At 51.5% G+C, this 111,202-nt stretch overlaps 5 protein-coding genes across 7 annotated transcripts; 2 read left to right on the top strand and 3 right to left on the bottom strand.

The window, feature by feature from the left end:
• The first annotated feature begins 4,107 nt into the window (after positions 1–4,107).
• On the top strand, positions 4,108–25,235 carry ALS2CL (ALS2 C-terminal like). 3 transcript variants are annotated; one of them, XM_036266896.1, is made up of 27 exons: positions 4,113–4,163; positions 6,963–7,036; positions 8,046–8,171; positions 8,883–9,066; positions 9,452–9,514; positions 9,947–10,112; positions 10,556–10,687; positions 11,326–11,445; positions 12,768–12,826; positions 12,954–13,020; positions 13,452–13,648; positions 14,651–14,716; positions 15,126–15,224; positions 15,327–15,488; positions 16,172–16,283; positions 17,256–17,333; positions 18,144–18,274; positions 19,396–19,569; positions 19,697–19,775; positions 19,952–20,109; positions 20,605–20,673; positions 21,548–21,721; positions 22,687–22,729; positions 23,527–23,588; positions 23,679–23,828; positions 24,141–24,237; positions 24,626–25,235. In XM_036266896.1, exons 3-27 carry the CDS (start codon positions 8,069–8,071, stop codon positions 24,695–24,697), a joined length of 2,817 nt encoding a protein of 938 aa, XP_036122789.1. In that variant the 5' UTR covers positions 4,113–4,163; positions 6,963–7,036; positions 8,046–8,068; the 3' UTR covers positions 24,698–25,235. The 3 variants fall into 3 exon arrangements, with proteins under 3 accessions (XP_036122788.1, XP_036122789.1, XP_036122787.1); XM_036266894.1 differs by having other exon boundaries at positions 19,679–19,775; XM_036266895.1 differs by lacking the exon at positions 6,963–7,036 and having other exon boundaries at positions 4,108–4,163; positions 19,679–19,775.
• Positions 25,236–35,619: 10,384 nt separating this feature from the next.
• FAM240A (family with sequence similarity 240 member A) lies at positions 35,620–37,488 on the bottom strand. The gene is made up of 2 exons (XM_036266310.1): positions 37,340–37,488; positions 35,620–35,752 (listed from the first exon to the last, which is right to left on the bottom strand). The coding sequence occupies exons 1-2, from the start codon at positions 37,480–37,482 to the stop codon at positions 35,620–35,622; spliced, it is 276 nt and encodes a 91-aa protein (XP_036122203.1). The 5' UTR covers positions 37,483–37,488.
• Positions 37,489–57,489: 20,001 nt separating this feature from the next.
• Positions 57,490–59,973, bottom strand: TDGF1 (teratocarcinoma-derived growth factor 1). The gene is made up of 6 exons (XM_036266309.1): positions 59,954–59,973; positions 59,805–59,857; positions 59,585–59,719; positions 59,032–59,146; positions 58,831–58,940; positions 57,490–57,599 (listed from the first exon to the last, which is right to left on the bottom strand). The coding sequence occupies exons 1-6, from the start codon at positions 59,971–59,973 to the stop codon at positions 57,490–57,492; spliced, it is 543 nt and encodes a 180-aa protein (XP_036122202.1).
• A 10,487-nt stretch (positions 59,974–70,460) lies between these two features.
• LRRC2 (leucine rich repeat containing 2) lies at positions 70,461–95,162 on the top strand. Its single transcript, XM_036267557.1, has 9 exons — positions 70,461–70,520; positions 78,294–78,437; positions 81,109–81,316; positions 84,445–84,601; positions 87,327–87,463; positions 89,089–89,234; positions 91,201–91,356; positions 92,086–92,222; positions 93,379–95,162. Exons 2-9 carry the CDS (start codon positions 78,313–78,315, stop codon positions 93,426–93,428), a joined length of 1,116 nt encoding a protein of 371 aa, XP_036123450.1. The 5' UTR covers positions 70,461–70,520; positions 78,294–78,312; the 3' UTR covers positions 93,429–95,162.
• A 2,615-nt stretch (positions 95,163–97,777) lies between these two features.
• On the bottom strand, positions 97,778–101,670 carry RTP3 (receptor transporter protein 3). Its single transcript, XM_036266307.1, has 2 exons — positions 101,504–101,670; positions 97,778–99,174 (listed from the first exon to the last, which is right to left on the bottom strand). The coding sequence occupies exons 1-2, from the start codon at positions 101,668–101,670 to the stop codon at positions 97,887–97,889; spliced, it is 1,455 nt and encodes a 484-aa protein (XP_036122200.1). The 3' UTR covers positions 97,778–97,886.
• Positions 101,671–111,202: the final 9,532 nt, after the last annotated feature.

The following is a 111,202-nucleotide window of genomic DNA, read 5'->3' as shown; positions in this document are numbered from 1 at the left end:
CACTATCATTACAGGCTGATGGAGGATTATATGAACTAACATGCTGGCTTTCCCCGATAGGCTGGCTCAGCCCAGGAGGGGAGGGGTGTCACTGTTTCCTGTAAAGTTCATCATTGTTCCATCCAAGAAGCAGGGAAAGCCCAATGAGGAAATCTGAAAGGGAATACATTCATGTGTTGCCATTGTCCTCTGGGGCAGCCACCGCGCCCAGTGGGCCCCACTTCTCCACAGGCTCTTAAACACAGCCAAGATCTGCTGCGTGCTATTCATCATATACCTTTCCCCGGGCATTTTACCCAACAGAGGCGTCCTAGATCCCCCGCCCCCACCCCAACACACTGTCAAGCACTGTCACACAGGTCTGAAGTCAAACTGACTTAAAATAACAGGGTATTCTGAAAGTCTCAGTGCAGTTTTTTTTTTTGTTCAGATAGAGTGGGAGGGAGGGAGAGAGAGAGAGAGAGAAACATCGACGTGAAAGGGACACATCGAGTGGCTGCCACCCACACGACCAACCAGGGCCGGGGACAAACTGCAACCGAGGTACATGCCCTTAGCGGGAACCGAACCCAGGTCTCTCCGGACCGCAGACCGACGCTCTAACCGCTGAGCCAAACTGGCCAGGGCCTCAGTGCAGTTTTTTTTAAATCAATATATTAAAACAAAAATTTTTTTTTCTTTTTATTGATTTTAGAGAGAGAGGAAGAGAGAGGGAGAGAGAGATGGAAACATCAATGAGAGAGAACATCGATTGGCTGCCTCCTGCATGCCCCCCGCTGGGGATTTGGCCCACAACCTGGGCATGTGTCCTGACCAGGAATTGAACTGGCGACCTCTTGGTGCATGGGTCAGTGCTCAACCACTGAGCCACACTGGCTGGACATCAGTGCAGTTTTAAGCTTTAATAACCTCAGAAGTATAAAGTTACAAATTTACAAGAAACATTATTTGGAAGTTTAATGTTTAATGTCTTCAACATTACTCTTGAAGACGGCAAAAGCTGAAAGAACATTAAAGTTATCCAAAATTCATTAAACTAGATTAGCATAAAGAAAATTTAAGTAATTAAACTTTAAAATATGTTTTTTGTAAATTTGTAGCTTTATGCTTTATAACTTCTAAAGTTTTTGGTGCTTTAATGCTTAGAACTAAGACTTCTGGGGCACAATCATATTGACAGGTGTGAGCCTTCAGTGGGCTACTTAACCTCTCTGAATTCAATCCATCAGCTGTAAAATAGGTATGACCTCAGTATCACGGCACCTGCACATTACAAGCCTTCAGTAAATGCTACTCGTTATAATTATTGTCATTGTTGCTAGAGACAGTGTGATATTACACTGTATAGAAACCCAACAATACCTTGTTCAATCAACGCCCTATTGTTGAACATTTGCATTATTTCCAATTCTCCAATAGTAAACTCCTTGGTGAGAGGAACATCCTGAAAGCTAAAGCCCTATCTTTTTATTCCTCTCCCCTGTTTACTCATGAAAATGCGAGGCTCAGAGAGGGGTTATGCCCTGCCTAAGGCACTCAGGAACTGGAGCCTCAAACTCAGTCTTCAGGCCCTAATCCAGAGCTCTGCCCACTGTCCAGTCTATTTCTACTTCTTATGAGGTCTCCATGTCCCCCTGCACCCTGCCCCCAGTCGGCCCATGAGGTCTGGGGTGGTGGAGCTCTGGCTTCCCTGGAAGACAGTGTTCTCTCCATGCACGGTGGTGTGAATGCTGGCCTGCAGAACGCTGTTTGTCCCTTGTGTACTATTTTTAGCTCCTGTGGGTTTCCTGTAGGAACCCAGTCCAGCTTCCAGGGCCTCTGGGTTGGAAGCCATGAGCAGAGTCAGTTAGCAGTGGCCAGGGAACACTGTGGAGAGTTCTCTGCTGGAACCTGAAACCCCAGCGCTCAAGATTTAGCTCTGAGGAAAGAGAGGGTAGGAAGCAAGGATCCCCCCCAGTCAGAGTCAGTCTGGGATCTGGGGCATCTTGAACTTAGCCTGGGCTGAGGGTGGAGGCTGGGCAGCCTAGGCCTGTGACAAGAGACTGGGGCCTGCTGGGAGCTGGCAGTCTCTGATCTTGTTGGCCCCAGGCCCAGCCCAGAATAGCTCTGGGGCTGGGTCAGGCCTGGGTGATACCTGTGTGTGCATAAGCATGTGCTTGTGTCCCAAGAAATTTGTGTACACAAGAGTGCACATGCACTTTGTACTTGCCTCTGTATGTGTCTGGGTATGAGTCTCGGTGTACATTCCAAGGAGCAGTGTGTATGCCTGTGTCTGTGTGGACATGCACATGGTCTGCACACAGGGCTGCCACCCGGCTTGTGCAACATGGAGGACCTGCCAGTGAGTTCAGTGTAGATGAATCTGTGTGGCACAAGTGAGTGTACACACCACCACATTACTGTGGTATCGTATATGTGTGCAAGGGGTGTGGGAGTAAAGTGGGATTGGACAAAGGCCTTTGGCTGTGTTGTAGGTAGCCCAGGGTAGGTGGACCCAGTAGAGACTGTCCTTTAGGTACTCCCTGGGACACTACAGATTACCTGGCCCCAAGCCAAGGATGAGCTGGGAGAGAGGCTGGGCAGGTCTTGCCCCACATCTGGTAGATAATAAAACTGGATTAGGCAATACCCATAAGGTCACCCAGTGAGTGGGGAGTGAGCGCATGAAAACTGGCCCCCAGTCTTCCTATTTCCTCAGATGTGGCTGAACAGGAAGTCTGGACTCTGGGGAGGAAGCTGATAGAGCTCTTCCCTTCCTGCGTGAGCCCAGGCAGCACTGCCTTTCCTCAGCTACAGGTGCAGATGAGGAAACTGAGGCCCAGAGGGGAGGGGCTGCCACAGAGACACCCAGCACAAGATCAGATCTCTCCTGCTTAGGGACCTGCCTGCCCCATTTGTTGCAGGTGGTTAGATCACATGCTCCTAGATGACCTTGCTCTCTCCACATGTGGCCAAGGGTATTCTCCAGCCCTTAGCCTCTCCTCCCAAGCCCCAAAGAGGCGCTTGCCTGGGGTCCCACAGACCCTCCAAGACCCTGCTCATCTGCTAAGGAACCCCTGGAACTGGCCATGAACCCTGTCCACCAGGATCTCTTCATCCCGGAAGGATGAGACATGCCGGCCACAGCCTCAGACTTGAGTAGGGGGTTGATGGGCCACCCTTTGTGCCCTCCCACTGCCTGCCTCTGGACTAGCCCTTTTTGCCCGTGTTCTCAGTGGCGAAAGAGGCAGAGGTGGCCCAGTGTTGTCGGTCAACCCCTGGAAACTGCCGGCTACAGGAAGTAATGGGGACCTGGCCTCGGCCAGAGGGGGACCCGGTCGGACAGCGGGTTCCTTTGTTACAGGCATGAACCACGGTCCCTCCCCCTCGGGGAGGTCCTCAGGACTAGGCTGACGCCACCCTTCCCAAGGTCGCAGGCCCTGGCACAGACAACCACTAGCTTTACGCTCTACCGGGCCATGTTGAGACCCAGGAGTGGGGGGAGGAGGACTTCCCCAAGGTCACAGGCAGGCGTGGCGGCTGGCCGTGGCCGCCGGCCCTGGGGCTGGTGGGGCGGCCTCGGTTTACCCCACTCTCGGCTACAGGTTTCATCCAGCGCTCCGCTTGTGCCGGCCTCTGTGACTCGGTGCGGGCTGCACCCGAGGCCAGCAGAACCTGTGACTGGGAGTGCCGAGGGGGACTGGGAAGGCCCTGCCAGCACGAGGAAACCGGGGTCCCTTCTGGGTCTCCTCGGGGTGCTTGCTCGGGAAGCCAGGCGAGCCTGGGCTTGAATGGGTGTCGGTGGGGAGCGGAAGGGTCAAGCTCCCCCTCTTTGGGTCCCAGGAGCCTTCGGACCCTGAAGGACACCAGAGGGAGAACTCGGGAGAGACCGCGGGCGCCGGGCGGTCAGACGCGGTGTACCACTTCGCAGGCGGGCCCTCGCTCCCGCCACGGTGAGTGACACCCGGAGGCGTGGCTAGGGGCGTGGCTAGGCACGCGGAGGGCGTGGCGAGGCGCGGGGGGCGTGGCGAGGCGCGGGGGGCGTGGCGAGCAGCGGAGGGCGTGGCGAGGCGCAGGGGGGCGGGTCGTGCGGCGGCGGCGTGCGGGCGGCGTGCGGACGGCTTGCGGGCGGCGGCGGCGAGCGACCAGCGTTCCGGGTCTCCCCGCAGGCGCCGCACCAGCAGGTAAGGGCCGGTGGAGGTGCGCTCCGCGGGCGGGCTCTCTGCTCCGCGCGCTCCTCGCGGCAGGTGGGACTCGCGCCTCCGCGCCCCCTCGGACCGCCGCATGGCTGTCCCTCTACGGCTCCTCAGTACCGGCGGCACGAGTTTGTCCGCAGGTCCCCTCAGACCCAGAGGGGCTCAAGCTTCGGCCTCCCCGCCCCGTGGTCACCGGGTTGGCTCAGGTTTAGGGGCAGCTCAGGATCAGCCCCCTGCCCCCCTTCCTCCCGGGGCCGGGTCCTGCTCCAGAGCTGGGTGCCCAGGGGCTCGGCCTGGCCGTGGAGCGAAGGCCTGGGGGCCTCACCTAGCCCGAGAGGCTGCCAGGAGGAGGTGGCGCGGGCTGGTGTTGCCGGCAGTGAGAACCCCATAGGCCGATGCCTATGTTTGGGAAAATCCAATGACTGCGTGCGCCTGGGCGGGAGAGGAAGGGAAGTTGTGCAGTACGTGGCCAGACTGAGCGTGCCGGAGCCTCCGGGACCTGAAGCCTGGAACCACGAGGGGCCGAGCGGGGTGCAGCGAGGGGCGGGGGCGGAGGGGCGCGCTGCAGACGGAAGGGTCCGCTGGGCTGGACCGCGCCCCTGCCTTGGTCTGCTCCTCTCTAGCTGTCCACCACTGGGCTTGCTGGGTGATCAAGGGGGCTCCAAGGCAGCCCAGGAAAAATTGTCCACAGCGAGTCGAACTTCCTTGCCTGTCCAGACCAGGAAATACCAGAATGGGTGCCGTGGCTGGGTGTGGCTGAGGGGCCAGAGGGGCCAGGCTTTGGAGAGGGCAGGGGAGGCCGCAGTGACCCTGCCGGAGAGGGACCCAGCATGGACAGAGGCCAGGAATGCAGGGAAGAGAGCAGGTCTAGCTGTTGGTTAGATTGACACAGGGACAGGCAGCTGACTCACCTGGGCATGCCGAGACCAGCCAGTTTTGTGCTTACTCCACCTCTTGGTGAACATTAAGGCTGCCTGGGGAGGTAGGAGGCTGGGCCCTGCCAGGAACTTGCTGTGTGCCCTCAGGTGAGTCGCTCAGGTAGGTGAGCCTGGTGGGCCTGGGTCTGATTGCTGTATGTGCTCTACATATAGTGTTTCTGGGCTCCCCTGTTCCTTTCTGGGCCCCGGTTTCCCCACATATATATCATGTGCAGCCTACCACAAAGGAACCTAAAACCTGGATGGAGAGAGTGGGTGAGAAGGCCCTGCCCCTGACCAGAGAGAGGTGGGTTGGGTGGGACTGGGTTAGAGAGCTGGGTTCCTCTCATGTTAGAGTTCAGCACCTCCTCCTCCTCCCCTGCAAACACACACACTCATACATCCTCATGCCTGGCTTCACCTCTACCCTCACCACCTCTGGGAAGAAGCCCAAAGCTTCCTAACCTGGGGGCCACCAGACCAGACCCACAGCCTTAACTGAAGCCTCCCCCGACCCTCCACCTCACCAGCCATGCTTAACTTCTGGCCTTTCCTCCAGACAGTATGACTCAGTTTCCTAGGGTTAGAGATCCCTGTGGGGGGATCTCTAACTTGGGAGGCCCCAGAGTAGTATCTGCAAACCAGGTCTGTAAGACTCATCCCAAGGGAGGCTGAGGACCAGGTCCCCAAACCCAGAGCCACTCCCCTCCAGCAATTTATCCTTGATTTTTAGACAGAGGAAGGGAGAGTGAGAGTGAGAGAGAGACTTCGATATGAGAGCGAAACATCTATTGTCTGGCTCCTACACACCCCCATTAGGGACTGAGCCTGCAACCTGGGCATATGCCATGACCGGGAAACGAACTGGCAACCCTTTGGTGTGTAGGACGATACCTAACCAACTGAGTCACACCAGCCAGGGCCAGCAGTTTATCCTTTTTCGGGAGGACTAACTATTTGAAAAGCTCTGATCTAGTCAGAGTCTCATTTCATAGAGGAAGTACCTGTGGCCCAGAGGAAATACTTCAGCCCTATTCGGAGTCTCATTTCATAGAGGAAGGCTGTGGATAAGCTGGGCCATGGCCAGGGCTGAACATCTGGGTAGGGGGCCCCAGGCGGTCCTGTGAAAGCAGCTGGGGTATGGGCCATAGGTCCAGGATAGGGGAGCAGCTACCAGCTGCAGAGACAGAGGGGCAGAGAGCTCTGTCTCCTGAGTGTAGCATTGGTGTGGGTGGGGCTGCCTGGCCCCAGATGAGTATGGGAGATAGTGGTGCTCAAGATTTCCCGGCAGCGAGTTATTACTGCAAATCCCCGCTCACCCTTATCTAGTTCCCAGTTCGCACCTCCCATCCTGGTTGCACCCTCCTTCCTCCACCTTTAGCCATTGTCCTCCCCTTTCAGCTCAGACCCCAGCTGCCTGCCAGCTGAGGGTGGAAAAGTCACCCCCTAAAGGGCCTTTCCATTCTATCAGTTTCTGGAGATATGGGTGAGGGTCAGGTGGGTCCAGGCCACACTTGCTACACTCCTGACCCCTTGCCTGAGCTGACCTGTAACAACTTGCCCCTCCCCTGGGGGAGCTGGGGGTGCTACAGGGGCAGGCAGAGAGAGCAGGCTGCAGCTGAGCGGTTAGCCACTTCCCCTTCCTGCCTCTCTCCTGAAGCAGCAGCAGGAAAGGTGGGGTGAGAATGCCTGGGCCATGGCCCTGGGCCACAGTTCTGAGACACCCGTTTCACTGCCCCAGAACCAATGTCCTGGGAGTTGTAGGCTCCTTGTGGCTGGATGGGGAGGGATGAGACCCCTTTTCACTTGGGTCTGCCTGTGTCGCCTGCCCGTTACTGGCTGACTCAATCATGTCTCTTGCCCCACCCAGGTCAGCTAACTCCTGAGCCTCAGCGTGTCAGTGCCAAGGAGAGACAGAGTTGGGCATATGACCTCCTTTGCCAGGTGAGGGCACCAATTCTGGTGAGAGAGGGCTGTGTCCCCTTGGAGGCTGTGGCCTTGCTATGGGGCTGGGTTTGAGCCCAGGCCCCTTGCTACCCCTCCCTCCAGTCAGGAGGCCACATTCCCAGGTGATCCCTGCGTGCTTGGAGGGTCCCTTACTCCAGGGCAGGAAGTCCAAAGGCTCAGGTCCACCCGCCCATACCCAGGTCTTAAGTAGGACCCATCTAGTAGGGTCAGCCAGGTTGGGGTGCATGGAAAGTCTGGCTCTCACCCACCCTGACCTCACCCTCTCACTTCTTGGTACCATCTCCTCTGCAGCTGTCCCCAAGTCCATCTCCCCAGGTCTGGCTGGCTGCTCCCTTGCTCTGAGGTCCTCCATGGGTCCTCTGTTGGCCACTTACGGTGCTCTTGGTGGGCCACCTGCAGAGCCTGTGCCTTCATGCCCAGGAGCCTTTGCTCTCATGGTTCCCACACCTGAATGTCTTGTCCTTCTCTCTGCCTTTTTATTTCTTGCCCTTCCTTCATGGCTCCAGCAGAACCCTCCTACCCCCCAACCCAGGTTCCTAGACATCTTGTTTACCCAGCCTGTTGGGTGACAGGGAGTCCTGAGCCATGGCCTTGAGAAAGGCTGGGCTACTCTGTCAGCATGTCCGTGTTTACAGAGACTCACTGGAGAGAGGGCTAGGTCAGAGCACCACTAGATGTCACTCTGAGCCCTGGGAGCCATGGTGGGTATTGGAGCCCAGGAGTGAGCAGGCCAGGGATGCTTCCCTTGGCAGTTCTGAGTCCTGTCTCCCACTCCTTCGGCTTCCCTTCAGCTAGGCTGAGGTGGAGAGGGGCAGGGGTCAGTGGCCAGTCTGGGAACTTCTCTTTGAGGTGACCTGGGTTCATTGCTCAGTTCTGATGGGGGGGGGAGGGTCATGGGCCTTGCTTCTGGCACACGCCTGAGAGGACGGGCACTGACCCTGCTTCCCCATGTGCTGTCTTTCTCTAATCCGTGCCCCGTTCACAGGCCCTGAGGCTGGCACACTGGCCATGTGCAGCCCTAAGGAGGTGGAACTGCTGCATCTAGAGGAGGTCTTCTTGGCCACCCTTGCCCGAATCAACAACCTTGTTCTCCAGCCCCTGCTCACGGATGGTGAGTCTCGGTTCTCCATTGGGGAGAAGACACAGGAACTGTCCCAGGGAAAGGACTTTTACCTTGTTGGGTCCTCTGAGCTGCAGCTTCCGATGGGACTGGGGTCCTGGCCCCCAGTTACTGGGTGCTCCTTACTCAAAGGGACCGTGAGGGGCCAGGCCACGAACCCCATCCTGGATTAGACCCAATTTTTCGTAGAGATGGAATCCCACGTCTTCCATGGCATAGGCCTGGATTCTCTGGCTGCATTCTCATCTTGCTGTCCCCCAGGGCAGGACAGGAAGGCAGGTGTTACCTCCAGCTTGGGTCTCACTTGTGATGTGACCTGGGGCAGGTGCCTTCCTCCTGGGGGCGTATCCATGCACCTATGAATGGCAGGGACTGCAGGACCCTGTGGAAGACTCAGGGAATCAGTGTACCTGGTGCCCCTAGGTCACTGGTGCTGTCCCTGTTTGGTGATGAGGTGGATATTTGCCTGTATTTACGCCTCAGGGTGCTGCTCACCACTTCAGCCTGCCCATCCCCTGCTGAGCTCGAGGGCACATCAACTCCCGATCCTTTCCTAAGGACCCCAGGGATGCAGGACCCTGGTTGCAGCTCCAGGGCTGTGGGGTGCCACTGGCCTTCAGTGACCAGCGGGGCCTCTGTGAGCTCCCTGGAAGGTGCAGCAGCCCTGACCCCACTCACAGCGAGGTTGTATCCCTGTCCCAGCGCCCTTGGACCCCCAGGGCAGAGAGTGCCTGCAGCAGCTGCACAGGAGCTCCCAGCAGCTTCGGGAGGTGACGGAGGAGAGCCTGCACTCTCTGCAGGACAGGCTGCGCCGCCCGGATGCCTTCGGTCTGGAATCGCTGCTGCTGCTGCGTGGTGCCGATCATGTCCTGCAGGTCCACATGGAGTAAGACAGCGAGGGGGGCTTTCCTGGGTCAGCGCTTGGGCAGAGGTTTGAGTTAAGCCTGGGGTGGGGCTCACCTGGGTCAGGCTTACCTGGGGTGGGGCTCTCAGGGGCTTGGCCTCAGCGGGCTTGGGCATTAGTCTGGTGCAGGCTCAGATACCCCAGACCTGAGCCTTGGGACCTCCTAGGGAAGAAAGATTTTGTGAGTTATAATTGTCTTTTTGGGTCAGTCAGGTCTCGAGGTCACCTGTGCTTAGAGCCAGGCCACTGTCTAGGCCCTCAGGGCTAAAGCCACTCAGTGAGTGGGAGCTGGGGACCCCAGAAGGGCAAGGGCTTTAGTCTGGAGTGAGGGCCTGGGCCTGCAGGGTGCCCCCTATGCTGCCTGCAGGTACATCGAGTCCTACACCAGGTGTGTGGTGGTGCAGGCCTTTGAGAAGGCAACAAAGCAGAGGTGAGCACGGGGTGTTGTGGGGGCCTCTGGGTGGAGGGCGTCTGGAGGGGAAGGGTTGGGGAAGCTCTGTCCCAGAGCAGTGAGTGTCATGGCTTGCGACTCATCCTGAGCGCTCCTGGCTCCAACGGCCCTGCACTGATCTGCACCGGAAGAGGGAGGCAAACCTAGGGAGCAGACTCCAGGAACCCACTAGCCAGCGGTGATCCTGGGGCAGGAAGAGGGACATTCCTGCTTGAGGTGGATGGTTGTAGTCACTAATCCATCAAAACACTGAGATATCGCTACTAAATCTCCAAGAGGGCCACTTGGGCTCTGTTTCCCTGCTGGGGCTGATGCTGGGACCGGGGGATTAGCCCGGGCAGGGAGGCGGTGGTGGGTACAGGGATGGAGGAGGCGAGAGTGACAGTGCTGTGTGGCCCTCCCTCCTCTCAGCGAGTTCTGGCAGGGCCAGCGGAAGGCGCTGCGGCCGCTCCTGTGGGGTGTGAGTTCCGAGGGCTCGGTGGGCACTGCCCTGGTCCAGGCCCTCCGCCAGCCACTCATCCGTCACGTGCAGCAGTACGTGTTCCTCCTGCTGAGCCTTGTGGACACCATTGAGGAGGTAAGTGGCAGGGGCGCTGCTCACCAGGCCTGTTGCCAGGGGGAGCCTGAGGGTGGGGAGACACAGGGCCCTGGCTCAGGACACCTGCTGTACTCAGGAACCCTAGTTTGAGGACACCTGGCCAGGCTTTGGGGACATGGCCCTGTTCTGGAGGGTTTGAAGGGACATGTTTTTGTCCCGGGCTGTCTGAGGTTCTCGGCCCTGCCCTGGCGGAGCTGGCAGAGACCCAGGGAGCAGACGGGGAGTCATACAGTAGGTGTGAGTAACAGGGTCCAGGCCCAGCCAGGGAGCCATGAAAGGGTCCTGCTGGCCGCTCCCCGGAGGAGGAGCTGGGAGGGAGAAAGGGGGAACTGGGGCTTAGATGCAGGCAGAGCCAGGGCAGCCCTCACTGGATGGGGGACACTTCTGATAAGCCCTGCCCTGGCTGCTCCCCTCCCCCCCAGTGTCACCCCACCCGGGAGCTGGTGGTACATGCAACCACCGTCTTTGAGGACCTGCAGTCCTTCATGAAGCAGGCGCTGGACCAGGCCATGGCCACGCAGGCCCTCTGGCACACCCTGAGCAGCCGGCACAGGGTGAGTTCATGGCCTGAGGGGCTGTCAGGGACGGGGCTCATCGGGCAGCGGCCTGCTGGGTGGTTCGAACTGTTTGCTGTACTCTGTGCCTTAGCTTTCCCGTCTGGAAGCGGGGTGTGGCTGAACCAGGTGCGGTGCAGCCCCTTTATTTAGCCATCTTCACCCATTTGCTGAGCACCTCCTGGGCTGGGCTAGGAGCTGGCTCTGGGCAAGAGCGTCAGCCAAACTGACCCTCTCCTGGGATGTCACCAGATGGTTGCATCCCCATGTCCCTGCCCACTGTGGCATGTGCTGTCCCTGTAGGGGGGCTCGGGATAGAAAGTCAGGAGAACAGTCGGCGGGGACAAGAATTGCCAGAGGGGGGTGGGCATTGCAGAACCCCAGGTGAGAGTGGATAGGGGCTTGGGTGGGGCCTCGGCTCAAGGGGGGTGGGGAGGGCAAAGTGACGCTTCCAGAGAAATTGTGCTGCCCTGTTGGGAGTGGCTGGGAATGACCCTCCAGACCTTGGGGCCCCATCACCATCCCATCAGTGTTCATCACTGACCTGGACGCCTCCAGGAGGTGGTTGGGGACAGTGGAGTGGCCGCCGCATCCGGGATGGGTACCTGAGCCCTGCGCCTCCCCCCTCACCTCACCAGGATGCACTCTGCAGCCCTGCTCGACGACTCTTGCAAGACAGCCAGGACGTACCTGTGACAGTCACCCCACTACGGGCAGAGCGCGTGCTGCTCTTTGATGATGTCCTAGTTCTTCTGCAGGTGGGGGGGCGGACCCGAGGTGTGGGGGCGCAGTGGGGGCCTGGGGTCTGGTGAAAAGGGAGTGGGAGTGAGAAGTTGGGCTCATGAGGGAGGGGCAGGGCGGAAAGGTAGAGGCCCGGGGGGGGGGGGGGGGCGCAGCAGGTGGGAGTGGTCCTGAGGGAGCACGGGCTGTGCAGAGAGGCTGCAGGGCTCCAGGGCCCCTGCCGATGTCTTCACCTCTGGCTCCTCATCTGGAAAATGGGATAATTGTGAATTTGTCCTTCAGCAGATGTTGGAAAACAGTTCTGTTCCTCAGTTAGGAGAGGAACCCAGATGGGCGGTTATGGGTGCCCTTGGTGGCTGAGGAGGGCTGGATGAACCACTCAGGGCCGGGACAGGCTTCTAGAGAAGACTGCCCTGCAGCAGTCCGAGGGAGCCAAGCTTGGGTTAGGCACTGTGACATGGCCAGTAGCCTGACTGTGCTTTGTCCCCCTGGGCTCATGCTACCCCTGTGACAGCCACAGTGCTGTCTTCTCTGTCCCCCTGGAATGTCCGTCTGGAACTCGCCTGCAGACGGGGCGATGCTTCTTACCCTGCCCAAACCTGTGTCTCCTGAGGCCTGGTTCTGGGTTCGTTCAGATGCGGAGTTCCCCTGCACTCCTGCCTCACACTCTGCTCCAGAGGCGCTGCAGAGGCGGTGCTGAAACGCACCGAGCCCTTCCCCGCCTCTGGGCCGGTGCACGTCCTCTTGTCTCTGCTGGGCCCACGCGCGTCCCTGGCCCGTGTCTGGGGCCTTCTCCTCCTGTGGCAGTGGGGCAGTGGTCAGCTGGCCTGGGCAGGGGGAGGTCACTGCACACAGTCTTCCAGAGGAAGGGACGTTCAGTCTGGCTGTCAGAGCAGGGGTGGTATTTCGGGTAGAAGGAGCATCAGATCGGGGAGCATGTGGCTGTGAGGCTGTGGTGTGCAGAGGGCGGGGGGGCACGTGGGCTAGGAGGGGTGTGTGTGGTCTCAAGTGGTAGGCTCAGCAGTGGGCTCTCCAGCCCCTAGGCGGCAGGGTTCGTAGAGAGGTTTCCACAGGGGCTGATGGGTCCGAGCTGTGTCTCCTGAAGAGCATTCGGTGTGATAGAGCAGGGTCAGGGTGTGGGAGGCTGACCCCAGATTCCCGGCCAGGCCCTTGGTTGGAAAGGGAGCTGGAGGAGCTACCCTGGAGGTGGAGAACAAGTCGGGGTGGTGAGGGACTCAGTTCTGCGCATGCTGGACTGAGTAGCCTGGTGACAGCAAGGGTGTGCCAGCAGGCTGGTGGTCTGGGCTCTGGACGACACCTGTGCCCTGTCTTCTTCCAGGGTCACAATGTCCACACCTTTGATCTGAAGCTGGTGTGGGTGGATTGTGAGCAAGACAGGTGAGCAACCTCGTCCGATGACATCCCAGGCCTTCCCTCCCTCTAGCACATGAAACCTGCCCGCTCCCCAAGGCCCCGACTTGGGCCCTCCCCTCACCCTCTCGGACTCTTCACTTCATCTGTCTAGGTGCTCAGTTCACCTCCTCACACCTGAGGAAGAGTTCTGTTTTTGTTTCAAGAACCCCCAGGAGCAGGTGCGTGTGGGTGATGGGAGTGAGGGAAGGAAAGGGGGGCGGGGAGGGCACACATATACAACCCTGGAGACTCCATGGGTGTCAGGCCTCTGGGTCATGGTTAGAATAGGAGGGGTCAGCCTGGGGTCAAGCATCAGAATGCCATAGAGGCAGGTATTTTTCCCCGAGAACCAACACTGGGGCCTGTGCTGATCCCTGCCCAGTGGTTTTGGCTGGCTCCCTGGCAGGCCCTAAAGCTGCAGACAGGAGCTCAAGTGTGGGCAGAGGGCCCTAGGGAGCAGCATGGAGCAGTTGGATATTCCTCTAAGTAGCAGAACAGGGTTGGAGGTGGAGGGGTGGGGTGGAGAGGGTCGTACTGGGTCACCCTGGGCTTCGTAGTGGGACTGCCTCGAGCAGCAGTGACCTGCCCTGTGTTTCCCTGTCCCTATCAGGTGACCTGGCGATGGAAGGTTACCCAGGCTGTGTGCCAGGCCCTTCGTGGGAAAAAAGACTTCCCAGTGCTCGGGGCGGGTCTGGAGCCCTCTGAGACGCCCCCCTGCCGCTCCATGACATACACCTTCCTTGCAGAGGGTCGGTTCTGCCAGGCCACCTATGAGGGCGAGTGGTGCCAGGGCAGGCCCCATGGCAAGTGAGTGACGGGCCTCCGGGAATCGGGCAGACAGGACCCACGGCCCTCATCGCCCTGGGGCGTGGACCAGAGGCTTTTATTCCTGTGGTCAGTTGGTCAGTTGTTTGTCCCCCAGAGTTTCTCTTAACTGTTCTTGGACAGGACCTGGTCCCTAGTAGGTCTGTGCCAGATAAAGTCTTATGTTGGTGACACAAGAGTGTGGGGCGGAAGTCAGGTGCTGCCCTGAGGTTGCCCTGTTCTGGGGAGAATAGTCCCCATATCTGTGTGGCATCGTGTGGTGGTGGAGGTGGTCTGAGGACATCCCGTCTCCATCGGTCCTCACAAGAATGCTCTGGGGGAGTGAAGCTGCCCATTCTGTAGGGACAGAAACTGAGGCCTGAGACTGGCATGTCTTGCCCGAGGCCTTAGGGCAGGTTGTAGGGTGAGGGTGAGCCTGGCTGCAGTTTCAGGTGCACCTGATCCCACACGCAGGTGGGCTTTTGAAGACATGTGGCTCTGCCCTGTGCTACAGCTGGGGAAACTGAGGCACAGAAAGCAGAAGGGACTCGCCAAGGTCATGCTCACAAGCACGTGCGTCTGTTAGTTCTAACCCTGATGCTCCCAGAAAGGGCTTGAGGAAGCTTATGAACAAAACGACAGACAACAGTGCCTGTCGGAGAGAAGGATGGTAGTAACCCACTGATCAGTGTTTGGCTTGAGCTTGAAGTTTAGCTCTGAGCTTCCTGTCGGTCAAGTGAAGAGGGAACCTAGCTGTTTCTAGAGCTCTCCCTATGGATGTGGTGAGTGTGCCCGTCGAGGCTGCTGGGGCACATGTGCAAGGAGTAGGGAAGGGCTGAGAGCCCCTGTGGGGTCAGAGAGCTCAGAGAAGAGGGCTGATAGGGCTGAGTCCGGTCTGAGGGGACCTCAGCCTCTAGATAGTAGCAGAGGCTGGCGGGACGTCCTGTGCGTGTTGAAGGACGGGTCTGCTGGGCCTGATGCCTGTGGCCCTCCACTGTGTTCTAGGGGAACTCTGAAGTGGCCAGATGGGCAGAGTCACGTGGGCAGTTTCTGCCAGGGCCTGGAGGATGGGTAAGGCTGGGGCTGCTATGGGAGGGTGTGGGGCAGAGAGTAGTTTTCGCCCCTGCCAATGTCACCAGCCCGGCCCCATTCTAAATTCCCAAACTCAAGCAGGAACTTAGAGGCCATCTGATCCACTCCCGTCTTTGTACAAAAGGGAAACCAAGGCCCCGCAGAGTGCAGGCCATTGGGAAGTGGTCTGGGGCCAGAAGGTGCTCTCGGGGCAGGATGGAGGGGGTGTCCTAGAGGGGCCCTTGGAAAGGAGAGATGGCTGAGCACTCGTGAGAGTTTCCCCATTGTCTGAGAAAGGCCGTGGAAGCAGGGACACGCCTGGGTGGCAGGAAAGGGGGATGATGGGGCATCTTGAGTCAGGGTGGTGGCCCCCATGTTGACTTCCTTCCCCGCCCCCCCACATTGACAGCTTTGGCATCCGCCTGGTGCCCCAGGCCTCTGAGGACACGTTTGACTGTTACAAGTGTCACTGGCGAGAAGGCAGCATGTGTGGCTATGGTATCTGTGAGTAAGTGACCCTTGGCCTGATGGCGGGGTGGGCTCACGGTCCAGGCGTGTCCCCTGGGCCGAGGGCTGGGAGGCAGGGCCAGCCGTTGGTGACCCTCTCCAGGTATGGCACTGGCGAGGTGTACAAGGGCTACCTCCAGAAGGGCCTGTGGCACGGATTTGGGGTCTTTGAGAGTGCCCCACAGGCCCCTCATCCCTGCAAGTACACGGGCCACTGGGAGAGGGGCCAGAGGAGCGGCTATGGCATCCAGGAAGACAGTGACAGGTAAGCACTCCACAGCCACCCCCAGGATTATGGGGGCAGAGAAGACCCTCACAGACCAAATAGCCTCAAGCACAGGCTTCCTGTGGTCAGTCTGTTCTGTTTGTCCCCGAGTCTCTCTGAAGTCCTTCACTTCCCACCAGTCCCTTGGTGGTCCCTGGGCTCAGGAAGCTACTCTGCCCCCTCCTTGCACTGTCTGAAAGGAGTTTCTGACCCCCCCAGTCTGACCCCATCTAAAGATCACAGCCTTCCAGGCTCTCGGGGCTGTGAGGCAAAGCTCAGGGTCCCTGGCCTGGCATTTGAGGCTTCGCCTTTGACCTCATTCCTGCTGACACCTGTGCACCTCTGCAGCCTAACAGACCACTGAACACCCCCACGTATCTGTTGCACACTCCTACCTTCACAGCCTTGCACGTGCATGCACGGCACCCCGACTGCATCTGTCCTTGCACCTCCCTGGGGAGCCTGATGAGAAGCCCTCCCCCAGCAGTCTGTCTCCCTCCTCCACCCTCTTGGGGGTCCTGACTTCACCTGCCTGGTATCTGAGTTGAATGGATTCAGGCGATGTCATTTCTCCTTGTCTGCCTCCCCCCCACACACACCCTGCCCACACACAACAGTAGCACATACAGAACGTGCATGGGAACTATTCTGACTCAACTCTGCCACCCTTCCTCCTTCCCCAGGGGCGAGCGCTACATTGGCATGTGGCAGGCGGACCAGCGCCATGGCCCGGGGATCATGGTCACCCAGGCAGGAGACTGCTACCAGGGGACCTTCCAGGCAGACAGGATGGTGGTGAGTGGAGAGTCTTGAGCTACCCTCTCTCTGCACATGGGCTGAATTCCCTTGCTCTGGGGACCCTGGGCTGAGCTGAGGCTGGTCATGGGTGGATGAGGTGGGAAGCTAGGTTCCTAGGTGCTGGATGGAGCCATAACCTGGGCAGTAAGGCTTCCAGTTCTAACAACCACCTGCCTGGCTTTGCCCAAGTCCCTGCCCCTCCCAGCCCTAGTCTCCCCACCAGCAACTCAGGTTAACTACTTCTCGTAAGAAGCCAGTGGAAGAGTAAGCCCGAAGCGCATGGTGATGGTGATGCCAGCAGCCTGCACGACCAGCCTTTATGGACCCCACCTGGGTGCCTGGCTCTGGACTCAGCTCCCAACTGGTCCATGGCCTCCTCTCAGTCGCCCTGTGGGTCACGTCATTGAACCTGCCCACACTGTCACATTCTACTGAGTGGTAGAGCTGAGACTCAAACCCGGGTCTCCTGAGCCTGGGCACCCAGCACCCACCTGCCTGACCAGCACTGTACCAGGGCCTTGGAACCTAGCAGAGCTCTGGCCTGATGCTGTAGTTGCTATTGTATCCTGTTTGGCTCTGAGCTTCCTGGCAGCCAGTGCAGCAAAGGCATCTGATCAGTGCCACAGTTCCCCTCCCGGAGTCAGTGACAGGGAAGTGGGGATGGTTCAGGAGAAGCACAGCACTTCCTGGGCCACAGGAGTGAAGGGAGAGTTCTCTGGGAGGCTTCCCGGCGAGGCCCCCAGGGAGGAGGAACCAAGTCCCAGGGTAAAGGGCAATGAGGTCCGTGGGCTCATGCTCAGTGCACAGCAGGCTGAGCGCTGGCATCCCACCCAGCACGGTCCTAGGAGGTGTGACAGGGCCCAGGACTCTGCTCCCCATGAATCAGTGCCCACTACCCCCTTTTCTTCCACCCCCATGTCTCCTGGCTCTTCAGAACCCACCACTTCCCTTCCTGGCTTCCTTCCCTAGGGCCCGGGAATCCTCCTCTCTGAAGATGACTCTTTATACGAGGGCTCCTTCACCAGGGACCTGACCCTCCTGGGGAAGGTGAGAGCCAACTCCACTCCCTGCCAAGGCCTGGACTGGAGTCTGTAATGCCCCCCTGGGACCCAGGGTTGAGGGTGCAGGCAGTAGGGAGAAGGTAGGGGAGGGCCTGTCCCATCTTCACACATTCCCAGGGACCCTCCTGCTGTGGAGGTGTGATGTGATCCTGGTGGGAGTCGAGAAGGGAGTGTTGGGCTTGTTTTGGGCTCTTTGGGTACTGGTGGTCCCCTGGCTGTATCACCTTCAGGTTCCCTAGTTGGGAATCTACCCCCTCTACCACCATCAGTGCCTCGGGCAGGTACCCCTGGAGTGACAGTCTTTACTGCTTGAGCAGAAGGCAGTTGTGTCCCTGATGGGGCCTTTGGATATTAGGGGGCTGTTTTGGTTTTGTTATGACTGGCATTTGATGGGTAGAGACCAGGAGTGCTAGGAATGGGACAGCCCCATGCGGCAAAGAATTGCCCTTCCTCCAGGCTGGCAGTGCCCCACGCCCTCCCCAGACCCCTGCCTATCTCTGGACCTGCCCACCCTGGCCCCACATTGGTGGTTCTCCCCACTTTTCCCCGTCTCCTACTTTAGAGACCGTCTCCTGGGAGATGGGCACAGCTCTTGGTGGGGGAGCTCCTGCAGGGGTGGAGGACTGTGAGCCCCTCAGGGGGGGCAGATTAAAGGGATGGAGGGATGGCTACCCACCAGTCCCTAGCCTCTGTGATGTGGGGTGGACAGGCATGAGGCCTGTGCTGATTGTATGGAAGGGTACCTGGACAGACAGACAGCAGACAGACATCCCTGCTTTCCTCTTCTGGCGTCCAGGGCAAGGTCACCTTCCCCAATGGCTTCACTCTGGAGGGCTCCTTTGGCAGTGGGGCCAGGAGAGGACTGTATACCCAGGGTATGCTGGACACGGCTGCCCTCCCGCCCGACCCAAGCAGCACCTGCAAGAGGTGAGTCTTGCCATCTGGCCCAGGCTTTCTGGAGCCTGTCTTGGGGTGTCTTTGTATCTGTTTCTACCCCCAAGGACTCAGGTCTCAACAGAGGGGCTTTTTCGAACCTCCTCTTAGCTCTCTGGAGAGTTCAGAGAGCCCAGGGCACACAACCCTTAAGTCAGAGACCCTTGGAATCAAGGGCCATGTTGTGATAACTCCACATGCTACAAAACTGGAGAAAAACATTTTATGTAGGCTTTGCTTAGACTCTGCTATTTTTCTAGGAAGGGTACCAGACAGTTTACGAAACAAACAAAGCAAACAAGAATAAAATAGAAAATAAAAGTGTGAGTTGAGCTTAAAAGACAGGGAGATGCAGAGAGGCCTTATAATGGTTATGATAGAGTATCTCTGAGTTCCCTGGCAGCCAGAGTAAAGAAGGAAACTTGCAAAGTGGAAGAGAAAGGCTTGGTTTTGCACTGATGAGGATATCTGTGGATGGTAGTTCTAATGGGGTGCAGTACCAGCCAGCATTTCAGATGTGGGAAGGGGGTACAGTTGACTTCTTGACCCACCAACTCTGCATATTTCTTCTCCCTGACAGTAGGAGCTGAGCATGGATGGCAAACCTTAGGGACATGACCCAGCCCAGTGGGGTGCAGGTGTAGGAAACTCTGTCATGGGAGGGTAATGCTTCATTAGACACACACACAGCCAGACTCCCAGGCCTGTTGGCCAAGACAGGATCAAGCTCAGGAAGGCACCAGGTGTGGTGGGAGGGAGAGCAGGCCAGGGAATTCTGGACTTCCGGGCTCTGGTCTCTCTTAGGCCAAAACCACACTCTCTGGACTGGGCCTCCAGCTCTCCAGGTCTTTCTGTCACCTTTCCAGGGCTCTCTCTGGCCCTTTCTCTATTCTCCACCAAGCAGTAGATTCTCTCTGTCCCTTCTCGGCCTCTCCTTTCTCCTCCTGGAGCACTGGAGGTAGGTAGCCCCATTTGTTTCCCCAGTCCATCCCCCTTCCTTGGCCCTGACTCTGGGCCAGGCTGGCTAGCCTCACCTCTCCAGGGACCTAGACAGGTCCCGCCCACCACAGCTCCATTTCTCCCCATCCCCCCGCCCTCTACCGCCTCCGATGCAGGCAGTTGGGCCTGGGTGCCTTCCCTGCGGAGAGCCGTTGGCAGGGTGTCTATGGCCCCTTCCGGGACTTCGTGCGTGCTGGCTGCCCCGGGAACCTGCAGGAGGCCTTGCTGGGCTTCCACGTGCAGAGCTTGAGGGAGCTTCGCAAGTCCCAGGAGCACCTGTGCTGTGAGAGGTGAGGCCCGGTGTGCGTGTGCCCGTGCACGCACTGGGACCCCAGAAGGCTTCCTGGAGTGGGGACCTGGGCTCGGGTGTGGCTGAGAGACGTGTGCGTGGTGCCTCAGGACCCCGCTGGATGACAGTGTAGGCAGAATGGAAAACATCCTGGAGGAGGTGCTGCAGAACCGGGAGCCCGAGGCCCTGCAGCAGTGCCTCAGGAAGGTGAGGGCCCCAGGGCCAAGGGGGGCACGGTGAGGGGACAGGTCATGGGCCCCTTCTCCTCAGGGGGCCTCCGTGTCCCCAGGTGTGCAATGGGAGCAGTCCTGGGAGTCTTGTCTGGGCCTGGGGGCTCCAGATCCCGGCCCTGAGCACCACTTCGTTGCCTACTCACTGGCCAGGCTCTGAGCAGCTCGCTGCACCCCCTGGGGAAGCTGCTCCGGACGATGATGCTGACCTTCCAGGCCACATACGCGGGCATTGGGGCCAACAAGCACCTGCAGGGGCTGGCCCAGGAGGAGGTGAAGCAGCACGCCCAGGAACTCTGGGCTGCCTACAGGTGAGCTCGGGGGCACACGTGGACAGCCACTGCCCTGTGACCTCAGGGTTGTGGGCTCCCCTTTCCGAGCATCGGCTCTGCCTGGAGCCCTGGGCAGGAATGCTGCCTCTCCGTCAGGTTTGTGTAGAGAGCAGAGGGTGGGGAGATGACGGCAAGGCACAACCAGAACCTGGGCTGACCCTTGGCCACAGGGGAACTTTTCCCATTAAAGACTGAGCCTGACTCCGGACTCAGGCCCCATCTCCAGTTCTGGCTGAGCTGCACCCCTGTGAATCATAACAGATAGGCCCTGGACACGGTTGTGCCCTCTGTTGCGGGGGTTCCAGGACTTTACTGGCAGCCGGTGCCCCCCCAGGCTCAGGTTCGAGAGGCTGGCTACGCAGCTCCCGCTCTACGGTTCTGGGGGTGGGGCCGCCCTCCCTCGGTGACAGGCAAGGGGAGCTCTGGTTCTGTGGGAGGTGGCAGCCACACTGTCCCCTTCTTGTCGTCTTGCAGGGGGCTGCTGCAAGTTGCCTTACAGCGCAAGGGCCAGGCCCTGGAGGAAGAGGAAGACACAGAGATAAGGTGGCTGCCCTGTGCCTTCATGGGGTCTGTGGGGTCCTCTCTCCCCAGGGCAGTGAGACTCAGGTCCAGGGGAAGTGTCAGGAGTTAAGGCTGTTGATGAAGCATTGTTCATCGAGCATGCAAGGATAAGAATGACCCATGACCTCTGTCCCATGAGCAGAAGTGATGACCCATGACCTCTGTTCCAGGGAAGCAGTTAGTGCATCAAATCTCTTTGTTCTGAGTGTGTTAGTCCAGCCCCATTTCCCAGGTCCGCAGAGGTGAGCAGCTAGCCCAGGCACCCTCCTCCCTGTGCACAGATGGGAAAACAGGCCCGGCGGGGGCTGAGTCCAAGGTCACACAGCAGGAGTTACGTGGGTCGTTAGGTCTGTATCCCCCAGTTCCCCAAGATCAAATCTTATCATTTTCCTTCAGATTCCAGGCCTAGAGATGCTGATCAGAGAGGCCTTTCTGTCACTGCATTGCAGGAGGCATGGGGAGTGAGGTTAGACATCAGGGAGAACTTCCCCCAGAGTCTTAGGAAGCACAGAAAACTAGGAGGCAGGAATAGACTGTTCTGGAAGAGCTGCTGAGGGCTTTGCTGCCAGTCACTTGTCCATTTGGGGCCTTGGCTTGCGTTCAGTCAAATGGGGATCAAAATCCTGCTCCACCTGCCACATGGGTTCTCAATGTCAAATGAGAGAATGAGGTGGCCACAGATATCCATCAACTGTGCTAGGACTGAGAACAGGCTTGGGAGTGGAGGAGGCTGGAGGAAGGGACACTGTTGTGGGACAAGGAGCAACATGGGTTCGTTGGAGGGCAGCTCAGTAGTGATCACCACCCCCAAGCCCCAACCTGCTGACCCCGACCTGTCCTGGTCACTGTCATCCAGGGACCTGCAGGTACATAGATTGGTGCTGCCTCTCATACTGCCCAGCTTCTACTCAGAGCTCTTCACTCTCTACCTGCTTCTTCATGAGAAAGAGGACAGTCTCTACAGCCAGGGAATCGCCAACCTGAGCCTCTTCCCCGACACCAAGCTTCTTGAGTTCTTGGATGTGCAGAAGTAAGCCTTCCCCTCTGTGCCATGTTTGCTCCTGTGTAGCAGAGAATACAAACTCAACTCAAGTTGTTTTTAGCAACAACAAAAAAAGGCGGGGGTGGGTGCACTAATTGGCCATGTATCCATGAAGTTCTAGGGTTATGCTGGTGTCTGGATTCAGGTGTGGCTGGATCTAGGTGCTCAACTGCATGATAAAGGGAAGCAACTTCTCTCTCCCTGTTAGTCTGTCTCTGGCTCTCCCTTAATGGTGACATGCATTGCATCAGCCACCCAAGGTTTATACTCTCCCAGCGCAGTCCCCTCATTGTCTCTACAGGGAGCTGGTGTTTCCTTCCCAACAGCTCCCGCACAGGCCCTGAAGTCCCTGGCTGGCTTGGCTTGGGTCTTGAGTGCTCTCTGAATGGTGGCTGTGGCCAAGACTGGCCAGGCCTGCCTCAGTCTCTACTGCTGCAGCTGGAGCAATTCACCTGCTTCTGGCTCTCGGACTGAGAATGGGGGAGGGAGATCCTCCAAGGGAAACCGAGAACTGTTCCAGGGGCGGGTCAGGGTCTCCATTCTACCCTCAGTTGCCACAGTATCTCTTCTCAACATCCCTTCTGATCTGCTGATACCAGGAGTGAGAGGGCATGGGGCACTGCCCCCACCCTACACCCTGCTTCCTCTCCGCTGTGGTGACTATTTCCTGCATCTACCAGGCACCAGCCCGCAGACCAGGTGCTGACGGCTTCCCAGGTTTCTCTCTTCCACACTCACCAGCCAAGCCGCCTTCATGCTGGGGGCCAGGCGGGCTGCCTTCTCCAGGAATCCCTCTCAGCCTCCCCGCCTCGGGCTTCACACACGTGCTCTGGGATGCCGTGTGGACCCATTTCCTGCATGTGGGGACACGGTGGCACAGGGAGTTTGCCCTCTACCTCAGACCCTGCCCCCTCCTCTTGGCAAAGCCTCCTGTCTCATATTTTAAATTTCAGGCACCTGTGGCCCTGCAAGGACCTCACACTGACGAGCGATCAGGTGAGAGGGTAGGCCCTTCACCTACCCCAGGGAGGGGGAGGGGGAGGGGGAGGGGAGGGGAGGGGAAGGGGAGGGGGTGGCCGGAGCCCTGAGCTGGGCCCCTAGATTCGCTCAGGCTTCCAACCAGCCCTGCCTCATGTTGCTGGTCAGAGGCTGCAGAGGACCGGGGAGGGGCAGAGAGGTGAGGAAGGGGACACCAGGCTTCCCGAGTTGTTCTGATTTCCATGTGGGTGAGGCTGTAGCTGGTGGCCCACAGTGACCAGGCTCTAACGCAGGCACCACCTTTTTACCGGTTCTGCCCCCATGGGCACTGTATGTGAGCTCTGTGCCTCAGTTTCCTCTCCTGTGAAAGCACCTCTGCTGCAGTGCTGTTGGTGGGGGAAAGTGGGAGGCATGCCCCAGGCGTCGCCGGCCCCGCAGCCTCCGCTGCCTCTGGGAGTCTGCTAGAAAGGCAGATTTTCAGACCCACCCCAGACCTACTGAGTCAGGCTCGGGGAGCACAGGGATCGGCGTTTCACCAAGTGCTTGGGTTTGAGAGCCATTGCCACGGGTAGTCGGAACCGGGTGGCAGCCAGCGGCTGTTGGCTGTCGTGATTATTATCTTTATCCAGTTCATCCTCCCAGCCTCCTGCCGATCATTTGCCCCACTTCACAGGAGCTGTCACCTGCCCTGGGTCGTTCATGCCTCTGGGCAGGGCTGTGCTGAAGCCACTCCTGGGGATGGGGTGGGTGGCCGGGGAGGAGGACGTGACAGAGCTGGGGGCCTGTGGCCTCACCAGGCTGCTCCCCTGACACAGAGACACTCCCTGGTCAGAGGCAAGTGCTTCCTGTCAGCTACCGAGTGTCTGCAGAAGATGATGTGAGTCTGTGCCCTGGGCAGGGTGCGGTGGGAGGCAGGAGTTGGGACTGAACCCAGAGCCTAGATCTGGAGCCAGCCACCCTGCTGCAGCACCACAGTGGACCCCCGGGAGAAGCTGGAGGAGCTGGAGAGGACGTACCGGGAGATTGAGGCCACCGTGTCTCGGGTGCTGGGCCAGGAGCACAAGCTGCCCATGGATGACCTGCTGCCGCTGCTCATCTACGTGGCGTCGCGCGCCCGGTGAGCTGCAGCCGGGCCGGGAGCTGATCTCTTGTCCCCCGGGCTCCTTCCCCAACCAGACACATTCGAAACAGCAAAGTCTATGAACTTCAGGCTACGTGGACACTGCTTTTCTTCGTACAGATGGGCACACTGAGGCCCAGAGAGAAGAGGGTCCCAGGGTCCCACCCTGGGTCCTGTGGGTGTCAGAAGCAGAGCAGGGACCTCACCCCAGGTGTCCGGCCTCCCAGTCCAGGGCTTCTTCCCCAGCTGCTTGGTGCCTGTCCCTGATGGGACCCCTTCTCCTTCTCACTGGCGGTGTTTGTTCTCCAGAATCCAGCACCTAGGAGCCGAGATCCACCTGATCCGTGACATGATGGACCCCATATACATGGGTGGCCTGTATGACTTCCTGCTCACAGCCCTCGAGGTGAGGGACAGAAGTGCCCTGGCCCAGGGGGTTGGCCACTGCCACAGCCACCATCGTGGGGATGAGCTCACTCACAGTCACAACTTGTGTCCATGGGAGGGGTCCTCATAGAGCCCCCGGTCCTGTCCTTGCTAAAAGGAGCTAGAGGCAGCCCACAGGGCATCCCAGCCCTAGGAAGCCCGGGGCCCTGACTGTGTCCCAGACTGCACCCCCGAGCACAGTGGGAGTGGCAAGACCCTATTTCCTTGCAGACTGTGGTGAGGGCTCACTTGGAGATATGGTGGTCCAGGCTGGGGAGGCGGGCGCACCCTGGTCTCGGCCCCGAAGCCTGTGTCGGTGGTTGGAGTGGGCAGGGCAGCCGGCCTCAGCCTCCCCTCTCTCCCTCCAGTCCTGTTACAAGCACATCCAGAGGGGTGACATGCATCAATTGCCCAGCTCCCGGGACTTCAGGGAGCCCTAGTAGCCCGGCCTGCCCTGGACACACTGTGGAGCTGAGAGGGGCCGCCGTGGACTTCCCGTGCAGCGAGCACGCCCAGCCGGCTCTCGTGGCCCAGAGGGCAGGATGGGCCCTGCGGGCAGCTCTTGCAGAAGATGAGTTTCTCGCAAGGAGATGCTGCTGCAGCCCTGGCTGGGATGAGGGTGAGGGGTGACAGGTGTGCTCCAGAGCTGGTGGTTTCCTTTGCCCGGCCACTAGCCCAGTCACAGATGACCTTGACCTGCAGTGGCTCGCAGGCGGGGGGGTGAGGAGCCACTGGCATCTTACCTGAGCCTTGTTCCCATCATTGAGCCTCAATGTTGCCATCTGTAAAATGGACTTGGTTGTCTGTAAAGGATCTTTTATCTGTCTTGCTGGAGTCCTTCTAAAAGTCCTGGGCTGTGGCTGAAATTCTCATGTCACCGTTGGTGTCATTCCCTGTCCCCCTCCTGATCAGAGGCTCCAAGCTCAAGTTGCTAATGACCTCTCTGTCTACTGGCCTTTTTCCCACAAGTGGTCTCTTGGGGACCTGCCTCCTTTCCAGCTCTGCTCTGGGGTGAGGCACGGGGAGAGGGTGGGTTTATGCAGCTGCTGGGCCCATCCCACCACCCTGCCCTGAAGCAAGTCGGGTGTCTGTCTTGGCCCCAGGTGTGCCTTCTATGATCGGAGCACAGACCTCGGCCTGTGAGGGAGGGCTGAGGGGGCTGAGGGGGCTCAGGAAGCCCAGCACCCCTGGGCTGAAGGCTGAGTCCCTGCTGGGAGCCTCGGGCTCGGGGTGTGGCTGGTGGCACCTGCGGACCCTCGGAGATGACATGGGGCAGAGGGTGAGAGACCCAGGGGCCTGCCTGCCTGCACTGCTGCCTTCAGGGGGCGAAGTTTTCTCTAACCGGTTTCACCAAATGTGGCAACTTCAACGAAGGGTCTGGGGCTCTGCTTTTGCCAGAAACCCTGGTGGCATCCCCATGGAGGTCTCTGGAAGGGTGTGGAACTGATGAAGAGAGGCTACCAGGGTGCTGTAGGCATTCACACTACCCAGGACGAGGGCAACTCACCAGTTTCTTAGCCCTCTCCAAGCTCGTTCTTGTCCCTTGACAAGTGAGAGCGGCGAGCTTCAAGGCAGCTGCAGCTCAGCCCCGCACATGCCCCTCCTCCGGGGTCAGGGCACCCTTGCCGGAGTTGATTCACCAGCACCTACCGAACTGGGCCTCTGCTCAGGGCCTCTGGGGAGTCCAGGGCAGCCAGGGCGGTATCAGACCCTTGTAACAAAACCACGGGGCAAGCGGGGCCTCTCCATTAGACAGGAAACTGACCACTGAGGTCAGTGCCCCATTTACAGGAAAAACCTTGGGCCAGGTAACTACCTGCCTGCCAAGTGGGTGCCTCGGGGAGCCCAGCTGCTGCAGTGAGAGCTCACTGGTGTCCACTCGAATCGGGTTGGCGACCTGGGACTCCAACAGCCCAGGGATCGGGCCCACTCTGCCCTCCATCCCTGTCCCCACCTGCTCTCCAGGCTGAGGACTCTTTCACAGTGATCATGAGGAAGTGGCAAAACTCTTCATAATTGACCCCAAGCCCGACTTCATGATCACCTGGGCCAGGGAGGGGAGAGGCCCAGAAGAAATTGCTTGGTGACCCTACCCATGGGTGGCTTTCTGGCAGGACCACACAGCCCTGCCCTCGAGGGCCTGGAATTGGGCTGAGAGAGACGCTGGGAGAGGAGTAGCCTCAGTGCGGCCCTGGCCCCGCATGCACTCAGGCAGCCTCAACCCCACTCCCCTGTGCCCCCTAGTTCTCCCACAGTCACCTCCCTGCTCTGCAGCTCCTGCCCCTCGAGCCGGTCCCAGACACGCCTCTCCAGCCTCACTGCGTCCCAGGCTGCTCTGTCCGCAGGCCCAGCTCCCGGGAAGCCCCTGGGTCCCATCCCTGCTCCTTACCCTTCTCCAGGCTCCCTTCCCTGGCGCCATCACGTTACCGGTGATGGGGGTGCCTGCCCCCTGCCTCCATGCACACTGCTCGCCACCTCCCTGGCCTGTGCCCACCGCAGGGGGAGGTGAGGATGGAAACAGGTCAACTCGGGAAAGTCGGACTGTGAAGGGCCCTGGGCCCCCGGGCGGGCAGCATCTCTGCAAACAAGCCCCTCAGGCATGGGCAGGACAGGCAGGGACCCACGGGGAGGGGGCAGGGCCAAACTTGGGCCACAAGCAGAAAGGAAGTTGATGTTGAAGCCTCAGAAGAGACTTCCGGTCAAGATGGCGGGTAGGTAAACGCGGTCTCGCCTCCTCCCACAACATCAAATTACAACTGAACTACACACAACCATCATTCAGAACCGCCTGACATCGAGCTGAATGGCAGTCCTACAACTACGGAATTAAAGCAGCAGCCACATCGAGACTGGTAGGGGGGCGGAGGGGACGGGCTGGTCCCACACCCAAGTGTGGCGGATAAAATCAGGAGGACACCTCGGCTGGGAAGGGCCTCCCCAAGCAGCAAGGAGTCCCCGTCCCACACCAGGCCCCCAGCTCAGGGTTGCAGTGCCAGGAAGAGTATCCTCATAACTTCTGGCTGTAAAACCAGCGGGAACTGAGGGTGAAGGAGGCTGAGGTTGCTAAGTCCCAGGCCGCTCCTCTTAAAGGGCCCGCGCACGGACTTACTCAGACTCTCACCCTCCAGGCTCCAGCGTGGGGGAGACAGCTTGAAAGGCACCAGAGACATATGGGGAAGAATTGAGTTGTTTGGCATTGGGGTGAGAGCTGAAGGGGCAGCTTTCTCCCAGAGAGGTGTGCTGGTGGAGGCCATTGTTCCTTTGGTGAGCCCTTCCCTGGGGGGCAGATGGCCACCATATGTGGGACTCTAGCAACCTGGCTCACACAGTTACCCCTGTCCTGCTGATTCCCTGAGGCCCTGTCCCTCCCGACTTTTGGGCCCACCCAAGCTGTTTCCAGTGGCTTTACCATAGGATTGGCCTGTCTCGGATCCTGCTTCAGATTTTCCTAAAGTCTAATAAGCAGCATCTGGTCTCAGCGACCCCCTATCTCTCATTAAGTGGCTCCAGGCCTGGCACTAGAAGCAGCCAGCCTTGGTTCACAACTTAGCTTTTCCTGGGCATCTCCAAGCCCAGCACGAGTAGCGACCATCTGCAGACTGCTTTGTAGCTTATGCCTGGTGGCCCCGGATAGAACACAGGCAGTGGCTGACCTTGCCCCCGAGCCAGAACACCCAATGGACAGCTTCAGACCACATCAAAACACCACCACCCAACCACCTCCACAAGTGACACACTCAATGAGTGGTCTCAGTGGGTACCAGATTCCTGCTGAAGTCTTGCTCTGTGTGGTAGGCCACAGCTGATCCTCCAAGGTAGTCAGAAGCCAGTGGGCACAGCCAGTTCTTGTAGCTGAGCAGCCTGAGTAAATCCCTCCCATTGATAGCAATCATGACTCGATTACAACAGAAAGGTGTACAGTCCACACTAGGGGTGCACCTTGAGGGCCCAGCTGGGGTGATTGGGAGGCTGTGCACTGGATCCAACAGGACACCTACAACAATAGGCCACCCTATGAGCCTAGGAGACATTGCAACTCTACCTAACACATAGAAACAAACACAGGGAAGCAGCCAAAATAAGACAAAGAAACATGTTCCAAATGAAAGAAAAGAACAAAACTCCAGGAAAAGAACTAAACAAAATGGAGATAAGCAATCTAACAGATGCACAGTTCAAAACACTGGTTATAAGGATGCTCAAGGAACTTATTGAGAACTTCAAGGAACTTAGTGAGAATTTAGGGGAAGTTAAGGAGAACTCCAAGGAACTTAAGGAGAACATCAGCAACATAAAAAAGGATCAGTCAGAAATGAAGGATGCACTAACTGAAATAAAGAATAATCTACAGAGAATCAGTAGTAGAGTAGGTAAAGTCAAGAAGCAAACCATCAACTTGGTTTGGCCTCTGACTACCTTGAAGGATATAAGGAAGCAAAAAACACCCAATCAGAACAGCAAAAACAAAAAAGAATCCAAGAAAATGACACATCATCAAAATGCCAAAGGTAAAAGACAAAGAGAGTATCTGAAAAGCAGCAAGAGAAAAGCAATTCGTTACCTACAAAGGAGCTCCCATAAGACTGTCAGTTGATTTCTCAAAAAAAAACTTTGCAGGCCACAAAGGAGTGGCAAGAGATATTCAAAGTGATGAAAAGCACCCTGGCCGGTTTGGCTCAGCGGTTAGAGCGTCGGCCTGCGGTCCAGAGAGACCCGGGTTCGGTTCCCGCTAAGGGCACGTACCTCGGTTGCAGTTTGTCCCTGGCCCTGGTTGGTCGTGCGGGTGGCAGCCACTCGATGTGTCCCTTTCACGTCGATGTTTCTCTCTTTCTCTCTCTTCCTCTCTCCCTCCCACTCTACCTGAACAGAAAATGGAAAAAATGTCCTCGGGTGAGGATGAAAAAAAAAACAAAAAAAAAAAAAACCCAAAAAAACAAAGTGATGAAAAGCAATGACCTACAACCAAGATTACTCTATCCTGCAAAGCTATCATTTAGAATCAATGGACATATCAAGAATTTCCCAGACAGGAAAAAGCTAAAGGAGTTCATCACCACCAAACCAGTATTATATGAAATGTTAAAGGGTCTTCTTGAAGGAGAAGAACAAAAATATGAACAATAAAATGGCAATCAATACATATCTATCAACAATTGAATCTACAAACAAAATGAGCAAGCAGAACAGAAGCAGACTCATAGATAGAGAACTTTTTGTTGCTTGCCAGATGGGAGGGGGCTGGGGGGCTGGGTGAAATAGATGAAGGAATTAAGAAGTATAAATTGGTGGTTAGACTGATGAATCTCCAAGGGAAGGGGGAAGGAGGGCAGGATGAGATAAACCAAAGAACTTCTATGCATATATGTACAACCAATGGACACAGACAATAGTGTGGGGAAGGCAGGAGGGGGGCAGGATTGGGGAGGAGGTGGTCAGTGGGGGAAAAAAGAGGGGACATCTGTAATACATTCAACAATAAAGACAAGTTAAAAAAAGAAAAAGAAAAAGAAAAGCCTCAGAAGAAAGAGAAGACAGCTGCCCTTGTCTACTGCAGGGCTCAGGTTGATGTTGCATCGGCCCAGGGGCTCAGCTGGCCTTCCTGGCGCAGGGCCCTGCCCACAGCTGACAACAATGATGCCAGTCTGGCATGACATCATGCACTGATCTGCTATAGGGCACTGAGCTCCCGCTGTAGGAAATGCCCTGTGGCGGCCAGGTTACAGCCTCTGACCCAGTTGTGGTTGGTGGAGGTGGTGTCTTGAAAGGGGCAAGGATACAAGGTGGCCCCATGAAACCCCTGCAGGATTGCCTTCATCTCTCAGTCACCAAGCCTCACCAGGACCTCCTGGGTGCCACCCCTGTGCCATGCATGGGTAACGGTCTGGAACACAGCAAACAAGGTCCCAGCTCTCTTCAGGCGACAAGGGTGGCTTCCTCTCCCACAAAGCACCAGAAGACTACCTGTGCTTGCTAGGCAGAGAGAGGAAGCTGGAGAAATTGAGTCCCTAACTAACAAAAGTGGGAGCTGGCAGGTATCTAGAGGGACCCTAGTTCTAACCAAGCCTCTGTTTATTCAGGTCACCCCCGAGGATGCTGGGAACCCTTGCTCAGCCACCCAACCCTTTGCCCTCTACAGCCCCAGGGAAGGCTGGACGCAATGTCTTATAAATGAAGCTATGTGTTCTGAGCATTTTCATTTAACAACATGCTTGCTGGACAGGGCCCATTTTATCCCATCACGGCGATGCCAGAGAGGAACAGACCTGGGACACTGGCCTCTCATTGTCCACCAGTACCCAGCTGCAAGCCAGCGAGTGCCACGCAGACAGCGTGTGCTGAGCTGTGTCTCTCAGACAATTGCCATAAGTATAACACCAGCGGTCGCCTTTGCTGAGTGTCAGCATCCTGCCACAAGGTTCAGTCTGGATGATTGTCTGTCACCTACACTTGTCATTTTAAAGGCTCTCTAGGCCTGATGGCTGATAGGACTTGTTCAGCTGATTGGATGCAGGACCCCGAGGTGTGTGACTAAGGTCAGTACTGCAGGTCGGCTCCATCCGCGGCTTAAAGTCCTGTTCACGGTTGGCTTCATTAAATGCTCTGAGTCAACTAAATGACTTTGGCTAGCCTGTCAGTCAGATGAGTCAGGTCTAGAGTGAATGCTACACCCTGTGCAAGACTTTTCCAGTTTGCGATTCTCTCTCTCTCCTCTGTGTGTTTTACTTTCCTGTTTTGTTTCCTCTTCCTGTCTCAAGTCCTCCGTAGACTTGGGAGTGGCCCTCTGAGACAGCCACTGCAGCTGCGAGGGTCATGACCCTGGCACGGACCACGCATCACTACAGCCACTCAGGGTATAAATGTACAATTGTGTTTATCAGGAGAAAACTACAAGCAGAGAAGCCGCAGAGCACATCCGGAGGTGGGCTCAGGCCTGGCACAGTTGCACTGGGCACAGGGGGAAGGCTCCAGAAGCATCACACCTCTGTTGGGCCCTTCATTTTATAGGTGAAATGGAGACAGTTGGACAATTATAAAATACTAAAAGCCTCCTGGTCAGGAAGTGGCCTTGGCAAAAGGAGAAGCCTCTGAAGCTTAGCAGCGGACGTCTGTCTGTTCAATGTTGACTAACTCAGACAGCCGGGCAGGCTCTCTGTGACACGGGAGGAAGTAAGCCTCGAGAGACACGTATTGTCTCAGCCCTGCTTCGAATGGGGTATTCTTTGGGAATTTCTCACAAAGAATTGTGCTGTATGCAAACCTTCTATTCATTCATCCAACAGATACGCTTTGTGTCTCACAACACGTTATAAATGTTCCAGACCCCAGGGCTGTACCGGATGCCGTGGCAGCCAAGGTTTCTGCCTTTGCATTCAGCCTCTGAGCCCTGGATGTGGGTGCTGGGTCTTCCTGGCCCTGCCCACACCCACCCATGTGACTGGCACCTTCCTCTCACGCCCTCTCCCATTACATGTCTCAAGCTCTCCCGAAGCTGACCTCCAACCCAGTCGGTGCTTTATGTTGGCAGTCCTTCCACAGATTAGAGACACTGTTTCTTCTTTACAAACAAGAGCGTCATCCCGATACGCCAAGGTCGTGGGTTCGATCCCCAGTCAGGGCGCATGCAAGAATCAACCAATGAATGCATAAATAAGTGGAACAACAAATCAATGTTTTTCTCTCTTTCTCCCTTCTCCTAAAAATCAATAATAATAATAAAAAAAATAGTTTCTCTGTTGTTCAGATTAGATAATGTATTAACTCTCTGCAAGTTTACGGATGCCCTTCCCTGGGTTCGTCATTCCGCGGTTGAGCTCATCCAGTATTCTTTGTGTTGTTTGTCTATTTTGGTTATTGTATCTTTCATTTCTAAAACTTCCATTGGGTTCTTCTATATAACTTTAGTGTCTTTGCTGAAATTTTTTTTTTTTTTTTTTACTTTTGAAGTTTGCTGAAGGAGTGCTCATGATGGCTTGTTGGAGTGTGAGCGGAACGGCTTGAAAATCCTTGTCAGCGAACTCCAGCCCCTGTGCTGCTGGTTCTCCTCTCTCATCTGAGCTGAGATTTTCTTGGCTCTTGGTAGGAGTAATTTTGGACTGTACTCTGGACATTTTGAGCACAAGGTGATGAGACTCTCTCCTTTTTACAAATCTATTTTAGTAGGCAGTCGATCTATTCATGTGAAGGACACATGTCCTGGCCCGTGTCTGTGGACCATGTTTTAAGTGTCACTTACTTTTCAGGGCCTTTGCAGTGCTCGTGTGGCCTGCTGCCAGCGCCCAGGTGAAACCCAGGCCGCCTCCCGCAGATGGCACTGTTTGCTGTGCCGGTCCTGGTCAGTTTCATAAGTGGGTGTGTCCAGAACTTGATACACAGATTTAAGGTATCTCATTCTGCTATGGACCAAATTGAGTACTCCTCTCCCACACCCAAATTCATATGTTGAGGCCCTACCCCCTAATCTTTTTTTTTTTTTTTTTTTATCCTCACCCGAGGACATTTTTTTCCATTTTTTGCACAGATAGAGTGGGAGGGAGAGAGAGGAAGAGAGAGAGAGAGAGAAACATCGACGTGAAAGGGACACATTGAGTGGCTGCCACCCGCATGACCAACCAGGGCCGGGGACAAACTGCAACCGAGGTACGTGCCCTCAGCGGGAACCGAACCCGGGTCTCTCCGGACCGCAGGCCGACGCTCTAACCGCTGAGCCAAACCGGCCAGGGCCCTACCCCCTAATCTGATAGTGCTCAGAGGTGGAGCCTTTGGGAGGTAATTGGGTTTAGATGAGATCAGGAAGGTAGGGCACTCCTGATGGGATTAATGTCTTTGTAAGAAGAGACATCAGAGTCCTGGCCCATGTGGTGTGGCTCACTTGGTTGAGCATATCCCATGCACCAAAAGGTTGCTGGTTCGATTCCCGGTCAGGGTACCACATGTCTGGCTTGCGGGCTCAATCTCCAGTAGGGGGCGTGTGGGAGGCAGCCGATAGATGTATCTCTCTTACATTGATGTTTCCCTCTCTCCCTCTCCCTTCCTCTTTCTCTAAAATCAATAAAAACCTATTTTAAAAAAAGAAGAGACTTCTGCCCTGGCTGCTTTGGCTCAGCGGTTAGAGCGTTGGTCTGCAGTCCGGAGAGACCCGGGTTCGGTTCCCGCTAAGGGCACGTACCTTGGTTGCAGTTTGTCCCCAGCCCTGGTTGGGTCATGTGGGTGGCAGCCACTCGATGTGTCGCTTTCACGTCGATGTTTCTCTCTCTCTCACTCTCACTCTATCTGAACAAAATATCGAAAAATGTCCTCGGGTGAGGATTAAAAAAAATAAATAAAAAAATAAAAAAATAAAAAAAGAAGAGACTTCAGAGAGCACCCACCCCATGCCCTGGAGGACACGGTGAGCAGGTGGCCACCTACAAGACAAGAACAAGCACGGGCGTTCTGAGTGGACTCCCAGCCTCCAGTACTGTGGGAGGGGGCACTCACACTTCTCTCCCTTTCCTTCCCCGTCCGGCTGACACAGGGGCCTGAGTGTCGGTCTTCTTGCCTCTCCGGAGCTCCTGGCTGGCCTTTCTGCCTCTGTCCTATGTTTGATTTGGAACAACCCTCCATGGCCATTGTGGCGCTCACCCTCCCGGCCACCACCCTTCAGTGCCTCCTTGTGCCCTTGAGAAAAGCTCCCGCTCAGCCATCGAGCTGAGGATGCTGATTTCTGCAGATTCAGTTCTTGCAGCCGCTTCTCCTCACGCCCATTCAAGCTTTGCTGAATGTCTCCCTCAAAGCACCCAGGACCCAGGAGCCCTGACTCACCTTCACCCGGATCATGATTACCTGGGCCTAATCAGCCTGTTCTTTAAGAAGCCCCCCTGGGCCAGGGGACCCAGTACCTGCCATGGCTGCCAGTGCTGAAGTCCCTTACACTGATCGCCTTGACTTTCCTGCCGTCTGCCCTAGACTGCGCTCCTGGTTTTGTCTGCTGTGTTCTGGTTGCTTAGCCCAGCGCCTGGCATGTGGGGGGGCCAGTGAGCAAGGAGTCTTCGCTGCTCCTCCTGCCTCACTCTTCTGCTGGCTTCCAGCAGTTCACGCGGGCGCCTGCGCTTCTGAGGGCCTCCCCGCGGGCCAGCCTGTTCTCGCCTCTCCCTCTCTTTAATTCCTGATTTCCTCCTAGCCCAGCAAAAGTTCCTCTTTCATCAAAACGGTTTCCAACGAACCCAGCTGGAATCTGTGGCTGGTTAGTTGAACAGGATCCCAGATTGCATGAGAGACCCCAGCAGGTGGGAGGGCTCCAAGCCCTGTGCCCTGGATCACAGAAGTGTGGGACCTAGGCAAGTGCTCCCCGCATGCTTCTGGCCTCCTGGTGGCTCCCACTGCGCTGAGGAAGCCTTCTTGGCTCCCTGGGGATGTGGAGGGAAGCACTGCATGGCACATGGGGACATTTAGAGGACCAGAGCACCACACTTGCTACTGTCCAGAATCGCCCCTGCCCTGACTCCCAGTCACATCGCCCTTGTGTGTGGAAGGGGTCACCTACACCCGCCGCGTACTTTACCACACGCGTCTGCTCCCTTGTCCCGTTGGAAATTGTTGCCCCAGGCCCAGTTCCAGTGTGTACTTTTAGAATCAGCAACCTTGTACTGGGGACCTGAGGGATGTCTGGGGAACGCAGTGACATTTCAAATGTCAGAATCTATATGGCAAACACTCTGTTGGGGCGGCCAGATAAACTTCAGCTGAGTTGGCAGGGAGCTAACCAGTGCGAGCATGTGGAGATTTTAAATAAAGCAGTAACAGAGCATGCCCACAAGTGATGGCCAGGCAACCGAATTTTATTAAAATCACTCTGATCTTATTGAATGGGTCTAGATAATCATGTTTTTGAATAAACCAAAATTAATTCCACATGAAGAAAAAATAGCATTAGGTCGATTTATTTGCAAGCCTTATTTTAATGACTATTTACAATAGTTTTATTTCTGCAAATAGATGCATTTTTCTTCTCATAAAAAGAAAACAAGAGAAAGGATTAGAGAAACTGCTTCCTAAGAGAAAAATGTGGAGCAAAACTACTGTGCAATGTTTCAAGTATGGCCACGAAGATCATCCCCCCAGCGTGCTTAGAATGGAAACTATTTGGATTTCGAAACTAGATGATAATTATATGGAAATACAGATGCCACATGGAGCTTTGGTATCAAATAATCTCATCTCATCCTTAGAGACATGCAGAGGACTGACTCGGCTGATAATTCCACTGAACACAGGGAAAGGGTCTGCAGGCAAAGCCCTCACAGGTGGGGGAGACAGGAGTACGACATCTGCTTGGCACAGAGGGACTCAGCCACGTGCATTGACGGCTCCCAGCACAGCGACCTCAGTGTTTTGTATCCTCTTGCGTCAACGAAGCGAGAAGCTCTTGGCCGACATTTGCCTGCTTTTCAGTCTCATCGGGATTGTTTCGCAGTCTCAGCTTGGTTTCCAGTCTCTGCTTCCATTCTTCCCTGAGCCTGGAAATAGAAACAAAACACACACAAAGGGGGCCATTGGCTCGGGGAAAGCTTCTCTCTTTCCTCTTTTCTGAAGGGCTGTGTGTGTGTGTGTGTGTGTGTGTATGTTCAGGTTGTAAAAGGTATGCTGAGGACTTGCAAATTTAACAATATACCTATTTTAATTCACACCTCTTTCCAAAGTATTCTAATTTTAATCTGAACTTTTCTTTAAAAGTACAGTATCTTTGCCCGGCTGGTGTGGCTCAGTGGTTGAGCGTCGACCCGTGCACCAAGAGGTTGTTGGTTTGATTCCTGGTCAGGGCACATGCCCAGGTTGTGGGCCTGATCCCCAGTGGAGGGCATGCAGGAGGCAGCCAATCAATGTTCTCGCTCATCAACGTTTCTGTCTGTCTCTCCCCCTCCCTTCCTCTCTCTCTCTCTAATATCAGTAAAGAAAAAAAACACAACAATTTAAAGTACAATGTCTTTAAAATATGGGGGGGTACGGACCCTGTCGATCTAGAATTGTTTACCCAGCAAGGCTATCTTTCAAAAACAGAGGTCTTCAGATGTGTGAAAAGAGAGCATTCATCCCAGGTAGGCTGTCACGACACGTGTTAAAGGCAGTCCCTTCAGGCAGGAAATGATACCAGGTGGAAATCGGGATCACAGCGGAACAAACACAGAAGAGGCAGCTACGTGGGTACATAGTAATACCTTTTTCTTACTATTTAAACCTCTCTAGAAGATAATCAGTGGTTTAAAGCAACACTGTTAATAATGTAACATGGGGTTTACAACACACGTGGAAGTCAAAATGTACTTTGTACAATAGCATGAAGGCCAGGAGGGGAGAACTGGGACTGTACCACTGTAAGGTTCTCACACCCTACACGAAATGTACCCTTGAAGGTAGACTGTGATCAGTTCAAAATGTATATATAAATCCTAATGCAACCACTACAATAACACAAAGAAATATAGTTAAAAAGCCAACAGAGGAGATAAAATAGAATCATAAAAAATATTTAATTAATCCAAAAGGCAGAAAAAGAAAGAGAATCAAGAACAGATGAGAGAAATAGAAAACAAACAGCAAGATGGTGGATTTAAGTCCAAACAAACCAATTAATGTTGATGTAAAAATCTAATTGAAGTGCAAAGATTGTCAAATGGGATAAGAAAGTCATATACAAATATATGTTCCCCAAATTGAGCGTGACCCTCATGCACTAGAACCAGCGACAGAGAAGAGATTCTTTTCCATTTATGAAGACAAAAGTTAGAGTATATATTTGCTCACCTAGACCTTTTAAAATATAGGTGGTGGCAGCAACATATGGATGAAAAATTAAAATAATTTCGCCCTCTGAGATGCCCATCGGGCATTCTTCTGGGGAAATCGATTTTGCGTGAAGAAACTGACACACAAGGGTGCGGACGCTGTCAGTGTGCGCAGGCGGTGCTGGCTGCTGACGGTGCGGGGTGTGCCTGGAGGGAGGGGTATGTGGGAACCCTTTACTGTCGGCTGTTTTGGTGTGAACTTGTTCTAAATAATAAAGTCTGTTTTGAAAAATTAATGAATAAAAAGCAGCAGCCACATACTTCCTCAGCGCGCTCCTTCCCAGGCGACGTTCCTCGGATTCTCGGTAGTAAGTCTGTTTGCCGATTTCCCTTTCCCAGAAGTGCTTGAGCTCGTGACAGGTGCTCCGGCAGAAGACCTCCCGGCGCACGTACTGATTGTTCATCCCCTGAAAGAGAGAATATCAGCCGGACCCTCACAGGACACGCTCCCTCGGACTCGTGAGGGTACCGACATCATTTACCTGAGGGAGACCCTGGCCAGGTACAGACCCTCAGCAGCAGGAATAACAGTCACGGGATCCAGTGATGCGAACGGCAGAAGCTCTCCACAGACGTGGCAGGTCACAGGCACCTGGCAGGTACCTCTGTCCTTCCTCCTCACAGAAGAATGGCTTCTCAACTTCTCATCAACAGTGGTGTGCGGGCATTGTATGCATTTCCCTCATCACAACATCCCCGTGAGCGGACGGTATGTTCCCCATCTACAGTGGGACATCTGAGGGTTTCAGAACTTGCCTGTGGTCCCACAGCCATAGCAGGAGGCAGGCTGCAGACTTTGGAATGTTTCAAGCCCTTTACTAAAGGGGTTTGTCACAGAAAAGGCTCCCAGTGTCTGATGCACCAGGGCAAGCACTTTGAAGTGCATGTGTGCATGTATGTGTATGGAATGATACATATCAGACACTCAAGAATGCTCAGTGTTACATGAAGAAACTCTGTCCGACTCCCAGTCCTCAGTGGGTTGGGCAGACAGGTCAGAAGCAGGGACTGGAGGGTGAGAGAAAGGAGGTAGAGGCCACAGGACGTGTCAGGGAGAAGCAACGCCCAGGGCGAGGATGACGAAAAGTGGTCAGGTTCACAGTGTATTCTGGGGTGTCAAGTCGGGTGGTAAATGAAGGTGGGGGGTACCACTGGAGGGGGCACGGTTGCTATGCCTGTGCAAAGATGGGAAATGCCAGAGCGGGGCTCGTGGGGAGCGGCCTCCAGCAGCGCTGGGCAGTTTGACTCGCCTGGGTGCTGATCCAAGGGAAGGCTTTGGAGCGGGTATGCGGACACTGGGTCTGGGGCTCAGCGTGAAGGTCTGGACCACAGCGCCCTCTCAGAGGCTGAGGGGGCCATGGGCCGGTGGAAGGGGAGAGGGGTTGAAACCGGATGTTTGCTCCAGATTTGTTTGTGCATTAACCCGATGCACCTTCTGCTGGTCAATACATCCTCCAGGCCCCAATTTCCTTGTTTTTAAAATTTCTTTGAAGATCAAATTTGATCATGAAGGGGATTTCAGGTATGACAGGGAGTAAGCTGGATACACACTTGTCACAGGCACTAGGATTTCCTGTGATAGGAGCTGGGAGGGGCTGGGGCACAAGAAGAGTCACCTGACATGGTCTGAAGGGTACTTCTCAGGGGAAAGGACATGCTGGATGAGTGGGTGGGAGCGCCCAGGGCGCGGAAAGCAGACTGTGCCGAGGCCTGTGGTGGCAGTCCTGTGAAAGCAGAGACATAGCAGCAGGTGGGGCTCCCTGAAGTGGGGGGAGGGGAGGGAACTGACTACAAAGCAGTCTAGGGGACTTTAGGTTATGAAAATAATCCATATGTTGGAGTAAAGACAGCCTCTTCAATAAATTGTGTTGGGAAAATTGGACAGCTACATGCAAAAAAATGAAGCCAGACCACCAACTTACACCATACAGAAGAATAAACTCAAAATGGATAAAAGACTTAAATGTGACTCATGAATCCATAAAAAATCCTTGAAGAAAATGTAGGCAACAAAATTTCAGACATCATACACAGCAGAATGTTCACTGATACATCACCTAAGGCAAGAGAAACAAAGGAAAAAATGAACGCACTGGACTACATCAAACTAAAAAGCTTCTGCACAGCAAAAGAAACAACCATCAAAATGGAAAGGGAACCTACTATATGGGACAGCATAGCTGCCAATGATACATCAGATAAGGGGCTAATTTCCAAAATATAAAGTACTCACACAATTCAACAAAAGGAAAACAATGAACCCAATTAAAAAATGGGCAGAGGACCTAAATAGACACCTTTCCAAACAGGGCATACAAATGGCCAAGAGACATATGGAAATATGTTCAGTGTCACTAATCATCAGAGAGATGTAAATGAAAACAACTATGAGGTATCACCTCACACCTGTCAGAATGGCTGCCATCAACAAATCATCAAACAGCAAGTGTTGGCAAGGGTGTGGAGAAAAGGGGACTCTAGTGCACTGCTGGTGGGAATGCAGACTGGTGCAGGCACTATAAAAAACAATATGGTGTTACCTCAAAAAAATTAAAAATTGAACTGCCATTTGACCCAGTGATCCCACTTCTAGGAATATACCCTAAGAAGCCTGAAATACCAATCAAAAAGAATATGTGTACCCCTATGTTCATAGCAGCACTATTTGCAATCACTAAGATCTGGAAACAGCCCAAGTGTTCATCAATAGATGAGTGGATAAAAAAGCTATGGTATATATACATAACGGAGTACTATGCAGCTGTAAAAAAGAAAGATCTCTTATCCTTTGAGATGACATAGAGGGACCTGGAGAGTATTTTTTTTTTTTAATCTTCACCCGAGGACATTTTTGCATTTATCTCCAGATAGAACAGGAAGAGAGAGAGAGAAACATTGACATGAGAGAGACTCATCAAGTGGCTGCCACCCACACAACCCCAACTGGGGCCGGGGACAAACTGCAACTGAGGTATGTGCCCTTAGCGGGAACCAAACCTGGGCCTCTCTGGTCCGCGGGCCGACGCTCTAACCGCTGAGCCGAACTGGCCAGGGTGGGACCTGGAGAGTATTATCCTAAGTGAAACAAGCCAATCAGAGAAAGACAAATATCACATGATCTCACTTATTTGTGGAATATAATGAACAAAACAAACTGAGGAACAAAATAGACCCAGAGACATAGAAGTGGGGTACAGACTGACAAACCTCAAAAGAGGGGGTGGGAGGGAAGAGATAAACCACAGAACTTATATGCATGTATGAGTCAACAAGGACATAGACAATAATGCTGGGGGTGGAGTGGGATTGGGAGGAGGGTGTCAATGGGGGAAAAAGGAGAAACATCTGTAACAAAAATAAATAAATACATATTAAAAAAAGAAAAGAACCTATATCTTGCTTCTAGTGATGGTTATACTGCTGTATACAATTGCCAAACTTACCAAATGGGTAGATTTTATTACACATAAGTTATGCCTCAGTAAAAGTATAGAAGAAATGCCTTTTGTGTTTGGACTAGAGATTCATCCAAGTTCCCGGCTCTAAGCCGCTGGGAGAGCCTGTGGGCATCTCATTGTTAGGGCTGCTCCCAGCCCTTCCCTTCACAGGTGACCGTGTTTCTGTGAGCCTTTGTGCTTTGGTTTCCTGGTTTCTAAAACGAGGACACCCCTCCTTGCAGAAATGTAAGGAGAAAAATATCAATCGTTGGAAAGCCCTTTGGAAACATCGGGGATTGTCCTTGATACATAAATGGCTCTATTTCTCTGTACCTCCTCGGCCAAGAACCCAGGCCCGGGCTCCGTGTCCAGGGAGAGAACCGGTGCTCCTCCGGCCGATCGGCACCTACTGGGGAAGCCGGGCTTCAATGATACTGTGAACTTGACAAAGCTCAGTTTTGCTAAAGAGAATGACAGCATGCAGCACCATCCCATCAACTCAGTGAAACGAGTGTTGAACTTGGACCACATGTGAGGCATCCACGCAGCACGACGGGCCCACAATGTTCAGTGAACCAATAACACAAAGGCCCGTTTGTCTGCGGCGAGGCCTAACGCGGTGCCAACCACCTAATTCCCAAGTCTCGGGTTACTCGGAGTATTAAATGCAAAACAAGGAATGTGAAAGGTGCTTTATTCTTTATTTTTAGAAAGAGTGTTGGTTTATACTGCTCATTCTTAGGACTCTTGGCTGGAGTGGCTCATTCTGCGCAGGCTGACCCTGCCTGCCACCCTATTTCTTGGCTAGCCGACACCTTTTCATAGCAACTCTTTTGTGATGATTTTTCACGGCATTTCAAAAGGCTTTATGAAGACTACAGTTCGAAGTAGAACAGAGGCTTCCATCCCAGATAAACGGAGGAAGGACACGCCGCCCCGTCCGCAGCCACTGCGGCTCCAAAGCCTGGACAGATTGCGTGGCGCAGCCGGCTGCAGGCTCGGAAGGCAGGCAGAGCGGGTGGATTGAAGACCTGAATTCCAGTTACCAGTAAGTGGAGCTATATTTTCTTTTGAGAGAAACATTGATCAGTTGTCTCCTGTACACTCCCCAACTGGGAATCAAACCCACAACCTAGGTAAGTGCCCTGACCAGGAATCGAACCCGTAACCTTTTGGTGTAGGGGATGATGCTCCAACCAACTGAGCCACCTGGCCAAGGCTAAAGTTTCTACTTTTACGCTAGTATCCCCAGTTTAGACTCAAGGCAACCCGTAAGTGGGAACATGGCCAGAGAGATCCGGAAGTGCTCTGGTTCTGGGGAGAAAGGAGACTCCTGGGGCTCAGAGAAGGAGGGGAGTCACTTATTTTTCTTTTCTCCAGTCTCTCAGGTCTCCAGGAAATTCCAAGGTGAGAGGCCTGGCAGCATCAATGGAAGTGGCCAGATCAGCAGGGCCGGCTGACACAGAATCCTGAGCAGGGCCTAATGTGCTCCAGTAGGAGGTGCTGTGGTCCTACCCTGGCGGGAGGACCCTCGCTGCCTTTTCCCTCTCAATCCTCTGGGCATTTAACCCCAGATATGCAGGCTGCCAACAGAAGGGCCCTGCAGAACAGGTAACCAAAGCCCCGAGTTTCTGGCCAAAGGGATGAAAGAGGGGAATTCAGGCAATTGGAACTCATTGGGGACACCACAGAGGTGGATGGACCTCTAGAGACTCCTTAAAACTGCTTCTGAGCACCTGGGCTGGCCGCCGGCCTGCACAGGTGTGGTTCTGATCTCACACAGTGAAACTAGTGGAGAGAAAATAATCACAGACATAGAAAACCCGAACAGCGTCCTCGGCCCACTAGACTGCCGTGTAATCGATGGATCTGCTCACCCGGCAATGGTAGAATAGGTTTTGTTCAAGTGTGTGTGAAGCAAACCACAAAGACATTCTTAGAGCTAATAAGTGAGTTTAGCAAAGATGCAGAATATGAGATCAATACACAAAATTAATATATGCCAGCAACGAACAATTAGAAGCTGAAATTAAAAACACACTACCATGTACAATAATTTCCTAATTGAAATACTTAGCTATAAATCTAACAAAACATGTAGAAAATATGCTAAAAACTGCAAAATGCTGATGAATAAACTGAAAGACAATATCAACAAATGGAGAGACGTAGCATGTTAATGGATTGGAAGACTCAACAAAGCAGAGATATCAGTTCTCCCAAAATTAATCTATAGATTTATTGCAGCTCTAATTAAAATCCAAAATAAATTTTTTTTAATAGATAAAGGCAAATGATTCTCAACAAATAGTCTCAACAAATGCTGTTGGAACAGGATACCAATATGCCACAAATACAAGTCAAAAAAAAAAGAACCTGACTTGAACCCTAACCTTATACAAAAATTAGCTCAAAATGGATCATAGCTCTAATATAAAATGTAAACTGAAAAACTTTCGGGAGAAATTTTTTGTGGCTTGGGGGTTAGGCAGAGTTCTTAGAAATGACAGCAAAAGCATAATTCATGAAAAAAATTAATAAATTGGGCTTCACCCAAATTTGTTCTGCAAAAGACATGGTTATGGGAATGAAAGACAGGATACAAATAAAAAAAAACATTGCCAATCACACAAATGACAAAGGATTTGTATCCAGACTATATCAAGAACTCTCAAAACTCAATACCTTGAGAGCAAACAACCCAATTAAATGATGGCCAAAGAGTTTACCAGACACTCATCAAAGAGGACGCACAGACACCAAACAGCACATTAAAAGATGTTGCACATCATTAACCACTAGGGGAATCCAAATTAAAAGCATGTAGAGATACCACTTCACCCCTACAAGAAGGGCCAAGATAAAAAATATGTACAGTATCAAGTGCTAGAGAGGATGGTGTGGAGCTACTGGAACTCTCACAGTAGCTGCTGGGAATGCAACGTGGTACAGGTATCATTCCAGAAAACAGTTTGGCAGTTTCTCATACATTAAATGTATACCCACCATATGGCCCAGCCATCCCACTCCTAGGCATGTAGCCTATAGAAATGCAAACACCTGTCCACTTGTATGCAGTTCTATTTGTAATTTCCAATAAGTGGAAACAACCTAATAGTTCTTCAATGTGAATGGGTAAAAAACTGTCAAACATCCATACAATGGAATACTATGCAGCAATAAAAAAGAACAAACTACAGACACAGTCCAGAACTTGGATGAATCCCAAAGGCATCGGGCTGAGAGGAAGAAGCATTCTCAGATTATTATCCTCTATGATTCCATTTATCTGTCAGCCTCGGAAAGACAAATTATAACAATTGCCTGAGGTGAGAGGTACAGGGGAGTTTAACTACAAAGGCACAGCATGAGGAAGTTTTGGGGGGCCGTGGAATTGTTCTGCCTCCTGATTGTGGTGGTTACACACAGCTGTAGGTGTGATAAATTTGTAGAACTGAGCACACACAAGAGTCATTTTTTACCCTATGTTAATACAAAAATAAAAATGTAAAACTATAACAGACATGTGTTAGGTAAAATGTATTTTGCCTTTTTGCTGATTTGATAAGATTCAACCATTCATCACCAGATCCTGCTACTGAGTTGCCCCAGGAACCCGTAACACTGGCATGGCATCCGGTAGGAGTTGTTACAAATGCAGGTTTATCAGGACCAAAACCCGAGTCAAAACCTGCATTTTAACCAGATCCCCAGATGATTCTTGTGCATATTCGTGTGCATATTCAAGCTGAGGACGTCTGCTTGGGAATTACAAAGACCCAAACTTAATGCATCCTCTCAAGCCTCAGGCTTCTGAGGAACCTGCTGGGGTGAGCTTCCCTATTTGAAGTTCCCTGAGGTCACTGGTTTGGGGGAGTTGGCATCTTTCCCTCAAAATGCACTGATTTTCTTCACAGAATCTCACCTCCTCAGAGCCTTGTTAGGTAAACACTGGCACTGATTTCTGCCTTCCACACTGAGCTTGCTTTGAATGCATCATCTAAATCTATAAACCAGGTATGAAAAGCCCGTTGCGATGTCTAAGTCATTTCCAAGTGGATGCAAAGTTAAGGGTTCAGATGGGAAGGTGAGTTTTAGAGACTGAAAAAGAGAGGTTCAGAGTATATCCACTCCACTTCCCCAAGAAGTGCGCGATGAACTTCGTTCCTGGCACACTCAAGTTCACACCCTTTACCTTTGAGATGAATCTGCTGCTGTCTTGATGGTGAAAAGGGGGGTGGGCAGTGCCGCTCTGGGACTTCCGAAGGCCACCGCCTGGTCCTGAAACCTCAGGGTCTCCGCCCTTTATATGCAGAATGGACGAGGTGCAGAAATGCCTCAGCGTTCAAGGTCCCATGCGCCGAATTAGGACTGGAATCACAGAGGTCTCATTCCAGGGACATGGTGGCCTCCTTCCTGGTGAAAAATAGCTCCATGCCTGCGCCCCTGCCCCCGAGGCAGGAGAGCTCTGCTCTGGCAGCACCTGCAGGGACCATGACTTGGCTGGAACCCGTTATTGTTCCAAACAGCGGATTATCTGTGAGCACGAACCTACGGGGTGCGAGGCAAAGCTGCCCTCCACCCCTGGGGTAAAGGAGCCCTGGATGGTGTGACAAGTCACACTTTGGAGTCACTTTACCGGATGATTTAGAGAGGCCTGCTAATCCACGCATGGAGGGTGGTGAAGGCATTTCAGTCTGCTCTGTCCTCCCCGGCAGGAGCAGGAACCGGCCTTGGCGACGGTCTTCCCAGGAACAGTTATCAAACCAAGAAGGGCTTCTAAATGGAAAACAACATTCAAGCCATTTCAAAGAACATGCTGTGTTCTTGGGTTAACATCTGGAATGGCCCTGTGTCTGAGACAGGTTGCCATCCCTGCTGGGCCACATAACCGTTGATGCTCAAACCTCCACCGGGGAAGCATAAGGCAGTGAAGCAGCTGGAACGGCTCATTTGGAATCTGGGGGGCATTTCACTACCTTCCCCCTCCTACTGTGAACGTCTAATGCAGCAGCAGGACCAAGTGGTGCAGCTGAGAGTTTTTATAGGTGAGAACAGGAAAGTAGCCCCAGGCCATTCCTCAAAGCACCACCTATTCAAAGTGATACCCAGAGCAACACTGATACCCCTGAAGTGTGTGTGTGTATTTTAATCCTTACCAAGGATATTTATCTATTTATCTTCAGCTAGAGTGGGAGGGAGGGAGAGAAAGGGAGAGAGAAAGAAACATCCACATTGGAGGGACACATCGACTGGTTGCCTCCTGCACAAGCCAGACCAGGACCGGGGACAACCCACAACCCAGGCACGTGCCCTTGACCAGAATCCAACCTGCGATTCATTGGTCTGCAGGCCGATGCTCTACTGCTGAGCCAAACCGTCCAGGGCCCTGAAGTATATTTTAAGTTAAAAACACCCGTTTTACTTTTAGTGTCTTTCTGCTGATGTTATATGCAAACAGAGCGGATAGAATAAAACATTAGTAAAATTTTTTAAAGTACCCATTTCCTCTTTAAAAGAAATCCATAGTGGAACTGAATATGTAGTAGGTGAAAGGTTATCTTGAAGGATTTTTTTTTCACTGACATGCTAAATGTTGGGAAAGCTTTTTTGGTTACATGAGATTCCTCCAACTTTATGGAAGCTATTAGTGAGTCCTTTAAGCAAAGACCTATGGCCCTGGCCAGTGGAGCTCAGTGGATTGAGCATCGGTCCATGGACTGAGAGGTGCCTGGGCTGCAGGCTCCATCCCCAAAACGGGCTGTGCAGGAGGCAGCCCATTGATGTATCTCTCTCACATCGGTGTTTCTATCTCTCTCTCCCTTCCTCTCTTTCTAAGAAATCAATAAAAACATATTTTAAAAAAAAGGAAAAGACTTATCAAATTAAGCTTCTTAGGTATTGCTACTCCCCCCGGGCTCCAAGTGATCTGAAAAACCTACTTGATCCCCTAGCATGGAAATTCACAGCTTCCACACTTCAGGTGATCTGAAAAACCTACTTGATCTCCTAGCATGGAAATTCACAGCTTCCACACTTCAGGTGATCTGAAAAACCTACTTGATCCCCTAGCATGGAAATTCACAGCTTCCACACTTCAGGTGATCTGAAAAACCTACTTGATCCCCTAGCATGGAAATTCACAGCTTCCACACTTTGTTACATCAAAGGACAAACATTTACGATTTTCCCAATTCAACTGAATTTTGACTTGACAATGGTCTGAATTTCTAAAACTTAATTCTGTGTTTATAATTTATTTAATGGGCAGGGATTCTTCCGGGGGGCTTCTCAATCCGATTCTCCATTGAAAAGAGAAGTATTGTCCCCCAACAATATCAAGCCTTTTATAAGCAATTTCAAGTTCAAACAGGCCGAAATGAGAGAGCCAACAAGTTTCTTTAGTTGATTGCATCCTCTTATTGGTGTTGCTTTTGCAACACCTGAAGTATTTGCCTGCGTTGCGCGGTGCTTCTAGCCCTCGTTTGGGTCTTTTTCGGGGATAGGCTGACAGGTCCAGCAGAGGTCTTCCCAGACGGGGGGCACTGGCCTTCCTATTAACATAAAACAACCCTTATTCCCACTCACGGGCTCCGTTCCCTTGAAGCGCTCACAATGCTTGACATACACACGATGTATCAGGTAACCCATCATTCAGTAGGAAGGAGTGTGAACTTAGTAAAAAGGTAAAATGTTTAAATTTAAGCCCAGGAGACTGATTTTCTACCAGAGCAGGGAAGGGGAAGATAAGATTTATATTTGCGTATGTTATACTGTGATGCATTTTACGTTACATTGTGGTTCTCCATGTGATAGGAAAACTGAGGCTGAAAACGACTGAAGAACGTGCCCGTGACCCCAGAGCCATGCCTGGCGCAGCTGCCTCGGGCCTCTGCTGGGCTGACCGCAAAGCATGCGCGTGCTCTTGAGGTTTTATGTTTGTTGAAATCAGCCCATGTATTAGGCACAGAAGACACAAATTGTAGCCCGACCGGTGTGGCTCAGTGGTTGAGCGTCGACCCATGCACCAAGAGGTCGCCGGTTCGATTCCTGGTCAGGGCACATGCCCAATCCATGTTCTCTCTCATCGATGTTTCTATCTCTCTCTCCCTCTCCCTCTCAAGTCAATAAAGGAAAAAAAATTAAAAACAAAAACAAAGAACAGATGACCAAATAGAATGGGACTGTTGGGGTTTGGTCAATAGAAAGTGAGGCTTGGAGTGGAAGAGTGTGGGTTCTAGAAGCTAGTCTATTTTATGTGGTTCCTGACCATTGAACTTCATCGGCTGTGTCACGCAAGGCCGGCTTAACTTCTGTTATGATGTGGTCGAGGAGCGGAAAGCAAGAAACCCTCATGAGTGCAGCCCCCAGGGAACATGCCACCAGGCACAGACAGTTAAAAGGTGACCAAGGTTGCAAAGGTATGATGACCTTCGCAAGCGACATTTCAGGACATTCCTGACTGCAAATATCCCAACCTGTTCACCTTTGAGGAGGCTACTGCTTTTTTTCATTTGTGAAATGTGGTCACCATAACAAAGAGGTCTCTGGATGGCTGGGCCAGATCGGAGGGAAGTCTGGAGGCTGTACCAGCGGCTTACAGCGGAGCAGTGTTCCTTACTCCGCCCTCTCTGGGTGGCTTTAACTCTGGGCAAACCTGTGCTCCTCCACCAGGACCATGAGTACTAAACAGAAAGCAGTTAAGCATCTTGCTTCTCCCTTCCCAGGTCTGCTCCTCAGTGCCCTTCCCAGCCCTGCTCCTCAGTGCCCTTCCCAGGTCTGCTCCTCAGTGCCCTTCCCAGCCCTGCTCCTCAGTGCCCTTCCCAGGCCTGCTCCTCAGTGCCCTTCCCAGGCCTGCTCCTCAGTGCCCTTCCCAGCCCTGCCCCTTAGTGCCCTTCCCAGCCCTGCTCCTCAGTGCCCTTCCCAGGTCTGCTCCTCAGTGCCCTTCCCAGGTCTGCTCCTTAGTGCCCTTCCCAGCCCTGCTCCTCAGTGCCCTTCCCGGCCCTGCTCCTCAGTGCCCTTCCCAGGTCTGCTCCTCAGTGCCCTTCCCAGGTCTGCTCCTCAGTGCCCTTCCCAGGTCTGCTCCTTAGTGCCCTTCCCAGGTCTGCTCCTCAGTGCCCTTCCCAGCCCTGCTCCTCAGTGCCCTTCCCAGCCCTGCCCCTTAGTGCCCTTCCCAGCCCTGCTCCTCAGTGCCCTTCCCAGCCCTGCTCCTCAGTGCCCTTCCCAGGCCTGCTCCTCAGTGCCCTTCCCAGGTCTGCTCCTTAGTGCCCTTCCCAGGTCTGCTCCTCAGTGCCCTTCCCAGCCCTGCTCCTCAGTGCCCTTCCCAGCCCTGCCCCTTAGTGCCCTTCCCAGCCCTGCTCCTCAGTGCCCTTCCCAGCCCTGCTCCTCAGTGCCCTTCCCAGGCCTGCTCCTCAGTGCCCTTCCCAGCCCTGCTCCTTAGTGCCCTTCCCAGGTCTGCTCCTCAGTGCCCTTCCCAGGCCTGCTCCTCAGTGCCCTTCCCAGCCCTGCTCCTTAGTGCCCTTCCCAGGTCTGCTCCTCAGTGCCCTTCCCAGGTCTGCTCCTTAGTGCCCTTCCCGGCCCTGCTCCTCAGTGCCCTTCCCAGCCCTGCTCCTCAGTGCCCTTCCCAGCCCTGCTCCTCAGTGCCCTTCCCAGCCCTGCTCCTTAGTGCCCTTCCCAGGCCTGCTCCTTAGTGCCCTTCCCAGGTCTGCTCCTTAGTGCCCTTCCCGGCCCTGCTCCTCAGTGCCCTTCCCAGCCCTGCTCCTCAGTGCCCTTCCCAGGTCTGCTCCTCAGTGCCCTTCCCAGCCCTGCTCCTTAGTGCCCTTCCCAGGTCTGCTCCTCAGTGCCCTTCCCAGCCCTGCTCCTCAGTGCCCTTCCCAGGCCTGCTCCTCAGTGCCCTTCCCAGGCCTGCTCCTCAGTGCCCTTCCCAGCCCTGCTCCTCAGTGCCCTTCCCAGGTCTGCTCCTCAGTGCCCTTCCTGGCCCTGCTCCTCAGTGCCCTTCCCAGGCCTGCTCCTCAGTGCCCTTCCCAGCCCTGCTCCTCAGTGCCCTTCCCAGGCCTGCTCCTCAGTGCCCTTCCCAGGTCTGCTCCTCAGTGCCCTTCCCAGGTCTGCTCCTCAGTGCCCTTCCTGGCCCTGCTCCTCAGTGCCCTTCCCAGGTCTGCTCCTCAGTGCCCTTCCCAGGTCTGCTCCTCAGTGCCCTTCCCAGGCCTGCTCCTCAGTGCCCTTCCCGGCCCTGCTCCTCAGTGCCCTTCCCGGGCCTGCTCCTCAGTGCCCTTCCCAGCCCTGCTCCTTAGTGCCCTTCCCAGCCCTGCTCCTCAGTGCCCTTCCCAGCCCTGCTCCTCAGTGCCCTTCCCAGGTCTGCTCCTCAGTGCCCTTCCCAGGTCTGCTCCTCAGTGCCCTTCCCAGCCCTGCTCCTCAGTGCCCTTCCCAGGTCTGCTCTTCAGTGCCCTTCCCAGCCCTGCTCCTTAGTGCCCTTCCCAGGTCTGCTCCTTAGTGCCCTTCCCGGCCCTGCTCCTTAGTGCCCTCCCCAGCCCTGCTCCTTATTTCTAGACTCTCTTGATCTCTTGGAGAGGTCAAGTCCTGAGTCATGACTGTGAGCCTGCAGAGCTAGAAAAGTCATAGATTTTGACCTAACAAGGCCACCGTTGATCTCATGGAAAACTGGGAAGCGGCTCTGGCCCTCAGAGCTGTCCTCAGTTGGCTGAGGGCCCAGGCTTCATACCCACACAGACCAGTATTGGAAGTGGGGTGCCTGAAGAAGGTGGGATGACCTTGGGCTTGACAAGATCCAGCAGAAGTGTCTCTGGGAGGGGGCTGTAAGCTGCGTGGACAACTTTCCCAGCAACTGGGGAGATGTGTCCTTCTGTTCTTGGTGGCGTTGAACGGCACCTATGATAGATAACCAAAATCCCAATAGATTTCTAAAGTAATAAATAAATAAATGTGTAAGGAACCAAAACATTAACATGAGAAATGAATAGATTTTGTTGGATACTTTTAAGTTTGCCAAGCGCTTTTAATTACATTATCTAATTTCATGAGTTATCAACAGGGATAAGAGTATGACAAATACCACAAAGACACAGACAAGCTTGGGAAGTCCCCCCCCCCCCCGACGATAATGCTGCTGCTGAGGGGTGATCAGTGAAGGAGGTCTGTGGGAGGACAGGCACTGAGAGCCAGGCAGCCTGGGCAGAGGTGGGACAGGACTTGGCAGACAGAATTACTGACCCATAGGCCTGGTTCCCTAGCAGCCCAGTTCTCTGACCACCGCAGACCCCAACTGACAGAGCTGGGGACTGGGCCTTCTCTAGGAGAATCCCCTGCAAACCCCCTGGGCTGCGTCCAGTGCCTCTGTGTGGCCAGGAGTACTGGATCACTGTGTGATGCACTAATCTGTAGGGAATTGGACGTCTGTTCCCCTGGCGATTTATCTTGAAGGACCTTACTTAAAATCGTGCTTGGTAAAAGACGAGAGTTGTGAAATCGACAGGGCCCCGGCTTGCGTCTGTCTCCTGACCTTTCCCGCTCCTCTGTGGATCTGATCCACGGCCCATTGCCTTGGGTGAGCCGTCCCTGCTTGGTGGGCTGCCCTGGGTCACACCAGCCTTTGCAGCGGAGTCTTCCCTGTCATCTCTAAAGAAAAATGAGCACGGGGCAGAGTCTCAGCAGAGCCGTGGAAGAGATTATTTTGGGCAATGCTGTTTTGGGGTCTTTCCAGACACTAAGCTCGAAGCAGCTGAGTCTCATCACGCCTGGCCAAGCACGTCCTGACGTTTCAAGGGTACAGCTCAGGAAAGGGGGAGGCGGCCCACAGAGCAGCTCTCCCGCCAGTCCTGAGGCTGGCTTCATGGAAAACGGGTCAGGCTGAAGTGACAGCATGATGGGGCTCCTCCTCCATTCTCCACCAGGACCAGCGAGCACGGACACGTGTGCATGAGAACACGCGCAGGCGGAGGTGCACCGACACCCTGCACCTGGGCTGGAGCCGTGATCTGTGAGGGACACATCACCCAGCCAGCAGGGGAAGCAGGGGTGCCAGCAGCTGGCCTTCTGCCAAGACTTCCTTCTCTCCAGGTTCCTCCTGACCATCTAGGTGTCACCAGGGGGCAGCCTGGGATGGGGGTGTGGGCTGGGAGAATCCAGAGGCTGAGTCAAGACCTGGCTCTGCCTCTGTCCAGCCTTGGAGAGTCATCGTTCTCAGTCCTGCCTTTCTTCTTTTGCCAATTAAAAAGGAACCGGAGAGATTTGGAATTAACTAATTTGTCTCTTGTCTTTTGATCCCTAGTATTGGCATCTGCCAGGGAGGATGCCCTATGGAACTGGGGCTAATCTGTGAAGGGTTAATTTACATCATACGTTGTATATAAGGAATAATTGTGTAGCTTAGAAGTGCTGTATAGCTTAGAAGAAAACAGAAGGATCTTCTACTTTCACACACACACACACACACACATTTCCCCCCTCAGATCAGCAGATGGAGCTGACCAGGTAGAGAAGCTGAGACTCCTGGAGGCGCCAGACTATGCTGGGGACCCTTGGGTCAAGTGGCACTCTGTCCTTTTCATCATCTTCCCTGTGTGGGGGACACAGGCATGGTGTCAGGAAGTGCAACTGTCTTATAATACAGCTGCTAATGTGGAAGATAAGGAGACCTCCCTGCCTGCCTTCCCCCTCCCCCTCCCTCCTGCCTGCCTTCCCCACCCCACCCCTTCCTGCTGCCTCCCCTCCGCACCCCTTCCTGCTACCTTCCCCCTTCTTGCTACCTTCCCCCTCCCCTCCCCACCCCTTCCTGCTGCCTGCCCTTCCCACCACTTCCTGCTGCCTTCCCTCCCCACCCCTTCCTGCTACCTGCCCTTCCCACCACTTCCTGCTGCCTCCTCTCCCCACCCTTTCCTGCTACCTGCCCTTCCCACCACTTCCTGCTGCCTCCCCTCCCCACCCCTTCCTGCTGCCTGCCCTTCCCACCACTTCCTGCTGCCTCCCCTCCCCACCCCTTCCTGCTACCTTCCCCCTTCTTGCTACCTTCCCCTCCCCTCCCCACCCCTTCCTGCTGCCTGCCCTTCCCACCACTTCCTGCTGCCTCCCCTCCCCACCCCTTCCTGCTACCTTCCCCCTTCTTGCTACCTTCCCCCTCCCCTCCCCACCCCTTCCTGCTGCCTGCCCTTCCCACCACTTCCTGCTGCCTGCCCTTCCCACCACTTCCTGCTGCCTCCCCTCCCACCCCTTCCTGCTACCTTCCCCCTTCTTGCTACCTTCCCCCTCCCCTCCCCACCCCTTCCTGCTGCCTGCCCTTCCCACCACTTCCTGCTGCCTGCCCTTCCCACCACTTCCTGCTGCCTCCCCTCCCCACCCCTTCCTGCTACCTTCCCCCTTCTTGCTACCTTCCCCCTCCCCTCCCCACCCCTTCCTGCTGCCTGCCCTTCCCACCACTTCCTGCTGCCTTCCCTCCCACCCTCCTGTACCTCACCCTTCCTGCTGCCTGCCCTTCCACCACTTCCTGCTGCCTCCCCTCCCCACCCCTTCCTGCTGCCTGCCCTTCCCACCACTTCCTGCTGCCTCCCCTCCCCACCCCTTCCTGCTGCCTGCCCTTCCCACCCCTTCCTGCTGCCTGCCCTTCCCACCACTTCCTGCTGCCTCCCCTCCCCACCCCTTCCTGCTGCCTGCCCTTCCCACCACTTCCTGCTGCCTCCCCTCCCCACCCCTTCCTGCTGCCTGCCCTTCCCACCACTTCCTGCTGCCTCCCCTCCCCACCCCTTCCTGCTACCTTCCCCCTTCTTGCTACCTTCCCCCTCCCCTCCCCACCCCTTCCTGCTGCCTGCCCTTCCCACCCCTTCCTGCTGCCTCCCCTCCCCACCCCTTCCTGCTACCTTCCCCCTCCCCTCCCCACCCCTTCTTGCTACCTTCCCCCTCCCCTCCCCACCCCTTCCTGCTACCTTCCCCCTTCTTGCTACCTTCCCCCTCCCCTCCCCACCCCTTCCTGCTGCCTGCCCTTCCCACCCCTTCCTGCTGCCTCCCCTCCCCACCCCTTCCTGCTGCCTCCCCTCCCCACCCCTTCCTGCTACCTTCCCCCTCCCCTCCCCACCACTTCCTGCTGCCTTCCCCCTCCCCTCCCCACCCCTTCCTGCTGCCTGCCCTTCCCACCACTTCCTGCTGCCTCCCCTCCCCACCCCTTCCTGCTGCCTTCCCCCTCCCCTCCCCACCCCTTCCTGCTGCCTTCCCTCCCCACCCCTTCCTGCTGCCTTCCCCCTCCCCTCCCCACCCCTTCCTGCTGCCTTCCCCCTCCCCTCCCCACCCCTTCCTGCTACCTTCCCCCTCCCCTCCCCACCCCTTCCTGCTGCCTTCCCCCTCCCCTCCCCACCCCTTCCTGCTACCTTCCCCCTCCCCTCCCCACCCCTTCCTGCTGCCTTCCCCCTCCCCTCCCCACCCCTTTCTGCTGCCTTCCCCCTCCCCTCCCCACCCCTTCCTGCTGCCTTCCCCCTCCCCTCCCCACCCCTTTCTGCTGCCTTCCCCCTCCCCTCCCCACCCCTTTCTGCTGCCTTCCCCCTTCCCTCCCCACCCCTTCCTGCTGCCTGCCCTCCTCACCCCTTCCTGCTGCCTGCCCTCCCCACCCCTTCTCCCTTCCTGCATTTACCCAGCATCTAAGCAGCAGCTCCAGGGTCCCCAGCGGTGGGCACACGGGAGCTGAGGATCCTTACTTTCCAGTGGGGGAGACAGACAAGGAAACAATCCGTGATGGCGTGTTATGGGATCTGAGGCCTGTCAGGGATTCAGCTCATGGAGTGGCCCCACCCTGATGGTGGTCAGGGCGAGGCGGGGGATATGGGAAAAGAGGAGGGGCTGCCAGGCACAAAAGGACACGTATGGAATGACTCCCATGTTAGGCCCCTGGGAAGTCAAATTCACAGACACACAAGGTAGAATGGTGTTTGCCAGGGGCTGGGGCTGGGAGACAGGGTGTTACTGTTAATGGGTAGAGTTGCAGTTTGGGAAGATGGAAAGTTCTGGAGATGGGTGGATGGTGGAGGTGGTGGTTACCCAATAATGTAAGTGTAAATAATGCCCCTGAACTTTATACTGAAAAAGGGTTTTATGTTATGTGTATTTTACAATTAAAAAAATGAGTTGATGTAAAGAAAAGAATTAAATACAGATGATGTGGCCTAAAGCAAGGTGGTACGTGAAGCCCACGTTGGAAATCACTGTCCCCGCCTCGGCCAGTGTGGTTAGTTGGGTACAGTGTACTTGCATGCAGATCAGAAGCCTCCTTTGAACACTAAAGGTTTTCTGTTTTTGTTTTTTAAATTTTTTCCCTTTATTGATTTTAGAGAGAGGAAGGGAGAGGAAGAGATAGAAACATCAGTGAGAGAACACTGATTGGCCGCCTCCTTCATGCCCCTCACTGGGGACTGGGCTCACTCTGGCATGTGCTCTGACCAGAAATCGAACCAGCGACCTCTTGGTACATGGGTTGACCCTCAACCACTGAGCCACACTGGTCGGATTGTTTTTGTTTTTTAATTTAAATTTTCCATTTATGGCCCTGGACGGTTTGCTCAGTGGTTAAGAGTATTGGCCTGTGGACCAGTGAGTCTCAGGTTCGATTCCATTCAAGGGCACGTACCTCGGTTGTGGTTCATCCCCGGCCCTGGTCGGGTTCCTGTGGGAGGCAACCAGTCGATGTATCCCTCTCACATCGACGTTTCTCTCTTTCCCTCCCATTCTACCAATAAATGAAAAAAAAAAAAAATCCTCAAGTGAGGATTTAAAAAAAATTGTCATTTCTGGGCAAAAATGGATACACTCTGTGGTGGATAAGCAGGTAAAGAGAAGTGTGACGTTTGTGAAAACCCTTTCCGGTGCTGGTCTGTTTTCTCGCGTCACCCTAACACTGCGGTGCGGGCTGAGAGCAGGTTCATGGGAAACCAGCCCTGCCAGTGCGGGCCCACCAGCCCTCTGCCCGCCACCGCCGCTGAGCTCCCTGGGGCGCCCCTCACTGCCTCCCACTCAGCCCATCTCACCTCTGCCCAGCGGGCACTGCAAAGAACCCCACTCACTGGGAATTTTGCATCTGCCGGGCATTCGTTGGGAAAACGTGAGTCGTAGCTCAGTTGGTACCTGGATAAGGGACGTCTGGTGCCTCAGAGCAGAGCACACTCCAAAGCCAGGACGGCAGTGGGCACTGGGCACTGGATGGCACGCCCGCTCTCCCGGCTCGTTTGTCACGTGAAAACAGACGTAACACCCTCGCCACGGAAAACTCGAAAGTGCAGAGGAAAGAAAACCCATCACCACAAAGCACCAGTCACGGCGCCGCCCAGAACCAACCACAGCTCACATTCGGGTCAGTACCTTCCACAACTCATTTTAAAATGGGTTTCACAATAGTTTTATCACCTGGTTTGCAACTCAGTATACTGGGAACATTTTCTCTCTCACAACAGTTAAAATAGCTGGTATGGAATAAGCATAACTGATTAAACACTCTTGTTGGGGCAAATGAAATACAATTTTTTCCAGAGACTTTATTCCCTTTACAATGCCTTCTGAAGAAAGGGGTATTGTCTTTTATAGTTTTCTATAGAAAGTTGCCCTTCGATTTAGCTTTTTAGTTGCTTCTCTGTGCCCACTGAATCATCAATCGAGTAATCCATTTTATTGTTTGTTTCTCCCATTTGCCTCCTCTCTGCCTGGTGTCCCTGCCACATGGAACTCTTCTCTTCGGTCCTCCACCCTAGTATCTGCCCGGCCCTCTCATTTGCTCCCTAGACACACCGTCTGAACGGACTGTGAATGACTCTGCCTACTCAAAGCTTTATTCTCCGTTCCACATTACATTAGCTTTTAATAATCTGAAGATAAAATTCAACTCTTTAAAGGAAAATGTAAAGAAGCTCTTGGTAGAATTAGATGTATCAAGAAACATAGGACTTGGGTACCACGTAGATATGGCTGAGTTTTTCTTTTCTATCCTTACCCGAGGATATTTTTCCATCGTTTTGTTCAGATAGAGTGGGAGGGAGAGAGAGGAAGAGAGAAACATCGACGTGAAAGGGACACATCGAGTGGCTGCCACCCACGCACAACCAACCAGGGCTGGGGACAAACTGCAACCGAGGTACATGCCCTTAGCGGGAACCGAACCCGGGTCTCTCTGGACCGCAGGCTGATGCTCTACCCGCTGAGCCAAACCGGCCAGGGCTATGGCTGAGTTTTTCTAAAGGAAGTTTTACTGGAGAAGAAAGGGCAAGAGGTAGGTGCAGGCAACTCTCGGTGATGCTTTGCTTTATTGTGCTTCACAGATAGTGTGTTTTTAGGTTTTTAACACAATAATAACAAGACCCTCCACCCATGTCTGGCCTGTGTGACTCAGTGGTCCAGCATCGACCCAGGCACCAAGAGGTCACTGGTTCGATTCCCGGTCAGGACACATGCCCAGGTTGTGGGCCTGATCCCCAGTGAGGGGCGTGCAGGAGGCGGCCAATCGATGTTCTCTCTCATTGATATTTCTATCCCTTTCTCCCTCTCCCTTTCTTTCTCTCTAAAATCAATAAAGGAAAAATAAAAAATAATTTAAAAAAAAGACCCTCCACCCACAAAGAGTACGACTTGCCGAGGCTCAAGTGATAGTTGGTGCTTTTTAGAAAACAAAAAAAAATTTTTAAATTAAGGTATGTCCATTGTTTTAGACATAAAGCTATAGCACATGCAATAGGCTACAGTATAGTGTAAACATGACTTTTATATGCACTGGGAAACCAAACAATTCATGTGACTCGCTTTATTTTGATCTTCGCTTGACTGCGGTGGTCTGGAACCAAACCTGCAATACCTCTGAGGCATGTTAGGGACCATGATGGAAATCTATTTGCCACTCAAGGCAACTAACAAATGACCATCTCCCAGGATATTGAAGGGGCAGTCTTTACAGGTCATGAAATTTGCATGACAAACGTTGCACGAAAATGCCGATGAATACTAATTCTGTGCAGCAAGGCAGATGGCAGCCAGCATCAAGGTGGTGCATGCCGATGGCGTTCGTTCTGGAGTGCCGGAAGCTGCGAGGCGCTCATCCATCACGTGGCCATCTGGAAGGCAGGGGCATTTGGTCATTAAAGGAAATCCCTCCGGCAGTAGGTCCTGCTGCCCACACACATGGCACATCGACATGAGCCAGAAATCAGTTGGGGCCCAACATTTGATGCGTGCAGGGTGCTTAGGGGATCAACAGTACTGTCTGCATGAATTCAGACTCCTGAAAAACAGCTTTCAACAAAAGTTGCCACAGGCCGACTGTGAACTGGCTCTTCCCTGGACATGTGCTCTCAAACCTGTTCACCTACCCCAGCTGGTGACCCCTTCAATCAATTGCAGGGGTGCAGCAGAACTTAGCTTTTGATGATCAGGACACAGCATGTTTTGGATCCCAAATTGCAGGGAGAAAATATGGTTCCCACCCATCCATTCAACTCACATTTTCAGTGGCCTGTCCCGGGCCTGACACTCGGGATGTAAATGGGAAAGACACAGTCCCCACCTGGGTCGGGGGTCCCACCTGGGTTGGGGGTCCCATCTTGTTCTCAAGAGAAGCAACTGCTTTCGCCTACTTCCTGGACTGGAGCATTTTCACTTTCTAATATCTGGGGGGTCAGAACCACAGAGGCTCTGAACTTGGTGGACCTAGAAGTCTGGCTCAGGATGGGGAGAGAACCTCTCTTCTTGTCATCACTCTCCTCAAGTCACTAAAAATCAACAAGGTGAAAGGGTTCTCAGACCAATCACCAGGGGTGTCTGTGCAGGGCCCTTTCATGACCCCAAAGTTCCTAAGGAACGAGAGACAGTGGGCCCAGCCTCAGGTGTAATTTAAGGGCATTGACTGGAGTTGGGTGCCCCCACCCTGCTGCTGGGGTGGGTACTAACTGAGCAGCCCCCTGGAGCTTGGTGCTTTTTTGTTTTTTGGTACGTGCCCCTAGCGGGAACCGAACCTGGGACTCTCTAGTCTGCAGGCCGACGCTCCAACCGCTGAGCCAAACCGGCCAGGGCTGGAGCTTGGTGTTTTAAGAGGCCGAACCTTTTTCTTGTTTATTTTCCTCAACAGACATTCATCCTATAAAATAGCAAAGAGACTTGAAATAACTCTCCATCCAAAAGGCAGCTCCGCTAGTGACACTGAGGGCGTAAATATCAAGGATGCCAAGGTGACTATGCCATCTGGGTCCTTGATGCATTTGCAAGCAGAACTGTGCCAACCACAGGTAAGACAAGGGACCCCTTTGGCTAGGTGCACACAGGTGACAACTGAAAGGGCAGCACACTCACCACATCCCGGGAGAAACGTCTGAGGGAAGCAGCGCAGCCCGCCGCGCCAGCACTTGCACACGGAGCACTTTCGGGGCAGCCAGGTGTCGTGGGGCACTGACCCACAGTTCCTGAGAACAAGGGTAAGCAGGTGCACACCCATTTAAAGTCCCCGCTTCTCCTTCCCTCTCCTCCCCACTGCACCCCCTTTGAATGGCTTACTCTTTGCGCCTGTCATGTTCACAGTTCCGTCCATAGAAGGAGGGGGGGCAGGCACAAAAGGACCCCAGCATGCAGGTTCCCCCATTCAGACAGCAGGTTTTGTTGAGCTCCTTACCTGAAAAGTGAGAGGTGGCTGAGAGGGTGGAGGGATTGAAAAGCTGAGTTCCTGTTAGCAAAGGTTAGTACAGAGCCAAGGACGTAGTCTTCCCAAAGTGTCAGTGGATGTCTAAACATTGCAAACCTCACAGAGTACGACTCTGGTTTTTAGTGTTCCTTTTGCTACCCATGCCTCTGAGCAGAGAACAGTTTTTCACAAAGGCCAGTGGTGGCTCCCAGAGTCCCCAGCGTGAAGTAGAATCAGGTGAAGGCAACTCCAGGGACGTGAAGTACACAATGCCTGTCTCGCCTCTATAATGAAAACCTGTCCAACCATCTGCCCAACTCCAGAAGCAGGTTCCCACTCTCGGGTGAAAGAGGATCAAGATAGGACACACGTGGAGGACCAGGACAGTGGTATCACCCACAGTGCAGATCTAAGGCAGGTGGGTCTTACTGGCCTGGATTCTCATGGGTGGCACAAACTGGAAAGGCTGCCGACGAACTGTAGGCTCCTTCTGGGGCCAAAGGCTGTCATCTCGGAAGGCCAGGTCTCCCTGTGACGGACGTGCAAGTTCATGGTGGCCCAGCCCTTAATGACAAAAATCAACTCGTGGAGTGTGTGTTTCAGGCCACATAAAAATTGCTAGTGATCCAAAAAACCAAAAGGCTCTTACCAGCAACTAATTCCAGTTCAAATGCTTTAGAAATGGCCACGATCAAAATCACCCTTGGAAGAGGAAATCAGACGTTGTTAGCAAAGCAAATAAAACCTTCCGAGTTAACACCTGGGTGTTCCCATCACAAGGACAAGATGGGTTCATACCTGGAAGAGAAGCACTCCATCTTCGCGGGGCCCATAGTTCCTAACAATTCAGGGGCACAATGTTAGCGGGGCTTTAATTCAGTCATTGCCAAAACACCCAAAGGAAAATACTGATGCCCTGACATGGAAATGGGAATTGAAAAAGAAAAATATGCCCTGGCCGGTTTGGCTCAGCGTTGGCCTGCGGTCCTGAGAGACCCGGGTTCGGTTTCCGCTAAGGGCATGTACCTCGGTTGCAGTTTGTCCCCGGCCCTGGTTGGTCGTGCGGGTGGCAGCCACTCGATGTGTCCCTCTCACATCGATGTTTCTCTCTCTCTCTCTCTCTCTCTCTCTCCCTCTCCCTCTCCCTCTCTCTCCCTCCCATTCTATCTGTACAAAAAATGGAAAAATGTCCTCAGGTGAGGATGAAAAAAAAAAGAAAAAGAAAAATATCCCAAATGAGGAATAAGCATTTCCCAGGTTTTAGGGGAAGCGGGAACCAGGAAGGGGGGTGGGGTGCGCTCATCATAACCTTGTGTCCCATTCCTTAGCCAGGGACTCAGCTTCCCCAAGTTCCTTCCTCCCCTCAGGTGGGGACCTCCAGGTGACAGGGCTTAGGCGGCTGTGGAGGTGAGAGGCGGAGAAGCCACCAACCAGAGTGGAAAAGGCTGAGTTTTGTAAAACTGTGGTTAACCAGGCCTAATGGGTCCAACATTAGTTTCGGGCTAAAAGCATCAGACTTACTTAAAAAAAAAAAAAGAAGTAAATTAATTATACTATCCAGTTTGTGAGTCCAGGTTGGAGCTGGTGGAAAGTAATTGCTTTAATCAGGAAATTCTAAACACCACGGAGGGGGCTCCCAAGGCGTTTGATATTTTATTGCCAAATTTTACTCTTGAAATTTGCTTTCTTCTTTGTTTTCCGAGAAAGGTGTGTTGAGCCCCGCGCTCGGCCCTGGGCTCACTCGGGCGGGGAGCGAGCTGTGTGGGCGGCTGGGCTAAGGGCTGGGCGGCCCACAGTGGGGCTGGAAGTTCAGGGTCAGGAGGTCGCCGAGGGGCTCCTGGCCCCGGTGACAGGCGAATTCCAGGACTGGGAGCGCAAGTGGCGGCGGGAACGAAGCGAGGGCAGGTGCGCTCCCGGCGGACCGCGGGCCGGGGCGCTCCCCCTGGGGTCTGCAGTCGGGGTGCCAGGCCTGCCCCAGGAAAACGTTCTGGAAACTTGGCAGTCCGGCCTGGGAGGCCTTTCAGCTCGGCCCCTGGCTTTTGCTGGGATTTATCAGCCTCCCAGAGCCCACCGTGCGGCCCCTTGCAGCCCCCGCTTCCGCGACACCAGAACGAACCCCAATGCGCAGGGGTCCCGCGGTACCCCCAACGAGTGTATCTGGGGGTCACCCCGCAGCTGGCGGGACGCCCACGCCCGACGCAGTGCTCGATATTTAAGTCGTTACTAAATACATCCAGCTAAAGTCAAAGCCTGGCGCTGCCCTCACGCTGCCAGCCGCACAAGGGGGACGCTGTTGTCAGTCCCCCCACGTTCCCCGATTCACGGGGGCGGGGGGAGCCGCAGCGCCAGGCCAGTCCCGCGACAGCGTCTGCCGCGTCACCGCGCTAGGGCCGGCTCTTCGCTTCTCCACCTGCATCTCGGGGGAGGCAAAATTACTCTTACGGGGGGCGGGGCCCCAGGAGAGCAATGCGCGGACGCAGCCCGTTGGCCCGTCGCTAGCAGCTTGTTCAACGGCGCGGCCGGGGCATTCGGTTCCCTCCGCGCTTGAACTCGCCTTGAGCTCCCCGCGTGGCCTCTCGGCTCCAGATGGCGAGCCGACAGTCCCGAGGGACGGGGACTTGGCCCCAGGCTCTGGAAGCCGGATTGGGGGTGGGGGTGGGGGCGGTGCATAGGAGGCTACCCACCACACAAACCCAGGACCCGCAGGGAGGCTTAAAGAAAACAGAGGAAATTCTTGGGGGAGCGGTGAGGCCTCAAAACCCACGTGGAAGCCTGGGCAGGAGGAGTGTCACTTCGTGGACGAGCCCACTCGTGCCATTTGTGCGTTGCAGTGTCTTCTCCACGGAGGCCTGCGGCCAAACTCGCAGCACCGGCACCTCCTTATCCAAAAAGTTGTGGAACTTTTAGAACGCGAACTAGGACCCCTGGCAAAGGCCTCCCCATTTTCAGAGGAAGGAACCGAGACCCCGAGTCTGGTGATGGGTGAGTTCAGCCCACAAGGCCAGGCTGCCGGCCTTCCTCCACACCAGATCCCTTATCTGAGGACAGAACTCACAGACAAGACCTGCAGGGGCGGAGAAAGTCAAGTGTATGCAGGGTGGACAGAACCTGGGCCAGGTTTCGGGATCGGGGGCGGTAGTGTTTGAGGGGCCAGGTATTCGCCATTGGGCTGGGGACCCACAGGCTGTTCACTGAACAGGTATCGGATGCCTTTACTTTGTTGCCTGTCAAGGGCTGGGCTCTGGGGACACAGTTGTGAGAAGTGACCCCATCGTGCGTGTGGTGGGGGAGAAAGAAGGACGATAATCAAAGACTGCAACTGTGGTAGCTGCTAAAACTTGCTTCTGCCGCTGAGTGGGGGAATTGACTGGTGACTCTGGAAGGGCCACTGGATACCTCAGCTCGGCCACTGCTGGAACCGACAGAGGCCACCTATCCTCCAGCCAGTGAGCTCTGTGTGTTGGAGACCCACGAACACCACACCTGGGGCTAGGACGCACTGTGGAACGGGGGTTCCCCAGTCCCTGGCAGCCCCCTCCTCCCTTAGGGGCACTGAAGAGTGAAAGTGAAAAACAGATGCTCTTGGCCTCGGGACCTTTTCCTATCGCTCTCCGAAGTGTTGTGCATTAAAAACTGGGCCAGAGAGAAAGAATTGTGTTTTTAAAATCACACAAATAAGCATTTGACCTAAAACCATCCAACCAACCATGAACAGTCAAACCAAAAAACATCATAGTCAAAAGACCGACTTCCAGAATCTTGTCTGAAATTCAAGGAAGAAAGCACATTTGGAAATGGGATAGATGTTAGCTTGGTCACGAACATACACAGCTAAGTCCCAACTAAAGAGTTAACCACAGGACAACCATTCCTGCCATACACTGACCGGGTTTTTAGGTAAAAGGCCACTTTTATCATAGAACTCCAGGGACGCATTGTGTCTTACCTGTCATTGTTCCCGGAGCATCCAGGCTGGCCGGGCTGGGGAATCCCTCCAGCTGAGGGTGGCAAGGCCTCTAATCCCACCAACCTCAGCACCCAATAGCTAGAGATAAAACCTCGCCCATTCATTAACAAGTTAATGGCTTTCTGTTCTCGCCAATGAACTTAAATAGCGACTGGAAACCTGGTCTGCATTTGCCACAAATATCTGTGTGGGGTTTAGAAGAATGGATTCTTGCTCTCACAAATTTGCAATCTCAGTGGGGAACACAAGTTCTATCCAGTCACTTAAAAGCTATATTGTTATATAAACTGGGTAGGAAGGAAGAGAAGGGTTTAGGAGAGGACTCCATCTGTGTGTGGGGGCGGGGTGGGGTGGGGAGTGGGGGTGTATTATATGAATTCCTCTATAGACACAAATTATTTAATTATGAATGGACACTTGGCATGTTTCTGCATTTTGCAGTGAACTCCCGTGGATCTGCATCCTGATGGAGGTTTCAGAGTATATCCAGCTGGTAAATTTCTAGCGCTGGAATTGCTTGGTTAAAAGGTGAACCTTTCTAAGTTAATTTTCCAAGAAGGCTGCATTGGTCTCCTTTCCTCCTCTTTCTTCCCTCCCCCACACATCCCCCATATCCTTACCCACTGGCTGCACCGCCTCTTAATTTTTGCTACTTCTGTCTGTGAAAAACGTATTCCATTGTTGTTTGAATTTGCATTTTTTCCCTATATTTTATGGGATGCTGATGCTGTCGACCCTTGAACAACATGGATTGGAACTGCACAGGTCCACTTGTATGTGGGTTTTTCTCAGTAAATTCTGCAATGTATTTTCTCTTTCTTACGATTTTCTTAATTACATTTTCTTTTCTCTAGCTTATTTTATTGTAAGAATCGACTATATAACATACACAATATGTGTTAATGGGCTGATTTTGCGATTGGTAAGTTCCGGTCAATAGTTGGCTACTGATAGTTAAGTTTTTGTGGAGTTGAAGGTTGTATGTAGATTTTCAACTGGGCTTGAAGGTCAATGCCCCCAACCCCTTTGTTGTTCAAGGGTCAACTGTATTTCTTTTTTGATGACTTGGCAGGTAGTTCTTAGAGGGAACTTGGCTTCTTTTGGGGACTCCGCCCAGAGGCCATGTCCTCTGGGAAGCCCTTCCTGACACCGGCCTCCCTTCCCGGGTTCCGAGGCTCTGCTGCCCCATCCCGGCGCCGTGGCCAGAACTGACCTCATCTGGTCAGCACTGGCTTGTAAACTGCTTGTTTTCTGGCGTTTCACCAACCCTACCCCCTGCCCTTTAGCCCCCGGACCTGGTGGCCCAGAGACCTGGTCTTCCGGAAACCTCAGCTTCCTCGGGCGCCAGTGCAGCGTCTGGCTGTGCTGGCTTCCTCGTGCTGAGCCAGTCCGACTGGTGGCGATGGCTTCTAAAGGGGGGGAGGGGTGGGCGAGGGCTAGGCCTTGGAAAACAACTCTTTCCTATTCTGAGCCAGGAAATACAACAAAGAAGGAAAGAGAAACAAATTCCAAGAATTCCAAGCGATGGCCAATTCAGGGCAGCTTGTTCAAGAGAGTTTACTGTGTATACAAGACAAGATCATCTTGATGTAATCATGGGAAATCATGTTAGGGTGGGACAAGTCTGATTTAGACTTTTAGACATGGCTATGGTCTAGAATTCTTTCTCACCAAAATGTGTCTCCTTCCAGCCAAATTCCACAAATATTGACTCGCCAGCTATTCTGTGCTGAGCCCAGTGAGGAGCCGGAGCTCTCCAAGACGGCTCTCCCCCCCATCCCCCCGTAAGATAAGCCCAGTAATCTGTGCCAAGTGCCATTTTAGTGATATCAAAAAACTGCTAATTGGGAGAGGGCAGTCACTTCCTGATTCCCAGGCCAATGGCCCCACCAGACAGATGGATGGGCAGACAGACTCCCAGGAGTGAGACCTGGGAAGGCTAGCTGGGGTCCTGCTTGGTTTCACAAGACCCGCAGAATCTCGTTTAAAGTACTTCCTAAGTGGATTTTGTATTTGTTTACATCCAGGCATTCTTCACAGCTCTTAAGGGGTTTTGAAATGGATTAAATGCAAGTGGAGGGAGGCGGGAGTGCAAAACCCAGCCCGTGTCAGAAATGAATCAGATGCTGGTGAGCCGATTTCCTGTATGCAAATGTCCCAGGCGCTTTGAAGTGGGCCCCGTCGGGAAGCTCAGTTGAGCCTGGCCCGACTTCTGACCTATGGGAACTGAGATAATAAATGCTGTTGTATTAAGCCACTAAGTTTGTGAGAATTTGTTACACAGCAATATAAAATGAATACAAATACTTTAAAACTTTTTTATTGAAGTATATTGTGCATTCATAAAAGTGTACAGATAATAAGGCTTACAATTAATAAATTATTCCAAAGTGAGTACCATGGAACTACTCAGGTCAAGAAGATTATTAGCCCTGACCAGTTTGGCTCAGCGGTTAGAGCATCGGCCTGCGGTCCAGAGAGACCCGAGTTCGGTTCCCGTTAAGGGAGCATACCTTGGTTGCAATTTGTCCCCGGCCCTGGTGGGTCGTGCGGGTGGCAGCCACTCGATGTGTCCCTTTCACATTGGTGTTTCTCTCTCTCTCTCCCTTCCACTCTATCTGAACAAAAAATGGAAAATGTCCTCGGGTGAGGATTAAAAAAAAAAAAAAAAAAAAGATTATTACTGGAACTCCAGAAATCCACCCTGGGCTTCTTCACAATCACCACCCTCTCTGTCTTCCCCAAAGCTACCACTTTTCTGATTTCTAATTCCACAGATTGATTTTTCTGTGGTTCTGAAACTTTATATAAGTCTACTTCTTTCTGCTCAACTTCATGTTGGTAAGAGTCATCCATAATGTTTAAAGAAGTTTGCTCATATTCATTGCTGTATCATATTCCAAGGCATTGAATCTATACAAGGTTCAGCACCACTTATTAAATTAATTAATTAATTAATTAATTTTAAAAATCCTTGCCTGAGGATATTTTTCCACTTATCTTCAGATAGAATGGGAGGGAAGGAGGGAGGGGGAGAGAGAGAGAGAGAGAGAGAGAGAGAGAGAGAGAGAGAGAGAAACATCCATGTGAGAGAGCCACATTGATTGGTTGCCTCCCACATGACCCTGACCAGGGCTGGCAACCAAACCACAACTGTGGTATGTACCTTTGACTGGAATCAAACCCATGACTCTCTGGGCCGACGCTCTAATTGCTGAGCCAAATCGGCCAGGGCTATTTTAATTTATTTTTAATTATAGTTGATATACAATATTATATTAACGTCAGGTGTACAACATAGTGATTCAACATTTATATATCTAACCAAGTTATCACAATAGGTCTAGTAGCCATCTGTCACCTTACATAGTATGATATTCAGCACCATTTAGTGAAAAAAAATCATTCTTACATTACTGCTCTGCAATACCATTTCATCAGGAATCAGTTGATTGTGCATTTGTGAGCTTGTTTTCTATGCCTTATTCTGTTTGGTTGGTTTACCCGTGCCAACTCCATTCTGTCTTCATTACTGTAACTTGATAATAGTCCTTGATATTTGGCATAGCAAGTACTCCTGTACTTCATAGTCAAAATTATTTTTTACATTTCCATATAATTTTTCTTTTTTTCATCTTCACCTGAGGACATTTTTCCATTTTTTGTTCAGATAGAGTGGGAGAGAGAGAGGAAGAGAGAGAGAGAGAGAAACATCAACGTGAAAGGGACACATCAAGTGGCTGTCTCCCACATGACCCCAACCAGGGCCGGGGACAAACTGCAACTGAGGCATGTGCCCTTGGCGGAAACCGAACCCGGGTCTCTCTGGACCGCAGGCCAACGCTCTAACCGCTGAGCCAACTGCAGGCCAGGGCTCCATATAATTTTTAAATATGTTTCTAAATTCTCACAGAATCTGTTGGGGTTTTGACCAGTGCACTGACTTGTTGGAGGGGGATTGGAATTAATATTTATATCTTATTGAATCCAGTCCATGAAGATTTGTTCAGGTGTTGTTTAATTTCTTTCAACAATTATTACAGTTTTCTATATAGAGGTTTGCACAGTTTAGTTAGATGATTCCTAAATATTTGTTTTGTTTTAATATTAATGGAAATGGGTTCAGCCAGTGTGGCTCAGTGGTTGAGCACCGACCCATGCACCTATAGGTCGCCGGTTCGATTCCTGGTCAGGGCACATGCCCAGGTTGTGGGCTGAATCCCCAGTGGGGGGCATGCAGGAGGCGACCAGTCAATGTTCTCTCTCATCGATGTTTCTATCTCTATCTCCCTCTCACTTCCTCTCTCTGAAATCAATAAAGAAAAAAAATTTAAAAAAAATTAATGGAAATGGTATCTTTTACTTCTATTTTTGTGGTTGCAGATATTTATGTCGACCTTGTATCTAACTGACCTTGTGAAATTTACGTATTCGGTTAGTTTGCTAGGGCTGCCATAACAAATACCACAGACTGAGTGGCTTAAACAACAGAAATTTCTTTTCTCACAGTTCTGGAGGCTAGAAGTCCAAGATGAAGTTGTCTGCAGGTTTGGTTTTTTCTGAGGCCTCTCTCCTTGGCTTGCAGAGGACCACCTGCTCCCTGTGTCCTTACATGGTCTTTCCTCTGTGTGTGCCTGTCTCTGTCCTAATCTTTTCTTCTTATAAGAATGCCAGCCCTGGCCGGTTTGACTCAGCTATTAGAGCATCGGCCTGTGGGCTGCTGAGTCCTGGGTTCGGTTCCTGCTGGGGGCACATACCTTGGTTGCAGTTTGTCCCCACCCCGGTTGTTTGGGGTCATGTGGGTGGCAACCACTAGGTGTGTCTCTCTCACATTGATGTTCCCCTCTCTCTCTCTCCCACCCCCTCCTGCTCTATCTGAAGATAAATGCAAAAGTGTCCTTGGTTGAGGATAAAAAAAAAAAGAATGCCAGTCATACTGAATTAGAGTCTATCCATATAACCTCATTTTATCTTAATTACCTCTTTAAAGGCCCTATCTCCAACAGTTATTTCTGAGGTTCTGGAGGTTAAGACTTCAACATATATATTTTTGGGGTGATCAAATTCAGCCTATAAAATTTATCAAGACCCATAGTTTATCTGTAGATTCCTTTGGATTATCAACATAAAGAATGCTATTACCAGTAAATAATTATATTGATTATATATAATATTCTATATTCTATATCCTATTTATTATCTGACTGTTTATTAAGTGACATGAAATTTACATAGCATAAAACCAAACGCTGTAAAGTGAACATTTCAGTGGCACTTAGTCCATTCACATTGTGCAACTGCTGCCTCTGTCTAATCCCAGAATATTTAAACCACCCCCAGTGAAACCCCACACACGTTGAACAATTGCTCTCTGGTGGTTTGGGTGGAGGGTTTCTAAATAACAAATAGGACATCTAGTTACATTTAAATTTCAAAAAAACAACAAATTTTTGTTTTTGGTATGTGCCCCTAGCAGGAACCAAACCTGGGACTTCCTGGTCCAAAGACCAACACTCCAACTGAGCCAAACCAGCCAGGGATAAACAATACATTTTTTTTTTTTTTGGTATAAATATGACTTATGCACTACTTGAGACATAGTTATATAAAATTATTTGTTGTTTATCTGAAATTCAAATATACTTGAAAGCATTTTTTAAAAAAAAAATCCTCAACTGTGGATATTTTTCCATTAATTTTTAGATACAATGAAAAGGAAGAGGTAGGGGAGAGAAACAGCGATGTGAGAGAGTCACATCAATTGGTTGCCTTCAGCACGACCTTGACCTGACCCTTTGGTCTGCAGGCCGATGCTCTAACTGCTGAGCCAGACTGCCCAGGGCCTGAAAGCATTTTTATTTGCTAAATTTCTCAGTCCTATTTGGGTGCACATTACAGTAAAAGGAGCCCGGGGTTTACAACGGCCCTGCTTCTCCCTTACTAACATCATCAAGGCATCCCATTGCATTTTGAATTTTGAATACATTTGTGGGGAAAATTATTTTTCCACTTAAATATGAGTAAGCTTTTTTTTTTTTTTATCCTCACCCGAGGATATTTTTTTGATATTTTGTTCAGTTAGAGTGGAAGGGAGAGAGAGAGAAACATTGATGTGAAAGGGACACATTGAGTGGTTGCCACCCACATGACCCAACCAGGACTGGGGACAAACTGCAACCGAGGTATGTGCCCGTAGCAGGAACTGAACATGGGTCTCTCTGGACCGCAGGCCGACGCTCTAATCACTGAGCCAAACCGGCCAGGGCTGAGTAAGCTTTTAAATATTTAGCTCTCATAAATTGAAATAGTATTTAAGTAGTATTTGAACTGAAACTACTTTTTTCATTTAAATTCTTTGGTTCATAATACCACAAAAACAAAACAAAACAACAACCAAACCACACATTAATTACGAAATAGGAAACTTACATTATTTATAAAAAGAGAAAAACAATATAAAAATTATATTCTACGTAGTAAGAGGCACATCAACACTATAGAGATCTGATTTAATACAATCACAGATTTTTTTTTTGCACCCCACCAACTTAGTATAATACAATGTAAAATGATAATTTAATTATAAATGTCAACAATTATAAAAATCAATAGTTATAAATGTCAATGCATAGACATAGAAAATAGCCCTTTCAAAATCAAGGCATTTTGTAATTAAAGTTATTGTGCATATATTAGACAAAGGTGTTTTTCTGTTCAGGGTGAAGGTGTGTGAGGGGTGTTGCCATGAGGGTGAGGGGCTGTGTGAACTGAGGCAGGGTGCTCAATACCTGATGATTAACTAATTGTCAAATTGTCACAGTGTTGGATATGAACAAATCATATTTTCCCAGTTAGTAAAATCTCTAAAGAGAACCTAAAATCACATACGGTTTAAGACATTAAAAAGAACAAAACAAAACCAAACAAAACACACACACGTGAGAATAAAATCAAGACCTTGCACATCTGTGGCTCCAAACATTGAAAAAACATTTCACGTTTTCTGGGTCACCTGGTTCTACCGCTCTTCGGGCGGTTCCCAGCTGAGAGTGCTCAGACGCGGACCCCGTCCCTTTTATGCCTGTTTTATGCAACACGTTTCAGGATTTCCAATGTGGGAAGGCCGGGCCACCTGCCCGGGAGGTGCAGATAATCCCGGGTTAGAGGCTGGTACTGGCCGGCTTGTCATTTGCGCTGTGCCAAGCCCTCGTCCCAGGTCTGTTTTGTCTCATGCTGGGCTGAGTCACAGAGAATAGATAGTCCTATCAGCACATGTCCTGCAGATCATGTTTGCAGCTCACAAATATAGCCCTTTAGCGCACAGCTGGGGCAGTCGGAGCGCTTTTGGCTCCAGCGTGTGGCGCGGCGGGCAGGGGTCGGGCTGCGGCGCAGTCACCGGTAGGTGGCCCGTGGAGGGGGCGCGGGGCGCCAGCGAGTGGCTGCTCCTGAAACCGGGGGGATTGAGGGAAGCGGGAGGCTGGCGTTGTGTGGCACCTGCTGGGAGGATGCGGGCAGTGCGCTCCTCGTGTAGGTCTTTCCTACTGTGCCGTGGCAGGACTGGTGAACATCCCCAACGGGGCACACAGAGCAGGGGATTACGCAGTGACCTGCATTTTGGGCCAGGACTGGAATTGAATGGGGCGGGGGGGGGGGGGGGGGGGGGCGGGGTGCACGGAGGAGACCTGGCTGCTGCTGTGGTTCGGTCCCCATGTCTCCTGCTCCTTGGTTAGTGGGTACTCCCAACGCACTGCCCCGGGCCCCAAGGCTGAGTTCAAACCTCTGTGGTCCCAAGTGCTGTCCAGGGGAGATAAACCAACTTGTGTCTTCTTCAGTGCCTTGAAAGGGATGACTGACAACTGCCCTGGGAGTCTTTCCTCCCAGAGACTGTCTGTCTCCTGCCCTGGCTGGGGATGAGGGTAAAAAAGTGATCGGACACCCAGAGGAGAGCTGTCCGCCTTTGTAAGCAGCTCCGTTGTGCTGGCGGCTCTCCTGCTGGACCGAATCCTCTCCCGTAACTCAGGCTGGGTGTTCTCCCAACCAGTCTGCTAACCGGGCAGGGAGAAAATCCTCAGGTGCGCGTGAACCGCTCGTTTTTATCTTATGTTTAATTGGTGACAGTGTCTGTCTTGTTTTCTTTTTTCAAAATAACTGACATTAAAAAAATTCTCAGTTGAGGATTTTTTAATTGATTTTTGGGGGGGGGGGCATTGATCGGCTGTCTCCTGAATGCGTCCTGACCAGGGGTGGCACCAGAAACTTAGGTATGTGCCCTGGATGGGAATTGCACTCGAAACCTTTTGGTGTCTGGATGATGCTCCAACCACCCGGCTGGGGCTAATAACTGACACTTTTTGAGTTTACTAGGGGCCAGTTACTGTCTTAAGCACTTGACACAATAATCATGTGTGACCCTGTCACCGATCCTGTGAGCTCTGTGCTGCTTTACACCCTGTGTCCAGAGGGGAGCCCCGAAGTTCAGAGAGATTAGGTAACCACCTCAGGGACATGCAGCAGTAGGTGTGGGAGGCAGGACTCCAGCCCAGGCAGGCCCCCTCAGACTGTCCTCTTAATCCCATCTGCAGCCTTGCCCCCCCTTTTTAGTTTAATAAATTACAATAAAAATAATGGGTGTCCCCAGGGAAACCCTGATCATGTGACATAAAATGTAATTTAATTCAGAATTTGGTTGAAATATTGTGACTATACTGACCTCACTTGAAGAGTTAGCCCCAATTTACCCTACTGTTTCTATCACAAAACTCACTCTGGGGTCCAGGCAGTGGCCTTATGTGAAGACAGAATGGAATTTGTGTGCCACTAAAGCCCCTTGTCTGCCATACGGTCCCCACTGTACCTTGGTGTCCCCACTGGTTACTGCCATTCCCTTGGGTCCAGCAAGGCTGATGACAGGTGTCTTCTTCACGTGGCAGATGCACCTGGAAGAAGGCTTCGGAAGGCCTGGAGCTGGTCTGCCCAAGGGGAAAAGAGACCCTGGGGACTCGGAGGGGCAGGTGGGGAGGGAGGAGCCAGGCCTCTCTCCCCATGGCTGGTTCTGGTGATCCCCTGATACCAGCTTCCTTCCCCTCCCCCCTTCCCCCTTGCTGCTGACCCTCTCCAGACCTCAAAGAGGGAGCCCCAAGAAGGGCTTGGCACCTGGACTGTGGACTTTGTTGGATCTCCTCCCTAACTGCCCAGGTCCTTCCTACCTCTGAGTCTCTCAGATGTTAGCGCTGTCCCAACCCTCGAGCCCCCTAGTCCAGTTTATCATTTTTTATTAAAGATTTTTTTATATTCCCAGCCAGTGTGGCTCAGTGGCTGAACATCGATCCATACACCAAGAGGTCGCTGGTTCAATTCCCCGTCAGGGCACATGCCCAGGTTGCAGGCTTGCAGCGGATTGTTGTTTATCTCTCTCTCCCTCTCCCTTCCTCTCTCTCTCAAAATTTTTTTTACTGATTTTTTAGAGAGGGAGGAAGGGAGAGGGAGAGACAGAAAGAGAAAAACATCAGTGTGAGAAACACCTATCGGCTGCTCCTGCACGCCCCCTACTGGGGATGGAGCTGGCAACCTTTCGGTGCACAGGATGATGCCCAACCAACTGAGCCACACAGGCCAGGGCAGTTTATCATTTGACAAGACAGGAGAGGACAAGGTGACCAGACTGGCCCGCCTCCTGCCTGGAACCCTGTCATATGACTTCTGAGTGGAGATGTGTTCTGGTGCCAGGGAACACGTTTTTCCAGTCATGCACTCTGGCTTGGGAGCGTGGATGGTTCTGTACAGTGATCCTGACATGCCTGGGTTGGGGAGAAAGCATGAAAAATTATTTCCCCTTCTGGACCATCCCCAATCCCCCTCCCCACCCCGGGCTCATGGACACTCCCCCCCCCCCACTTGAGGGCATCCCCCCTCCTCGGGCTCCCACGGCAGCTCTTGCAGCCTCTGGTGTCGGATCCACACGCTGCTGCGTTGAAATGTATCCCTTTCAGGATCTGTTCTCCCTCTAGATTGAGAACTCAGAGGCAGGGGCATCCATCTTTCTGCATCTAGTGAGTGCCCATAAACATCAGGTGTGCAGGGTCCCCAGGAATCAAAGAACAGAAACAAGCAGTAAACCGCCCAATGCACAGGCTCCTGTGTGGAGGTTCAGAAGCAGGAGCCCGGGCCTGCAGCCCCACAGCCCCTGCAGCCCCTGCAGCCCCTGCAGCCCCGCAGCCCCGCAGCCCTGCAGCCCTGCAGCCCCGCAGCCCCGCAGCCCCACAGCCCCTGCAGCCCCTGAAGCCCCCCAGCCCTGAAGCCCTGCAGCGTTTACTGGGTGGCTGCTCAGTGTCAGGGGCCTGATTTGAGGGGCCCAGTCTCTGAGCCCAAGTCTGGGGCCTCCCAGCTGGCTGCTCCTGCCCGTAAAGTGTGGCTCTTCTCAGCTTGGTCCATGGACAGATAAAATTTAATTAAAGAAAAGATCCAATAAATCATATCATGTGCTGTGAAGTAATTAAGCAGAGTCTGAGAGAGACAATGACAGGTGGATGTGCTCCAGGTGAAGAGGCGGGAAGGCCACGCGGAGGTGAGGACACTGGACCACTGGAGCCGAGTTCAGGGTTGTGGGGGAGCCAGAGAACAGCAACAGCGTCCAGGAGAGGGAGCAGGTGAGCAGTCTGCGGGAGGGAGCTGCGGGACCAGCACTGAGCGCAGTCGGTGAGGGGGAGGGGCTGGCCAGGGCACACCACGGCCCGGGTCCTACTGGGCCCTGTGAGGACCTGGGGTCTCTTTGTGATTCCAAAGGGAGTCTCTGGAGGACGTGAGCCAGGCGGAAGCATGATCTAGTTCTCCTTGGAAAATGACTGTCCCTATTGTGTGACAAATGCATTGGATGTGACCGAGTGGGAAGGCAGGAGACCAGCAGTGATTTTTGCACAACTGAGGCCAGATGTGACACTACCTGGTGGTGAGAACTGCATGCCCTCACCACTAGTGATGAATTGGATGTGTGTGAGGGAGAGAGAGAGAGCGAGCGCGCATGTCCGCACGGGGGTGGGCAGAGTGAGGAAACAAAGCATAGAGGAGTGCCCTCCAGATAAATATGAGTTATTCTCCAGATGGAAATTAGGCCATTGGGGATGGATTGATTCTAAACGGGTAAATTTAGAAGGATTCATGTTTCTTTGAGATATGTATGCGACATTCCAAGTGGTTATGTCCAAGAAAACAGCTGGATACGTAGATACCAGATGCCACTATAAAATAAGGCTGTTTTTTGTGTTTTTTTTGGTGGTATGTGCTCCTAGCGGGAACCGAACCCAGATCTCTCTGGTCCACAGGCCAACGCACAACCGCTGACCCAAACTGGCCAGGGCAAAAATAGGCTGATTTTTATAAGTGCCTTGTATTTTACTGTCCACCATATTTGTTATTTATTGCCACATAACAAATCACCCCAACACTTAACAGCTTAAAACAATAAGCATGCAGCCCTAGCCAGTTTGGCTCAGCAGTTAGAGGGGTCCCGAGAGAGCCGGGTTCAGTTCCCACTAAGGGCATGTACTTTGGTTGCAGTTTGTCCCCGGCCCTGGTTGGGTCGTGCGGGTGGCAGCCATTTGATGTGTCCCTTTCACATCGATGTTTCTCTCTCTCTCTCTCTCTCTCTCTCTCTCTCTCTCTCTCTCTCCCTCCCTCCCACTTTATCTGAACAAAAAAATGGAAAAATGTCCTCGGGTGAGGATAAAAAAAACAAAAACAAAACAAACAAAAACACACACCAAAAACAACAAGCATGCATTATCTCACAGTTTCTGAGAGTCAGAGATCTGGAGTGGCTTGGCTGAGTGGTTCTGGCTCAAGGTCTCCCATGAGGTTGCAGTCAAGATGTTGGTCAGGGCTAAGGTCATCTGAAGTCATCTGCAGGGGCGCTGGAGGATCGGCTTTTATTGATTGACTGATTGATTTTAGAGAAAGAAGAAGGGAGAGAAAAAGAAACATCAATATGTTGTTCCACTTATTTATGCATTCACTGGTTGATTCTTGTGTGTGTTCTAACTGGGGATCAAATCCACAACTTTGATGTATCGAGATGATTTCCAACCAACTGGCCTACCTGGCTAGGGCTGGAGCATCTGCTTTTAGGACAGCTTCTGTTCACATGGCTATTGGCAAAAGGCCTTAGTTGCTTCTCCATAGAGCTGTTTGAGCATCCTCACGACCGGGTGGCTGAGAGAGAGACAGAGAGAGACAGAGAGAGAGACAGAGAGAGAAAGGGGGAGAGAGAGAAAGAAACAGAAAGGGAAAGAGAGAGAGAGGATACCTTGAGGACCTAGTCTCAGAAGTCACATACCATCACTTCTATCACATTCTATTCATTAGAAGTGAGTCACTAAGTCCAGCCCTTGCCCAAGGGGAGAGGAATTAAGCTCTACCTTTATGAAGGGAAGAACATCAGGGAATCAAATTACTGGGTATAGTTTAAAGCCATCCCATCTACCAAAGCAAAGTATTTTATATTTTATTGTTCACTAAAGCTGAGAGTAAACTCTAACCCACGGGCCTGGCACGCGTTTTTATGTGGCACACGGATGCTGCTGGCACAAGCCAGCACTGTGAGCCATGGAGACCAAGTCACAGATCCCTCTCTGTCCACCCCCCTCGACTCTCGGTTCCTGTCTATCTGGCCAGTTGTGTCTGGCTGCTGCCCAAGGCCCATGCTGGCTGCCATTTGTGTTGGAGACTCTGCTGTTGGCAACTGCCAGGCATTAGGTGGTTGGTTACTTAGCAAGTCACATAGCCTTCAGCCCGCTGGCCAACTTGAGATGACACTCAGGCATCTGGGTGTCACTGGGACAGAGAGTGCAACTGATTGCTGCAGTTCCCCGTCCCCTGGCCCTGTGGTCCTGGCCTGCTGGCCTTCCCTCTCGGGCCAGTAGCTCTTGTCTGGAGAGTGTCTCCAGCAGGTGGCAAGTGGGCGGAAGCCTGGAACCATGCCCACTGCCGGGGCAGGCCCACCCCAGGCAGCAGGGAGGGGCAGGCCAGGAATTTTCTCTTCTGTGAAGTAAGTTCCCACATAATATCTTTGATTTGGCCTGTTGGCCAGCAAGGCCTGGAATGGATACTGTCTTGTCCTTTGCTGAAGAAGTTTGCTGACCCCTGCAGGAAAGCAGGTTTGCTCAGCAGGAATTTACTTTTCTACTATGAATCTAACCTTTGAGAGTCTCTGATGGTTGAGGTTCTCACTCAGGACCTGGGCCACTAAGCACTTGAGAGGCCAGAGCCTGACAACAGGACACCTGTGCCCCAGGCTCCCTTCTGTTGCAGTGAGTGACGTCATTGCTCTGCTCCCTTCTCTCACAGTCCCCGCATTTCTTCTCTGCAAGATGCTCTGGGGCTGTGGACAGTGCAGCCAGATCTAGGAAGGCTGGTTCCGGAGATTCTGCCACAACCAGGCCGAGCCAGGTCTCCATCGGGGAGCTGGACTCGTCCCCTTGGAGCCTGGGTCTGGGCTGTCAAGTCCGGTGAGGGCCCGGGCGAAAGCTGTGCGATCGAATGGTGCTGGGGGAGTCGCTTGTTGTGAAGTGTCCTCTAAGGAGCGACAGCTGTATTTGTTTGGAGGGTCTCCAGACTGGGTCCTGTCGGTGAACTTTTCTGTGTTCTGCTTTGGTGGAATATATCCTGGGGATACTTCTGTGGTGCTGGAGAAAGTTCATGCTTAGGAAATTACATTTATGTGTTTGCCTGAAACATTGTTTTGACTGGAGTTTATGCTACAAAGAAGAGGTTACCTCCGTAAAGGTGCCAGTTTCTCTCCCCTAAGCTGCTTAGTGACTGGCACCTGCATCTGTCCCTGACATCCATCTGCCTCTTCTCTGGTCCCCACTGCGGCTTTGTTTCTGGGTTGGGAGGGTCTCCTACCTGTCCTGAGTGACTCATGGGCTCTTGTAAGGTCACTTTCCCAATCTCAGTGCCCACCCAGGGGCCAGAGTCACCTGTTTGGTTGTCTAGGGAGGCCTGGACTCAGTCCTGTCCCATACAAGTCACCAGAGGCTGGGCTGGACCTGGCATTTAGAAGCTGGTGTCTCTTAGCCTCCCAGGATCTCTGGACATTAGACATAGGTCCCTAGCAAATGTGGTCATCCCGTACTATTCTTAGACTCTTCAGTTTTCATCACACACATTTGCAAACTGAACACCTTACAGGCAAGACCCTGACTTGAATCCTGGCATATTCAAGACCCCTTAATCGAAGAACAGAACCCCTTTCTCTACTTTGCAAAACATGGAAAATGGTGAACAAGGTCAGATGACAGACAGGATACACTCTTTCCCACCAAAATACTCAGACTGATATTGATTTACAACTATCTAAAAATAGAATAGAAAGACATCAAGGAGAGACTATTCCTCTAAGATGGGAACTTGAATTACATTTCTCCAAGTTAATGAGCAATACTTTTTTAATGCAGGGGCCGTTAGTGTACAAATCTGGTTACTTCTCAAGGATTTACTGGCCTCAGAAAATAAAAGAAACTCCAAAACAGAATCTGAGCCGTGACTGTTTGAGCTAGAGCATGCACAGTCTGGACAGTGGGCGGTTCTTCTGGCTCTGATTACTCTTGGCTGGCGGGCTGTCCGTGCCACATAAACAGAGGTCAGCAGCTTAGGAGGGTTCATGTTGCAGGGGAACCTCACAGAACATGTCCCCAGGCTGTGTGGTCAGTCCCAGGAGGAAAAATGCTCAGCGGGCCTTTGTGCAACATTTACTTTTGTTACTTAATGGTGGCTGGTGTGTGTGTGTGTGTGTGTGTGTGTGTGTCTTTTCTAATGAACTCATTAAACTGACCCTTGAGTATGTTGCAACCTACTGGGAAGTTTAGATACTACTAAATTCAATAGAACATGGGAACATGAAACTTGAGGATGCCCCGGAGCTCTGGGAACCCACAATTCAGTTGAGACAAGTGTGATGTTTTCGAGGAGATGACCCCAGGGTGAGTATTGCACTTTGACTTTTACACAGAGACCTTAAGAACACCAGCAAACTGCCATCCTTGAACTAACAAGGCCTTTCATCATCACTTAGGACAACTGATTCATTCACATTTCATTTTAAAGTTCACGGTAAAATGATTTTCTTCTGTGTGTGGATGAAACTGACATATATATGTGTGTGTGTGTTTTTTTTAATAGGTAATTTTGTGCTTCCAAAATGGGACATAAAGTGGTTGTATTCGACATTTCTGTCATCAGAGGCTTGTGGGAGACACGTGTCAAGAAGCACAAAGCTTGGCAGAAGAAGGAGGCAGAAAGACTCGAGAAAAGCGCATTGAAAAAGTATGTTTTCTGTACTTGCTTGTAGCTTCTTTAGTGAAGAGGGACCCGGGCAGACTACAGTGGTGTTGTGGAGGGGTGTTTCTTTCTTCTGGGGTTTCTCACTGTCAGGGACACCTGCTCATTGAATTTCAGAACCTTCACGCTCTTGCGAGAATGAACATTCGATTTCTATAAAGAAAAACCCATAGCTGTGAGGACCCACACACGTCCCAGGCACGGCGCTAGCATCGGGAAGGCAGCCATGACCCGATGACGGCCTCTACAGCCCCTCGTGGCTCAGGAGGCTGTCGGCTGTCGGCTGCTCTCCACCCCCAGCCAGCCATGTGACGGCTGCTCTGTCAGGCACTTCAGCCCTCATCCGTGAGCTGAAAGCTAGATAAGACTCACTGTGCTCATGCCATTTCTACTCCATTGTAAAGATGTGATTTGTAAGCTTACCACTATTATGTAAACTCATGAAATATGAGTAAAAGAGAGTCATCATGTTGATGAAAACTAAATTTGAATCACAATTAAATGAACACTATACAAGACTGGTGAAAATATGACAAGCTAGGAAGGTTGCACACCCAGGTGGTTTTGCATGTCTGTGATTTTATTTTTTATCCTCACCTGAGAACATTTTTCCATTTTTTATTCAGATAGAGTGGGAGGGAGAGAGAGAGAAACATCGATGTGAAAGGGACACATCGAGTGGCTGCCACCCATACGACCAATCAGGGCTAGGGACAAACCACAACCGAGGTACGTGCCCTTAGCAAGAACCGAACCTGGGTCTCTCTGGACTGCAGGCCGACACTCTAACTGCTGAGCCAAACCGGTCAGGGCTGCATGTCTGTGATTTTTATTTCCTGTAGAGAAACCCAAACTGGAACTCCTGGGTGATGCATTATGGGCGTCGTTTATTTAGGAAAGGCAGAATGAGATTCCGATGGGCACACCCATTCTTGAGGGAAGTCCATGATCCTATATCAAGTTGGCAAAGTATGATATATTTCTATGCTTTAAATTAAAAACAAATGGTAAGGTGTGAATGTCTCTTTATTCTTGGTGCTCCTCTTTTACGAACTGTTTGGATGGAACAAACACCAATTTTGATCATGCTTGATAACTAAGCTGCTACTGTAAGTAAGCATCATGGCTGTTTCAGGTGGTTATTATTATACCGAATCTAAAGACAAGGAAGTTGGGTCCTACATAACTTGCCCAAGCCCTTTCCTTACGTAATGCTGTAATCACAGATAGTTGGAACTTCTTTTCACTGGTCACTTAGCATCTGTACTGCCTTTGTCCATGTAGAGACTGGGACTGTATCTGCAGCCTGTTTCTAAAACTGCCCCCTTCTAGAGGTCCTTGACCCTGCCTGCCACCAAGTCCCTGAGTAGGGTCTGGATGCTTTCCAGAGAATGGAATGCACCAACTTCCTATCAAAGAGGGCCACCTATTTTGAGACAATGTCTGTGCCTGATAGCTTTGAAGGAAAACTACAACAAATCTTGTTTTTGTTTTTTTGTGCCTCATAGAATATTAGCCTGTAAAGGCTCCAGGCAGATATCAAATCTCTACATGGAGAGAGGCCCACGCATGCGAAACACTGTTCTAATGACTGTGTTGGCATCCGGAGGGCAGCAAGATGTGGTCCACAGTCATCACTCAGTTTATGGTCAAGTTGCGGAGAGTAAGGCATCAATGTGGAAAGTTATTAAATGATAGGTCAGAAAATTAGCAATAAGAAAGTACTGAGGAGCGTGGGGGGGGGGTATTGGGGGGGTGCTGAAGGGTCCTGAGCCAGCTCCAGTGTCTGACTGGACCTGGAGTTTATGAGTAACAGGTGCACCTGCAGGAGAAAACATCTGCCACGGTGGCTGCTGGGCGACCTTCTAAAGTCAGGTATTTTATCGACTGGGGCTGCCTATATGTTTCTATCCAAACGTTCTCGAAAGACCAGCAAATTTCTTGCATTTTCAAAAAACTTGGGTTGGCACCACCTGCTATCCCAGGAAATTGTAATTAAATGCGTAGGTAATTTTGGGAGACATTTTAGCCAGGAATTCTATCTAACTAAAGTCAAAGTTGCTACTAATTCCAACTCGGAGGTTGGACGCTTCCTTTCCATTCCCCACGGTAGAGGGGACGAGGAAAGGGGCGGGGAGAACGCAGAGGGGCGGGGAGAACGCAGGGGGGCGGGGAGAACGCAGAGGGGCGGGGAGAACGCAGAGGGGCGGGGAGAACGCAGAGGGGCGGGGAGAACGCAGAGGGGCGGGGGGAACGAGGAAAGGGGCGGGGAGAACGCAGAGGGGCGGGGGGAACGAGGAAAGGGGCGGGGGGAACGAGGAAAGGGGCGGGGAGAACGCAGAGGGGCGGGGAGAATGCAGAGGGGCGGGGAGAACGCAGAGGGGCGGGGAGAACGCAGAGGGGCGGGGGGAACGAGGAAAGGGGCGGGGAGAACGCAGAGGGGCGGGGAGAATGCAGAGGGGCGGGGAGAACGCAGAGGGGCGGGGGGAACGAGGAAAGGGGCGGGGAGAACGCAGAGGGGCGGGGGGAACGAGGAAGGGGGCGGGGAGAACGCAGAGGGGCGGGGAAAACGCCCGAACCAGGGCGGCGCCTGCGCCCAGGGCCGGGCGGCCGGTGAGGGCGGCCGGCGGCTGACGCGCCTGTGCCGGCGTTCCAGGATCAAGGAGGAGTGGGACTTCGTGGCGGAGTGCCGGAGGAAAGGCGTGCCCCAGGCGGCGTACTGCAGGAATGGCTTCGTGGACACCAGCGCGAGGCTGCTGGAGAAGCTGGAGAAGAGCTCCCTCCTACGGCAGAGCTCACCTTCCCGGGACAGGGGCAAAGGGAGCAGCGCGTTTGTGTTTGAACTTTCGGGGGAGCACTGGACGGTGAGTGGCCGTGCAGCGGTCTGCAGCCGGGGGAGGCTGCGCGGCGCGGCGGCTAGGGGCGCCCAGGCCCGGGCCCTGGCCGGGCAGCGCTCTTGCCTCGAGAGCATCTGCTCCGAACCGGGTTCCCGCGTCTCCTCCTCCGCGAAAGACAGGGTGGTCCCGGGAGGAGCAGCGGGGTCCACCTGGATCCCATCCCCAGCGGCCCTCCCCAGCATGGCGTAGCCTTTACATAGCTTAAAGCTGCCGCCTTTCCCCCAGACGTTTGCAAGAACTCCTTGCTTTTTAAAAAATTTTTAACAAACGGAGCCTTTCACCTGTCTAACCCCCTCAGTGGCTGGTGAGGGTGCTGTCACAGTGTGAACAGCAGCAGAGGAATTTCTGCAGCCCCGGGAGCCAGCCGCTGCTCCTCTGAGACTTGGAGGCCAGGACAAAGGTCTCCTCTTTCTTTCCTCAGGCCTTTACAGGTGCTTCTGCCCCCGCACCTGCTGCTTTGCCCGGAGAGGCCTGCCTCCACCTGCGGGCTCCTGGCTGGAGCAGCAGCCAGGCGTGCGGTGGGCCAGTGGGCTGCGGCTTGTCCGTTTCAGTGGGACAGGGTTCTCTGGGACCCGCCCTCCATCTCTGATGACCCTGGGGTCAGCTCCCCAGTGAGCCAGCTCTTCATTTTGGCTCAGCCCTAGGAGAACACCATCTGGTCTCGTGTGCGTTGAGTGCAGATCTGGAGGGGCCGAGATGGTTTGCCAGGGCTGGGTGCTGTGCTTAGAAGGGCCCCATGCTTGGTTGAAGGCTCTGCTGTCACCGTCTTGAAAATTCTTTAAATTTGTTCTCTTTATTGATTTTTAGAGGGAGAGGAAAGGAGGAGAGATAGAAACATTGATGAGAGAGAACATCCATTGGCCGCCTCCTGCATGCCCCCCACTGGGGATTTGGCCCACAACCTGAGCATGTGCCCTGACCAAGAATTGAACCAGTAACCTCTTGGTGCATGGGTTGATGCTCAACCACTGAGCCACACAAGCCAGGCTTGAAAATTCTTAATAATTTTTGGCAAGGGGCCTGCATTTTCATTTATGCACTAGTTCCTGCAACTACCCATCTGGTCCTTCACCTCAGTGACTCATTTAAATGTCTGTGGGTTTCAATTTTCCTCTTTCAAATGGGCCTGAATAATGCTCACTCTGCCTATCTAATGGGACTGATGAGAAATCATATTTAGGGTGAAAATAATTTTGTAAGTTAACCCGCAGATCCAGTAGCATTGATCGCAAAGCACATTATAAGTACCAAGTGACAAGCAAAGGGGTCACTGTGGACTTCCTGACTGCCACCTCCACCCCACTGACCTCCCCCCTCCTCCCCTCATCTCCCCCCTGCGCATCTGCCACCGTTTGCTTATCATGCCCTGTGGTCAGGGGACTCGTGTCCTCATCTTTGTTCCATCCCTTCAGTGCTGGGCTCAGCTCACTTACAGAGGTTGCACTCGGTGAACTGGATGTCTTCAAGCGGACAGATAGCCACCTCGAGTCTAAGCACTTCTCCACACCCTGACTGGTTCGTCCCAGAACACTTGAGCGAGGGGAGGCCTTGGAAACCCCTGAATGTTCCTCTCTGTCACTTCCGAGGGAGGTGGCTCACCTGGACAACTGTGGAGCCTAGCCTGGAACCCTCACTGCCTTCTGTTGCTCTTTCCCGTCTGTAGACTCATAAAAACATTTAGAAATTTGATCCAGTAAATGTTAGGTGTTTATCAAGTATTTTTATTTATTTATTTTTAATTTTTTATTTATTAATTTGTTTTTGTTACGGATGTTTCTCATTTTCTCCCCATTAACACCCTCCTCCCCTTCCACTCTGCCCCATCCCCAGCGTTGTCTATGTTCATTGGTCATGCATACATGCAAGTTGTGTGGTTTATCTCTTCCCCCACAACCCCCCCCCCCCGGCCCCTGAGGCTTGTCAGTCTGTACCCTACCTCCATGTCTCTGGGTTAATTTTGTGCAGCAGTTTGTTTAGTTCATTATATTCCACAAATAAGTGAGATCATGTGATATTTTTCTTTCTCTGCTTGGCTTGTTTCACTTAGCATAATACTCTTCAGGTCCTTCCATGCCATCTCAAAGGATAAGAGATCATTCTTCTTACAGCTGCATAGTACTCCATTGTGTACATGTACCACAGCTTTTTTTTTTTTTTTTAATCCTCACCCAAGGACATTTTTCCATTTTTTGTTTAGATAGAATGGGAGGGAGAGAGAGAGAAACATCGATGTGAAAGGGACACATTGAGTGGTTGCCACCCGCACAACCCAACCAGGGCCGGGGACAAACTGCAACTGAGGTACACGCCCTTAGCGGGAACCGAACCCAGGTCTCTCTGGACCGCAGGCTGGCGCTCTAACCGCTGAGCCAAACTGGCCAGGGCTACCACAGCTTTTTAATCCATTCATCTCCTGATGGACACTTGGGTTGTTTCCAGATCTTATTTATTTATTAAAATTTTTTTTTGATTTTTGGAGAGGGAGAGGAAGGGAGAGGGAGAGAGATGTAGAAACATCGATGAGAGAGAACATCGACTGGCTGCCTCCTGTATGCCCCCCACTGGGGATCAAGTCCACAATCCGGGCATGTGCCCTGACGGGGAATTGAACTGGCAACCGCTTGGTGCAGGGTCGATGCTCAAGCACTGAGCCACACCAGCCGGGCTATCAAGTATTTGTAAAAGCAACTACAGAGGAAGGGAAGTGCGGCCCAAATCAAACAATCGAATGAATGCATGAACAGGCTGTATTTTTAGGTGTTAAATTGGCATGTTGTAAATTAATAAGACGTGTTGTGGCTGTAGGTGAGCCTGGTTGTCTGTGTTGACCAGGCATTTGATGTGAGTAATATTACGACTTCAGAGCAGTTTTGAAATTGGGCTAGTGTCTTAACTGTGAGAGTCATGGTAACCGCAGCGTCTCTGCTTTCTTTCTGAAATGGCCGGAGAGCTGGCCGGCACGTCGAATGCTCTCAAGCAGGTTCTCTTGCTTCTGGCTCTTTAAATAAGTGCATGGTTTTCCTCAGCTTTGTGCCACCACCCCACTCGGCCATACCGAGGACCTAGTGCCGATTGCTGTTATTTCTCTCTTGCAGGAGCTCCCAGATTCCTTGAAGGAGCAGACACACCTGAAAGAATGGCACATCAACAATACTCTGATTCAAACCATTCCGACCTATATCGAGCTCTTCCAGGCGATGAGAATTCTGGATCTGCCAAAAAACCAAATCTCCCACCTTCCGGCTGAAATTGGTATGTCTCTGAGCAGAGCCAGGCCTCTGGTGAGCAGGCAGCTGGTGGACAGGTGATGCTGCTGTGAGAACCGCTTCCCTCCCCCCGCTCCAGGAAGTTGCCGGGCAGAGCCGTTTCCTGTGTTCCCAGAGTTGCTGGTCTGCAGTGTCCCCCTTGGGTGATGATGCCATGATCTCACCTGAGTAACTCAGCACATACGTTTTCCAGATGCTCAGAAACTAGAAATTTCATGAGTGAGCAATGCTGTGTTTGGGAACATTTTATTTTCTTTCAGTTGTACTTGCAATGATACGTTTATTGTAAACATAAAATACAGCATATCGTTCCCATAAATTAGTCCATTGATACATTTAGTTTAGCTGATTATGTCTATTTGATCAAAATGTTATACTTTTCAATCTCTTTGTTGTTGAAGACCACAGTGATTGTTGCTGCAGTCCTTCCTCTCGGGGTGTGGGGCAAAGGTCTGGGGCTGCCCAGAGTCCCATCTACAATGCGTGCCCTAGAACCAGTGTGTGCCACGCTCATGTGAAAATCACCAGGGTTGGTGTGAGACAGAGGGTGGCTCGTTGGGCCTCTGGCGCTGTGCCAAGACTACAAGGCCTCGGCCACCTTTCTACTCAGGCTGGGAAGAGGTGACGCCTCCCAGTGAAGAGCAGTCTTGCTCACCGCTGGCTATAAAATGAACGGAATCAGCCCTGGCCAGTTTGGCTCAGTGGTTAGAGCGTCGGCCTGCGGTCCAGAGAGACCCGGGTTTGGTTCCCGCTAAGGGCACGTACTTCGGTTGCAGTTTGTCCCCGGCCCTGGTTGGTCGTGCGGGTGGCAGCCACTCGATGTGTCCCTTCACGTCGATGTTTCTCTCTCTCTCTCCCTTCCTTTCTCTCCCTCCTACTCTATCTGTACAAAAAATGGAAAAATATCCTCGGGTGAGGATAAAAAAATAAAATAAAATAAAATAAAATAAAATAAAATAAAATAAAATAAAATAAAATGAACGGAATCGATCGCTCACAGCCCTGGAGGCTGGAAGTCTGAGGTCAGGGTGCCAGCGTGGTGGGTGAGGGCTGCTTTCGGGTGGCAGACTTCTCCTTGTATCCGCACGTGGCTGTGGAATCGTCAGAGGAGTCCTGTGCTCCCCAGTCCTCCCCGGAAGAGAAACAGCCTTTATTTTGTATCAGCCCCTTCTCCATCTGCTGCTTTGACTGCAATACCTGACTATAAGCTCGCGGGTGGGAGTGAGGCCACTGGTCCCTCCGCATGACCACTGTCTTCTAACAAACAGCGAGACCAACAAAATTGACTCAGAAATGGCTCTGCCTCCAACATACTGTCTTCGTATATTTCCCTTTCTCGTTTATAAAATGGCAAGACATTTGTATTTTCACTGTCTACTCGGCAGAAGTAAACAATAATTTTGGTTTCCCAATTTTAAAAATTAAGTTAAGCATGTTAAAGTGTTCAGATCCTGAGCATGCATGGTGTGATTTTTGGAATATTGACTATATATGCTTTTGTGCTTGTTTCTGGTTTGGGACTGGTTCTGTGTGTATTCAGTCAAGGCAGACTTGGGATGCTGTGTTTCTCCATCAATTCAATGGTTGCCTGTTATTCTTAGTGTGTTCACTTCCTGCCTGTGAAAGGGATTTTTGTTTTCTTTTTTTTATTCCTCACCTGAGGATATTTTTCTATTTATCATCAGATAGAGCGGGATGGAGGGAGAGAGAGACAGAGAGAAACATCGATGTGATAGAGCCACATCGACTGGTTGCCTCCCGCACCACCCGACCAGGGCCGGGGATGAACAGCAACCGAGGTACATGCCCTTGGCCGGAATTGAATGTGTGACTCATTGGTTCGCAGGCCGATGTTCTAACCACTGAGCAACCGACCAGGGTGGGATTTTCTTTTTTAAAGCATGTCCTTTTTTTAATTTTTTTTATTGATTCTAGAGAGAAAGGAAGGGAGAGGGTGAGGGAGATAGAAACATCAATGAGAGAGAACATTGATTGGCCGTCTCCTGCATGCCCCCCTCTGGGGATTTGGCCCATAACCTGGGCATGTGCCCTGACTGGGAATCGAACCAACGACCTCTTGGTGCATGGGTTGATGCTCAACCACTGAGCCACACCAGCCGGGCTTAAAGCATATTCTTTATGAAGCATGATATCATAATTCAATCAATGTAAATATGAAGCCAAAGATAAGTGAATTCCATCAGTCTATAAACAATCGACTTGTTAGAATCGTTCACATGGACATGAAGCTTTGTGCTTATTTCGGTACCTAGCTCACTTCCCAGTAGAGCCCCCCACAGGCCCTGGCTGGTCACTGCTCCTGGGAGCTGTGCCGCCCTCCAGAGCCGTCGCCTGATACTCGTCGCCTGATACTTCATTCATCAGGTCATCTCAGAGTGGTTTGCCTCTTCGGTGCTGGGGGGGGGGGGGGGGCTGACCCTGCGGTGACCTCGCCTACGCTTTCATGGAGGGTTAAACAGGTGAAGAGTCAGAAAAAAAAAGTGCTCTGATTAAGAATCAAAATACTCAGGATCTCAGGATAACAGATGAGTAGACATTTAAGAAAAAGTACTTAAAAAACAAAATAACAATTGTGTTTGATGCCTTCCTCATCATTTATACAAAGGCTTTACATTTTTGTTTTGTTTTCTGTTCGTAAAAGACCTTAAAGGACCTACACTGTGATGTTCATTTTTTTCCCCTGGTGACAGGCTGTCTGAAGAGCCTGAAGGAGCTCAACGTGAGGTTCAACCGCCTGCAGAGCATCCCTCCAGAACTGGGGGACTGTGAGAATCTAGAGAAACTGGATTGTTCTGGAAATCTAGAGTTAGCGGAGCTCCCCTTTGAAGTAAGAAAGTAAACATTTTTGCACTATGATTTACTTTTATTTGGTTTATGACTTGGAATGGTCCATAACACGGGGAAGAAGCTTTAAAAGATGAAATTCATTTTTATTATGCCACATTCTCCTGACATTTCAGTCACCCTCTACCAGCTACTATAAGATCTTTAAAATGTTCTTACACTAATCTAGGACCCGAGTTTAAGTTCAGAAATGCCATCAAAGGAAAATGAGGCAAAAAATTCTGTTTTCATGCAAGATATTTTAATTTAATGCCTATTTAATATATGTTGCCTGACTCCGATTTATTTATCCACACAATGAAATAAATTAAAAACAGTTAGAAATAAATAAAGGGGGTATAATTTTTAAAAATGTATATACTTATAGGTAACTAAAGTAGTCCTACAGATAGGATTTAATAAGTCTATTAATTAAAAAATATTTATTAATTTCTTTTGGTCTGTATTCATTGGAGAAATGATTTTAAATCATTTTCTGATAAAATGGAGCAGATTAAAAAGGGAACAGTTTTTTTTTCTTTATTGACTTTAGAGAGAGAGGAAGGGAGAGGGAGAGAGATAGAAACATCAATGAGAGAGAACATCGATTGGCTGCCTCCTGCACATCCCCCACTGGGGATTTGGCCCACAACCTGGGCATGTGCCCTGACCAGGAATCGAACTGGTGACCTCTTGGTGTATGGGCCCACGCTCAACCACTGAGTCACACTGGCCAGGCCAGCAAAGTGAACAGTTTTAATTGCCAAATAAAACTCAACAAGCTTCTTGTGCTAAAGAGAGATAAGGATCTGATGATCCTGCTGATAATGAACAGGCTAAAAATGGTGTTGCTGGTGAGGTTCTGACCAGGCCCTGGCCACTGATGACAGTCCTAGAAGGGGTGTTAATCTCCTTTCTTGAAAACTTCTGTGTGGGAGGAAGTGGCTGCTTCCACTATCGGCATCCATCTTGCCCCAGGAAACGTCCGACAGTGGTCCAGGTGAGGGGACACTGCCAAGGGTCATGCTTCCCTGCACTGTATCAGTCCCTGGTCTCCCCCAGTTTAGAAAATGGCTCAATCTTCTCTCAGATGTTCAGGCTGGAAGCAAGCCAAGTCACCTCTGACCTTGCTCCCATGCCCCATATCCATGTCAGTCAGTCCTGTTGCGCAGGCCCTCCAGAGCGTGTTCAGTGTCTGACCACTGCCCAGAACTGCTCAACCAACACCCTGGTCTAAGCCTGTGTTGTCTGCCATCTGGACAACAGCCTCCTTTCTGTTCCTTCTTGTCCTCCCCCTGTCCCCCTTATTGAGATGTAATTTACATACCATAAAATTCACCAGTCCAGAGTTAGGATATTTCCATCACCCCTAAGAATTCTGTCTTGCCCATTTACAATATTTGCATTGCTTATTTATGAAATCACCCCAACTCCTTAAGGCCAGCCATGTGCTACTTATCTTAGCACCCCAACATTTAGCACAGTGGCCCAAAATGCATACTGTTTTGCTCTCTTTTGCATATATTCAGAGGAATGCCTTTGGGAAGAGACATCAATCAAAAAATTATTGGTCGAACTTAATTCCCTCTCTTACAAAAGTAATTAGAATATGTTGTTGCTCCTTTCTAGTTAAGTAATTTGAAGCAAGTTACATTCGTAGATATCTCAGCAAACAAGTTTTCCAGTGTCCCGATCTGTGTCCTGAGGATGTCTAGCTTGCAGTGGTTGGATATCAGCAACAATAGCCTGAGTGACCTGCCGCAAGATATAGACAGGTAGCTACTCGCATTCTGAAGGTGAGGTGTATGAATTAGTTACTAATGTCTTAAACCCCATTAACATCTTCAACATAGAAGTGTTCTTCGAAATCAATGAATTTTGCTTAACATAGAAGTGTTCTTCGAAATCAATGAATTTTGCTTAACATAGAAGTGTTCTTCGAAATCAATGAATTTTCCAGAGTTCACTGATTCCAGGAAATGAGTTTGGTTCTTTATATAATAAGACCATTTTTAGTCTATATCATACGTGTGTGTATACACACACACACACACACACACACACAGGGGTGAGCAAAAGTAGGTTTATAGTTGTGAGTATGCAAAACATACTCTTGTATTCTTGTTTATTCTTGTATTATTGTTTATTAATTATTATATTATATTCCACATGAACAACTGTAAACATCCCTTTGCCCACCCTGTATGTGTGCATTTGAACAAATCTTCATTGTCTTGGTGAACTTACTTTGGTAACCAATAGAATGGTATCATTAACTTTACTCCACAGAAGTAGAAAGGTAAAATTATTACATATGGAATAGAAACATATCACTTTATGCTTAGAATATCAGTGAGGATACTTTTTATTAGTTTCATTTATTGATTTATTTATACATAATCTTTCAAACAAAATGGGATGCTTAGTATTTCAAATTCTGTCCTTGCAGCTATTTCATGTTTAAAAATAAGTATTATACCGAATCATGTAGATTCATTCATTCATTCGACCAATCTTTCTTCTTTTATTTATTTATTTATTTATTTTTATCCTCACCTGAGGACATTTTTCCATTTTTTTTGTTCAGGTAGAGTGGGAGGGAGAGAGAGGAAGAGAGAGAGAGAGAAACATCGATGTGAAAGGGACACATCGAGTGGCTGCCACCAGCACGACCAACCAGGGCCGGGGACAAACTGCAACTGAGGTACGTGCCCTTAGCGGGAACCGAACCTGGGTCTCTCTGGATCGCAGGTTGACGCTCTAACTGCTGAGCCAAACCGGCCAGGGCCATTCGACCAATCTTATTAGGCTCCAGTATGGCAGGCCCAGAGAGTGGGCTGGGTTTAAAGTGGTGAATGAAACAAAACCTCTGGCCTCCTGGAATCCACACCTTCTTTACAAAGCAGCATAAGTAAGCTGTCAGGACACAGAAGCTGAGTGGCCGACTCCTGAAGGCCATCTCCTGCTCCTGGTACATCTGATATGTATGAGGCTTTCTCAGCTTGTGAGATTCAATTGTGAAATTAGTCTGAAACACAAGTGGAACTTTGTGAAATATTTATGGGATCAGTCGAGGTTTTGCAAAGGAATGAACTGGACAGGGGGCGGTCACTGAGTTAGAATAAAATGGAAAACAGTAAAACACAGTGGGAGCAGAATTGGCTCGTTTCCTTTTCTCTCTGCAGGTTTCTCCCCAATTTAAAGTTAGAAAATGTGATGAGAGAGGAATAGCTGTGCTTTCAAGATATACAGAGGGGAACATTTGCCAAAGTTTGTTCATTTCCACTCCAACTCTAGTATGGCTTCTTTCCCATGCCCTGCTCACCCTTGGAATGAGGCAGACACTTGGAAGGACGGACTGATATTTTAGAAAAAGTTTTTCGATTACAGTTTGTATTCAACATTGTTTTGCATTAGTTTCGGGCGTACAGTCCAGCGGCCAGACATTCATATTGGAAGGACACATTGATGTCTTTGGCCCCAAGGCTACCGTAGACAGTGCGATTTGCTGCTGCTGCTGTGTCTGTGTCTTCAGACGGCAATCAAGTCAGAACGAAATCACACAGAAACAAAAACAAGTTGTGTCACCTGGTGTGACTTGATTTATTTAATGTTTGCAGTTAGTTTTTCCCATAAAGGTCACGTATAAAAAACAAACGAAGATAGGATTTCCAGTAGGATTAATTTGTACTTTGCTCCGAAGCCAAGTCCTTGTGTTCTGGCCCCTTTCCGTCTCCTTAGGCTAGAAGAACTGCAGACATTTCTCCTGTACAAGAACAAGCTCACCTATCTTCCTCACGCCCTGCTGAACTTGAAGAAGCTCACCCTGTTAGTCGTCAGCGGGGATGACTTGGTGGAGCTCCCGACTGCCCTTTGCGACTCGTCCACGCCGTTAAAGTGAGTAGACCAGAGGTCCTGGTTGAGGCCCCTCCAGACACGAGTAAGGAGTGAGGAGCGGCTGGAGTCTTGTTTAAGAACTGATGTCACGCCCTGGCCGGTTTGGCTCAGCAGTTAGAGCGTCGGCCTGCGGACCAGACGGTCCGGGGTTGGGTTCCTGCTAAGGGCACTACCTCGGTTGCAGTTTGTCCCTGGCCCCGGTTGGGGTCGTGTGGGTGGCAACCACTCGATGTGTCTCTCTCACATCGATGTTTCTCTCTCTCTCTCTCTCTTCCACTCTTTCTCCCTCCCACTCCATCTGAAGATAAATGCAAAAAAAATGTCCTCAGGTGAGGATAAAAAAAAAACAGAGAGAGAACTGATGTCTCTAATTGGGAGTAATATCAAGCATTGTAAGGCATCATGTGGTTTTAAGGATCTGACTGAGAGAGAGCGTTACTGTCCACCTTGCGGCCTCCTGCCCCTGCCCCCGGTCCGTGGCTGGGTAGCTATCATTTTCCCATCAGGCCTCTGAACAGTCTCTGCCTTAGGACTGATCCCATAATCTGGATGGATTGTTCCGCAGTGGGACTCCGCTGGGGATGCTAATTTTACCTGGTCAGCTGTGACTTTCAAGAATAAGTAAGAATTTGGGATTTAGGACCACAAAGGTTGACCTCTGATGGGAGGAATTTTGCAGTTAAAAATGTACAGGGGAAAATATAATACTGTTTGTGTTTTCTTGAATAGATTTGTAAACCTTATGGACAATCCTATTGCTAATACCCAGTGCCAAGATGGTGACGAAATGAGGGAAAGTGAGCAAGATCGCCAACATTTTGATAAAGAAGTTATGAAAGCCTATATTGAAGATCTTAAAGAAAGAGGTAGGTTGCTCATATTAAAAATATTTTAAGTGACTATACAAAATTCCATTAACTCATATAACACAAATCAGTGATTTACTGATGTAGGTCAAGTTGACAAAATGTTAATTGGTTACAGGCAGTTTACTTTGTAAATTATTTTTCCATTTACCACCCTCCCCCCCCAAAAGATACGTTTCCTTAAAATATTTGATTTGCCTAGTGTGCTTGAATGCTTGATACACCATCAACTATTTGACAGAAACATACACTTAAAATGTGACGGTTGCATTACTAATTTACACAGTTTTTACCTAAATGACATTGACAAAAGACTATCCCGGTTAATGGGACAACAAAGTTCCATTTCAAAATCCACTTAAATTCAACATTAGAAAAAGTCATCTCTTACATATAATTTAAAAGAAAATATTATTTTTTTTAGAAAATATTATTGAGTTTTTAGAGAGAGATGGAAACACTGATGTGAGACAGAAGCATGGATCGGCTGCCTCCTGCACGCCCCCTCCTGGGGATCGAGCCGGAAACCTGGGCGTGTGCCCCGACTGGGAAAGAACTGGGACTTCTCAGTCCTTGCGATGATGCCCAGTCCACTGAGCCACGCCGGCCAGGCATATAATTTTTTAAAAATATATTTTTATTGATTTTTTTTTTTTAGAGAGAGAGGAAGGGAGAGATAGAAACATTGATGTGAGAAACATGGATTGGCTGCCTCCTGCACACCCCCCACTGGGGAGGGAGCCCACAACCCGAGCATGTGCCCTGCCCAGGAGTCAAACCAGGGCCTCTCAGTCTATGGGATGACGCTCAGTCCACTGAGCCACACTGGCAGGGCGTCATCTGTTATGTAAATCAAGCGATACCTATATCAAAATCATAAAAGGAAAAACACAGATGGCAGATTAGTAGGTCAGCCCACTTAGTTCTGGTTTCCCTCAGGGTGACGTACAGAGCAGCACGGAGGTGACAGGAAAGGTGGGATGCGTTTTTCCCAGTGGCTGTTTCCGAGGCGGCCTGGAAGCCGAGCCCCTCCCTCCTGTCACAAGCATGCATAAACAGGAAAAAGGCACAAGTTAGTCTTTGTTCTTCTAACCATGTAGTTACATGTCATAATGAAATAGAGAATGGTTGAGTATATATTTTCCTTTGGTTACAGAATCTGTTCCCAGCTATACCACCAAAGTGTCTTTCAGCCTTCAGCTTTGACACCATCCATCAGAAGACTGCAGAATTTCCCTGTCCAGGCAGCTGCAAATCTTTATGTTGTGGGTCAGGTCATCCAGGTCTGATGGCTTGAAGTCTAGAAACCACAGTCCTAATTGTTCAGAAAAATGATTTTCAAATTTCAAATGTATGAATACGTCTCTCTGTGGGCTGAGGAATTGATAAATGGGTTTGTACATCGATATTTAAAGATTTATTTGCATACACTTGTTTCCAAATGATTCACATTTAATAGTTCAGAATGTATTATTTTTTAAAATTGTAACTTAGACCAAATCCTGAAGTTGATCATACTGTTTTCAGGAGTCAAGGGATAAGGAGGTTGTGAAAAGAGCATCTGTATTGGACGTGTCATTTATTTTCTTTTGAGATTTCGAAGGAGTTTTAATGCATTATTTCTTTTACTGAGAATAATTGTCCTTGGGTTTATACAAATTGCTATTTCCATATGTTTTAAATTAAATTTTGCAAGGGTGGGCTCTCAGGAGAGACCTTAGGTATAATCTGGGCCTTGAAGGTAGAAAGAAGGGCTGGGATGTCAGCCCATGCATTGGGCACAGGGCGCTCAGGTGGCACGCTGGCAGCCGTAGCGGAGGAAGGGTGGGCGTGGTGGTCACGGGAAGCCTTGCATGGCCTGTGTGGATGGTCATCTTGCCCTGAGTGGGCACCTCAGAGTCCTGGAACTCACCTGAGAGCAGGGAGCAGAAGCAGTGCCCTGAGGGACCCCCTCTAGGGTGATCAGATATTGTCGTTGGGATGACTGACCCACATTGGTGAGGAGTCCCTGGCAGGTTTCCTTGAGGGGCCACAGGAGAGCTCTGCCCATGGCCCAGATGCCATGGCCCAGAGGGAGCTCATGAGACTGTGCTGTACATCGACAAAGATGGGGTTCCTCCGGGGCTCTCCCATCATATCATGGAGAAATTGCACAACTATCTTCCTTTATACTACCGTCTCGGGCTCAAATAAACAGTATTGTGCACATATTCACATAGATTTATATACGAATTTGCTCCCAGGTGATCTAGCCCAGTACTGTCCAATAGACCTTCCTGCAGTGACGGTCATCTTTTGTGTCCGTGTGTCCAGCATCATGAGCACTTGATCATTGACGGGTGTGACTGAAGAACTAAAATTTAAATTTAATTTAAATGGAAACAGCCAGTGGTGGCTACCATATTGGATAGTGTGGGTCTACCCAGTTGGGTTCTTTGGACGTTAATCTGGGCTAAAAATAAAGTGACTTTGATTTTATCTGAAAAATCAGTTTGTCCCCAGAGGCATGCATTTAAAAAAGGTTCCTATGGACACCCCGCTATCTTGTCTTGATAGGCCTAATCCTAAGTCCAAATAATTCATCCTCAGCATATGGAAGGCAGGCAGAGCACGCTACACCCACACTCAAGGGTAGCTTCGACCAAAAGACAAACTCTGAGAAGTAGGTGAAGAGACGAAAAAAATAGGAAAATGAGAAATCACTGTACTAGGATCTCAAACAATTGTATTTTTCTTTGTAACCCTTTAACAGTGTAATTCAAATTTATTAGTTGTACTACTTGAATGATTTTGGAATTTTATTTCATGCCAAGGTTATGCTATATATAGTCAGATAGAAGATATATCTGAAAGGGAGGAAATGGGACTTTCATACAAGCTGACTGTTCAGAACTTATGTCAATTTTATCTCAATAAAACCAGTCTTTTGTGCAAAAATCTTGTTTTGGTGTTCATATAAACAAAGTACTGCATTGATATATAATTATTTCATGTTATGTAATACCCCAAACAAATCTATTATTGAATATAATGCTTGCAGAGATACTGTTTTTTTAAAAAAAATATGTTTTTGTTGATTTTAGAGAGATCAGAATGGGGAGAGAGAGAGAAAGAAACATCAGTTTGAGAGAGAAACATCGATTGGCTGCTTTCCTCATGCATCCTGACTGAGGACAGAACCCGAAACCTGGGCATGGGCCCTGACTGGGAACCGAACTAGTGACCTTTTGGTGCAGGGGACTATGCTCAGCCAACTGAGTCACACCAGCCAGGGCGAGAGATATTAATTTATTCAAAATACAGAAAGATTTTGAAGTAGAGTCTGCATCTTATCAGAAATACAGAGGTCTGAAAATTTTGCATGATGTGTATGTTAATGACCTGGCACGTCTTCCCACCTCACTGGTCACTTAATGTCCAGCTATTTATGGGCTGCTGGACGTGCTTGTTTCTTTTTTCTAAATTTCTATTGATTGATTTTAGAGAGATCGATTTGTTGTTCCACTTATTTATGCATTTATTGGTTGCTTTCTGTATGTGCCCTGACTGGAGATCAAACCCACAACCTTGGTGTATCTAACCAACTCTAACCAACTGAGCCACCTGGCCAGGGCCTACGTGCTTGTTCCGTAGGCATGTGCTTGTATCTCTTCGGTTCCATTATTACATTGAAGTTCCTGCAGTTTACCTAATATAGATATGTAGACTACTCAAATATTTGACAATACCTTGCAAGTCCGAAGAATTTATCCACACATTTCTGTTGTGTTCCCAATAGTTCTCTCTCTGCTGAGATGTACAAATACTATTTCTGATATTTCCTTTGAAGTAGAAACTTGCACCATAAAAGTTGCATTTTCTAGAAATGAGATATCACCTCACACCCACTGGTATGGCATATATAAATCCAGAAAATAAGTGTTGGTGAGGATGTGGAGAATTGGAACCCTTGTGCACTGTTGGAAGGACTGTAAGATGGTGAATCTGGTATGGAAAACAGTGTGGTAGTTCCTAAAAATATTAACTATACAAATACCAGAGGATTCAGCAATGTCACTTCTGAGTATACATTCAAAAAGAGTTGCACGCTGGGTCTCAAGGTATTTATACACCATGTTCATAGTGGTGCTACTCATAAGCCAAGAGGTGGAAACAACCCAAGTGTCTATCGATGGATAAATGGATAAGCAAAATGTGGTCCACACATACAGTGGCTATTATTCAGCCTTAAAAAGAAAGGAAATTCTGACACATGCTGCAACATAGATGAACCTTGCGGACACATGCTCAGTGGAGTAAGCCAAACACAAGAAGACAAATACTGTGTAGTCAAGTATATGAGGTCTCTACCGTAGTCACATGCATAGAAAGGGAAAGTAGATTGGTCGTTAGCAGGGCCTGAAGGGAGGGAGAAAAGGGAAGCTGTTTAATGGGTGTAGAGTTTCAGTTCTGAAAAATGGAAAGTCCTAGAGATGGCTACAGGGAGTGGCCACAGTGCCGGCTGGGCGGGGCCTGGCCACCCTGCGCCTGTGGGAACAAGGGGTGTTGACCCGAGGGGCAGCAATGGCGGAGGGCAGGGGCCGGGTGAGGGGGACGTATTTACAGTAAAGGACTATCACTTTAATTTTAGCCACATAAACCGAAGGAGTCCTATTTCCAGGTAAAAAACAGATGTGAAGAGTCTTCAAGTTAGTCTCATGAATCAGAACGGAAACCTTTGTAAAAGCCGCGCGGCTTCAGAAACCTCGTGAGAATCCTTGCACAGACACGCGCACACGTGGTCCTTCAGAACAGGGGTCCCCCGTGGGTTTTTTTTTTTTTTTTTTTCCTTTATTGATTTTAGAGAGAGAGGAAGGGAGCGGGAGAGAGAGATAGAAACATAGATGAGAGAGAATATTGATTGGCCGCCTCCTGCATGCCCCCCACTGGGGATCAGGCCCACAACCTGGGCATGTGCCCTGACCGGGAATTGAACCGGCGACCTCTTGGTGCGTGCGTCGACACTCAGCCACTGAGCCACACTGGCGTGGTTTTAATTGAGCAACCCATCAGTGAAATATTGAGCCTATACTCCAGTATACTTATTTCTTTATACAGTATATCACTATATCATTCTACTAATATAGTAACACACATTATCAAACACAGGTCAAGAAGTAGGAAAGCATCAAGAAGAATTACATGGGACTTGAAAGCTTTCTCCCCACCTCAGCGGACGGTCCTGCCTGGACCCTCAGCGGTGTGTCCACCATGTAGGCCACCGCCTTGGAGCCCAGGGTTGCCTGAGCTTTCCAGATGGTTCTGTGAGCCAGAAACACTTCAGTCTCAGTTCTCCAGAGAATGAATGAGATTTCAGCACTTGAAAAAATGAGGTGAAATTCACATTAAACTAACCATTTTAAAGTGGACAATTCTGTGGCTTTTAGTGCTCACAAGTTGTGCGGCCACCACCTGTGTCTCATTCCCAAACATCCTGTCACTGCCCCCACCCCCCAAACCCCAGACAGACTAAGTAGCTGCTACCTCCCCTCTGCCCAGCCCCTGGTGGCCACCAACCTGCTTCTTGTCTGGATTCACCCGCCCTGCACATCCACAGCAGTGGGATCATACGGTACGTGACTTGGTGTGTCTGACTCTTTAAACTCAGCTCCTTGTTTTTGAGGTTCATCCAGTGATTTTAACCACAATCACCACCACAACAGTGATTAGGAGGAGAATGATAAAGCAGCAGCAGCACCTACTTAAATTGCAGTGTGTGCAATTCGGGGCTGTGTGGGAAAAATAACCCTCCTCTGGGAAGGAGATCTGGACTATACTCTCTGCCCGGGGGTTGGTGTTTGCTCTGGGACTCTTGGCCCGGGGGAGCTCAGGAAACCAGGGTTTGGAAGACACCGTCTCTGCCCGGGGGTGGGTGTTTGCTCTGGGACTCTTGGCCTTGGGGGGCTGAGGAAATGATGGATTGGAAGACACCCTCTCTACCCGGGGGTTGGGACTCTTGGCCTTGGGGGGCTCAGGAAACCAGGGTTTGGAAGAAACCGTCTCTGCCCGGGGGTGGGTGTTTGCTCTGGGACTCTTGGCCTTGGGGGGCACAGGAAATGATGGATTGGAAGACACCCTCTCTACCCCGGGGTTGGGACTCTTGGCCTTGGGGGGCTCAGGAGACGAGGGATTGGAAGACACCCTCTCTACCCCGGGGTTGGGACTCTTGGCCTTGGGGGTCTCAGGAAATGAGGGATTGGAAGACACCCTCTCTACCCCGGGGTTGGTGTTTGCTCTGGAACTCTTGGCCTTGGGGGTCTCAGGAAACGAGGGATTGGAAGACACCCTCTCTACCCCGGGGTTGGTGTTTGCTCTGGAACTCTTGGCCTGGGGGGGCTCAGGAAACGAGGGATTGGAAGACACCCTCTCTACCCCGGGGTTGGTGTTTGCTCTGGAACTCTTGGCCTGGGGGGGCTCAGGAAACGAGGGGTTGGAAGACACCTTTTCTTTCTTCACCCTGGTGTCCCCTGTCACGTCACCCACTGTGGTGCTGACCCATGTACGAGAAGACTTATAGATACTTATTGTGGGAAGTGAGGGGGACGTTGGTGACGGTTTGGCCAGATCTAACCCGCTCTGAGCACAGAAGCCCTGCAGACACGCCTCACAGTTGTGAGTGTCATGTGGCCCTTCAAGAGAGATGTCCTTGATTGCAGAGATCTCCTCCATGGACTTGAACCCTTCTCTGTAGCATTTCTTCAGAATCCGGAACACCAGGTTGTTCAGGGTCCTTGAGATGTTCTCTTCTGTGAATTCGGGAACCTCAAATGGAGGCTGAACGCACTTCTGACATCTCTGGGCAAAGATCCTCATCTTCACCTGGCCCTTGGACTCCCTCTTACTCCAGTGCATGTGGAAAAGGATTTGCACGTGGGCAGAGGCCCAACTGCGAGAGCACCAGGAACAGCTGAACCTGTGCGGATGGAAAACAAGACCCTCAGTTTGACCAAACTGTGGACTGTGCCAGAGGGAAGAAGGAGGGACCAACGTTCCAGAGCATGACGGCACTGGGATCACGGATTAGTGGGGAGAAATGACCAGGCCCCTCGTTTCTGTGTCCGTTGTGCCACCAAGGTGTTCTGTGACTCACAGGTGTCAGAACTGAAAGGGATCTTGGGAACCTTCTCAGTCCCATGTGATCATTTTAGAGAAGAGGCACACACTGGGGACTCGTTGTGCCCAGAGACTCCGTGGGTGTAAGAGGCAGGACAAGAACTTCAGTTTTCTGCCTCTGAACCAAGGCCTCTCCAAATGCAGACTGAAGTGGCCCGAAGGCTACCAGTGGACGGGAACCACCAAATCAGCCCCGGGGACCCTGCACCGAAACCCACAGGTGCATACAAGTGGGTGTTGATCAGTGCTGCAGTCTGAATGCCTGTGTCCACCTCAAAGTCACATGAAATCCTAATGCCCAAGGTAATGGTGTTAGAAGATGGGGCCTTTGGGAGGTGACTAGGTCACGAGGGTGGAGCCCTCATGAATAGCATAAGTGCCCTATAAAAGAGACCCCACAGAGCTCCCTAGATCTTTCCGCCACGCGAGGACACAAGAAGTCTGCGACCGGAAGAGGGCCCTCACCTGACCAGCTGACACCCTGATCTGCGACTTCCAGCCTCCAGAACCGTGAGCAATACATTTCTGTTGTTTATAAGCTGCCCGGTCTTCTACATTTTTAGAGAAGCCCCAAAGAATTAAGACCCTAAGGCACAGACCCACAGGTCCGGGAGGGACCCTAAAAGGTCCAGTATCCTAAGGAAAAGCATGGCTTTGCTCCCAGTTGCCCGAAGCCCCCCAGTCCGCCAGGATTACCGGGAGGGCACAGTGTCTCGCTGTCTTCATCGCCCCCATTCATTGCTCAAAGTGGCCTGAAACACCGTATTCCTCACGCCCCTGGCCTCAGAGAGGGTACCAGAGAACCACACTTCTTCCCAGCAGGGAGGAGAGCAATTCTGAGCTAAGACAGCTGGGCAAACACACGGCAGGACAGACGAGAGAGGGGAGAAGGCAGGGAAGCGCACGACGTGCCCGCGGTGGGAATCACGGAGAGCGGAGGGCTGGGAGGGCTGCTGCATGGCAGGGACGGTCAGTGCTCACCATGTTAGCCCGCACCCCCCACCCCCACAGCTGCTGGGGCAATGTGACCAGCTGGCTGATGGGACATGGGCTGAAGTGAGACCCGCTGCTTCCGGATCTGGAACTGAAGCCCTTGGAAGACTTTCCAGCTCTTTCCTTCTGGGCCTCGCTGACCTTGGGGCCACGTGCTAGGTTAAACCACTGACATTCCAGGGCTTATTTGTTACAGCAGACAAGCCTAGCCTTGCCTGGCTTGATGCAGGGGCACCTGGAGCCGGGGATGGTGGATCAGAGGGGCTGGGATGGAGTCGGTCGAGGCTTCCCTTCTGTATCTTGACTCCAGCCTCACCTCCCGGGTAAATGTGAAGAGGAAATGAAGGGAAGATGCCCAGGAGCTCTGACCACTGCGAGAGAGGTGACCTGGCTGGTGCACAGGGGCCTGGGCCCTGCTCTTCTGACCTGCGGTCCCTGCCCCCACTCTGGGTCATGCTGCTCTGCTGTTGTGTCAGCTGAGTTCAGAACAAACAGAGGACCTGAGACTTTGCTCAGCTGCTCCTGGTTCCAGCCTGGCCTGGGAAAACCACAGGTTACAGGAGAGGAGGCTCTGTTTCCTCTTCCCAGACCTTCTTCCAGTTAGGGGGCAGTGGGCAGGAAACACGCCCCCTCCCCAGGCCCCGGGCAGAGTCACAAGCCATCCTCTGTGCAGGTGGGCCACGCCCACCCACGGCGCTCTGATTTCCCATGGAAGAGAGGATGAGACTTTGTATGCTTTCTAAGGGTCCTATTAAAAACGATTCCATTAGCTCAGAGTAGAGGGGTTAGGGTGGCTGTGGGCGGCCCTGCCCTCCTGAGGGGGTCTCCTCCGTGCACAGGGCCCCTCTCTCATGGGTTCTGTGGTGGGCCCCCGCCTCCCATGCAGGAAGCGTCCGTACCAGGCCCCTCTGCTCTTTGCCCTCACCCCTCGGAGTCCGATTTCTCTGTGTCCGGGCATTAGCCCACACCAGCGCCCGCTCCGGCTATTGTTTTGGCGTTCATTGTAATAAGAAAACAATCTTTATTGAACCTACAACTTCTTGAGTGATGGGCACCTTACCTCTGTAATCTCCCGTATACCCAGTAAGGAGGAAGAATTTTCTGGAATCATCCCATCCCATCCCATTCCCACTCACCTGGCAAAGCCCCACTGCTGGTACTGTGTCCACCCCGGCTGCAGGATGTTGGGAGCGAGGCTTTCGTCTGCTGTCAGGGTCCAGTGGTGCCATGGTTTGACCTCGTGAATTAATTCCTCGAACACTTTCTGCCACACCTTCAGGTCCTGGTCCCCGGCTGCTGGCATGGTGCGCTGGGGGCATCAGGCTTCGCTGGGCTCGGACAGGGCTCTAGCAGCACATGCAGCTCCCCCTTCAGAGAGCACGGCTCACACCTGCTCCCCTTTATGTTTCTGCGCTGGGCCTGGGGACCAGGTCTTTGCCCCAAGGACAAAGGTCGGGTGAGTCTGGCTTCACGTCCAGAGATCAACACTGGGCTCCACAGGGGATGTTGAAAGACGTGGCCTGTATGATTTTGTCCATCAAAGTATCACCCCAGGAACGGTCCAGACCCCATGTCCGGAGGAGGAGCTCAGTCTGGTGTTGTAGCTCACTGTCCTTAGAATCCAATAAAGAAAAACAACTTGTCTTTGAGCTGCCCTAATTAACAACCTCAGGGACAACAAGATGAACAACGGGGAATGTTATAGACGGCTTTAGCCCCATAAAAATTAACCAGAGTTTGACCTTCACTGGGAATTTGAAAAGCAACACCCTTCAGGAAAAGGGAGGACAGAAACGGCCCCAAGGCCAGAGTGTCCTGCATGCTCTGTAAAGAAACTCATAGGGAGAAACTGAAGCTCCCTTTACCCCATAAAACTGTAACTGTTCAACATATATGTATTGCACCTGGCTAACCGCTGATATCCGTCTCGAATTTGTTAGTTTTTAAAACTTAGATAATAAAATGAATAGCAAAATAAATGTGTGCTGACCCAGTTCACCCAGTTCCCTTTCGCCTCAGCTCCCTCCCACCTCCGTTCCCCCCTGCTTATCGCTAACTGCCTCCGCTTCTGTACACGCAGCTTGCTTGTCTGCTAAACCTTGAATGACCCCTGACCCCCTGCCCTATATAAGCAGCCCTCCCCCTGAGCTCGGGGCTGCAGTTCTCCTCTGTGTAGGTTGGCTGCAGTCCCTGCACAGGTAATAAAACTCCTAATATTCAAAATTACTTGGTGTCTGAGTGAGGATGACTCTCCTGGGTTACAACATTTGGAGGCCCCAGCGAGATCAGCCGCGAGGTCCCCCTTTTCCGTGGGGTCGACCTCCTCAGACTATGCGGAGGGCTGCCTCCTCGCCCTCTGCACCTACATTCGTTCTGGCTTTTGATTCTGCTAATTCGGACTAGGACTTCGGCCTCGAGGATCTGGGTAAGGGATTTCCCCTTCCGTCTGTTTTCTGTTTCGGTAGCTCCAGAGCGATCTGGGATTGTTGCGTTAACCGCACTTCCCCCTCAGGGTCGGGCCTCCAACTCCTGACCTGGGAAACCGGTGGGTTTCTATCTGGCACTTTCGGGTGTGTCTGTTCTGAAATTGGTATTTTGTGTCTTGACCGCGGTTGTCTGTCTATTTGTGTTCCGTGTTCTCTGCTGCTCTAACTGTTTTGCTTTCGGTAGGATGGGACAAGGACCGTCAACGCCCCCGTATACCCCCCTTGAATGCATTCTTGCTAATTTTTCTGACTTTTCTAGGAGATCCCGAGGCTACGGAACACCAGCCGATCCTGGGGTCCTCCGGACCCTCTGTGAGTTGGAGTGGCCAACATTCCCAGTTGATTGGCCATCTGAAGGGTCTCTTGACTTGAGTCTTTTGTTTGCTGTGCGGTCCATTGTGTACGGGGTTCCCCACCCTGATCAAAGGTATACATTGATATTTGGATTAGAAATGTCAGTGTCCGGAGGTTCAAATGAAAGGAAAACAGTTTTGTTAGCAATACCTCAGCCTGCCCTGAAGGACAGTTAACTCCTCCCAGTCCCCCGAGGAAACTCGATCCGGTCCTTCAGGACCCCCTTGAGGTATACTAAAATGTTAATTAACCTGAGTTTGCCTATTTTGGGTTCTTATTACAGAAAAGCTAGAAGATGAATTTAGATATGTTATGATCTATTGATTCAAAAAATGTTTATTGAAAATATGAATATATTTGCTAATCAGGAGAATGTTAATTACTTATACTTGTCAAAAAAAGAAAAAATATTCAACGTTTCTAAAAATTAAAAGTTCAGATTAGGTTAAAAAATTATATGATTTTGATAAAAGAAAATATAAGATATAAATATATATATATTTTAAAATTGTTCTAAAACTGGTTATTTCTGACTGGATAAAAAGGTTTATGAAAGTTAAAAGATTTGTTAAGAGAAATCTTAGAAAGAAATTATAAATAAAATAAATAATAAATTTAATAAGATATATGAATCTAAAATAAATTAATACAGAATTTATTTGGTTCTTTGTCAGCCTGTTAAAAGGGAAAAACATTTTTTCCCAATATTTTCCTGGGAAGCAAAAGTTATATATATTATTGAAATGGTTTTATGTTATGTTAATCAAGTACTTGATTCCTTAAAGACCCATTTTTTAAATCATAAGAACTGAAGTTTCACTGACCTATGTTTATGTTTAACATTTGTCATTGTCACTTTAAATGAATAAATAATTGAATACTATTTAATAATAATAATACTAATACTATATAATCTTTTGGTCAAATATGTTTGACAACCTTTCCAGGATTTGAATTTTAAGAAACTTTTTCTTGACCTGGAATTAGTTTTGAGTCATTCCAATAGGACCTGGAATTCCTCAAAGATTTGTGTTCTCTCCTTATGAAAGGAAATCAAATCAGTGCAGATGGCTTAACACAGTCTGTTTCCTCACTGGAGTATGGATAAGAGGACAACACACTCCAAATGCAAGAGCATACACACTACTAAGAGTGATTATTTGTTCACTTAGCAGATGCACAGATGCCTCTTATATGTGGGTTATGCAAACAGTCCTCACTTTAAAGGGATATATAATATAAAATATTTTATAAAGTCATGCTTGGATTATTTAAAGAAAGAGCATGATTAAGCCCCAGAGGCCTGAAGATCAAGCTCTTTTTAGTTTAACTAAGAAAGTTTTTTCTTTCATGGTGCGATAATGTACTCACATATAAATAGAAAAAATAAATCTGAGCTATGATTACTATAGCATAAATACAAGGAAACCTCTAATGTACTTGGGTCTCCACCTGAGAAGGGTGGAGAAAAGAAAATTATAAAAATAATAAAGATTTAAGATTTATGAATGATAGAAAATAAAAACATTGACATAAAGGAATAAAAAAGATGATTCTTTGCCGCTTTCTCCTGCCTTGTCGGCAGGGCAGGCTTCGCTCAAGCCTCAGTTGCTGTGTCCCCTGTGTATAGAAGGACCCAATGTCTGAATGGATATAGATGTGTTCGGATGTACTAGCTTCTTTATGATGAGGTCTCAATGCCTCTCTGCAAGGCTTAATAATATTCTCACAGGCAAACTGTTTAACCATTAAAGTGCCAGCCCGGGCTGCTCGTCCACAGCGGGTTTGACGGCAACTAATTTCCAGCAGGCTTCTCTGAACTTTGGGGAGCTGAATATAGGGATCCCAGACATGGATACGAAATTGTCTTAGAGAGTTAAAAAACACTCTGCCCCATGTAAACAATGTTAAGACATTGCTCCCCTTTCCTGTGTCCTTTCGTAAACCTGGGGGTCAGAGGAAATGTTCCCATTCCTCTGCCCACAGTAGGACCCAAATACTGTCGGGGAAGGGCTTCCTTAGAACACTTTTCACCGTGTTCTCCTGTTAGGCCTATTGGCCCAATTGACTGAATTAGCAAAGGTAGTAATAGCAGCCTTAAGAGAAACAGGGCACATGGGATAGGGCCACCCTAGGAAGGGAAATATGAGGAAGAGTCAGGACCACAGGCCTAGGTCCCAATTAGGATAGAAAAGACAAAGTCAGGTATAGAAGAACAAAATAAAAAGCCATCCTTAATTTAGGAAAATGACAGGGCTAGGGCTCCTTCCAGCTGAGCCCTCTGGAACCCAGAATAATACTAAATAATAGGGGATAAACTAGTTAGTTTCCTAGTAGACACTGGTGCAGCAGACTCAGTCTTGACCGAGCCAGTGGGGCCCTAACCTACCCCTGGACTTCAAAGAGGACTATAGACCTTGGAAAAAATACTGTAACTCATTTGTTTCTGTTCCTGCTGGAGTACCCATACCCCGTACTCGGACGTGATCTCCTCCAGAGATCATTTAATTGCTGGCCACTGCCACTCCAGGCCGTCAATCCTGCTAGCCTGCCTCCAGATGATGACCCGGAGTAACCTCTGCAGGACGGCCTGGAGGCAATCAACACTGCAGATGGCCGCCCAGACCTCAGGGATGACCCACTGCCATCATCAGATGAGGTATTGTTCACGGACGAGAGCAACTATGTCCAGGAAGATAGCAGGTATGCCGGGGCAGCAATAGTAACTCTGGACCATGTCATTAAGTAGGGGAACTTCAGCCCGATGGGCTGAACTCATAGCCCTAATCCAAGCTCTCTGATGAGACAAGGGGAAACCATGCTGCAAATAAGGAAGATTGACATGTGGCCCTAAAACCAGTGGGGACCTCTCCAGATAGCAGTTACCACACCAAACCCAAGTTCACCTCTGACTCCTACTTACACTGGGTCAGAAAATGACTTAACTGAGCAGAAACAAGTCATAAAGAAAATCAACGAATAATAGACACTGCCTGCTGGGAGACTGTTGGTCCCCGAGGCTCTAGGTCGGACTTTAGTCAACCAGCTGCACCAGCCTACCCTCTTAGGTTACACCAAGCTTACTGAACTCCTGGGAGGCAGATAATGTCCAATAAGGTCACAGGGAAAAGGAAAAGATAGAAGGAAGCAGGAATATATAGGTCTAAATGGGGAGGAAGAGAAAAAGGCTAGGGGATGTGCAGACAGCAGACAGATTGAGCAAGCTCTCAGGTTCACGTCAGGGGGGGGACTAGAAAAGTCACAGAGGGTCTATGTAAGTTAAAGAAGGATTAAGGAGAAAGATAGGGGCATACATATTACAGGAAGGCAGGACAGTGGAGGAATACTCAAGAAGGGAAGAAGATAAGACACTGGGAGGGGAGAGCTTGCCCCTAATAATAGAATAACAGTCTGGGATGTAGTAAAGGGAGTAACAGGTTTAGGCTACTCCTAGCCCTTAGATCAGACAATGACCCTGCCTTGATAGCAAAGATATCACAGGATATCTCTAAGGGATTAAATATAAATTAAAAGTTTTATTGTGCTTACTGCCCACAGAGTTCCAGGCAGATAAAGCACATAAACAGGACTTTAGAATCCGGTGAAAACTGGACCACTCTGCTCCCCTCGCCCTCTTACAGTTCTTGCAGGCCCTGCAGTCTGCCCAGAAGGCCGTCCATAAACACATCTGCGATGCCCTGCCCGTGCCCACCTCAGACTCTGTGCACCCTTTCCAGCCAGGGACTCGATGTAAATAAGGAAATTCACCATCCAAGGACTAACTCTGGCCTGGAAGGGACCATACACTGTCATCCTGCCTTCACCAACGGCTATCAAGGTCAACGGCATCCCGGTCTAGCTGCATCATTCCTGGTTGAAGGCAGAAAAAGCAGAATGAACGGTGCAGACCTCTCCAGATCCCTTAAAATGAGACTCTTACGTTTATCGGGACTCTAATTTTTCTGATTATAACTGTACAGGGGAATCTTTATAGATCTAGACCCCAGTAGAACTGGGTACTTAGAAATAAAATATTAGAAAAACTCTTAAGAAATGTCAACCAGAAGAGGGTCTATGTGCAGCCTTAGGTGAAACCTGCTATTTCTGTGCCAACCATTCAGGTATAATCAGACAGAGCATCCAAATTCTAAGACAAAGAAACTAAGAGAAGGAGAACAGGCCTCCCATAATTAATATGAAAACTTATTTAATTAGTCACCATGGCTAACATCCCTGATTTCAGCTATAGCAGGGCCCCTACTGTTATTATTAATCAGAATAACTTGTAAACCCATCCTAATTAATAGACTCCTAGCCTTCATCAGAGAGAGTCTAATCAGTAAAACTTAGGGTCTTAGCACAGTCCTACTAGAGATTGTCTCCCCATGACGACTGTGACTCAATGGTTTGATCCACTCACAAGAAAAGGGGGGAATGTTGTAGCTCACTGTCCTTAGAATCCAATAAAGAAAAACAACTTGTCTTTGAGCTGCCCTAATTAACAACCTCAGGGACAGCAAGATGAAAAATGGGGAATGTTATAGACGGCTTTAGCCCCATAAAAATTAACCAGAGTTTGACCTTCACTGGGAATTTGAAAAGCAGCCTCCTTCAGGAAAAGGGAGGACAGAAACGGCCCCAAGGCCAGAGTGTCCCGCATGCTCTGTAAAGAAACTCATAGGGAGAAACTGAAGCTCCCTTTACCCCATAAAACTGTAACTGTTCAACATATGTGTATTGCACCTGGCTAACCGCCGATATCCGTCTCGAATTCGTTAGTTTTTAGAACTTAGATAATAAAATGAATAGCAAAATAAATGTGTGCTGACCCAGTTCACCCAGTTCCCTTTCGCCTCAGCTCCCTCCACCTCCGTTCCCTCCTGCTTATCGCTAACTGCCTCCGCTTCTGTACACGCAGCTTGCTTGTCTGCTAAACCTTGAATGACCCCCTGCCCTATATAAGCAGCCCTCCCCCTGAGCTCGGGGCTGCAGTTCTCCTCTGTGTAGGCGGGCTGCAGTCCCTGCGCAGGTAATAAAGCTCCTAATATTCAAAATTACTTGGTGTCTGAGTGAGGATGACTCTCCTGGGTTACAACTCTGGCTCCCCCAGCCTGGAACACGCCTTTTGACCTCCGAAGCCCTGCGAGGAGGGGGCAGAGGCCGCAGTCGCTCTTTCTAGTTCTCACATTTGAAATTCTTACCCATCGGGCTGCTGTGAGCATGACCTGGCAGGAGACATGCAAAGAAGGGCAGTGTCCTGTGCTCTCGCCCTCGTCTGCGCCCCTCTGTCTGCTCCTTACCTCCCCTCCTGTGCCCAGTCCCTGCGGGACGGCATTTCGAAGACACTGAACTGCTCATGGTGACTCTCGAGCCCAACCTTCCACCCATTAGAGATGTGACTGGTATAGTCCGTGCCCAGGAGATGAGCTGCAGGGTCCCGCATGGGTGAGAGGCCACCCCCCACTTCCTTAAGGAGAGGTTCAAGGAGTAGGGAGAGGGGAGCAGCAGGCAACAGACCAGGGAGGGTGGACAAGACCCGGGGTGTCTGCATCACACGGCCCAGCTGCGGCCAGCCTGGCCCTGACCTGTGTGAGGACACCTGCCCTGGAGAAAGCCACCCTCCGCCAGTCCGCACCTGGTGGCCCATGTCAGGGCACTGTCCTGGCCTCCGGGCCCCTCGGGCGCTGCTCTGACCCTCCCCATACTGCAGCCCACCTGCTCAGCAGGCGTTCACAGCCACCCTGCCTTCCTACCAGTCTCAGCCCCGCTGAGCTCGCCCTGCCCCGGGCGCACCCACCCATGCCCTACAGCACGGTGCTCACCGCCAGGCCTGGGCCTGTGCTCCTGTCGCTGCGCCCAGAGCACCCGCCTCCCCTCTCTCTGCGCACCTGCAGGTCCTGGGGCCCACACTGTTCGCGCCCCATGGGCCACTCCTGCCCGGTGCCAGTCCGGCCACTGCTGCCGGAGAAAGAACCCCCTCCCCTGCCTCCTGAACAAAAGAGTCTCGGGCATCACTCAGCCAGGTCAGAGGAGGTGCTGACCGGAAGGTTCCAGACAGAGGCTCTGCCTACTCGTGGGACTGGGAAGACGGCAGCGCCTGTGCTGTTCCTTAAACCACCCTTGGGAGAAACTGCAAGGAGACCCTGACCGATGCCCTCGAGCCTCCTGCCCTGGTAAGACTGCTCTAAGTGCAGCCGCTGTGTTCCTAAGTGACGTAACTCTCGGAGCAGGAGCATTCAGGAATGCGACAACCGCCTTCCCCCACGAGTCAGGCATTTACCTGGTTTTGCGGAGAATTCTTTCCGGCTTTCTGGGGTGGTGACGGGATGCCAAGGCCCGGGAAACCGCACACAGCTCAGCAGGGCGGAAGCCAGCTGGGTGTTCAGAGGTGTCCCATCCACCGGGTCACTGGGACACGACTGGTCCCAGCCCCAGAAGTTTATTGAACTGGTCTGGGCGTCAGCTCCCCAGTGATTCTAAAGGACCACACAAGGGAGCTGAAGGGAAGGAAAAACGGCAGGCCCTGGTTAGCAAGGGAGCCAGATCCACAGGGCCCCTCCCCCCGCAAGGCTGTGGCCAGATCTGTCCTTAGCGGAGCCAGTCCCAGGCCCGAGGCCTGCCTGGTGCTTGGACCACACGGGGAGGGGAGGGCTCTGGGAGGAAGTCCAGGGATGTGGAAGGGTGTGGGAGGCAGGAAGGGGAGGGCGGGAGGAAGAGGAAAGGCTCGGACTCCGGGAGGCAGGAACCTCCCCCAGCCACACCCCTGGTGTCCTCGCTGTGGTCCCAGTCCAGCTCCTTCTCGGACCCTAACTGTGGCAGTCAGCTCCTCCCTCCCTCTCCAGTTTGTTTCTCAATGTTACTTTGCTCGGATCATGAATCAACTACATGTGGGAACCCTCAATCAATTTCTCACAACCTCTTTCTTTTTTTTTTCTTTTTTATCCTCATCCGAGGACATTTTTGCATTTATCTTCAGATAGAGAGGGAGGGAGAAAGGGAGGAAAAGAGAGAGAAACATCGATGTGAGAGAGGCACATCAAGTTCCGGGGCCGGGGACAAACTGCAACCCAGGTACGTGCCCTTAGCGGGAACCGAACCCGGGTCTTTCTGGTCCATGGGCTGACGCTCTAACCACTGAGCCAAACCGGCCGGGGCACAACCTCTCTCTCTCTGAACTCCTCCCACCCACTCTCAACTCCGGGCAGAGTTAATGGGGTGAGGGGCCAGGGGAGAGAATCTGGACTGAAAGTCGGGGAGTCTTTGGTCTGGGATTCTGACCAGTTGTGTGACAGTGGACGAGTCACTTCAGGCTTTTTGAGGATGAAATGTCACCTTTTCTGTGGAAAGATGCTAAGCATGCCTGGTGCAGGGAAGGGCCTGTCAGCCAATGCTGGTCTCCAGCTTTACACAAACAATATGCAGGACCTCACCTGGGACACCCTGACGTCTCACAGAGACCCGTGCACCCTGGGAAAGACACTCATGCACGTAAATACAAGCTCGCCTCTGCCCTGGCTCCGTCGCTTCCTGCCTCGTGGGCATCGGCTGTGCCGCGTCCCCCCGTGATCCGTCCAACCCAGAGACCATTCTCCTTGGAACAGGGTCAGTGCTCTGCTGGACACTCAGTCACTCAGTTTTCATTTTTACTTTCAGTTTTTTTTCCCTTTATTGATTTTAGAGAGAGAGGAAGGGAAAGGGAAAAAAAAAACAAAAACATCAATGAGAGAGAACATTAATTGGCCGCCTCCTGCATACCCCACACTGGGGATCGGGCCCACAACCTGGGCATGTGTCCTGACCAGGAATCGAACTGGTGACCTCCTGGTGCACGGGTCGATGCTCAACCACTGAGCCACACCGGCCGGGCGCTGTCAGTCTTTCTGAACGCGGGGCTGGGCCCTGGGCCTGCTGCGGGGCGGAGGCCATCTCTGAAAACCTGAAACACCAGAGGGGCTGACAGTTTGGGTCACCTGACGCACACGTCCCCAGCCGAGA

The sequence above is a fragment of the Molossus molossus genome, unplaced genomic scaffold, assembly GCF_014108415.1.
Source record: "Molossus molossus isolate mMolMol1 unplaced genomic scaffold, mMolMol1.p scaffold_m16_p_18, whole genome shotgun sequence".
Taxonomy (NCBI): domain Eukaryota; kingdom Metazoa; phylum Chordata; class Mammalia; order Chiroptera; family Molossidae; genus Molossus; species Molossus molossus.
The sequence above is the reverse complement of the archived record's forward strand: the minus strand, read 5'-3'. Positions and strand labels throughout refer to the sequence as shown.

Coding starts and splice junctions, on each gene's coding strand:
- ALS2CL (XM_036266895.1), top strand. CDS start 8,069: ATGTGCAGCCCTAAGGAGGTGGAACTGCTGCATCTAGAGGAGGTCTTC. Junction 11,446..12,767: donor ATGTCCTAGTTCTTCTGCAG/GTGGGGGGGCGG, acceptor GTCTTCTTCCAG/GGTCACAATGTCCACACCTT. Junction 17,334..18,143: donor ACCTGACCCTCCTGGGGAAG/GTGAGAGCCAAC, acceptor TCTGGCGTCCAG/GGCAAGGTCACCTTCCCCAA.
- FAM240A (XM_036266310.1), bottom strand. CDS start 37,482: ATGAACAATCAGTACGTGCGCCGGGAGGTCTTCTGCCGGAGCACCTGT. Junction 35,753..37,339: donor GGAAGGAGCGCGCTGAGGAA/GTATGTGGCTGC, acceptor TTCTATTTCCAG/GCTCAGGGAAGAATGGAAGC.
- TDGF1 (XM_036266309.1), bottom strand. CDS start 59,973: ATGGAGTGCTTCTCTTCCAG. Junction 59,720..59,804: donor TGAACTGGAATTAGTTGCTG/GTAAGAGCCTTT, acceptor TTTGTCATTAAG/GGCTGGGCCACCATGAACTT. Junction 58,941..59,031: donor GAACATGACAGGCGCAAAGA/GTAAGCCATTCA, acceptor CCTTGTTCTCAG/GAACTGTGGGTCAGTGCCCC.
- LRRC2 (XM_036267557.1), top strand. CDS start 78,313: ATGGGACATAAAGTGGTTGTATTCGACATTTCTGTCATCAGAGGCTTG. Junction 84,602..87,326: donor CCACCTTCCGGCTGAAATTG/GTATGTCTCTGA, acceptor CCCTGGTGACAG/GCTGTCTGAAGAGCCTGAAG. Junction 87,464..89,088: donor TAGCGGAGCTCCCCTTTGAA/GTAAGAAAGTAA, acceptor GCTCCTTTCTAG/TTAAGTAATTTGAAGCAAGT.
- RTP3 (XM_036266307.1), bottom strand. CDS start 101,670: ATGCCAGCAGCCGGGGACCAGGACCTGAAGGTGTGGCAGAAAGTGTTC. Junction 99,175..101,503: donor CAGCAGTGGGGCTTTGCCAG/GTGAGTGGGAAT, acceptor CCATCCGCACAG/GTTCAGCTGTTCCTGGTGCT.